At 43.5% G+C, this 115,160-nt stretch overlaps 4 protein-coding genes across 4 annotated transcripts; 2 read left to right on the top strand and 2 right to left on the bottom strand.

Moving 5' to 3' along the window:
• Window positions 1-33: 33 nt before the first annotated feature.
• On the bottom strand, window positions 34-2,046 carry LOC139664481 (BOS complex subunit ncln-like; the record flags this gene model as incomplete). The annotated part of the gene is made up of 3 exons (XM_071543326.1): window positions 1,796-2,046; window positions 867-1,057; window positions 34-178 (listed from the first exon to the last, which is right to left on the bottom strand). Coding segments are annotated over exons 1-3 (511 nt in total), but the record flags the coding sequence as incomplete, so codon positions are not given.
• A 33,196-nt stretch (window positions 2,047-35,242) lies between these two features.
• On the bottom strand, window positions 35,243-37,803 carry LOC139664490 (sphingosine 1-phosphate receptor 4-like). Its single transcript, XM_071543338.1, has 2 exons — window positions 37,771-37,803; window positions 35,243-37,072 (listed from the first exon to the last, which is right to left on the bottom strand). The coding sequence occupies exon 2, from the start codon at window positions 36,875-36,877 to the stop codon at window positions 35,639-35,641; it is 1,239 nt and encodes a 412-aa protein (XP_071399439.1). The 5' UTR covers window positions 36,878-37,072; window positions 37,771-37,803; the 3' UTR covers window positions 35,243-35,638.
• Window positions 37,804-42,626: 4,823 nt separating this feature from the next.
• Window positions 42,627-104,162, top strand: LOC139664469 (unconventional myosin-IXb-like). Its single transcript, XM_071543308.1, is given in 45 exon segments — window positions 42,627-43,064; window positions 63,361-63,575; window positions 63,770-63,989; window positions 64,597-65,106; window positions 77,191-77,285; window positions 80,412-80,474; window positions 82,385-82,484; window positions 83,100-83,200; window positions 83,649-83,778; window positions 83,900-83,989; window positions 84,371-84,487; window positions 84,875-85,009; window positions 85,581-85,702; window positions 86,060-86,201; window positions 86,462-86,657; window positions 87,149-87,224; window positions 87,982-88,074; window positions 89,616-89,729; window positions 90,981-91,020; window positions 91,301-91,423; window positions 91,536-91,616; window positions 91,712-91,822; window positions 91,924-92,046; window positions 92,323-92,472; window positions 92,627-92,787; window positions 93,040-93,696; window positions 93,769-94,341; window positions 94,605-94,680; window positions 94,828-94,946; window positions 95,892-96,023; window positions 97,133-97,295; window positions 97,594-97,701; window positions 97,856-98,026; window positions 98,137-98,178; window positions 98,311-98,422; window positions 98,569-98,642; window positions 98,911-99,103; window positions 99,254-99,382; window positions 99,663-99,768; window positions 100,134-100,265; window positions 100,498-100,621; window positions 100,947-100,997; window positions 101,982-102,097; window positions 102,261-102,400; window positions 102,934-104,162. Coding segments are annotated over 44 exon segments (7,026 nt in total). The 5' UTR covers window positions 42,627-43,064; window positions 63,361-63,423; the 3' UTR covers window positions 103,497-104,162.
• A 3,189-nt stretch (window positions 104,163-107,351) lies between these two features.
• On the top strand, window positions 107,352-114,825 carry use1 (unconventional SNARE in the ER 1 homolog (S. cerevisiae)). The gene is made up of 8 exons (XM_071543333.1): window positions 107,352-107,465; window positions 108,189-108,238; window positions 108,969-109,047; window positions 109,328-109,480; window positions 109,874-109,889; window positions 110,038-110,068; window positions 110,491-110,653; window positions 112,147-114,825. Exons 1-8 carry the CDS (start codon window positions 107,364-107,366, stop codon window positions 112,327-112,329), a joined length of 777 nt encoding a protein of 258 aa, XP_071399434.1. The 5' UTR covers window positions 107,352-107,363; the 3' UTR covers window positions 112,330-114,825.
• The last annotated feature ends 335 nt before the right edge of the window (window positions 114,826-115,160 follow it).

The raw sequence follows: 115,160 nt of genomic DNA, 5'->3' as shown, positions 1-115,160 counted from the left end.
GAAGCAGGTCCAGTCCACAGAGAGACTCACTACCTTCAGCTGCCGAGGAGGACCCCTGGGAGGAGGAGGAGGTCAGGGTTTGGGTGTAGATGGACAGCAGCTCATCGTCCTCCATGGCAAAGTAGACGGGGACGATGGTCTCGGTAGCCAACATCTCCGGCTCCAGCTCCATGAACTGCTACACAGGAACAGCACAAGAGAACGGCATGCTTAGACAACTAAGAGACACAGCTCCGTTTGTGAAGTTGGAGGAGAAAGTCAAATGTAACTGTTGAGAAAATATGCCAAAAACAGCAAATATATTGTACTGAATACTTAGATATGCTGTAATGTTAGTTGAAAATGAAACCAGTAAAATGGCATCTACCAGCAAGGGCAAAGGAATGTAAAAGAAAGGAGACAAAGCACAACATTTTTCACTTTTGCCTTCTTGACTCTTGCAAGTCTGGTTTTGCCCGTTCATGTTTTGAGTGGGATACAACTGATAAGAGAAAGCCACTATGGCAGACCTTGACTATGAACATGAACTATCTTTCAAATGTACAGCAAGAGTTCGAGCCAAGTAGCTTTCATGTCCTCAGGAGACATTGTGCATTATAAATTATTATACCTTATTTGGAATGAATGCCTTGCTTAAACAGCCCATCTCTACAATGAGTCACAAAATGGAAATTTTGTTATGTAACTGAGCAAATGAGTAACTGCTACTGCTTTCCAGATAGATTAATGATCCCTCTCAAAAGTGGGATGGCAAATTAGTCACAACCTGTGTGTGGTAATGATAATACTTTCAATCTATGTAATGGGTTAGGACTACATATTATAAATACAAGACTTTGATTTGTGACTCTAGTGTGTGTGAATACCTGTACTATGTCCTGGGGCATAGCAGACATGTTCTTGGGCAGGATGATAACCACGGCCCCGGCTGACTGGCGCAGGGCTTTCTGGTACTTGTCGTAGGAGAAGTCTGCCAGCCGCATGATAACACAGCGACGACTTAGTACCTCTGCCTCCACAGTACGGGCCTCAGTGTTCAAGATGGCATTCCTGGTACCTGGGGATATAACAGACATATTGATCATCAATCATCAAACCACAAGTGAATTCCTTTATATGAACTTCTGTCATTATGTAAACAGGAGAGCTCCAGATGTACTCGTGCAGCAACAGGATGTCCATTAGGGCTGTTTAATGGATATACATTAAGTTAAGCCTATACAAATCAAATGAATCAAACGTCACCTACACCCTGATGCTGAGACTAAATTAAACTGAATAACATCCAGCCTTTTGAAACAGAACATGACAAGGGTTTGGTTTTGACGATCATGTTATTTAACTGTCAAATCTGACAGATGGGTGTAAATTGCCATTCATTTTCATATAAGTGTAACTGTTAGCCACAGACATAAAGAAATTTCACCATGGTTACCGTGGCTGTCATGCTGCTGCCATCGCTGACCTGAATTACACCTTAAACCATAATAGCTGGGTTGAATACATGAATTGTATTTAAGTAGTGACATTACTGGTTTGGTCCTGGGAGGAAAAGTTAGATGCTGCTGGCTATACAGAAAAGCTTACCGAGCGAGTCAACCAAGCTAGGTTAGCTTAGCTACGTTAGCAGCTAGCGAACGGTAATATGCATGCTGTCATTGACACAGGCAGCTCGAGACGACATCTACTGACATTTGTAGTTAGTGAGCTGGTGGTGAACGATTACTCGCCAGGTTAATGCTATAACACTGGCATTTTTTTCTCGACTGATTAACGATAGGAACACTTGACCTACCGTAGGGCTGTCCCTGCAGGTCATACTGCTGCATGCGGTACACGGTAAATTCATGTGCCGCCTCGGCTGGGAGCGGTGACACCAAAATCAGCACGGCAGGGATGAACACAATGAAAGTCAGGGGAAACGAGGATTTAAACATGTTATCAAACACCTCACTAGCCTCCTCAAACATTTTGGCGATTGTAGTCAGCGCACAACAAAGGACAAATTAATATTTTCAGCTGTCACCACACTCAGGAACTGACAGCTGGGTTTGCTAGCTAGCCAGCATCCAACCAGAGCAACCGATAAATAAATTTTGATCAGGCAAACAACTGGACTACCTCATCTGGAACAAATCACAGTTTATTATAACAGCTGGCTCCTGCCGATTGCGACCTCTTGAAAAACCTTGGAACAGACTACTGTAATACAATGTGCAGCGCAAACTATATGTCTGATTTGAGTCATTTATATGAGAATTAAAAACCAATTTCAAACTGTATTCGATCAGTGGTCCTTCGGGGACCTTCTAGGACAACTATTGTTGCTGATACAATGATCCTATTCAAAGGCAGGTGGCGCTGTAGACCACAGAGTGTAGTGATGGTGTATCTTGGCAGAAGGTAAGACAGCGTGTAAATCAAATTGTTACAGTACATCAATTGGTGGGATTTTAGATTGTAACTGTATAGTATCAAAGATTTTCTGATAGTTTAAACTTGAATGCAACAGAGGTGCACCAATTACAAAAAAACTCAATAATCCATGGTTGTTATTGGATTAATACAACCGTCATAAATAGCCTGAGTAAATGGAAGATATGTTTGCAGGTCCGTAAAAATGAAAATCCTGACTAGCAAGAGAGCTGAAGTCATTCTCTCTCTCTCTCTCTCTCTCTCTCTCTCTCTCTCTCTCTCTCTCTCTCTCCCCTCCCATGGGGCTGCTCTGCTAAGTGGGAGATTAATGCTGATATGATGTCCTGCCATCCCACTTAATGGACCTTGGCGTCATTCCTTCCTGTTGTATGAGTAATCCATGCCCAGGCAGATGAGCGGGCAAGTAGCAAACAAAGCACAAAACCAATTTGGTGTGGCCATACAAACTCATAATAATGATTTCACATTATTGGGCAATTATCAATTGGGGATGTGCTCAGATGGCCTGGTGTCTGGTCGTAGTAGAAGATACTGTTCAACACATTGAGGGCCACAAGAAAAAAAGAACAAAAAAGGAATCCATCCAGTGGAGATGCAGAAAAAATATAAAAATTTTATCATCAGTAGCAACAAAACTTTGCCATTGCTTTTATGATGTCCTAGTTTGGATGATGTTGAGTGACAGTATGTACATGAATCTAATTCCTCAATAATCATAACGCTCTGTTATCACAAGATCATCGGACGCAGTAGCTCAAGAAAAATGGATGTGGTCAAGTTTTCCCTTGACAATAAGGCCTTGTCCAAAAAACACAAACCATTATTTTCTAGATGTGAATGTTCATTTATGCTACAGTAAACACTATGCTATACAGAAACGGTCGCATACATACACACACACACACACACACACACAGACACACACATACACACACACACACAATGTGTGAGCTGTTCAGTGTCCCCGTTTCTTTCCACTGCTCCTGGGAATGTCCTGAATCAGTCCAGCCTTTGCCCCCGACCCCCGGCCACAGAAAAACACTTTCTCTGTGTGACCACACAAAAGATGCAGTCAGTGTGTGTGGGTAAGTACCATGGATTAACGAGAGATTAGCTAGCCAGCAGTAAGTAAGCAATTTTTGTGTAGAATGTCTGTGTACCCCCACCCTCCCCTTCCTGCCCTCTCCCATTCTCAGAGGTTGCTGTCATTTTCTCACCACACTGGCAGGTTGCTCAACCACTGACCACACTAAAATGTTTAAACCACTCAAAGAAATGGTCAGCGTTGTGGAATACCAAAGAGATATTGTAACAGGGAGTTCTTTCCGAACTGTGGATTAGGGCTCGGCCTGGGAGCCGCGCTGAATTCTCCACACAGACACTGCTATCAGCACACAATGGTGGTCTTTCTCACACAGGACCTAGCAGGTCTTCTGAGTAACTCACTCCATAACACACCACCTGAAAGCAGCCCGCTATAATCCCCTTGTTAATGAACAGAAGCTAAGAAAACAACCACAAGGCCCTGTGTGACGGATGGGCCATGAGTGATGCAGTGGTCAGCAGGCCTGCGCCGATATACGATATTATCTCCATAATTATTAAAAAGATGAACACTTTAAAAACAGTACTGCAATATGCTCCAATCATTTAAAAACTAATATCAATCACAGGTCAGTTGACTTTTTTCTTAAATAGCAAAATTATAAAATGCTGGTTTGGTTCGAAATAACAGCATCTAAAATAAAGTGCTACTGGCCTGGATCCAGTTTTACTCGGTCAGCAACATGAGTATAACAATTTATTAGAGGGCTTCCCCTTTTGGGGAAAACATCAATGATGACAGACAAGAGCGGCGGTTATTACGGTGCTCACGGTAATAATACTGTTTTTTACCACAATATATAGTAATACCAGTTATTGTCCCATCCCTAGTGGTCAGAGGTTACAAAGTCAGAAAGGCAGTGGCTGCATCTCAAAACACAAAATGACTATCCTTTCCTTTCTCCTCCTCTTGAATTGCAGTGATTTGTGCCCGCGGGCCAAGTAGGGGCAATATTGCCCTATGTACTCGGCAATTGATTTACCCATCATTTTCATTAAGGCCACTGGAAATAAGACAAAGAGAAGGAGAGAACATAGTGTATGACAGCTGATCTGCAGCCAGCGAGGCCGCAAGCCTATTTGGTTGCGCAGGGCAACAGTCAGATAATGGATGACGAGGCCTCTTGGAGCCAGCCGTTCCATTAGGTTTTGTTAATGCGGTCAGAGGAGGTTGGCGTGGCTCATCCGCCTTCATATCCACTTTCAGAGCCGCTCACTCATATTGGCCAGTGGACTCGGCCTATCTCTCTCTCTCTCCTGATCTCTCCATCTTTCTTGCTCTCTACTGCTTACTCTCTCTCTCTTCCTCTAACCCTCTTTATATCCCTCTGTGCCTATTTCTCTTTCCTTTTCGGATTCAGTCACTGTAACCTTCTCTCTCTCTCTCTGTTGCTCACTCTTGTTTTTCTTCATCACCACTTTTTCCCATAATTCCTGGGAGGGTTCAAGTTGATTCATCTTGTGTTGGTCTGGCTGCTGTTTTCAATTTAGTTGGTGGTTTTGCTGCAGTATCATCACACCGTCATTGCTCATGAGTAAAGGTTCTAGTCGCCTGTGAATAACTACAGCAAGTGTTTGCGGTGGCTTCACGCTTTCACAATACAGAAGCTTACTTCTAAGACACAGTGACTTCTTAAAATACTGCAGTATGTGGCAAAGTGGGAACTATAAGCTTGTGAAAGGTAGAGTTGCATCCGTCCTGACCGGCTGTCAGTACAGTCTGCACTGCACATTGGGTGGGAGGAACACAGAGAACAGAGAAAGTAATGAATGGAGCCATAGAGTTGTAAGGATGCAGGATGTGGTGTGGTAATCACCTACAGCATCATGCTGGGAATGTAAGCGTCATGATGGGAAAGGATGTTGTCTAATGCTTTCCTCACTGGGGGAAACTCTGTTATGAACTCTCAGATCAATCTATCTATCTATCTATCTATCTATCTATCTATCTATCTATCTATCTATCTACCTACCTACCTACCTACATACCTATCTATCTATCTATCTATCTATCTATCTATAGTATTACTGTAACAGACTTACATTACAATAATTACCAGTTATGGTCAATGTCCTCTCCTTAGTGCACAGTCATCATACAGTTTCTCCACAATACTGTTATAATGTATTAGGGACAAGTTTTTTTTATTTTTTTTTATTTTAAGGAGACTGGACAGTATTTTCTTGTGAGTGATATAGCAGGAAGACAGAAAGGGAGCTAGCAGGGGAGCTTGTGGTCAATGTGGGTTAAGGCTTTACACCATTACCACCACACCATCTCAACACTACCACTGTTTAGTCATGACTTATTCACCTGGGCATCCAGGACATTCAGGTCCGTCTCGGTCAGGTATTAAAACAGTCAAAAGCACCAAATAAGGAAATTACTGTATGGTTAATGACATATTAAGGCTGAGTAAGCAGACTGTCTCTGACGAAGGATGAACATCGTACTGAGCAAGCAGTTTTTATGCCCTGTATTTACCTGTGGTGGAGGCAATTTATTCTCAAACTTTCCTCCATCCCTTCAAAAGTAATGTTTACAGTTTGAGTCAACGCCGCCTCTGACCTCCCCCCCCCCTCTTCTCCACCCGCCCCCCATCCCGTCCCTACATCCCCACCAGAGCGACCCTGATTTCTCCCAGACCGAGGAGGCCTTGCATTCCTCGTCTGTGCCTCCCTGTCATGTTTTCATCCGCCTGGCTAGTGGATCACAATGGGCGCCTGTGCCTGAGAGCCCGCTCTGACCTTCTCCCTCACCCAGCCACGCTCGCTCTCTCTCCCCCAGCCGAGCGGGAAGCTGCTTCTCTGACAGCCTAATAAATACAAAAACAAATTGCAGCAGGTTAGAAGTATGCAGCGTGGGCCGGAGCTGTTAATGTAATGAACTTGGCTTCATGGAAATACGAGGCAATTAAACTCCCACGGTGCCTCCCTCTGGCCCAGACAGACAGACGGAGGGGGGGGGGGGGGGGAGCTGGGGACCCTGGAGAAGGAGAGAGAGAGAGAGAGAGAGAAAGAGAGGAGGGGGGGTTGAAAGAGAGAATAGAGCCATTTAGCAGGCCCACAGGAGTAGGAAGTGTGCTGACTGTGATTGAGCTTAAACACCAATTAGTCATGAGGCCGCCTAGTCCTGAGGTCACATCAGCCCTACGGGAGCACTGTCCGACCATCGCTCACCCTCCCGCTGTTTGTTTTGGTTGTTTGCCGGCCTGATTGGGCTGATTGCTGACTGATTGCCAGCCAGGTTTAGGTCATTCAGGTGGTGAGAGAGAAAGAGGTGAGTCAAGGAGTGTGTAGTGTCGTGTTTGTTTACGTATTTGGAGCTCTAAGTCTATACTGTATTGGGTACAGCAGTGCTTCACCATGCATACAGACTGACTGTCCTGGGAACAACCTCCCTCCATCTGTTGGAAGCAAAAATCACTTTAACACCTTGCATTTCTGGGCCCATTTTTTGTTGTTTGGTGGTGTATTTTTTTTTATTCCTGTGGATAACCGGCCAAACACAGATGATGTCACGTCACGCTGAGATATTTCCAGGGCAGCTGCAGTGGAATTTTATAGCAGTTAATTTTTAAGATAGTTAAAACAGCAACGGTAAATGCCAGGTTTTGGTGTCAGTTCCTCATCATCAAAGAGCAAGCTCTTCTTTCTAGACTCTAGTGTCAGGTTTGTAGTTAGGACCCAAAAGCGGAACACACCAGGCAGGGGTAAAAGTTCAAGGGTCTTTACTGAGCCGAACACCAGAGTCCAAGTCCAAGTCAGAACCAGATAATTCAAACAATCCAGGCAACAGTACAAAAACAGTGAGCTGAGACAGAATCCAGTAGGCAGGCAAAAGGTCACAGAGGAGAAACAACACAGAGGAGAAAACACTGGGACGAACTGGCAAAGACTGACTGACAACACAAGGTATATATATATACATCATCTAGCTGACGATAAGTGGAGACAGGTGTGCTTTGATGGGCTGGCGGAAGATTGGCTGGTAGATGACGCAGAGGAGGTGGAGACAAGGTGGAACAGGTAAGAGCAGGAAACAAGTAAACCAATCATTGGAGCTGATGCAGGAGGGGCTGGATGTATGGGAACTGGACACAGACACACAGAGCAGAAAACAAGACAGGCAAAAGGCAAACACAAAATGAACTGCATATGCATAATGAGAAAATCAATGGACCTCGGCTGGATTCCTGACACTCTAGACTCACTATTTTGCACCAACGTTCATCGTTGAACAGGGAGAGATACCAGTTTCTCCACTAACAGTAGCTGCAATAGACCATAAGGCAATACAGCCTCAAGACATTTTGGGTTTTATGTAACTATGGCTATAGCTCTCTCCACCTATATGTAAAATAAAACCAACGGCTGGATGCAACAAGTTCAGACCCGTTCTCTGGGGGTTGTCGAAAGGCATTCTGGGACATGTAGGAAATCACTTACTGAAGCTGGGGCAGGTTAAGGAAAAAGTGGGTACACAAAAAAGTTAATTACAACACAAAGTAACTCATGGAATGCATTGAACATCACAGAATGATTATATTTAACACTATTTTTAATCTAAATGAATTTGTGAAGGAGGTATAAGTTCAAAGAAGGGTTTTTGCAGTGCAGAAGTGTAGTATTTACTTTATACAGTATTTATAACCTAGTGAGAGTGAGACCTAAGCACAGAGTGACACTTGCAGAGTTATCCCACAGAGCCACAGACCTCAGATCCACCCTGCAGCGCTCAAATCAAGAGACCGAATCAAACGTTAGATGCTGATCTGCACCAGCCAGGAAGGCCTGATCCCTGGGCTTTAGCCACATCTGGTTTGTAATTGGTCGGGCTGCTGTAGGGATGAGGCCGAGGGTTGAGGGGACTGTGAGAGGCTTTGGTGCCTTCTATCCAGCCCAACTGTGGAGGTTTACGATGGCAGTCGCTGGTCTGCCAGCAACCCATCACAGCAGTTTCCCTGGGTGTTATGGGGTAGTATCAACGTACTCTGCCTCCTGAGCCGCAGTGCCTGAGTTATTCTATATTATTCTCTCCCCCTGAGTATTTTCCTCATGGATTCATTGTTTGTTATGAATATAAATATTGGCTGGCGTTTGCCAGATGCACGAAAGCGAGGGAGGAAGGAGGAGGGGGGGACATGATTGAAATTCTAGTGAACCTTCAGGAAGTAATCTGGACTGGGGCATGCAGGAGAGAGGGAATGGTTTCCGTCTGCTTCTGTTTGCACTCGCACTGAGATTTGTGTGAAATGAGACTTTCTTTTCACATGGCTCCCCCTATCTCCTCCCTCTCTCGCTCTGCATTTTCTCAGTACTGACCCGCAGCTTATCGATCCAGCTGCTTACACGATATCAGCTCAGGGTGTTAACGTGATCTCTCTGCACAAACACAAAACATCTGCGCTGCTGAGCGCTCTCTGATAAAGCCAAGTGACCACCTCAGTGAGAAACCGCTGCCTCTCTGCATTCAAGATATTGGAGACGCTCTTTGGTTTGAAGAGCTCAAAATCTCCTGGCTTTGAAGCTACCAGGAAGCCCTTCTCTCAGGCCTTAGACCAAACTCAGATCCATCTGCTCACTGTGCAGGAAATGAAGAAATCATGCTGAAATAAGTGAGAAAAGTAAAGAGTGTGAAGTTCAAACAGTATAACCAGCATATATCCAGTGTGTAAATGGAGCTGCTGGCAATGAGGTGCTGCAGTTAATGGCTTATTTCATATATAACACTACATACAACATACAGTATGTAAGTTTACGCAAGTGTTGCCAATTGAAATTTAAAATGATCTGCCTATTTTTTTTCTGATTAATGAATTACTAACTGATGAGTTTTAGTGAAATCTTGAGATGAGTAATAACGTTAATTCAAAAAACAATCTCATATCCACTCTCATGATGTACTTCATTACTATTATACAATATGACATAATAAGAGGTAATATAAAGCAGTGCAATATCATACAAGCTAAACGTCACACATACCCCTGTCTGCCTCGGTGGGTACAGGTCGGATTTTAAAGTACAATGTGGGGAGACAGTGATGCTCTGCTCTCCATATGGCTGAATCCCAGATGAGGTTCTGATGAGGACCTGACAGGAGCCACTTCATCATCCCCCACAGGTCATCCATCACCAGCAGCAGCAGCAGCAGCAGCAGCAGCAGGCAGAGGAGCGGTGCTGGGCCGGGCCGGGCAGGGGTTGCGGTTTGGGGAACACTCCGCTCTGAGCACCCCACAGGAGGCTGACAACACATACTTCAGAGAACTTCCTCTAGTCCGGCACAGTGATGAGTTCAGCCTGTGCAGTCTGCATGTGCTGCAGTGACAGATAGAGGAAGACTGATAGGGAGGGATAATCAAAGTACAAAAAGGATATCTATTAATATGATTATATGATACACAGCAGCTACGCTTTACAGGCCTCAATGAACTTCAACTGGTACAAGATGGGATGGATAGGATTCACATTCAGTCTATATTTTCACAATCTAGCATTAAAATCAGAGCTCCTCCATCATAGTGATCAGTATTAAAGCCTGCAGGTCGGTTTCCAGGAGGTTTTCACCAAGCTCAGACATGACTGGAAGAATGAAAGAAGGGTGAAGCAGCCAAGCTGGCTTCAGGTGGGTTCTCCCTCTGAATGAGCAGATCAGTGCTAGGGGAGCAGCTTGCCTTCAGGCAGAGTGGCTGACAGCAGGGTTAGACTGATATATTGGTTTGCTGGTGTACTGTATATCAGGCCAGTATCATTAAATATTGACCAGTCTTGTGGTCCGCCTCTGATGTCATGGACCACAGCTACAGAAAAGCAATCTACAAAACCTGCAATGACATTTTATTTTCTTTGCAAATAATTCTTTTAAATTAATTTAGTTGTTCAATAATGTTTTTTGTACATTAATTCTTCATTTAAAGTAGTAATCTATCTTAGAGTTTCTCCACCATTGAATAGGTGGGGTGGCTGCTAATCCTATTGCCTACTCTCTATTCTCCATTGAGACTCCTAATTTCAGTCTCAATGGAGAATTTTACTATCACGTGTAATCACATGATCACATGATGGTCAAAACATTTTTACGAAGGCTTTTCCACCCTGTCAAGAATAAGATTCTAGGGGGAAACATTGAATCCTTGTAATTTTATGGATCTTAGAACAAAGAATCCTGCACACTGTTCTTGCAACTTGCAACACCACCAACAGTACTTTTCTGAGGTTTCGGTCTTACTAGACCATCTTCAGTTTTTACTCTGAAGAAAGTCTAGTAAGACCGAAACCTTCAGAAAAGTATTAAATGGTGTTGCAAGTTGCAAGAACAGTGTGCAGGATTCTTTCAACTAAGAACTGTTAACCTTCTGCTGTAAATTTGCGTGCATCTATGTTCCTCTGTACATATGTTCTATATCTTTTTTCTGTATGTATATACTGTATGTGTGTGTGTGTGTGTGTCCCAGTTGTACTGCCCTGCCACCTGCCTGGCTGTCCGCTGTGTCCCATCCTTTGATGGCGAGCGGCGGTGTGGCATCCAGATGTGGCAGCTCCAGCTGTGTCAGAGAGGAGCGGAGAGTTCAGCTCGTCCCTGGGGATTTTCCCCCTGATCCCCTCGCCCAGGCAGGCCCGCTGGGGAAAGCCATACAGCCAGACACGTGTGTGTGTGTGTGTGTGTGTCTCTCTCTCCCTCTCTCTCCCATCCTTGTCCACCTCTCTGTTCCACTCCTTTCCTCCATCTATACCTCCCTCCCTTCATCCATCCGTCCTTCCTCGTTTGGCTTTCTCCTCCACCTCTCCTTCCCATTTACTTTCTCCCTCCCTCCTTCCTCCTCAGCTATCCATCCTTCTTGGACTTTCTTCCTGTCTCCTTCCTCCTTCCAGTCTTTCACCTACTTCTTCTCTCCATCCATCCCTCCTCTTCCTCGGCCTTCTCCACCCTTTGCCCTGCTTTTCCCTCCTCTTGGATCCCAGAGTGCAGCAGATTTTCTTCATCGTCAGTTTGACATGGTTATTATCACATTCAGATCTACTGCATGTGGGAACAAATCTTTGGATGTTTTCTCCTGTGGTTAATTTGCACTTCAATGTTTGCATTGTTTTCCATCTCTCGTCATGGAGTTCCTAATTTGTGGTTAAATGTTCTCTCTATGCTGTTATTGTTTGCGTTTTCAATTGAAATCATTTAAAACTATCTCATAAAAGTATTGTGTTATGATTTTGTTTTTTCGATCAACCCAAAACCACAATTTTAATGTGGATCTTTTATACATATTTCCACATATAACTGGGTACGTAATTCATTGTATTTGATAGAATGGAGATGTAATCGTGTTAAAAATGAACACATATGCTGCTGTATCGTTCCTTGGCAGGGCTAAAGATGACCTTATGCTTGAGAAGTATGAGAAAGAATAGAGTAAGACCTCAAATAAAGAGCTCTCCAGGCAATATACATCACACCATCCCTCTCTTTAACAGCTTACAGCAAAAGTCCCCGAGCTTTAGGAAACATATGTGTCTGTTTACATTGGAAAGAGCATCCAGCAGGCCTCCGTGTGCGTGTGTGTGTGTGTTGGCTTGTATTTGTGTTTCTGTCTCTGACTATTTCTGACTAACACTTCAGGGCAGCTGGGTAGGAAGGGTGTTTCGAACAGTCAGTTATTGAAGCTATACTGTAGTACTAGGAGGTTCAGCACTGCAATAACTGGACCTACAATATGGCTGTACAGCTGGGTGACCTGGTGGTAAGAGAAACCAGCCCAGTCAAGTCAAATTTTATTTATATAGCACATTTCATGCACAAGCAGTTCAATGTGCTTCACAGAAAAGTCAACAATAGTAATAGCAAAATAGCAATAAAAAAGCACACAACACAAGATAAATAAATAAAAAGAATAGCAGAACATTAAAACAATACTGCAGTAAGAGCAATAAAATATGATATAGGTTCAAGTCCCATCCCTGCCCTGCTGAAGTGTCCTTGAGCAACACACTTAATCCCTACCATGCACTCTGACCCGGCCTGGAGAGGGGAAAACAAAAAACTAATTCAATGACACAGTGTACATCCGCACTCATGAACTCACTGACACAAAGCTGTAGAGATCTGTACACAAATCACAATAAAGTAGGTTTAAATTAACTTGTGTATTGCAAAAAAAATGAAATGATAAACAGTAGAAAAACCTCTTTCATCCGTATCATTTTTCATCTGTGGCCATGCTGCTGCCCTGTGTGAAGAGGCGGCTCTGGTTTGGTCTGGAAACAGGATGTGGGCAGGAGAACTGGGCATCTGCCACATGCCATGGAACCTCTGGAGCTCATTTGCATAGGCTCCCTGTGAGTGTGTGTGTGTGTGTGTGTGTGCGGGCACAGGCACAAGTGTTTGGAAGTAAAATGTTTATGTGTGTTTCTCTCTGCAAGTCTGTACTTGTGCGTATATACGTGTGTGCGTGTGTGCGTGTGTGTGTGTGTGTGTGTGTGTGTGTGTGTGTGTGTGTGTGTGTGCACGTAAGTGTTTGGTTTGCGGCTGCGTGTGCAATGCAGTCTTTGTGTGTGTGTGTCTGTGTGTGCCTGGGTGCAAATGTTTGGAGCTCGCAAATGTTTGGATCATGGATCTGCTCAGTGAAATGCTTATGTACGTATGTCTGTGTTTGTGTGTGTTTGTGTGTGTGTGTGTGTGTGTGTGTGTGTGTGTGTGTGTGTGTGTGTGTGTGTGTGTGTGTTCCCTCCCCCAGTTCTTGCGTAGGCTTCCATTCCCGGCACAGCACCATGCATGGCATCCCCGTTGGCAGCGTCTTCAGCCCACCCTGGAAAAGTCAAAGTGAAGCCGGCAGCCAGGCTGTCTGTCTCCCTCCGTCTGTCAGCGGCTCGCGCAGCGGCCTCACCTCTTGATCTTTCCGCTCTGCCAGTGATGTGGTTCAATATTAAAACACAGAGATGGTCAGGACAGGAACAACACGCCGCAAAAATATTTATCTTAACAAGGGATCTTGTTTTGAGTCTTGAAGTCTTACATTTCTTCAAACAAAAACACCAATTAAGTGATAATTGGTAGATCATTTTGTTTGTTTCCGATGCCTTTGTACTTGTTTCAAGAAATGTTCCAAACCAATGACAATATCTTGAAATAGTGCAGATCACTGCTGTAGCATCAAGATTATGTTGCTGATTCAAGGAAACTATTTGCATTGGAAACAAATAAAATAAATGGCTTGTTAAAATTGATATTTCAGTGTAAATAATATATTAGTAGTGCAATAGTGTAATAAGAACACATATTAATATACAAGCATTTCTGTGAGCAAACAAGGCCAGGTCTTAGACATTGTGTGACACTGTGTATACTGTAGCATAGTAATGTATAATAAAATGAAATAACTTGCAGTAGAACATTTCTGCTTGGTCTGGTGAATGTTTGGTTTTTGTCACTGGAGAGCGGTTCGATGCCAGTCGGTCAATCTGCCTCTTTGCTTTAGCCTGGCACAATCCTCTGGAAAGTTCTAATGCTTCGGACTAGCATAAACAAACAAGGGGGAATATGAGAAATATAGGCAAACATCAGCACCTTGGCTTGAGTAATGAGCTACCAGGGCTACCATCATTGCCTTGAAAGATGGCTTGTTTTATGCTGAGAAAGCATCATCTACGTGATCTATGATTAATGTTGTCATGCCTTAATGCAGCTCTGTACGTCCGTTAAGGCTTTTCACATTGTGGAGCTTTTTTCTCATAGCTCAAAATTGTTTTTAGAGTGTGCAGTGATTTCTTTTCACTGTTGGCTTTGTGATTCATTAAATCCTAAGTGTCCTGACTCAGGTCACCCAGGCCTTTTGTTTTCAAGATAAACTCAGCGCATCAGTCCCTTGCTTTGCTAAAGAAATACTTCCATTAGCTCAGAAATACAGGAAACCACACTGAAAAAACAGAAGCACTTAAAAAGACACCGAACTCTAATTTTGTGCAGCGAAATGATGGATTGTACTGATAGAGTAGCTGTGAGTTATGAGAAGGACGGACAACTCCAAGAACATTGCAGGGACTGCAGTTCTCTTCCTCCAAACTGCTTTTGTAAGACATTATCTAACTTCAAAGAGAGAACACAAGGAGTTTAATTAATGAATGCTATGTCTGGATATGTAATACTGTTTGAAATACAATCTAATCTTTACTGTTTCCTTCTAATCATTCTAGATTTACAACAGCGAACAAGCGGAGCCACTGGCAAATCCAACTTCTGCCTTGGAGGCAGAAGGTACTTAATCATTAAGATACCCTTGGTGGGTGTCTTTCTCTTTGTAGCAGTCACTTCTGTTTTTCACATATTCTGCTATACATTACTAGCATTCAATTTTAATTTTACCTTTTAGGGATTGTATCCAGAGCGACTTACTGTACAATGAGCAGGTAAAGGTTCAGTGTCACTCTCAACAATGCTTCAATAGGACACAAAGCTGTTTTGGACACATTGGCTGTCATGGGGATCAAAGCTGTGACCTTCCAGTCATGGGACTCTCTCTCTAACCACTGCTTCACCCTGTCGCTCTCTCATGTCAGACTTAAAGGCCAAGTCCATAACTGCTGTGTGGCGCCCCCTGATGAAACACTGTCACCTACTACCGGCTTTAGAGTGATTTACTGGGTTGAAGATATTGTCTGAGCTTTTGAGGAACTAGTTGATATGGCATTGTAACATCTAAAAATGTGTTTTTACATGTATGTTTAGGCTGAAAAATGATTTAAACACTGGTGTAAAATAGATGGATCTCTATAATGATCAATTGGGTCAATAGACCTGATAAGTTAAGAAAGTTTAATAAGTAATGTTGGTCGAATAGATTCCAGATTGCATTGTTTATATACTCTGAAACTTGTTTGAGATAAATTGTGTTATCATCCAATATCCTCCATTTTGAAAATCGGTAGTGGAGTTTTTGTGCAGGTTTGTGAAGTTACCTATGGTCCAACTTGATATATTGTTATAATATGCTTCTTACCAAGTTATGATGGCCATAACAAACAAAACGGTCACAATATGTTTTCTGGCTATTGTTGTTTCATTGATCCTACATATCTCCTGCAGTGGCACACTAGACCATTAGTTTGGTAATAGCGGGTAAACATCCGAGACAATCACAAGGCATACAGAGAAACACAATCGATGCCTCTCAGCCTCCAGAAATATGATCCTGCACCTGGACTCCTTCAAAGTACCTCAGCACCTCCATGAAAGAGAAAAAGAGAGACAGTGTCCCTTTAAGGGATAACTCACAGAGGAAGAAGAAAAGCTGAAAAGAAGGAGGGAGAGGAGGTGTGTATGTGTACGTGTACATGTCAAACTGATACACACATACACTTGGGAGAGAGCGAGAGAGAGAGAGCGAAAGAGAGAGAGAGAGAGAGATAAGGAGAGAGAGAGAGAGCGAGAGACAAAGACAGAGAGACAGCATTGCATTAGGCACTAAGAGCCATTCCTCTCTCGCTAAAGGCTAATGCAATTGCCACAATAAGAGTGTCTCAACGGAGCCTGGAAAAAAACAAGAGAGGGGGATGAAAGAGGAGAGGCAGGGAGGGAGGGAAGAATGGAGAGAGGGAGGGAGGGAGAGGGAGGGAGGGAAGAAGGAGAACTGGCAGCGCTGCCTCCAGACTCTCATATGGACAGTGTGGATCTCTTGGGACGACCAGTTGAAAGTTCTCTCTCTCTCTCTCTCTCTCTCTCTCTCTCTCTCTCTCTCTCTCTCTCTCTCTCTCTCTCTCTCTCTCCTGTTACTCCTGGCTGTGAGTGGCTGAGTGGGACGGTGCTCTGCTGTGTCTCCAGAGTGATTTATCAGGTTTACAGGGAGGAGAGAGAGAGAGAGAGAGAGAGGGAGAGGGAGAGAGAGAACTCCGGTAGCAGGCAGGCAGCAGTTACCAGCCAGCTGGCTGGGTGTGTTAACTCTACATCTGACCTCTATGGGAACAGAGCAGCCTCCACTCCTCTCCTCCTGGCAGGCTGTGGGAACGAAGGGGGGCAGATCTTCATCCTTCCCTCCTCTCTGCTGTCGAGCGCTGGGAACCAAACCTGGATAGAGCAGGAGGGGACAGGAGAGGAGAGGGCAGGACAGGAGAGGACAGGGCAGGGCAGGGCAGGACAGAGCAGGACAGGACAGCAGGACAGAGCAGAACAGGACAGAGCAGGACAGGACAGCATTGGCAGCAGCACTTCAGAGGGAGAACACGGCATGGAGGATTGCACCGCCGATGGTTCCTGGATCTGAAATGGCACAGTTGGCACAGTCCGCCTGTCAGCTAGTCAGTCAGTCAGTCAGCAGCCAGTCAGTTGGTTAGTTAGTCAGCCAGTCAGTAAGTCGGACAGTTGGGTCCTCCTTGGGTCGGCTGCTCCACTTGTCCATATCCTCATCTGAACTCTGAAGTGACTCAGATCTGCCGAGCAGCAACACAGGACCTGTGGGCATGGTGAGTGGCTAAAACCTCTCTCTGTCTCTCACACATATTTTCTCATTCATTTATTTTCTCTCCCTCTCTGGGTGTAGCTGTCATTTCATCTCCAATTTGTATCCCTCCGTTCTGTTGTCCCCTTTCTCCCCCCTTCTCGTTCTCATATTTTCATGTCCGTCTTTCTCTGGTTTCTTCTCTCGTTGGCAGCTGACTTGTTCCAAAGACCAGACAGGACAGATCTGATCAAAGCATCAGTTTCAGTTTATGGACGCAGTCTAAATGTTCGCAGTCTAGCTTTGATCCTTTGATGATGGCACTTTGAAAGACAATGCATCTGTTTGTATGACAAACAAGTTGTTAGTTTTACAGCCACCGTTGGCTCTTCAAAGATATTTAATATGGGTGGTTTCACCTTGTTGTTTATGAGGGTGGAATTGCAAAAAAAAACTTTTCTCATTCCCTTTGCTTTCTCTTCAAATAATATAGCACGGCAATATAGGAGTATTGTGCAGTGTCAAATAAAAAAAAAACCTTGTGAAAGTTGAATGCAAAGCTGTTTGTGATTTTGATCTGTTACCGTGTGAAAAGGAAAACAGATAGGATTTCACACACACCTGCACTGTTCCCAATCCTTGTGGCTACTGTGCCTTGCCAACGCCTTTTCTCAGCAAACTCATGATTGTGGGGGGTCGTGGAACGCCATAATCTCACCACTGTTTGGAAAAGGAGTTTGATTTGATAAACTAACCCCAAAGTCAAGCGCACAGAACATTTTTAGACAAATAGTTCAAATATTTGAGCATGCTCCAAGGCTTTATCTGGGACTGCTAAATCAGTGGTTCAGAGTTGTTCCCATGGGTAAAAGCAATGTTACACAAGGGCAGGTTAATGCTTTGAAGAGAAGTTTTATATTTCTGGATGTATAGTATTCCTGTCAAATACTGCAGTATAAACTAACAATATAATTTCATACGCAATATTAGGAAGGCTCTGCATGCCTACTTAAGTTAAAACTATACTTCAAAATAGGTCAAATGCTGCATATTCACTATCTGTGGCAGATGTTGACATGGGCGTTGTCGCAGAAACAATGAACAGATGTTTGTTATTTGGGTTCGGCTGCCTGATGTCTTCGTCATCGATAGAGATTACTGTGTGTGTGTGTGTGTGTGTGCGCGTGCGCAGGTCCGTGTGTGAGTTTCCAAGTGATGTGTGGTGTGTTTTCCCACGCACACGTGCATATCTGAGCACCTGTGTGAGTCTGTAGTGTGTTTTCTATGTGTGTGTGTGTCAGTGTCCAGTGTGCACCCACATGGCCGCCTCCTCTCTGGTGTTTTCCTGGTTTCCCTGCACTTTGTGTGTTCCCTGGCTCCCCTCAGATCAACTGTGGAGTGTTTAAGTGTACAGGACAGCATGGTTTGCCTCGGCTCTTTCAGCCCGGCCATGCGACTACCACAGAGAATTGCTGTCTGAGCCGAGGCAATTACAGCACACATCCAAGCCATGAACCAAATGAAGGAGCCTTTGATAGGCCCCGACTGACGCGTATTTACTTTTTACGACCAACCAAGTAGTAAACAGCTTGCCTTGTTGGCGCTGGAGTGAGAGTTTAAATACATGCCTGTTCACACAAACACACATACACATATGCGCACCACACAAACATGCAGGACGCACACATGCACACACACAAATAACTCTTCAAGAAAATATCCACATCAGAAAAAGTACAGCCATGTAAACAAGCTTTCTCTTCTTCTTCCAATTAAACGAAGACCATAGAAATAGCCAAGAGTAGTGACACTGTCAGCTCGATATTTCTGCCAGTCATTGATTTCATAATCAGGTTTGTCAAGCTATGCCTGGCTGTTTTTTTGGAGCTGCAGAAACAGCAGCAGCAGCAGCAGCCTCCAATTGAAGCCATGTGTGGTGGAAAAACAGGCCTCAGTTTGTGGAGAGATTGCATGCTTGGAGTGGGAGGGAGCCTGCCGGTTACAGAGGTCACGATCCGAACACGCCAACTCCTCCTGGCCTTCTCACACGCCATGGTGACGGCTGCATCTCAATAGTCAGTCGTGAATCCCTCCCATCTCCTCATCTCCTTCACTCCTCTCCTTACCTTCATCCGAACGCGTCTGAATTAACTGGGAAGGCCAGATTGCAGCTATCACCTCTACTGCTTTTGCGTAACTTTTGCAAGAATGCAGACCAAGTAAAGCAAACAAGGAAAGGACTAAAATAAATGTTGCATTGCAGCCGGCTTTTGTTCTTATAGGTGGCGTCTCAAACTGCTGGGATGTTGTGTGTAGGGTGTGCCACAAATAAAAAGTGGCTGGTTTGGTTGAGTCTAGTATAGGACTTTATTAGAGTTAGTTCTACCAATAGCGTCACTGATACATCCCACTGTCCTCAGATGAACCCAGCAGTCTTGTGTCTGGGTTTGATTCCACCACCACCACTACTTCACTTGAACACACTCTCACGCATCTCTCACACACACATACTGTACATACCAACTATTTCCCTCTCTTACTCTATTTTTGTCTCTTTTTCTGCTTTGCTTTCTCTCTCCTTTTCCCTCTTTATATCTCTCACTCTTTTCTCAGGCTCTTTCTGAGAGTCTTTCTCTTCCTTTATGTCTCCTCCTCTGGTCTGAATGTTATCAGCGTAGCAGCAGCTATTAGCTAATAGCTGGGATAGCTACCACTATCAGATTCAGAGATAGCCTATTCCAGGCTTTTATGGAGCAGTGCCATTTCCCCTCATGCATTATAATCGATCATGTTCCTGTCAGAGCAGAGGGCCAGATCATTTTTTATTTCTCCATTGTTCCTACAAGAGGTGAGTCAACGCCTCTACACAGGTAACCGAACATTCAAATCATTTAGCATCAAGTACTTTTAATATAAAATTCCCAACTCAACTAAATCTGATTAGACTCAAATGTCTAATCCCGTTTCATTTCTAAAAGGGTTCGTAATGATTGATTTTGCATGAAATTACATCCCGCCAAATTGCATTAACACTACGCAAAGTGGATTACTGTTAATGGGACATGTGAAAAAGCTCCTGCTTGAAGCCCAGTCCCTTCATCAGTCAGATGTGAGGGCTGGTTTATCTAGATTGAGTGATCTAATGGGCTGAATAATGAAGCCCAGATCTAACCAACACTGCTAATGACTTTTTAATGCCCATGGGGCTCTGGGTTACCTGCATGTAGAGAGGTGTGACCTGTCATTTGGGTCTGTGTTATATCTCTCTGATCTCAGCTAGTCTAACCCCGCCTGGGTCCCAGCTGAAGCGGGATATATAGAATCTCTGGGGCGCCCAGAATACAATAACACAACTTGAAGGCGAGTGTTGTCTTGGTCAAAGTGTAACATCACAGGAAGTTGAGATAATATCGGCTGCCTGCAACTGCCTGGGACTCTGCAGCGCAGTTAGAGTCTGTTTCGAGTGGTTCCGCTGACCGAACCCACTCCCTTGCTTCCTGTCTCAGGCAAGAATAAGAATGCTTTACATTTCAGAAGAGCTTTGCACTCTGTGAGACGTTTGCTTTGCACACCAAACAGACTGGAGCAGCAGGATAATATGGCATCCATAAACCAAGGAGGCTTTTATACACAGGGAACTGTAGTCTCCAATTAGATTGGATATTGCTCTCTCTCTCACTCTCTCTCTCACACACACACATCTCTCTACCTCTCTTTTTTCTCTGTCTCTCTCTCTCTCTCTACTACTTTGCCTGTGTTTTGTGGGAGCAGGCCAACAAATCACAGTGGCACTAATGTGTGAGATGCAGAGTGACGTCAGCGCAGCGTGGCTGAGTTCAGATGTGAAACTTACACCTGCAGTCATTACCACCACCACATATATGACAACATCTCTTGGGTAAACAGGATTGTGAGGAGCAGGATCTCATGAGATATTCAGCAAATGGGACGCCGTTATCACCTTTGAAATAAAAAAAAAGGGGGGGAGGAAGAAGAAATCAGTGCAATGAAGAAACTTTATCTGTTTGGGGATTTGTACCCATTTATATTACGCAAATATTCCAATTACATTTATAGCATTGTATTGGTTGCCTCCTTCTCTCCTTTTTTGGATACTGCCTGCCATTGGAGCCCAATGATATTTCCCTCTGACTTTCCTTGTTCTCACCTTCGGCCTTCTGCCCAACAAGCAATTCCTCCAGGCTGTGAATGAGGTCATTTTGCTCGGCGGAGAGTGCAAACCTTGCGCTTTCTAAATGTGGGGACTGGTTCACACCTTCAGCCTCGTGCACAATAATGAGTTCCATCAGGTTGTGAATTATGTTCATTTGGACTCACACAAACTAGAGACCTGACCTTACTGTATGCTTTCACAAACCATAAACAAACAAGACTGAGAGTTGTGTTGTAGTTACTATGGATATATGGAAATCATGTAAAACTGAGCACTTCACTACCACTGTATTTGCACAAAGTATTTGTATAAAGATTGTCACTGATTTATGGTTCGGAGTTGCTCAATAGGTATTACCTGGTGCTTCCTGGTTTAGACTGAGAAGACGGATGCAGTTTTACCTTAAAATCTTGCCTGGTGCAGCTTTAAACATTGTATTTTATCACTGTGATCATGACAGTGAACCATACTAAAAACATATGCACTCTAATCATTTGAGAAAAACATGGTGTATTATTCTTCTTCATTCTACACAATGTATTATTGATGTACTGTACATTTCTGGTAATACCCCAACCTTGTTTTTGTGGATTACCTATTATTGCTGGGATGTGGGTTAATGTTTATTTTTTCCAGACACTGAATTGCTATCACTACCACATCCTAACCTTGTATGCCATCCTCTGTCTTTCAGCCCACATGCCAGGAAAATGTCAAATTATCACCCCATTCAGTTGAACCTGCTGGCATTGATGTGATTCTGTGGAAAATGATATCACAAATGAAACATTTCCTATATCATGCCTACACACCTACCAAACAAACAATGACTCACATGTCAGAGGGCAAGACCACTCCCTTTGATTCAATCTGTCACACACTCTTGTACGTTCTCTCTCTTTCTTTCACACACACAGACTCACACACACCCAAAATGCTCAGACACACAAGCTCATGCATGCAAACGAACAATGAGCGCACACACAGAGAGACACCCACACCCACACACAAACACGCATGCAATCCCTCATTCCACCCCCCCACAACCGGTCAGTGAAGCGCAACTTTAAGTTCCACATCTCAAACCTAGACAAACATATTTATTCATGATTCCTGGGTAGGGAGGGGCCAGCAAAGTGTTAACACTGGCTGACAGGACAGACATATTTCTCTGTCTGGGAAAGACTCTGCACCACATTGTTGGGTTGTACACCATGTGCTGTGGCTCTGCACATAAACACCGCGCAGAGCTAAGGCTAGCTATTATTCAGAGCTGTGGAAGACACCCAGTTCCTGTATAAAAACAATGTATAGGTGCCATCGGGATTCTGTCAGCGGACATTGTAAAGCCTTTATGGACCTGTAAATGTAGGCCTGTGACTTCAAAACATAGTCCTCATGACAATTATGTGTAATTATCACGATGTCGAAATGGAGGATAATGCACCGAATGATAGTCCTTTCCTTTCCTTGGACTGGTTTAACTGCTGCAGCCTTGATTATAAGTGAAACTGTAAAGTCTGTCTGTTACTCTTTGAACACTCACTCCTCATCTTCTTAATTGGAGCATAAGGTCTGATGGAAGGAACTTCAGATGTGGTTCTCTATTGATTTTGATAGATAAAGGGCGAGGAGGCATTGAGAATGTATGCAAAGTGATCAAGGAGAGACTGTTGAGACTCGGCCCTAACCTCCTCCTCACCGCTCAACAATCCTGTCATTATCCCCTTCCCACCAGGGTGGCCCTGGAATTTTCCTTGCAAAACAGCGTAAACAACAACAACAAAAGATAATAATACACAGTGACATTCTAATTTAGTGAGAAGGAAGTTGTAAAAAGAGTTGGAGTTTGTTTTCTTATGTGTCCCCTCGCGGACCCACCCAGCAACTTCAAGGGTTTTGCAGCGATCTACAATGGGAAAGGAAATCAAACAGTCCAGTCTAACTTGTTCTATGCAAGGAAAGCCCTTGTTTAATGGGAGACAGAGACAGAACAGAACCACATTCATTTATCATATTCGGTTCTGATTATTTGCAAAAGATGGAGACAGATATCCTTTATGGGCACGGTGCCTGTTGGGCTTCATGCCTGATATCCAGTTCTCCTAGGCTGGCATTTTGTATTGTGAGTATTGATGTCCAGCAGCGCCAGACAGTTTGCATGGCCCCAGCCATTCCAAACAGAACCAGTGTTTTGTTTTTGTCTCCAAGCCGCTTTAAACAAACAGGGCTGACCAGGTAGCTGGGTCTGCATATTCCAACCAGGCTCCACATCTGCTGCATCTTGCTGGTCCGGGCAACAGACAAGTCTGCATAGTCATTCCTCATGTCCACACAAACTTAATAACTTTTATTAGAGACATCAGTTGTATTGTCTTACATTCCAGGGTTGCATGAGTGGTTTGAAGTGCATCGTAGATGATCAAATCAATTCAAGTCCTGATGTCTTGCTTGAGCATTCAGGACTGCTTGAGACATCAGTGTAAGGGTTTAATTTCCTTAGAGACGTACATCTATCAAATGGCCATATAATATTGTTATAGTGTTACAATCTGTGAGGAGTAATGCACCCCTCTCCCCCACCTCTCTCTTTCTCTCTGTTTCTGTCAGGTCACAGGTGCTCCACAGCTGCGGAGGGAGGCATCTGGATCGCAGGAGGAGGGTGGAGAAGGTGGAGAGGGCAGGGAAGGGCAGAAGAGGGCAGAGTGGATCCAGCTTCCATCCTCGCTGTGGTGGGGAGGGTTCCTGGCACCGTGATTTGATGCACAAAGAGAAACAAAAATCACATTGCCAGGGATTTCCACTCCTTCACAGCTCAGCAGGTGACCCAGCCGCATCGGTATGTTCCCATTGTGGGATGCTTTTGTGCAGTCGTCTTGGCTGTTTTCAATTGATATCAGACACTGTATGTTGCTATGGAGTCAGAGGAATAAATATTGGAGAAATTTGACCAGGGAGACTAAAGTTCAGATGGATGTTGTTTTCAGCTCTCTCGCAAGACTTCAAGAGATTACCTTGTGGAATTAGTTTCTTACAAGAAAAACCGCAAAAAAAACATGTGTCTCCGTTGAGTGTTTTAATCCCTCTAAAACTGCAGTTAAATGTGCAGCTGCTTGAAATTCAAACTGTCCACACTATTCTCCCCTTTCAAATCAGCCAGGAAGTGAATCTAAATGCATTTGATAACCGTCCAATTTTAAATAATGTATCAAATTTTTGGAGACATATCACGTTTCGGTACTTGGAATGTCCAGTGACCTAGGGCTTATAACCAAGGAGACTGTTTTGCTGTTTGAAATGTAGGCAAGGAGGATCCCTCATTGGCAGTACACTCTGAAATACAATATGAAATGAGCCCCATCAAAGGCGATGTGAACTTTGGCATCCCGAGCATTGCAGGTTTCGAAACCACCAACGTTACCAGCGAGTAGTCACGTAAAGGTCTGCGTGAGTCTCTGTTCCCTCCAAAGCCAGCCAGCCACTTGCTAAAGGCACAGAGCTTAGCTAATTGGTGAGCATTGATCCCTGCTATGTGTTGTTCACAGTGGCTAAGTTCAGTGCCTGAGGTGAAATAGTTGATTCGACGGAGGGGATTTGTTCCGGTGAATGGAAAGAACTTGATGATCTTGGATATGAAGAAAGGAGGAGGGAGGAGGGAAGCAGAGGAGTGACGAGAGATTAGGCTGAGGGGGAGGGAAGAGGGGGAGAGGGAGACTGGGAGGTGGGAAGAGAGGAGAGGAAGACTGGAAGAGAATCAGGACAAGCGTGGGAGAGTTAATGACTAAGAATTATGGTCCCATGCAGGAGCTGTGTGGGTTTGGACGTGTTATGGACCAAACTCCGCAGGTTCTGAGCGTGCCGTATGGGTCAGACCTGGGACAAACAGCACCTGAAAACCTTTTGTTTCGATTGTGTTTGCCTGGAGCAACAACTGGGCAGGCTTTTACATTTGAGTTTATGAAATCTTAACCTATGCGGCCTATGCTTGGCAAGAATCATCATGCATACCGAAATATTTGAAAGGATTTCAGATACAATTTGACCCAGGTTTGATGTGGACTCAAATGTGCCAAAGGGCCTATTGGATTTTAGGAATGTGGTACTAAATGTCAGACCCGTCGGGGCATGCCCAGTTCTTGTCCAATTGACTTAGCTCAGCACCTGTGTGCCAGTACTTTGGGGCACCAAACAACAGCCTGGACTTATATGGTGGAAAGGAAACATTGGTATACCCGACTATCACACTCAGAGATTGTTTGCTCATTCTTTTTTCATTGCATTTACACTGTATATGTCGCACTGACACCGTCCTGTTCATGTGTGTAAATGCTCTGTACATAAGGTTTTTAAAAAATACCTACTGTGCACGCAGGCTGCACCCTCCCATGTCACAGGAAGCGATGTTCGGGCTGTGCCCTCCCGTGCCTACTGAACTGGTATCAGTGTTTTACCTGAAAACTGGCTCAGTTCAGCAGGAACAGGAGTGGAGCCCACTAACTAGCCAAATCTGTGTTCCGCGTTACTTCATCAACCTCCAATCAGCGTGCAGCGAGACAGCCCAGCCCAGTTCCAGTGTTTCAAATTGCTGTGCCCTGTTGTGTTAACCACACCCCCAAAGAGTCCCTTGGGGCTTTTGGCTCCAGTCATTGGCCCTGATGAAATGAAACCCGTGCATTCCAACCTGTCAGGCGACTGCGCTGAACCCTGAAGTGTATCCAAGGCAGTGCAGCCGTGTTAGATGACTGTCCCTTTCTTAGCCAAAGTATGAATGTTTCATAAGTAGATTTACCATTTTTGCTTGATAGGTAGGCCCTGGCGTACTGAGCCGTTGTGTGAATATTGTTACATACTGATGCATTCATTCTTGTTGTTGTGCTCAGCCTTCATGTTTATTTCAGCATCGCATTCATCCCTTGACAAGGCTGCAAACACGTCTCTCTCCCTCTGTCTATGTCTCTCTCTGACTCTCTCTCTCTCTCTCTTTTTTCTCTCTCTCTGAGCTGTCAAAGGCCAGACTGAGACTGCAGTTCATTGTGAGGTAATCCCAGTGAAATGCCTGCTATGTCTGTGTAATTGATGTCACCCCAGCAGCCTCCATTATCAGTGATTGGGAATGTGTGCAATGCTGCTTCATCCCCACTCTCTACTTTAGAGATATCTCACGACCACCAAAGGGAAGTGCTTCATCTTGAAGACTTTATACCCATAGGAAAATGGAAGCTCATTAGCGAGCACGATGAATCTGCTCTTATCCAGCAACCCCATTGATTGTGGTTGGCGCCATAAAATTACATTTCTGTTAGAGCTAGAATTTCTGTGGATAGATGTTCCATTCTAACCTTGAAGAGATTACCTAAAGACGGGCTGGAAAGTCGCTATTTCATCGTGTCAGCGGTGGGATCTTGTCTTCAGGGCATTGTTCCAGCCAGGTGGTACCAATGAAAAGTTAGGAGATGATTTGTGTAAGCAGTTAATCTAACTGAATATAGAATACATTGGTGCATGAAGTGCATTATTCAAAATGTCAGTAAGTTTGCTAACTACTTTGAACCATTTGAAGCATGATTTCTTTTGATGTTACAGGTGAAATCAGTGTTTCATGTAATGCATTTACCAACCCGACAGTTGAATAAAGTTGAAATGTGCCTGAGAAAGAATTCTAGTATTGTTTTTTTTATACAATGATAAAAGATAAGATAACATCATTGATCCCCGGGGGGAAATTGGGTCATTGCAGCTGCGAAGAACAGAGGTGGAGAACAAAGAATAAAATAGGTAATTAAAAAGGCTTAGATTAACAAAGGATAGAAACAGAGATAAATTAAAATGAGAGATTGAGCATCTCTGTGATGCTTAGAAAGGATGAAAGGATGAGTTTGGGGGGAGATGATTACCACATTGTCTTGTTAGTGAATCGCCACCTGCTTACCAGCGGGCTGTTAGCGGTTTGCTAACAGGTTATTGTCAGTGCCATAGTGGAGGATTTCCAGCAAACTGCAGAGGGTCACAGGTTCAGCTCTCTTCTAGAGTTACACTTGCTACACCCAGTTGGCTGGGCTGCCTGCCGCATATACTGAAATCATAAACATGACAATACACATTCCCAAATTCAAATTCATCAAAACACACACACACATACACACACACACACACACACAAGCAATTACACAGCCATAAACGGGTTACCCAGACCAAAGCCTCCAGCTTTGACCACGTCTCTCATTTTAGTCTCCATAGCGATGTCAATGTCCCTTTCATCTTCGGGCCTCAAAGGCTGACCAGATTTCATGATGTGGCTGCTTTATTGAGCCTGATCTGCTTTTGTTGCCCCCATTCAATCAGGGTCCGTGTGGTTCTGGCCCATCGCTGTGTGCTGGGCTGGGTAATTTGGTTTAGGGCTGAACGGGAACATCTGTTCTACAAAGCCTCAGTCCCTTCCGTTCTTCCTGCCTCATAGCATGTAAATGGCGAGTTATGTGAAAAACCAAGGCCGGCGTCGGGGCTACTGCTGCCGCTCAGGACCCGAGAACCTCGAGTCATGACCCGAAACCCAAACCCACTCAACAGCAATCTCACAGACGAGGGAGGCAGACAAGGGAGGCAGACGAGTGACAGCACTTTGAAATGCAAAGTTCAGGCCAAACCTTTGTGTGAAGTCATGTAGAAATTATAGTTGGAGTGACTTTGACTAAAGATATGTTTAATTGATTTCATATGTACAGTAGGAGGTTTTAAACGACCCAGTAAATGGTGAGCAGAAAAATATGTGTCAGAAGAAGTGTTTCATTGTGGTATTACACATTTACAGGGATTATTGTTTTGTTATTCTCTATGACTGCATTATGTATATATTTTTAAGAATGATATATCACAAACAAGACATCCACTTTTTACTGTGCTGTCTGGGGCCTCATTCATAAAAGGTATGCACACATTTTGGGCCTCTGACCAATTTTTTTTTAGGGTTTTTATGAAATATTGATCTGGATCTGGATGCCAAACACAGTGGGATTCATGAATTTCTGAGATATATAAACACGGAACAAAAAAATCTATCATCATGCAAGACATTACTGCAGATATAATCTTAAAGACACCATGAAATGGCATCTTTACTTCCTGGATTTGATGCATTTCCTGTTGAAACAGGATGTCAGGGTGGTACATAATGCAGTGAGGGATCAATCAAAAGTCTAAACCAGTGGAATATCAGTCAGGGAGAGAAAGGCAATTTTATTTGATGGGAGGGGTGCAGAGGGGCAGGGTTGTTCAAAAATCTGGTGGTTTTATTGGTTAGAAACTTATTTACACCTAATAGATAGAGCAGCATGAAGTCACCATGAAAGATACTCTGTTTTCCAGGAAGTAAAAGTAATGGGACGTCATGTCATGGGGACTTTAATAATTTGCTTTTATCATATTTATTCAAATGAATTTAAGTTGGAATTAAGCTATAACAGATTGGCGTAGCGATTACTGTCCTTCAGCCGGAAAGACCGAGTTCAAGCCCTGCTGAAGTGTCCTTGAGCCAAACGCTGAATCCAAACCAGTTCCAGTTGTGCTGTTGTGTATCTGACCCTGACCTCTCACCTCTGACCTTCCTGTGGAGGTGGGCAAGCGAAAGACAATTTCCGCTTACGGGGATCCATAAATTATCTCCAACAAAATAATAATAAATAAACAAAGACAAAGCATGTTTTTATAAATGAGGCCCCTGAACTTGAACACAACAGACCTCTCTCAAAGAAAACCTGTGTCCTCCTCACTTTGGAAACTTTTTGGAAACCGAAGCCACATCATCACCCTTGGAACATCTTTCACAACACAATTAGTTAAGTGGTCACGGTGCTCAGCCAAAGCAGAGGAAGAATGAGAGAGGGGATTAAGAAAAGAAGGAAAACATGCCCACATACATTCCCAAGGTTGAGCGCAAAGTCACTGACGATGGCCGAGATCCAAACCTGGGAGAAAACTAGTGTTGTCTTTAGTAATTGTCCTGTGTACCCAAAACGAAAGAAGATTGAAAAAGCGCCTTTGTGTGCTTGTGGCAATTTTTCACCTTGTTGTAACATGTTATTTTCTTTTTTTTTTTATGAAAAGGGAAAGGTTAAAAGCAAAGGGTTTGTGTACACAATGTGTCTGCCTCCACCATTTTATTTCTCATAACCCCTGGCCTGTTCTTCTTTGTATCCGCTGTCCCACTATCTGGAATCTGATAAAGAAAGAGGAAACAGCTGTGCCCAGAGATGGTGTAGCTGTTAAGACCCCCATCTCCCCACATGTACCCAGCGCTGGCCTACGACTAAATCTCTCCAGAACCTTCTCTCTCTCTCTCTCTCTCCTGTGTCCCTCCCAGCTTTCTTTCTGTCAACATACAGAAAAAAATCCCCCCAAAAAAACGACAGTACGAAGGCGAATGAGCTGAGGAAGAAACAGCTGAGGAGAGTTCATCTTTCTCCATTCTGTCATCCTCCCTTTTCCTCTTCAGCTGTTGTCTTCCTACTGTGTGTCGTCAGGTCAGAGTCCCAGTGTGTGTGTGTGTGTGTGTGTGTGTGTGCATGGGAGGTAGGGCGATAATAGACACACTTTGCATGCGTTTATGCATTGCTGGGGAGACCTAACTGTGAACATACATAAATTATAATAAAATCCAATTGCACCGCAGAACAAGAGAACCTGGGTCTCCAAATCCTTCAGGCGAGATTCCACAGCCAGGTGCAGGAGAGAGAAACACAGACACATGGGGAACAAAAATGGTCTTGTATGCAAATGTTTGACTTGTTCGTGTGGACACGCAGCGAGAACGCCCTTCCTCTCCTTTGTTCTCTGTGTTGGCAAGAGCATGATGTCAGCTGCCCAGAGGAAAATGGCGACCGATTTGACTGATTGGGTATAATTGTATCCACAACACAGAGTATTTACACAGCCATTATTGATGTCTGAATGTGGAGTGGGACGCTGTAAGGTAGCCAAACACACAGGCTTTTTTTTCTTAGGGAGGCTTTCTTAGGGAGCGCGTCCGCTGGGTCAAATAAAGAGAGAAGAGAGAGAGAGAATTTCCTGATGCTGCCAGTTTATGAAATCATCCTCTGTGCGGCTGAGAAAGACCAGATAACCGCTGACCTCACAGATACCTGGCTGTCACTCTCTCCATTACCTCAGTGTGGGAACACACACACACACACACACTCACACACACACACACACACACACACTCACACACATGCAAGGACACACGCACACACATGTTAACACGTATCTTGAAACACACACACATTAACACTTGCACACATGCTCACTCACTCACAAAAAGTACTATTGTGTATTCTCCTGCCCTGTAGAAGTAGATAGGTGCTGTATGGCTAATTATGAGAAATTAATGATAATGAAAGACTCTCATATCCAAATCAAAATATATCGTCATTACAGTGAATCTATTGTTGTACAGTAAATCTATAGAACTGTGGCCAATATGTCCAAGAAACAGTTGCGGGAGTCCAGAGGAGTGAAGTGTGTAAGTCATTCTTTCTCAACTACCTGTAGATTCTTCTGTTAAACTGGACTGCCAGGTGTCAGACGGCTAGACCACCTCCACATCGCCTTCCGTCTCCCCACACCACCGTGTTTACATGTTGTCCCTCCTCTTTCCCATGACCTACAGGTACAGGAGAGGGGATTAGGGCATTGTGTAACTCGGGTATGGTTAACAGCAAGCCTGCTGCCACTGGGTTCATGCAATAAGAGGCTGGAGAGGAGGAGACATGGGAAAAGAGAGATAGGGAGTGAGTGAGCGAGTGAGTGAGTGACTGCAGGGGCGGACTGGTCATCAAGAGCAGTGATTCTCAACCTTTTTCATATCAAAGACCCCAAATTTAGTCCACATTAGAGCCACGGACCCCCATTTGATGAGATTTTGTATTGTTAGATACGATTTTTGCCAGAATCCTATGACTATCTGTTTTGTAGATAGAGAGATAACAGTGAAACTATGACCAAAATAATCATTCTTCTACATCCTCTAATTGTGTTAACTTCTTGTAAATGAAATAATGGTGACGTTTAACAATTCATCAGTTTGCTGGGGACCCCCTGGCTCCCCCTCAGGGACCCCTGGTGGTCTTCGGACCCCACGTTCAGAACCATTGATCTGGGCCGGTCAGCCTGTGGGTCAACCTGTGGGCCAGCAGTGAGTGAAGCAACACTGATAGGAAAAGATTTTAAAAAAAATGTCCCATGCTGTTTGGCAGTTCTGCTGTAGACCGGCCGGCTCCATAGAGGTGTGTGTTTGTGAGTGGGGATCTTAAGTCATCACATCTCATGAGTCTCATGACCTTTCATACATTGAGCTGACAACGTCAGACTGATTGTGTTGTGCATAAATTGTGTCTGAGTCGACCTAACAAATGATCATGGAAAAGCAGCAGAACAAAATTGCAAAAGTGGGACTGAAAAACTAAGTGAAAACAGTCCCTCAGGGCAGATGTGACCAAATGCCAGAAATTGATTAAATTATTTTTTCGCACTAGAACTAACAGTGCAACATGTATCAGTTCTTCTTCTAGCATCAAAGTGCAGCAGCATAATTGTAGCTGTTATGCTGCCTTCAGGTGCTGTCGGAATTATCATAATTACTATTAAAGCAGTAAAAAAGTAAAAGGAAAGTTAAAATTCTCTATGATCTCCAAGTTGCTGAGATGTGACAATTATGGGTAGTGAGCATAAATCTTGTCAATAACTAATTGTAAAAGTGATGTTTTGTATTAAATTTTGAAATGAAATGTATCATCCAATATATAAAATGGCAACTTCATTTTAAAGATTCTAAAAAAAATAGGCTATGAATCTAATAATACTTTGACACAATATGTGTCCATAATGTGAGAAGCGGGTCGGCAGTGGAGCGGGTCGGCCGGTCTGGGTCAAATTTCCAGGGCCGTTTTTTTTTTTTTTTATCCCAGTCGACCACTGACTGACTGACTGACTGACTGACTGACTGACTGTTTGACTAGTTGAATGTCTTACTGACTGAATGACTCTTCCGTTTCAGTGTTTACAGTACCAGAGATCAGACTGTGTCATTGCTTCACTCTTTAGCCTCTGTCCCTCGGTTTCGTCAGGTTCCCCCCTTGGCTCCGGCACCTCTCCTGCCCGGCCCGACACCCCGCCTCACCCGTTGCCTTCGCCTCTCCTCAGACAGTACATCATTAGCTGTCTGCTGAACACCTGGAGGCAAAGCCAGCGAGGTAATTATTGAGGGCATGGCCACGTCTGCACGCAACCATCATTAACCCATCGCACCTCATTTGGAGTGGAGAAAAGGCCTTCTTGTTGCAGCGAGAGAGAGAGATACTGAGAGAAGGAAAGATTGGTGATCAGCCCCTGACATGTCAAATATGATACAACAAACGTCTCTGAGCCCGGAGCTAATAAAGCCTGGAATTTTCTGTTGCTTTTTCATCAGGCACCGGACCTGGAGCCGTGCCAGGACCAGAGATGAGGGAGGCTTATCCCCTACTCTTAACCGTAAAGATGCAGGAATTCATGAGTGGGGAAGGGGAAACACACACACACACACACACACACACACACAAACACACACAGACAAACACACAAAACTAGCAATGACTTGTTTGCTTCCATAACCACAAAAAAAAACAGGAAAAGATTCTGAGGAGAGCTGGCCTCAGAACTTCTCACAGGGGCGCGATTACTTAGGAGAAACCTCACAAATGACTGCAGAGACTGGTTTTTAATGTGTAGGTGTGTGCGGTTATGTGCATGTGTGTGTGTATGTGTGTGTGTGCGTTTGTGTGTGTTTTTCTGCATCTTTATATATGTATGTGTATACATTTGCAATTGTGTGTGTATGAGTGTGTGTTGCAAAGTCAAGTTGCTTCATTGTCATACTGTATATAGAAATACTATGAAATGTGTGTGTGTGTGTGTGTGTGTGTGTGTATACCTGTGTGTGTGTGTGTGTGTGTGTGTGCATGTGTGTGTGTGTGTGTGTGTGTGTGTAATTTAGCGGCTGCCTATGGCACAACACAATCATCTCAGCCGCTGCGTGGGCGGCCATTTCAGGTAAAAGGGATAAAAGCGACGTTCTTCTCCTCTCACCTCCACGCCTCATTTCCTCCTTGCAGCCGGCGCTGACGAGCCCGTGCAGCTCACACACGTCACCAACAGGAATGCCTGTCTGATGCCTTGAGCAGCTGCCAGAGCAGGGGTTCATCTCAACAGTCGGTGGTGGCTCCCTCTCCCTGGCTCCTTATCCATAGGAGGGGCATAGGAGGCATAAAACAAACAAGTGAACAAGTCAGAATATGAATCATTTACTCATGAAGCTCAGATTCACTTTGAACACCAGTAACAATAAATGTACTATTGTACTACATATTTTTTTTTATAACTGAACACATTTAATCGTTCAATGCTTGCATACACAAGGTAGACATACAGTATATTGTATATAGGAATGCTTTCATCATTTAAAGCATTTTGAATAATTTATTGCAAATTCTTTCTTAGGAATAGGGATTTTTTCTTTTAATTCACTTCTTCCTTGGGCTAATCTTTTTTATCATTAGTATGGGTTTGTGATCATGACTCACACACACACACACACACACACACACACACACACACACACACACACACACACACACACACACACATACAGAGAGAGAGAGAGAACACACACAGACCTCTATCAGTTAGGTGCCAATCCGTCTCCTGTAATTTGTAATAACCAATCCTCCATCAACCACAGTCTAATATCATGCATCAATCATTTCCATAATTTCCTCTCTCTCATGCTCTTATTTTCATGGCTGTTATGACTGTGTGAGTTTCACATGGAAAAAAAAAACATGTATGATTTAACTCAGCACTGCCTGAGGTAGGAAAAAAGACAATGATGCATGAAAAATGAAAACTCTTAAAGTCTATTGTTCATTTTGAGTATGTAAAAGACCTTGATGCCAGCTGGCAACTGACTGTTCTCTGGATCCTTCATGATACTTTATCTAAATGGTTAATTCCTTTAAGCTTTGATATTGGCTAGATTGCTATTTCTAGAGTTAACCCAGAAAGGAAACAATAACAAAAAAGTGCAAACTATTCCTTCAAATTAGATGTTTATCTCTCTAAAAATAAAATCAATCCAATTTTCAAACTTCTTTTTACAGTGTCTCTATAATGAACTAAAATGTGAAACTGTGCCAGAGAAACCAACTTTGCATACTGTCTGCTTATTGAAAGTTTTAGACATTTGGGTTTCTTCTGTGAAAGTCCCTCCGATATTCTCGAGTCGAGATAAAACAAGTTGTTCCAGGATGCAGACGTTTCAGTACAGTACAGTAGCCTATATGACTTAGGGGTGGAGACTACCTGCTGAACCTTATCTATCTATCCTGCCAGACAGTCATAATGAATTTATCAATAAGCCGTGGCTGTGTATGCCCTTGGGGCTGCAGTCCCAGCCCTCACCCTCTCTGTACTGAACTTCAATCACTCAATCTGTCAGAAAGCAGAGAGGGAGAGCAGCCTGGAAAAGGCCTCTTGAGGAGTCTGTTACGCAACCTGGCGATAGTGTAGGTCTGCCAGAGGAGAAGAGCCTTCAAAAGTAAAGAAAATAAACATTTTCCCTCAGGCACACTTACTCACACAACTGGTTGGCAAATCCTGTACTAAACCGCTGAATGAACAAAAATATTGTTTTAGGCAGAGATTAGAAGATGTCTGTGTGTACTGTGGTGGGATATGGTAAATCTACCTCTGTTCACTGCAGCATCTGTTAAAATTAGAAAGCTATTCATCACACATGCAGAGTTCAGTACAATATCTCCTTTTCAGACTGGGAAAAGACAAAAGCACTTTGAATCAGTTGGTCTTCACACAGAAGCCAGTCCAAGCCTTTTGATAATATGTCTCCCTCCAGAGGAAAGTGGTGGTAGTATAGTTATTACAGTAAATAAAACATTTATTCATTGTTAAAGTAAAATAAACTTTATTTATATTCAGTTCTGTAAAAAACAACAACATTGGGCTTCGAAAAAATTGTTACAACACAATATTGAAACAGACATTTGCATTGTCTGTGACTCCTTTTATACTGTATATATACTGTACATTAACTCCTGTAAATAGCAGTAGTTTCAAAACTTAAAACATAAATTTACAGCATATAACAACAAGTACAGTGTAACTCAGTAAACAGAAATTATACAACAAAATACTGAAATGCATAAAGAGAAAATATGGCTGGTAAGGCTAAAATAATAACACAAATAAGGCATTTCTTCTATCCACAGTATTATTGCAACCTCTAGGAAAAAGTAAATTTTTTTTTCTGTATTTTATGACAGTTCAGTTTTATGACAGTGTAATCAACAGTTGTATGACAAAGCATTATACATTCAAACCAAAACTCAGAGGAAACCAGTAGATGTGTATCGGTGCGCACAGGTCCTGTTTGTTTGGGTGGGGAGCGCTCTGTGGTTTAACCACTTGAAACTGACAGGCAGGTGGTGGTGGAGCTAAGTCTGTATTTTTTTGGGGCGTTGCGACTCTTGCGTGGAGTCGACGGCGGGGAGGCCACGCTTAGACTTCTGACCTTACTGAAACTGTTCCTCAGGCTGTCCCTCCGGCTCTCTGAGGTGCTGCTGGTCTCCTTGGACAGGAAGGTGTCCGGGCTGCAGAGGCCGACCTTCAGGCAGCAGCAGCACAGCAGGCCGGCGATGGCCTTCCTCAGTTCGCTGCTGCCCAGGGCGTAGATGATGGGGTTCAGGCCAGAGTTGAGGACCGCCAGGCAAATGACCATGTCAGCGCTGAACAGAGGGGCACACTGGCGGGAGGTGCAGAAGAAGTCCACCAGTAAGAGCAGGAACAGAGGCCCCCAGCAGATCATGAAGACCCCTACAATGGAGATGACAGTTTTGAGGAGAGCCAGGGCCCGTTTGCGACTGCGCTGGAAGTCCAGCTGTGTTGTATGTACGTGCCTGTAGATGAGACCATAGAGCACTCCGATGGCCAGTAGGATGATGAAGAAGATGGTGAGGGAGAAGAAGATGTAGGTCTTAGAGTAGAGAGGGAGGAGGGTGGAGCAATCCTCCAGGCTGCACATGCAGTTCCACCCGAACAAGGGGAGGAAGCCGATCACCAGCGCCAAAACCCAGCAGAGCACCACCAAGCTGTAGATGCGGCAGTAGGTCCTCCTGGTTGACTTCTGCTGCAGCGGCTTTATCATGGTGGTGTAGCGCTCCACGGCAATCAGCAGAAGACTGAATATGGATGCGGCCAGTGCCACGAAGAGCGTGCCTTCCCTGAAGAGCCAGAGCTCGGGGCTGAGGCGGAACGTCTGGCTGCCAGACATACAGATGTTGACCACGTAGGCAGCGCCGGTGAGGAGGTCACTGAGGGTGATGTTGGCGATGCAGACATACACCCAGCGCCGGCTGTGGCAGATGCGGGAGACAACAGCTATCAGCACCAGGAGGTTCTCCAGGATGATGAAAACACTGAACAACAGGAAGATGCCCATGGTGACAGTGATGTGGTTCTGGTTGCTTGAAATGGTTCTGTTCTGCAGACGGCCGGTGTGGTTGTAATGCTGCAGGATCACATAGTTGATGTTGCTGTTTGCGGTGGTGGCGTTTGAGATGCTGGTGTTGCCGTAGTAACTGGGGGAATGGTACAAGTTGGGGCAGGAGGAGGGCGAGCTGAGCGAGAAGATATTCATAGTAAAGGCTGGGTTGGTGGAGACGGGACGGGCTGTGGGTGGGACAGGAGCGGAGTGGGATGATCTCAAGTTGGTTGGGTCCGGCTAGAAAAAGCTTAGCTGGTATGAGCTGCACTGGAATTAGTGTGGAACTCCTGTTCTCAAACAGGCTATCACACTCTTACCACTGGAGCTCTGCTAGTGGACAACACACACCTGAGAAGTGATAAAAAAAGAGCAACATCAATACAGTATCTATGTACAAATCACATGAATTAAGTTCACAACGATCACACAACATAAAATCCCCTGGTGCTCATTATGACTGTGCTGTGTGCTCCCTCATCAGCGTGCTTCAGTCAATTTAAAAGGCATAATTTAAATCTCTCCCCCCTGCGCCACACACACTCCGCTAAACTGTGGTTAACAGAAGAAGAAGTAAGCAGCTGCAGAGGGCCTTTAAATTGGCACGTGAAGGAAATACACATATGATTTGATAAAAGAATGATGAAAAATGTTATCTTAAAGCTCTCAATCAGCAGAGCCAACTGTATACTATAATAGTAAAAAATTGCCAAATGGCAAAAACATAAAAATAAAAAATAAAAAATCTGCACAGGTTTTTTTTTTTTCTTTTTCCTTTAAAACCATTTTTGGTGAAAATTTGAGCATTTTCATAGTTAATATTGTAAAACCTTTAATGTGAACAGTAGCAGAAAAAATGCATTCATCTTTACTCATGAAGTTCTGCATGTAATGCCACAAAAGTTGAAATTGTGAAATTTGTTTTAACAATTCAACAATATTCTCATGACAAATTGATGAAATCTGTTATACATAATTAGCTGACCTGTACAGTAAAGTGAATTCTTTGACAGCAAAGCTTTGCAGAAGTGACAGGACACAGTACTTACTGTAGAGGTGGTGATGCTGAGTGTGTGAATATCATCAACTCAAACTGAGCACGGATTTTTGCTGCTCTTGTTTGATGGGGAAGTAAGGCTCAGAAGGTGGTCCACACCCAACCATACACACACACACACACACACACACATACACACATGCAACACACACACACACACACACACACACACACACACACACACACACATACACACACACATATGCACACACACGTATGCAACAGAGATTGCTGTCACTTTTGTTCCATCACCTTACAAAGAGACAGTGAAATTGTGAAATTCAGAATTTGACAAAAACTTGGCAAAAGATGTTGTTTGCCAAGTGCTACTGCTTCTACTGCTTCTGTCAGAAAGGTACATTTGACAAAAAATTCACATTTATTAATTTAGTTGCCATCAGTTTTTGTGGTGCATCAAGATCATGTTTTCCCAGGGCATCATGCAACTTTCACTGCTACTGCAATATCCTTTCTTAAGCTGACTTATACGGGAAGGACTGTTTCAACACATGTATGCCACACATAATAGATGTACGATAGTGTATGATGACAAAAGGATGTTTTGGAGGATGTGTGGCAAGATAGCCTACTCACTTTTACGAGCCACTGGCACACAGAGGCATCATTACAAAATCATTAAATTAGAATTTTTTTTTCTCAATATTTCTCAGAAATAACAAGAGAAAAACAGGAACTCCCAATCTGATGATGAGGGGCCCCTCCCTGCACAACAGGGTTTCATACCTCGACACCCAGCTGTGGTAGCGGTATCAGCAGATAAGCCACAGCTGAGGTAGGGACTCTGTCACAGGAATTGGACTAAAGTCAGACTCCAGTCACAATTGCTCGAGACTTGATTTGATGCATGAGGAGAAGACTTGAGACTTGACTTTGGTTCTGGTGACTTGGGACGTGACTTTGACTTGTACTTTGATGACTTGAAAAGGTTTCTAAAGTCTTCACAAAAGATCTTGTGTTTGTGTAAACTTGGATTGAAAGTGATGAGATTTGTTCCACCAGAAAATTTAATTTAAATTCTGTTTTCTGAATTTGAATGGAATGATTGAATTTAATTTAAAGTTAAAACTGATTATAGAAATCAAACTCATGATGCACTTACTAAGTTTTTATACTATTAAAACCATATTGCATTGAAAAGTCCTAGATATTTTGTTTTCTTTAAGATATTAAATTGATACTGGACTCTTGATTTGTCCTGACTTGACTTGGTGTTCTACATTTAGACTTGAGACTTGACTTGAGACTTGTGCCTCAACACATGAGCCTGACTTGAGACTCGAGCGAAGATCACTTGGTCACACCTCTGGGCCACAGTAACACTATTCACTCCCTTCCCACTTAACATGAGTAAACCGCTAACTACGCACCAGTGGAGTCTAACCACAGGCCATGCAGCAGGCAGTAGCCGTGAAGCTCGAACCACTTTCAACTCAACCATGAGCCCATAACATACTAAGCACCAGCACACGAGACCCAAGCATCTCTCACGCACTAGAAAGTGATGCCAGATTTACCACTTACCGAAAAAAAATCATGAAACCACTTCTCAAATATGAGCGAACCCAGAACACAGACTCACTGCTTCTCAAGGGCAGAGTGGAGAGTTTCCAAAAAGCTATGATTATAGATTTCTAACTCTCAGCAAACTAGTTTCTATTTGTATCCCTGCACTATAATTATCATTTATCAAATACTTCAAAAGCATGCTGCTGTGGTCTGAAAAAACATTGAGTGAAACCTTTAAGAAACTCTCAATATAATTATGTCAGTGCCCCAACTATATTTCTCTTAGCAATTTTTGTTTTTCTTTCTCAGATTCTTCAGTAATAAAAAAAAAATGCAGGCTCTGTCATCTTCCATTTAGGTCCATCCCAGCTCTACTTCTGTGTTATGACTCAAGATGAATCATGACAGCTCTTCAGTTAGCATACTATCTCCATTAAAGAGCAAGAAAAGATCTCCTGCAGAGCCTGTGGAAGATTGCAATGCTAATATTGATGCAGCTTTGTATTTAATTGTATTTAATGATAGAAATAATGCAAAGGCAATATAATTGTGATGCAGCTGACCTACATATAGTAATGAAGCATAACAAGGGCGCTCCCCGTGAAACCAAGCCAAGGCTAACTTCTCCTTTTTAGTAAGTCTATTATATAGAGCTATAAAAATGCAAACATGCATCAGTAACTCATATGGTAAAACCTAAGTCAAGTGATGCTGCAGAGGAACTTGAAAATGAAACGGGAGCAAAAAAAACATCCAGCTGCAGCATCCTGAGGTGTCAACAACACCCGTAACTGTTGAAAACGCCCTTACACTGAAAATAAAACTTCAAACATCACTCTACCCACAAAGAGCTTACCACAGCTGTTTATCATTTGTTTCCACTGATGAACAAAAAACTTTTGGCTTTGGGTGGCTGTAAACAACTTTGTGTTTGTGGCTCAAACTCTTTCCATAGCCATCAAATCTCTCCCACCATTAATAATAATAATAATAATAAAACTAATAATAATAGTAATAGTAATTTGTTTTTCATGTTGGAGATTGGACATACACTGAAGGTACAACATATCAGGGAGATCTTCCTGATATTGAGTCGCAGCTTCTTTTGCACAATCCACATCTCCGTTGTCTCAAAGCTTAAAAATGCTTCTGTAACTTGTCTGCTTCTTTTTAAAAAAAAAAAAATGATGTGCTTTATTTTCACTGTAATGATCACTGAAAGACAGACATTTAGAAAGACATGTGGGTCTTCACTGACCGGATAAACTCTGCTAAAATAAAACACACATTTTTTGGGACTCTTGGAAGAAAGAGATGCCTATTAAAAACTCAAACTCAAACTATACTATGAGTCACCTCACTGTATAGTCTGAACTAAGTCCATTGGTGCACAACAGAAATTAAAACATCAACCCCTGACTGTGTAGCAAAATACATCTATCATGAGAAGTGGACATAAAATAAACCACATTTTAAGGCTGAATAATAATAATAATAAAATGAATAGACAGACAAAGACAGACAGACAAAAATGTAAGAGGCCAAGAAAAAACTGTACAAAAAGGAAAAGTTGGCCAATGTGAATGCAGCCGCGTAAGCACTTTGACTGCATGCCGACCTGCTTGGCAGTGAGCAGTCAACACCTGCTGGACAGAAAACAGCACTGAATCCTTCTGGGGAGGCAACATGCAGCATCACTGTCTGACCACTGGAAGCCGCTCTAAACTCACTGAATGCCAAAGAGTGTTTTTCAATCGTCTCAGGATTGTAACTGTGTTTGATACAGGCTAGATGGTAGAATAAACTTGGTTTGGAACTTTGCAATTGAAGAGTTTCAATCCAAGCTGAGATTTTCAACCACTTCACAATCTGCTCTGACAAAATGACAGCTGGTGTTAAAGTTAAGTCTGTTGTGGGCAACTATCAAAGTTAGAAGTTATCTTTAGATCTTTACTTACAAAACATGTTATGTTTTTTGAGGATAGAATCATCTGTGATTTTGAAATATTGACTGATGAAATTTAGGATGCAAAAATTTTCCAAAACTGATGATATAGTGTTTTGCAACGAAACCCTTCAATTCTTTGTGAGACATATTCTGCCGTACAAAACTAAAGAGTGGTAACTCCATAAGAGCAAGTCAGAGAGAAACAGACAGACAGGATCTCTATCTCCATCTCTGTCTTCACGCCATTCATCTTCGTTATCTCTTGTCCTGACAGAAGAATTCTTGGTACAGAACTGGACTAATGTAATAGGTCTAATGTTTGTTAAAATTAAAACTAAACTTCAGAGTCATGATGTTGAATCTTTGAGAAACACAATACATTACTACTGTTCACCTTTGTAGGGCAGTCTAATGAGAATAATAGAGAGTGAATGTACAATGTTTGTGATTTCCATCTCTGTGCATTTTGGGCTCTTGGTTTTGTGTTCGAACCAGTTTGATGTTGTAGGAATCTTTATTTAAAAAATATATATATATATTTGTTTTGCTTTACCAAAATTCTAGTCTGTTGCACGCTGAGAGAGGTCTTAGTGCTGAAACAGTCGTGCTTTGCTTCTTTGGTGTTTTATATTAAGCCTCTTATTATATTAAAATCAACTAAAGTGTTTTATGTTTGGGGTCAAATTGACCCCAGCAATTTCAACCTACACAGCTGTTTCATGTCTCCATCTTCATAGCACTTAAATAAATAACATAAAACGATGAATCCCCCCCCCATCCCCTTACACATCAAGGGTCAGTTTGAGGGTCAGTTTGACCCCAGGTAAACCAATAATTGCTGTGAAAATTGTAAATTGTTGTGAAAATTGTAAAATGTCTCGGATACCAGTAATATCTTTTTTTTTTTTTACTCTATACTCAATAAAAAGTTTAAACAAGGAAAAGTATGGGGGTATTATTGGGGGGAATGAGAAATGGAGAAATGTGGAAATGAGGTAAGCCAGAAAGTGTTGGGGGGAATTTTCAAGCCAATAAGGAAGTGGCGGCATGCAGGCGGCAGTTCCTCTAACGTCCGCTAGGGGCGGAGGCGGAGCTCCAAAATGACTCAAAAAAAAACCGGCCCGACTCCATGCAAGTCAATGGAACCACAACCCAACTTCTCACTCAAAATACAAATGTGGGACTTCCTCTATCAAGTTCAGTCAGATCTGCATTGTACCGCCGCTGTTGTCCAGCAGGGGGCGCTGTGCTTCAACAAACGCCCCGCAGCAACAGGGCGCCTTCATTGTATAGAATCAGGCTTGCGGCTTTTTCCTCAACTTTTTTTTTTCCACCGCTCAGGCTGCTGCTGCTATTATTTAGGCAAAGAGAAAGGAAGTAGCGACAGGCTAGCTGGTTAGCTGGTCTAAAGCCATCCAGTTTGCTTGGAAATGATGCACTTTTGAAGCTCTTTCACCTCGGCGAGTGCTGTTTTTTATTTAGTATACACATAGAGATGACAAGTAGGTAGGTACAGATTTTTTTTAGAGTCGTCTGTGTTTCTTCTTCTTTTTTTTTTTTACAGCCCGGGTTCAGGCTCATTCAGTAACGTTACTGAGCTTTGTCCGAGAGGCTCCGTCGTTGTTAGCCTGTTTGTTACCAAGTGGGATTGCCTGAGTCTTGATTTTTTGTTTTGTTTTAATCAAAGGGCAAAAAACACAAGCAAGACACCGAAAAGCTGCGACTTGATTTTTTTTTGTGTGTCTCAGCTGAATCGCGGGGGAATGCAGTAAAGGATTACACCGAGACAATGAGAAAGACAACCGAGCAAGGTAAAAAAAAAAAATCTTCCTTGTGTGTTTGTTGTCTTTTTGTATGAGAAAGCAGCTTCACTAATTTGTCAAAATATGTTGTTGTCAAAGGAGAATTTCTCTTTGCATTATAATCTTGCTTCCATCTCAATATCAGGCTGAATGGACAGTAACGTTATAGGAAGTTGTAGTGAAGTAGTTGCTGAATATTATCGTACTGCTTTAACCATATTATTTTGATAATAGATATCAAAGCATACGCGGGACTGTGGCTTTCATACGTGCCTTTTCTAATTAAAACAGGATGTCGCCCGTTTGGTTAGTGGTACATACTTGCATCCACTGTGTGAGTTGAGAAATGTAGGCTAACTTGTTGCAGTGCCATGTCCCCCGCCGGGCCTGCTGCACGGTGTGACTGACATACATGTCATGTGTGTGTGTGGCTGTCTGTTGTTTTGCTCGAGTGAACAACACACGGCTGGCTCACCTGGAATTCAGAAAAGCCGCACAATGTTGGGCTCGATGCAGACCATTCAGTCCCTGCCAGGAAAAAGCAGTCAGACGAGTTGGTGTGGAGCCACCACGGGCATCTCACACTCTCAGATGTAGCATACTGTTATTATGTTCACTCCTGTTTGGGTAAAATTGACAGTTGCACACCTAGTATGAGTGTCAATGATAGGTTTAGGTGAAACAAGCAATAGATCTACCTGCTAGGACTTTATTGGGTCAATTTGAGGTGGTTTTGGTTTACACTTGAAATTGGAAACAGCCCTTCTCTCCTATTTTACTCACTCCATTAATTTAAAGAGCATTTGAACGCAACCATACAACAACAACTCCAGTGGTTAGAGTTAGACAGTTGTAGGCTGTGGTGGTATGCAAATAGCCCAAATCTACAGTAGGCCTCCTCCAGCTGCCTCTTCCACACAGCAGCACACCGGCCAAACCTTACCAAAATCTTCCACATACACTAAGAGAGTGGGACTGCCGGGGCATGCTCAAGCTACATGACTAATGTCTGGGTGGTGGAAAAAGCTAATCATATAGTAAAACAGCGAATAGGAACAGTAAAATTAGGCGTATGTGCGTTTCACTTAAAAGTTCCTCTCCCTCTCTGTTTTCCTCTTTCCACTTCTTTGATTTTCTTTGGCCGCAATACTGTTTGTGCTATCCCAGTGGCATCAGAGCGGTGCCTAATGTGGCAAGTCATTTCCTCTTGATGAAATAATGTATTTACACTTCCTTCTGTCACACGGGCCGCTCCATGGGTCTGTCAGCCACATGTTGTTGTGACCCAGGCTTAGCAGAGGAATGGCTTGAATTTCGGTGCCAGACTAATGTGGAAATTGATCACTAGCGCCTGCTTTAGACAAAAGGGTTTATATCACATTTCTCTCATTCTTACTTTTTTGAATATAGGATATCCTAGGCTGTTTCTTTGCAGACAATGCAAAAGTAGCTGACCCTTATAACTACTGTAGTAATTGAAATTGTGAGACAGGAAGCGTATTTAATAAATAGAGACTTTGCTTTGTCTTATTAGCTTACTGTGAGAGACTTGGAATGTTAATTAGAGTTAGAATATGAAAGATGGGGGTTGTGATTGTATTGAATACGCTGCTGCTGCTTCTTGATTCACAGCAGAGCGCAGCCAGACAGCCCTACACTCAGTCAATCCACAGAAAGCCTGTCTGCCATCTTTAAAAGAAAAGGACCATATGGTCTTTGGCTGATGGTTTGTACTCTGCAGCCCCACTGCAGACTGGCAGACAGAGCTGACAGTGGTTGAGGGTAGGGGGGGGAGGATAGGGGAGATTTGGGAGGGGGGTTGCTCCATTTTTAGGAGCTCAGCCTTGAGTTGTAATTGGCCTACACATCCTGGCGGATGCAATTGCGTGAAACTGCGGGTGAAAAGATAATTGCCTCAATCATAGCTGTGCCAGTATTTCTCGGAGAGATCTCAAGGGACGGGAGATTCTAGGTTGGCCTCAGAATACGCTCTCCCGTTCAGCTCAATGCCTTTCACTTCTCAACCAATAGGCTGGCATATTGAGAACCTTACTTGGCAATAGTGTAGTTATTAGAGATTAATTGGCCCACCAATTGCACATTTAGGTCAGTCCTATTAAAACTAGGCTTAATGTGATTTAGAGGTGTAGTTTGTTGGTTAAAGGCAATGTCTAGCTCACTGTAGTATGCAAGTCTATAGCTGTTGTTGGATAATCAACCTAAACCATATTAGAGGAACTGCCTTTGTTCCCTAATATGATGATTATAAAACAAGCTGCTCTCTGCCTTGACACCACAGCCAGAGCCAGCTAGAGAGCTTATCAAAACCTAATTTCAAATGTGTCTTAATGGCAACCGCATGGTTGGCAAAGAATAAGTTAAAGTGATGATCAAATTACATTGTCTTATTTTTACATTCATGTCATGTGTGAAATTTCTTGGTCTTAAGTGTCTTGCGGTTAGCTTAAGCTACATCTGAGCACTGTATTTTTAGATGATGACTGAAGAGGTGTTGAGCTGTTTTTGCTTTGCAGATACCAGCAGAAACTTTGTGGAGGCTGAAGTGTGTCTGTCATCATCTCCGGCCTGCCTGTATCTTATCTTATGTGCTTGCAGGGTCGCATGTGTTGGGAGTTTCTAAAATGTTTCTTTGTCTGTCTGGTTTCTGACAACAACTGTTTGATGATTCACGACTAGTGTGTAAAATTAGGTCAAAGTGGTGGCTACACAGTATAATGAAAGTCAATTTTGACACACTGGATTTTTTTCTGGCTCTGACTACACATTGAAATTGTTTTAGCTTACTGTTTTGAACACAAAAAACTGGGTAAAAAAAATTGAAGTCCTAGTGTTTCTTTTCTGCCTAATATGTCAAGGCCTAGTTCAAAACTTGAACTTGTAGAGGTTGTAGTTGGTGTTGGGTGTGAAGATTGACTTGTAGAGTGCAATGTAACCATGTTTTAACCATGTGTGAACTCCTTATTAGGCTGTTTCTAGGCTTCTGTGTTGGTTTGCTGTATTTTGTTTTAGTATCTGAGTAATTTAGGCTGTTGAGTTTGACAGAACAAGGACAGCTGAGCAGGTTGAGCTATGGTGTATGGTGCATGCAGCACAGTGAGTCCTAATTAGTCCCCTAGCAGCATGCGTCGTATCTATGTGCAGCTGGTGTACTGGGTTTAGGACTATATAGGCTACCTGTGGAATGACGCAGACACCTGCGGTCCCATGGCCCTGGAAAACGCAGCCTCAGCACATAGAGTAGACTAGCTATCTCAACTATCTGGAGGCAAACTGCTGATACACTCATCACTGGACCAATGGCATTATTACAATTGGAGATAACAGAGTTTTTTTGTTCATGGACAAGAAGAGAAATGGGGGGCCACTGCAGTTAGAATGATGACTGAGTGATTAGGTGATTTTGTATTTTTTGACAAGGTACACTGGGTTCAAAACTATACTATACTGTAGCAGTTGAGAAATAAGGAGGAACAAAGAGACGAATGAAGTTTACTACTACATGATGAGGTATGGAGAAGGGCTCCTTGCTGAGGGCTTGGCAAGAAAGTCACAGACATGTAGAGGCCTGTGTTTCTTTCTACCAATCTGCCCATCAGGAGGATGCCTTTACCTCGCTCTTACTGACACTGCTGCTCAGGAACACTGGGATGGGCTGGGTTAGGTGTCATGCTTCCTTTTGTTAACCTCTGGCTTGGTTCAGGCACTGTTATTATCATTTCCGGAGAATAGAATCCAAACTTGCATATTCCCTCAACCGTTGAAAGAGCATCAACTCCTTATCTCCTCATCATTGACCTTGACAGCTGATTTGAATAGCCGAGTTGAGGATGATCCCCATCGGTGTTGCCTGCTGTACACTCAGCAAAGCAAGGTGTGTAGGTGCATGAGCACAGAGGAAGGGATGAATGGAAACAAGGTCAATGAGGAGAAATGGGACACAGTTCCAAGACCACCAAAACGTATGTTTTGTGTGTGTGTGTGTGTGCCCAGGCGTTTGCATGCATGTAGCGTGCCATAATCCAGTGTGTAAGTCCAGTAGTGTGACAGGAATGCTCCGGGGCGTGCCTCTCTGCGGCGAGAGACGGGGAGAAAAATAGCTTTGCATTCTGCAGAGAGCTGCTAACCAAGCTTTACACTGTGGATTTACAATGACGTGCGTTGGGTAGAGATGTACGGACTGAAGATGGCGAGAGCAAGCAAAAGAAAGGGGGTGAGTGAGTGAGTGAGTGAGAGAGAGAGCAAGGGAGTATGTTTGAGTTGTGCAAGTAGACAGAGAGAGGGAAAAAGGGGGAGTTTTAAAATCATCAAGTCCACAAACCCTCTGGCAACTCGGCTCTTTCAATGTGGCAAGCTGAATTTATGGGCTTTATAAATAGGCCCAGCTGTAATGATAGGGTATAAGTGAGGAAAAGGCAGACTGGCTGTTTAGGGATGGCCTACATACAGTGCATTTGTTTGTTGTGCCTTATTCAGCCATCATTCCAGAGTCCAAACATATCAGGTCAGGATGATTGCAATCAAAGCCTGATTGTGGTGATTATGATTACACCAAATCTAGGTGTTTAGATTCTGATTATAGGCTCAGTTATAAGCTAAGCAAAGATTCAACCACAATATACAACTCAAGAATTTTCCACAGTGAAGTGCAAAGTGGCCTGTCAGCGTCATGGAAGACCAATTTAAACCACTTTCAGACGGCTTAAATATTGTGATTTTGAATGGAATTTAGGCTAAAAATCTACAGGTTAGTCATAGTGCTTAATTCTTCACAAATAAGGAACAATGTGTCCCATCTCAATTCCAGTTGTGGTGGGTAAGCTTCAGTTGTGTACAGTAAGAGTGCTTATAGTGCTTTCCCTAACACATACCTCTCATCACATTCAAATGTATGGATTGTAAAGGGAGGGATACTAGCAGTTCCAACAATAACCCAGTTTTACCAGCTGCACCACACTCAGCTGGTTTTCAATAAGCCCCTACTTGTGTCCTTGCTGAGCCCAGTGGCAGGTGACCCAGTGCTGGATTTGAATTTTTAGACTCTTTGGCTGTTCTGTTAAGCTCTAATTATGGCAAGCACAACACATTGTATTGGAGCCTTGCTTTTTTTTCTCTCTCTCACTCCCTCTCTACCCCCCTTGCTACAGCTTGGTGCCTTGAGTGGCCACCATCAGGAAGAGGTCTGTGTGTGTGTGTGTGTGTGTGTGTGGACACAGATTGACTGGTTGATTGCTGTGGTGAGTGCTATAACCTCCCCCTCCATCCTCTCTGCGGTCAGCGATCCTGTCCCTTGGCTCTGGATTATGGGCAGAGAGAGGGCACACCCCGAGGCTCGCTTGGCTTTGTTTGCTATTATTGTGCATCATAGCCTGTCTCTGTGGGCGAAACCTGTCAAGGTCTCCTGCTTAGGCAGCGGTAACAAGGGCCAGACACATATAATGAGGTGATGGTTTATATATTATTTACGCTAATTGTTTGTATCATATTGACATCCCCATCATTTCTTTTCCATGGATATTGGTGACTGTAGAAGTTTGTCATTCAAATGGAAAGAAATTATCCATGGGAGACTCTTTTTTTTTTTTTCTTTAAAGGTTACATTTGGCCTGATTGCCATGTTTTGTAATGTGAAACCCTGTGCTTCACAACAAAGCAGATCTGAAAGCCCTGACTCACCTCACCCCTCCTCCTCCCTGTCTTATCTTTCACTAGCCAAAGCCATGGAGGCACTGAACCGACATGTGTGACTGCGTATTCCTGAATGGCTTTTATGGTTGTTTTAGTGCTGAGGTGTACATAGAGCTGTACAGTAGTTTGTTTTTATGCTGTTATGAAACTTTTTTTTTTATCCTGACCTGAACCCCTGCCTGTGTGACAGAGATGAATATTAGCCTAGATACCGCAGTGTGCTTCTTCTTCCAGCTGGCTGTCCGCAGTATTAAACTTTTTATAGCCTTTATGGACATACATTGGGTTTACAAAATATTAGGAACACCTGTGCTTTCCATGACACGACCAGGTGAATCTAGGTGTAGGCTATCCCTTATTGATTTCACCTATTAGATACTCTACATCTCTCACACATATAGGGGAAGATGCAGGTGCAGGAGAGGAGAGAGATTCAATAATTAATTTTAAGTCCTGAAGAAATTGACCCAGATTCTGCAAGGATTCTGGGGTGCAGGTGTTCCTAATATTTTGCTCACTCAGTATCTATGTCCCTAACTGTTCCAGGCACTTGTGTAGGGGGCTAACTCTAAAAGGATTGGATATATCCATTAGCTCTACCTTCCCTAAGAGGCTTGGTGGGTTTCGCCCAGTCTTCATTGCACCAATCCAATTGTCCAACTTTACAGACATAAGTATATTGGGACAAATGGGATTGGACTTGTTTGTGTCTTGGATGAATGGCTGTGGACAAATCTGAGGAACTAGTGTTCAGCTTCATTCCTCTCTCCCTCCCTGTGTTGCCCAATGGCACTTGGGAGAGATTTGAAAGGAGACGGGGGGCGGGGGAAATGGATAAACTCAGCCAGGCGAGGCAGCAGGGGTGACAAACCGTTCCCGTTGTTCATGCCAGGCTAGAGGCTAGCCACTGTAGTACAGCAGTACAACAGAAACTGGGAGAGACAACACAGTGTTGGAGCAGCGGATACAGGATCCACACAGTATATTTCAACACTATTCCTCGTAAAAAATGAAACTAGCTGGGCTGATATCTTCTGAGAGATGGAGGTAGAAGCCAGGCCCCCCCTTGCATAAACAATCTTATTAAAATAACCTGAAAATTTTAACTGATTTACTGTGGCTTACTCTGAGGCTTTTTACTAGTACCAGTCCCAGTTTTCTATGGCAAAGGAAACACTGAATACTGTATGTGAACTATATTTTTCTGGTATATTGTTATTTTGATGTCTGTCAGCCTTTTACATAGATTTCTCAGCCTGAATGTAGCAGTGAAGGACATGTCACACAGGGACAAACTGCACTGCAGTATGAGTGGACTTTGTGTTCGGTGTTTGGCTTGAACTCTGTTTGTGTCCCAGTCTGCAGACTGCAGCTGAGTCCGACCAAGGGATGCCTGAAGGGCTATGGAGAGTGACGAGAGAGAAAGAGAGGAAGAAAGAAAGAAAAAGCAAGGCAGAATATCTAGACAAGAGAGGCATAGAGGGAAAGATATAAAGGGGGGGACAGATGGAAAGAGAGAGAGGAGCTGAGGGTAGAAGGAGAGAGAGAGGGAGCAGAAACAGTAGACCTTGGCTATGTGCTCTCGATTGGCTGGGCTCGGCTCTGTTCTGTTTGTTTTTGCTCTATTTTTACCCTCTAGTCTGACTCTGGTCACTGCTGAATGACTCCATATGTAAGTTACATTTCATCTGAGGGAAATTATTCAGATGTGTCTGGCCTAGGTGGGAGAGAGCGGTAGTAAGAGACTTTCTGTGATTCATACAGAAGAAAAGAACATTGTAGTGCCTTGTGCCTTTGGAAAGATAGCTTAGTGGTATTGTCTCCATACTGTACTATTTTTTTCATTGTTCATATCTGCTGAAATGATTAGTCGATCAATTGATTGTCGGCCGACATTTTGATAATTGATCAATTGTTTATCAATTAAAAATATTTATCAAGTAAAAATACCAAATAATTTGCATGCTTTTCTCCATTTCATATCATTCTAAAATTAAGTTTTTTTTGGCGGCTGGTCAGACTAAGAAAGCAATTGGTAATTGGGATAGTAATCTACAGATCAATCAATAATGAAAATAATCGTTAATTGCAGCCCTATTCATATGACACGTCACAGCATACTCTGCATCAGTTTTGTTCTTTCAGTTTTATCAAACCCATTTGGATTTTGGTTGGATTTAGAAAAGGCAATTCTAGGCCTAGATATCTGAGGTTGGAACAGCGTTATCCTTTCTAAGATGCTTACCATCCACACCTCAGTGTGTGAATCTGCCGGGCCACCCAAACATCATCAGGACACACTCCAGGGAAGATGTTTTCAGTAGATTACAGTAGATGCAGTAGATATAATATATACTATTTTAGTAGGTCTGAGATTATGCTATTTCCTCCTCATTATTCCAAACAGACAAGCTCCTTATAGCGAGGCCTCCTGCTGCCATTTGTCCCATGTCTGTATGTAGAAAATTTAAGACTAGTAATGTTACTAACATTAGGGATCTGCTGTTGTACCAATGGGTCGAGCATGGCACTGACACTGACCTGGTTATGGGTTTCATTCCTGCTTGAGCTACCCATACTTGTCATCATAGCAGGGAGAGCGGAGGGTTTGGTCTGCATTAGCCAGGTTAAATCTCGGTTAAATTCTTTCCTGCTATATATGTTGTCAAAGGGATCAGTCTGATGTGGTGAGATCAAGAGGTTGGCCTGTCTCAAACTTTGTCTGATACTGTAGCTGTAGGGAACAAAGAAAAGTGTGTGTATATGTGTGTGTGTGTGTGGCATGTGTGAGAGTGTGTGGGGGGGGGGCTTAAGAAATACTAAGTATGAACTTGGTGCAGTGCAGTGCAGTGACTATTCTGGTGCCACAATGGAGTCATGTGTTTGGGGAGTGTTTTTAGAGCAGAGTAGCCCACATGAGTGAGCGTGTACAATATCCCCTCTGTCTGCCTTTTCCCTTCACTTCCTCTTCTCCTCTTCCTGATTCCTGCCTGCAGCTGCCCCACATCTTCAGACGACGTGCGTGTGTTTGTGTGTGTGCATGCGCTCGCCCACGCTCAATAGGAAGGAAGTGTTTCCTTAACTTGAGACCGACCTGCTCAGCCGCTGTCTGCCTTACAACACACGCACCTGATTCAGATAAACAAGCTGTCCAATTATTGGTATTGCTTTGGCCGAAGAGGGGCCTTGATGCTAGGCTGGAGCAAAAGATTTCCTTTGAGCCAATAGCCTTTGTCTGTAATACCAGGGAAAAGCAATAGTGCCTTGCATCCAGTTGCCTAAATGTCCTATATGTAGGACCGGATTTGTCCACCCCTGGTCTAAACAAATCAGGTCTATTAGTCCAACATGATAAGGCCCCCCCCCCCCCCCCATCCACCGAGTGATCCTTGACTGAGATGACGGGTCCGGAAAACTCCGGAATCCCCTGTCACCACCAACCAGCATGGAATCCCAAAATAGCCAATCAGACGAAGCAGAGCCTTCTGGATTCCATTAAGGGAAACATGCTATGGCCTCGCTGGTCTGGTGTATTTCATGTGGACGCCGCTGCTTTGAATCTAGAGTTTCAGCTCATCATACTGATTGAAGACATACATTTCTCTCCACCATCATGGTAACTATGCATCAACTATCCAACATGAATCATGGGAAAAGACAGTCAAGGCCGGGATATTGGGCATGGCTTTGCATGTGGATTTGCATGCTAAGCCTTGCGTTGGTCTGTCGCAGGACTCTGCAACTTCTTTGGAGTGGTTTGATGAAATACAAAGCAGTTGTAAGATTTAGTGGTGCAATCAGAGTTGTTGTCGGCCTGTCGACTCTACTCTCCTCAGTGGGGTTTGCCCTCAAGTCTGATAAAGTCCAACGGTTGACTGGGTGACAGAAAAGTAAAGGAGCACAACATATAAATCAAAGGTACCAGGACGTGGGCTTTTAATGGTAAACAGAGTTCCCTCAAGACTTTTTGCTCTTCTCTTCTACTCTACTCAGTCTAACCTGGCATCTGGACTGAGTTAAAGCAGTAGTGCCAAATGTGAGATGGTGGGGAGCAGAAGGGGGGCGAACAGTGGGGGGTCGAAGGGGGAGGCGCAGTGGAGGAGCAGCATGGCCTTCCAGAGTAGCGGGTGGGGGGGGGGGGGGGGGGACTGTGTGAAAGACAGTGGTATGACAGGAGGAGAAGGGGAGGTGGAGTGGGGGTGTGGGACATGGTGGTAGAAGACAGCGGTATGGCCCAGGGAGAAGGGTGGCGAGACACGGGGGGGTGGTGCAAGGCTGTACCGAGGCCCGCAGGATTACTGACCCGCTGTGAGAAGTACATAAAGAAGGAGTTTATTGAGCTGCGGCTAAAATTGGTGTTGAATTCCCCCCAAGCAACAGCAGAGAGAGCTTACATACGAAGGCCTAGGAGTGTTATAACTGGGCCATGATTTAAACCAGTTGTTTTAAACGAGGCTATACATGCTCTAATGTATTTGCTGCCAGCCCCAACTCTCTCTATACCCCCCCCACCCCCCTCCACGCCTGACCTGAAAAGATCTGTGCATAAACATGAGGTCATACCTACCTCCAAGGGATGTCAAATGAACAGCAGCTGGCCAGCGTCAGTTTGTCAATATGTGACTCAGACGCATGATATTTGGAGTGACAGATCAATGCAGTGTGCTCAGATGACCTTATCGTGATTGATTATCATTATTATGATGGGCTACGCTAATCTGTTGTGACAGACATGCAGGCTGGCTTGATTTAGTTATGGTTGAGACATTTGGGTAAAGCAAGCAGTCCCTGTCTCTGTATGTTAAATGCCATTGTTCCTCACTTGCATAGAGAAGTTTATGGTCTCTAATAATGTCTTATTCTGCTCTTAAAGTTCCTCTTCTATCAGCTTACTTGTGGCAGGGAAGGGGATTTTGACCATGGGCTTGAGCTACATAATGAATGAATAGGGCAATATCAACAAGTCAAATAGTGGATCCCTGTGGCTCCTCTCTCCTTTATCCTCTTCTTTAGACAGAGGCAGCAGATGCTCTTCAGCTCTGGTTTTATTGTTCATGGCTGGCCAGCCTGGGAGCTGACTTAAAGACAGGGGGGAGGAGGCAAGCTTTTAGAGTGGCCTTTTTCTTTTTTTCCCTCCACTTTCTCTCCATGGTCCTGTCTCTATCTCTGGCTTTCTCACTAGCCCAGTTGGTGTCTGCTGGATGAGTTAATTCCCTGATTGAGGTACTGGTCCCTGTTAAACAAAAGGCAGTGTCTCTGTATGGGCCACATGGCTCCAGTGGGAGGGCTCTGATCCATTCACAGCCATTTTGGGTGCATCTGCACTCCTTAAAGAGCCTCACCCCCGAGGCTGATTTACCACCACTCAGCAGCAACAGGGTCTCTCTCTCTTTCACACAAGTGCTATGCACATTTGTGCATCCCAGAGAGCACACATGCACACACAGTGGATCTGTATTTCCCTTCCCTCTGTACCTCATTGTGCCCGGAGGACAATACAGCCTGCCTTGGCAAAAGGCCAGCCCCTCTCATCTCCATTAGGTCAGGCAGGGAGTTGTAGTGGTGATGGATACCTCAGCAGCCCCTAGCTCCACTTCCCCAGAGGAGGGGAGAGGAGCTTGGTCTACAGCAGAGGGCCTTCAGCAGTGGAGGGAGCTTCAGTGGACCATGAGATTTGAATGAGAAATCAGTGCGAAACAAAATTTAACATCATGAAAATCCAACTTGGTGCAGTTTTAATCAGCAATCAGCCATGTCCAGAGACAGTCGAGTGGTTAAATCTGCCGCCTCTGGAGCCACCCACGTGTCCCTGCCGGCACTTTCTCTCCTGTGTCTCCCTCTCTGTCTTCCAGCTGTCTGAAGAAAGAAAAATACTGAAGACAAGGCAAGTTTATTTATATAGCACATTTCAGCAAGGCAATTCAAAGTGCATTACATAAAACATTAAAAGCATCGAGACAAAGTGAAAAAGATAAAATTCATATACTGAAGGTTAATGGACTGCCCACTCTCCTTTTAAAAACAGATCAGCCAACCTTTTCCCTTCAAGTTAATGCATTTTCCTCCGGTCCAGCAGCTCATAGTTTTTCCTGACTGTGTTGTGTGAGTGTGTGGAACTTTACCAAGCAGTCATTCGTCTACTGTGGTGTGGGTTGAAACTGTGATTCCCTGAAGGGTGCCTTGCTACTAGAAAGAGTGAGCATCACTGGTCTGTATGTTAAGATCTAACTTGCTCATCTTCAGTGAGTCAGATGCAGTAACCTCTCTGATCTAATTTTTAACATCAGTCATGATGGGGAGTGGCTTCCATGCACTCAGGGCCAAACCAAGTCAGGACTTATTCCTTGTTCTCCAGAATTAAAACAGATGGGATTCCCCTTGCATGTTTTTGTCAATGAAGATGATTTGTCAGCAGGGTCTCATATTTACAATCAAATTGCTGTCGATGTTGTAATATACATAGCTGTTCTGGGGAATATTTTTCAAATTTTGAATGGTAATGGTATAGGCTATATCACGGTATAGTAATTTTTCTGGTAATTCAATTGAAAAATGTGAAAATGCCTATTTTTGGCTGAAAGTATAAACAGTCCAGTTAATTGAACATGCAAATATAAGACATATAAAAGGTATTCTGTTGCACTTAAAACCTTTTTTTATTTGGAACATTCATGCAAACTTTGTGATAAAATAGAAACAAAAGATAAGAGTATTAAATATATATAAATTGCAAAACAAATAAAATAACTTTTAGCAAGTTCTTCTTCATCTTGATTATATTTGGTTTCCTCCTGTCTGGGGTTTACAGGACTCACGTCACTCTCCTCCTCCGTGTCTCCTCTCGCAGACGTCAACAAATGCGCATGGTGTGGTTCACGTAAAGCGACCTTGCCCCCGTGTTTTCAGAGGTTTTGCAACTACTAACACTGATTGGTGGCATATAGGGGGCGAAGCAGCCCAGTTCCAACTAAAGTGCGGTAGAGACGGTATCGCTAAATCGCTTCCGGTAAACAGATTTCTACTGATATACCGATCTATCAGAAGCCAAGGGAGTGAGTGCTGTTTGGATTATGAAGCTCTTATTCCTTGTGACTGATTTTTTTAAATTTTTAAATTTTTTCAGTATTATGTATTATGCGTTAGACTATGACTAGGTAACCCGTGTCATTTCTTTTACTCATGATGCTGGCATTGTAATGTCAAAGCTATAGCGATGATAGGAGCTGCTTGTAGCCCTGACACGTGGGATCATCAGGCATCCTCTTGTGTCACTGAAGTGGAATGCTGGGAGTCAGACAGTATATCATTGGTCCAGACACGCTGCTGACATCATAACCCGCTTCCTGTGGGTTGACCTCTGTGTGTCTGTGTGTGAGAGAGGGAGGGAGTGAGAAAGAGAGTTAACATTATAGTGAGAAATATATAGATAGAGAGGATTGTAGTTGGAGTTCGTTGGCCTCTGTGTGTCATTGGCCCATTCACTTCCGGCCAGACCAGCTAGTCACCCAGCGGTGTCTCAGCACTGACTGGTCGCTCTGTTTATTTATGTGTGTGTGAGTGTGTGTACATGCCTGTCTTAGGAGGTCCATTAGGATGACAATTAACTGTCCCTAGCACTGACTAAGAGCCTAACACTCAAGGCTTTCACACTGTTATAAGTGAGGCCATAAACAACACACATTTCTTTTTTCTGTCTCAACAGTATGGCACTCCAGACTTGCCATTCCTCGTCCTCCTATTTCTCAGGGTGGAGCTTATTGCTATTTATTTGCAGTGGGTGAGGAGGAGTGAGTAGGAGTTGGGAGGAAGGAGAGAGTGAGTAAGACCCAGTTGGCTTATTTCAACTCTGCCAGTGTGTGTCAAACCAGCCAACTGTTCACATGGCCACACCTCCCTCTCTTCACTGCCAACTTCAGCTTCAGTTATAATGAAGTTACTTCTTGCCACATTTAAAATAGTGCGTCTTTTATGCAACTAATTTTTCCCAGAGTCTCTCTTTCCATCACACAAGTCCAGTTTGGCAATGGGGTATTTAGTCTTACCCATTCTTTCTCTGTGAGTGCGGACATGTGTGGGAGAAGACGCACTTTTGTATGTGCACACCATTGCTCTTGCAATATTGTGCTTTTCAGAATTATGCCATATTAAATGGGCCATAACTTACAGTGTTAACAGCATGGCTCAGTGAAATATTGGCCCACAGCACACTGTCTCTAATAGTTCCCCTGAGGCAGAGGATTGGAAATCAGTGCAGCAGCCCAGACATGGACATGTGTGGTCTCAGAGAGAATTAACTTTAAGAAGAGCTCAATCTGGAGACTTCATGAGAAAAAGACAATGGACTGTATTTCTCATCAGTGTTTTTACTAGGGATGGGACAATATGCTTATCTCACGATACGGTTCGACATGCGATATGTTGTTCACGATTCGATACAACCACAATACGATTTAGCCTAATTAATAAAAGTTCAATGACAACAAAGTATGACTGTGCAGAATTATGTTTATTTCTGAGCCGCAAATCTTTGTAGCAATCAGATTGGCTTGCTAGAATGTAAACAACAATTTAAAAATGTCATTACAAAGTGCAATTAATGTAATTTCGATGGAGAGTTAGTGACATTGTGATGGGCAATCCATCTCATTTGCGATTACTACAGCAGAATAAAATGTAGCTAACCTTGCGATTCATTTTTCTGCCCCACTATACGTATTGTCACATTTTTGTGTTGCGATATATTGAATTTCGATATATCGTCCCATCCCTAGTTTTTACTGGTTGTTATGTAAATTTGGTGTACTGTTAGTGAAATCCTATTGTGTTGATAAATCAGTTGGAATGCATTTCTGGCTATAGGTTGACCTTAAACTATTTCAGTAATGACTGTACAGTGAGATTAACTTGTTACAAGCCTATCCTCCTTTACTAGATAATGAGGGGTTAGGTGGGGTGGGGTTAGGGGGTCCAAGGGGTATGAGTGGTACCTCCTCGAAAAATAACTGGTTTAAGGAGCTTGTTAGTTGTTAATGCCTCCTCCTGCCCACAGTAAGCAGCTAAAGAGCCCCTCTCTGCCCTCAGCTGTAGTCCTGTTCTCTAGTATCTGCCTCAACCCCCAGTAAGCAGCTCAAGTGCCAGGCTAAGCCTTCGCAGAGCAGACGACCCCGGTCTTATCTGTGGAATGCTGGGCATCCTCATGGAGGATCTCCTCTGCAGGGAGGAAGCCGCACTATCTGTTAGGCTTCGTCTCCCTTTGATGGTCTCCTGGGACCCCTCTCTCTCTCCTGTCTCTCTTTCAAATGTTTACTTTTCTCTCTCTCTCTCTCTCTCTGGCTCTGTCTCTCTCTGGCGCTGTCTCTCTCTCTCTCTCTCAATCTCTCTCTCTCTCTCTCTCTCTCTCTCTCTCTCTCTCTCTCTCTCTCTCTCGTCTCACTTTCAAATGTTTACTTTCTCTCTCTGGCTCTGTCTCTCTCTTTCTCTTTGTCCAGTCTTCACTCTGTCATCCCATTCTTCTTTCCTCTTTCTCTCTCTTTCTCACTACACACATGCACAGACACACACTGAGATTCTTTCTCTCTCTCACACACACATACACGCATAACTTTATGTTTGTTCTGTTTAGAGGGCATCAGCGGCTCAGGAGTTAAAGTGACAGATTTAAACCAGACGGAGCTCATGATGGAGGATAATGATGATGGTGTCTTTTGTGGTCTACTGCAGTTTTGCATGCCATGGCATTTTACAGGCTTGCATGTTTTTGGGGCTGTGGTCAGCTAGCCTGGCAAAGGCACAAGCTCATGACTCTTAAGTCGCTCTATTTCCCTTCTTTTATTCTGAAATGTGACCTAAATGATTCCAGAGTTAGCCTAGTTTGGATGGCTTGCCTCTGTTGTTACTTTTTTTGTATTTGCTAGGTTCATGCAGGTTCATAGTATGTGTCCTTTTCCGCTTCCTAAAGAACTGCTTTCCATCAATGCTTTTCATGAATGTGTGCAAACAAAAATTATCACTGGTTGAACAGCTATAAAAAGCTGTTGACGAGGGGAGAAACAAAAACAAAGCTTATGTGAAAGCTGCGTAGAGAATCCAAAAAGATGATATAGATGCACTCAACCCATCCAGGCACTTGCAGGTGCTAGCTAGCTGGCTTGTGCTATTAGCATGCTTACCATGCATCTTTTGCCTACTAGCATGTTAAAGTTATCAGTTGTTCCCACTTTATAATCTGTTGACCATGGACACAGACAAATATGTAAAATTTGACATTGAGAAGATCATGACAAACTAACAAAAATACAAGATGGATGGATGGATTTGGATAACCAGTAATTTAAAAATATGTGGTTTGGATTGGCATCTTTGAGCTGTGGGGAGATGCCTATGCCTTAAGTAGTAAAGCACAGATACAAACTGTAGGATAGGATCATGTGTCTGATTATTCCTTTTGCTGCAAAAGCTCCCATAATAAAAGAGTGGTGGAAGAGACAAAAAATTATCTTTGCCATGGTTGACACAACTAGATATTTTTTCACATAACTGGAACAAAACTAACACAGCACATGAGTGGGTCTAAACAGAGTTGAGAATTATTTATATCAGTCATTGGTGTTGGTGAAAATAAAGCTTATATGTAGGAATGGAGAAGTTGTCTTAATGCATAGAGAAATATAACAATAACCTCTATGAGAGCCAAGCATTTTCCCTTGGCCTGCTTATTTTTGGTATATCTCAAAACTATAACATTTCTTATTTTTCAGGTTGAGAAAATAAACTATCTCCGCTTGAATGACAACCATGATAAACTATAGGCCCCATTGCTTACAGGACTCGACCTCCGGATCAGGTTACTAAAGCAGTGCAGTCTGCCTGCCATACAGTGATTTAGACCAGGTTCCTGTTTCCCCAAGGGGGGCTTACAGTTTACAGAGCATGCATTACTGATGCAAAGTCAAGCTATGTGATCCGTCATAAGCCTGAACTTTACCTTGCTGTGTCTGTGTGGTTCACACTGTACTATAGATCATTGTTCTGCATCAATATTGGTTACAGACGTTACCTGGATCTTATTCCTTTGGCTCTGGTCCATTTGGATGCTACACTGAATCAATCCTGAAATACCTCAGGGCTTTTTCAAAGAGTTGCATTTTTCTGTGGCTCAACAGAGCCAGAAAAGATGGTAATGGCTTCATAATGTCGACCAGGCTCTCTGTCACCTAGTGGTGGTCTAAGCTGCCATCCTGCCAGTCTGGCACAGTGACCACTGCACTGTCTGCCACTGTCAGCTAACTAGTGTATGGGGGGAAACGGAGACTGGGAGAGAGAGGTCTGTTTACATCTGGTGAAATTAACTTGCAGCCAGCAAGCTTAAGTATGAAGACTGAGAGTGGTATAAGACAGGCCTCGAGGCTAAGTACAGTGCAGCATTAAGCCAAATGACTGTCTAATGATGCTAACTGCTGTACAGTACTCTGTGGTTTGTAAAACCGCCACTTTCACATCATGTGATATCTGCCCTGTGGAACTTCCTACACTGTTCTATCAAATAACAAGATGGCTCCAACTGTTCTCTTTCTTCAAGCTGTGTTCAGGTTATAATTTTTCTCATGTCCAAGGGAAGAGTTATAGATCTGTAGACTCAAGTTACTACTGTATTCGTCGTTATTTTAGGTGTATTTCTTTGAGAAAAGAATTTGGGACCCCATAGCATGACTTCAGGAAGTCCCCTTTGCTGTGAAGTGGCGTTGAACTCTTACTGAACTTTTACCACACTGTATTTTGCTGAATAATGGCTGTCAAAAGCTATTCTCTTTTATTAAAACTAGGACATGTGCAATAAAACCTTGGTAATGGTGATACAGTAGCGATTGTCCATGCCTTGAAGCAGGGAGGGGCAGTCATGTGCCATGGAGGGCAGAGAGTATGCAGGTTTTCATTTCAACCAGTGACTACACCAAGTGATTTCACTGATTCACCTTCAACCAGAGAGGAGGAACTATCGGTAAAATCACTGATTGGTTGGAATGAAAACTTACATACTCTCAGTCATCCATGGCATGATTGCCCTTCCCTGCCTTGAAGCAATGTTACTGTCTGGAAAGGGTACTCAAAGAATTAATGATAGTCCTTGTTTACTCCAATGAGGTTTTTATGGTGCAGATGTCAATCATGTGATTCATCACTAGGAGGTTTGTCCTGCTCTCTTGGTTATTTTGTGGTTTGGTTCATAAAAGAGCCTGATACATGTTTGAGGCAGTTAACTTCACCTCGGTCAGGAAATCAGTGATATCCTTAGTGAGGGCTGAACAAGCCTCTCCTTTGTTTTCAGTTAATGGGCTTTTTAGGGCTCTGTGATGTGGGATCTCGGTGTTGGGACCTTGCCAGGGAGAGAATATTGAGTTATCCTTGGATGGAGAGATGAGTGGTGGTGGTGGTGGTGAAGGGTTGGGCTGGTAAACTCTTCATCTTGTTGGGGTTAGTTTAAAGACATACATCACTGTATGTGTCTGTGTCTGAGTGTTCGTGTCTGAGAGTGAGTGTGCATTCATTACACCATTTGCGGTCTTAGTCTAAGTGTTGTCATTGAGCGGAAGGGCTCATAATTGCTCTGCTGCAGCTACAGCTGCAAGTTACAGTGAAGTTTCAGTGGCAAAGCTATTTGCAGATGACATGTGACAACCACGCACTGCAGTGTTATTAAATATGAGTCATCTTTATGACCAACACCAAGGGTGAACGCACATATCATGCATGTCTGACATGCCTAAGATATCTATACCAAGTCTCATGTGCTTTCCAGGGATATGGGAATAGGTCTCTTTAATGTGTTTAAATGCAGGTGCACTGTAATCTAGTTTTACCTACAGCCATGACTTAAGTGTATTTTTAGATGTGAGGAAAACCAGAGAAACTGGTTTCATTCACTTCAATTAGCCCTGGGGTTTCCCTTCAGTCACATATTATGGAATCACCCTACAAAAGCCGTGAAAGGATTTTGCTTTAATATAAATTACTCAGTGTATGAGGTGGACTATTCAGAAATGTGTGATACTGCATGTAACATTGTGTACGCCTACCCTTTTCAATATATTGAATTTGACATTTTGAATTTTAGTCAATTTTCTTCACCAGGTACCTCGTCGCATTGCGAGGAAAAGGCTTCTGTATTGTATTCTGTATAACTGAGAAAACGCTTTTTTAGCATTGTTAGCATAGAAATATCAATTTAGTTCAATCAGGAATGCTAATAATGCTGTTTTAGGGTAGCTGGAGTTTCAAATCTTGAAACTTTTCTCCATGCTGTGACAAGTGGTTTGCGAAGGAAAAATAAACAAACCATTTTAATGTAAAGTTATCCCTGTAGAAATGTTGTGTGTAAGACCGGGCCCAACTGCAGACTGAGGATTTAGGCCCTGTCTCGGATATCTCTTGTCATTATCCTCCTTGTTGTTATGTTGCGGATGGTGCTATGTTGATGTTGTTTCCATGGTGATGTTGTCTGCGTCGGCCTTTCTGTGGATTGGTCACCACAGGGAAGAGCACCTCTTGCATCACAACTATTAAAGTGACCTAGGGCTTACTAATGGTTTGGTAACCTGACGACATCACTGAGTCCCACAGTAATCTCCTCAACTCACATCTTCATGTAGCCTTTGCAGCCATTTGATTGTTGATAAAGAAATTATAGATCACAGATCAACACAGGCTTATTTTGTATAATCAACTGCTCTATTCTGTAATGAAAGTAGGCCTGTGGCCAGACTTCCCTTGATGCATGAAGCTTTCCAGGAAAAGATTGACTGATTGGGATCAACCTGAGTCCCTCTATAGAATCTAATCATGGGCTTTTACAGCTGTTTACTGTTAACAGTCATGTGATTATAATCTAGCATGGTACATTAATCTATTCAGTGTAGTGATTAGCTTTAATGGGCTAGCTGGTATATGACATGAGGTGCTGTTGATATAATTTTGTAGCCTGATATTTCTAGGACATTTCATTGGGGTAAGGAAAGGGTTTCTTTTTTGCTAGTACATTGCTCAATTTAGCTTGTAGATTTAACATATTTTTCTGATAAACCACTGATTACAAACCTGTTGCCTATTTATCCGGCCTGTGTCTTATGAAGCTTGTTACATTTGCTTCCCCGGGCCTCTTTCTAGGCTAATCCAAGACACACCTCTAGCAGATTTCACATGTATTCAGAATGGGAAATTCTTAGGGCCAAATACCAGAGATGAGCTTTCCCTGTGGTTTGTTAGATTTTGTTTGAAAACGAACTATTTTGTTTGCATTTTGAAATGCAGGCTCAGAGCAGGAGTGACGCATTGTTTAAGCTTTTAGAAAGCTGTAGTGCTCTATATTGGAAACATTTCACGATCCAGCGTATCTTACTGTGTTTCTAATTGCATCAAACCAATGCTGAGGATTAGTGAATGTGAGGGTCAGTGTTCTCTCTTTCATGCTGAATGTCTAGACTGTAAACACACTTGTGCCTCCCTTTATCATGATCCAATGTCAATATGCAATCCTATCAATCAGTTATCAATTTATGAACGTGAACATAATTGTCACTTACCAATCAATATATGTCATTTCCAGGTGCTACGTGGTGAGAGTGAGGCGGTGGGTACGGCATGCTGAGGCCACTCCCCCTGGCTCAGAATGAGTGTCAGAGATGGCGCTGCCACCATGGCAACGAATGCAGGTGGAGGAGGAGGGGGAGGAGGTGCAGCTAACCTCCAAGATGGCCGCTCCTACCTGCTCCAGATCTACCCACGGCTGGCTGCCGAAGCTTCAGCCTGCTGCAGCCTCAGGTTGGTGTGCAACATATTCCCTGAATAATGTAAAATGACCATAGACTATTTATGTTTACCTCCTGTTTAGTAAGAGTTCTTCGTTTTGAACCCTCACTATCAGTATGTTTTTCTCTATCATCTAGGAGAGGAGGAACTAGTGTAATGTTGAATTGATTGTATTTAGTATTTAATACGTTTTATTCACCCGTCAGAGTGCAGAAGGATGCAACAGCAGCCTCGGTGATCTCGGACGCAGCCTTGGCTCTGGGGCTGGACCCCGGCCGCCTGTACGTGCTGGCAGAGGTGAAGGAATGTGGCGGGGAGGAGTGGGTCCTGGAGGCCGGGGACCTGCCGGTACAGAGGGTGCTGCTGTGGCCCCGCAAAGCCCAGGAGCAACACCCACAGAGCCTCGGCTTTTACTTCTTACTACAGGTAGAGTTGACTGTTGGCTCCGGTACTGTGACTGTTCACAGTACAGCTTTCCTTGGCATCACTTCAGCTAAATTCGACTTTGTCCATCAGCCCTAAGTCTCTGAAAACATGTGGAACAGACAGGAAAAGCAGCTTTGAAGTTTATTCATCCATACTGCATACATTTGCCATGGTTACAAATTAGAATTTGTGATTTTGAAAATCTACTTCACATGATTCAAAACTGAACCTAAAAACAATTTTGTTCAGTAATGTGAAAAGGTTGTGTAAAGGTTTCCACAGGCCTTGGAAAGGCCTGGAAACTTGAAAGTTTAAGGATTTGAGAAATGTAAAATATGGGATTTGTGTTGATACAGCAGTGGTTTTGAAATGAATTATTTTACCATGATTTGTTGACTTAACAGGCTCATTAGTAAAAAAACACTAGGCCTCTATGATGTCTAATTTTGACCAATGTCATGTCTTACCCCAAAACATGCCAATTTTCAGTTCTTGATTTTCACCAAACAAGGCCTTGAGAGTCATTGAAAAGTCGTTGAATTTGATTTGAAGTGTGGGAACCGGATAAGGATCTTTGAAAAATGTATGCTGCTTTTGCCTGCTCCAGGAGAGGAACCATGATGGCTCCATCCATTACGTTCACCTCCCGGCCCTGTCCAAGGAACAGCAGGCCCAGAGGCTTGCCGCCAGGGGCTTCTTGCCTCCTCCGCAGGACGACTTCGCAGACCTCTGCAACCTCCCCGTCCTCAATGAGGACGGCATCTTAGACAACCTGCGCACACGCTTCTACAAGAAGAAGATCTACACCTATGCAGGCAGCATCCTCATCGCCATCAACCCCTTCAAGTTCCTGCCCATCTACAACCCTAAATACGTAAAGATGTACGAGAACCACCAGCTGGGCAAACTGGAGCCTCATATCTTTGCCATTGCCGATGTGGCTTACTACGCCATGCTCAGGAAGAGGGTCAACCAGTGCATCGTCATCTCTGGGGAGAGCGGCTCAGGGAAGACCCAGAGCACCAACTTCCTGATCCACTGTCTGACCGCGCTCAGCCAGAAGGGCTACGCCAGTGGGGTGGAGAGGACCATACTGGGGGCCGGGCCGGTCCTGGAGGTAAGGATGGGAAATTACCACCAGACAAATGCTGGTCAATTTTACCTGTGATTTCTGTGTCTACTCCACCAGCCACTGTGGCCGGTAGCAAACCGTCATCTGGAGGTTGTATTGTACTCTTAAAATCTAGATCGTTGGTAAAATAGTGAGAGTAATTGTACCGTAGTGAGAGTAATTGGCACCATAGAAGAAAAGCAAGTGCCTGTTTTGTACAAGAAAGAAAGAATGAAAGACAGAGATTGTGTGTGCATGCAGCAGCCAGCAGGTGAAAAGTTTAGGGTCCCATCAACTCTTAGCTGCTTGCCATCCCTGTTTACCTCATCAGTCACATGGGAAACCTCTCATATCACAGATGATCTGTGACATGCCCCACCTAGTTAAGTTTATTATCTCTTCTTCAGTGGCCTTAATGAGGTGTGAAATGCATGACTGTACTGATTAGGCACATCCAATATTGACAGTGATGATGCTTCCGCAGAAGTGACTCATGCACACATAGCCACACACACACACACACACACACACACACACACACACACACACACACACACACACACACACACACATATGCACATACACAGGATGTAAAATACACAGAATTCTCTTTGAGATAAGTTAAAGGAACAATAATCATATCTGGCACAGTGGTTATATGAGTGTAATATCCCACTGAAAGTATCAGATTCCATAGAATATTGACCTAATGTCTTTTCAGTCTGTAACTGCATAGCTCTTTTATTTTATGTGTAGGCGGAGCTGAGGGGACGTACAGTGATCTGTGTGTGCAATGTAAAACACTTTGTTATAAAGACTATGGTCTGCCCAGAAAGAAGAAATGAAAAAGAGGATGGGAAGTTTGAGATTCAGGCCCTTTGTTAACCCTTCGTATGGCTGCTCGCTTGTGAAAATGCTGCTGAAATCCAGTGAGAACAGAGCTGAGATAAGGCTGTTTGTTTGCTATTTAGAACTGCTGAGTAGAAGGGACACAGATGTCTTTCTGCTTGTAAGGAAACTCTGATCTTGCTGATTGTGATAGTAATGCTAATCTTTGTCTATTGTGTAACATCATTTTCTGGGTTTCTATTTGGATCAGAGTTCACAAATGAGTTTCATGTGGAATGGTTGTTGACTAACAGCTGCTGGTGTCAACGTTTCGGTCAGGTGACTTTGTTCCTCTTCCCACTCGCTGCTCTCTGAGAGAAGAGATGCTTCTGCTGACTGGCTATAGGAAGAGAGACAGACGGACTGACCAGATCAAATCTTGGGCCTGACCAATACAGAAGTTTTGTGTCCGTTATCAGTTTCGATAGTTGGTTGCGAAAAAACATGTGCTATATCTGCCAATACAACTTCTTAGAAGTACATAAAAGATAAATGTCTCTTGGTTCTAATTACAGTGACAATAACTAAAGATTGAAGGCTACTGGAATGCAAATATTGTATCATAAAGACCAAGACCCTTAAAAAATTCCAAACTACACTGTTTTGTTTTCACATGCTGAGTGAAAAAGTGTAATTTTAAGTCATTTTTACCAGCATATTATTTTTTATCACTACATCACGATATGACAATATGGATATATCTGTGTAAGGCCAGTTGGTTAATAATATTGCTGCACCATTAGTCAGGTCTGACTCTAGACAGGCAGACAGACTGTCTGCTCAACTTACTGACTGTCATATGGACTCTAAACAGACACAGACAGAGTGTCTCCCTTGGTTAGTCGTCTGATTAACTAGACTGAGCGGCTGTCTTATTGATAAACACGGAGAGGCACTACTAATCAGCAAAAAACACACAACCAGGGTAGACACTCTTCCCCCGCTTGTACATTCCCATTCAAAATACATAATTTTAGTCAGTGAACCAAATCAAAACATCTATTTTGTATTTTCTTTTGCCTGTCATGATGTCAGCAAAGGCGACTTTTACACGTTTGACTGCCTGTCTCTTCTTTCAACTGTAAGAAAAATACGAATCAATAACTTTGGAATAGTAACAGGCACTTAGAGACAGACTGGTGGCCTGAGTGAAGCTCTGCACTGCAGACCATCGGACCGACAAACAACCAACCACAGCTCTCTGTGTTTGGAGTCATGAGAGGCGCATGCACAAACACATGCAAACAAGCAAGCATCTGTTAGCTTTCTCATGGTTTGACAACTTAAGGCTGCATCATGAAAGGCGAGTCATTGTACAGTATTATTTCTGTGCTACGTGGCTAAGAACAGAGTTGACTCTCTTCTGTTTGTTTTTGTTTTTCATCCCTGTAATAAGAAAGGGGCTCTCCTGCACTTTCACATATGGAAGAATTTACCTCTTGGTCAGACCTAAAGCAGGGTTATTATTGTGAAGTCATTTTCAGCGTGCACATCACTCCCACACTCACACTCTCTCATATACAATAGTTCATTGTGAGTGTTGTCATGCACTGGAATGTAGGCCTCTGCTCCTATTACCAGGATTTTTTAACTCCATAGTTGTGATTTCAGTGTTTTCAACACTGTGGACTGTTTGACTGCCCTACAGTTTTGACCCCTGCTGCACTGTCCATAACTGTTTTCAGCTGTGTGTGTGTGTCTGTGTGTGTGTGTGTGTGGTGACTTGGGTGGGATGACAGTGTGTGACCCCCTGGTCATGGGATGTTTGAGAAGTGCTTCCTGTCAAAAGATGTAATCTGGATGTGAGTTAGTGACCTCAGAAATATGGAAGGACTATAGCTGAAGAGATGAGAGGAACTGGTGCCTGCCGCTGTAGACTAGATACTAGCAGACTGGGAAGCACCTATCGCAGTCCTAATCTGGCAATAAATCCCTTCGACATATTTTTCTGTTTTATTCCTCGGTAATGTGACTATAAATAGAGCTTCAGCCAGCAAAGCCTCCATGAGGAATGTGGTTTATTAGAAGTAAAAAATGGTGCTGAAAACTCACTGATCTGTGTTAGTTAGCTCATTGGATCACACATGATTAGAAGAGATGAGAACAGAGAGAACAGAATGTAGAACAGAAACTAGAAGATGGTTTAATGAGAATTGGGAACAAGCTATTGGCTTGAATATTAACTCCACTTCTGCAGAATGGGCAGCTGCAGTGACTTTCGGGCCGGTAGTATCCATCCATCATCTGTCACATGCGTCACGTCTTTAATCATATTGTCCTCCAAACCCACTGACTCGGTGCTAGAGAGCCTCCGCACAGAGAAGAGCTGCTGCTTTGAAAGGCAGCTGGGTGAGTGCAGTGCTGGTCCCTTGATGTGTGTCAGTCTGTCAGAGACTTTGGTTCCGGGGGACTGATGGAGGGAAGGAGGAGGGCGTTGGTTGACGGATAGAGGGATTTTTCCCCTCCATCAGCAGAGTTCTGGTCCCCCTTGGCAGACAGACTGCCACTCCGCCGTTCACTCCCAGAATGCAGCGTGTTGGTTACGCCAGTACAGACCTGTGGTTGCAGGGGCAGACAGGGAGACGGGTTTGGTCTGTGCTGGCCTGGGCTGTGGAGGAAGTGGAGATGGGATTTCAGCTAGGGACCAGTTAGTCAGTCGATCAATCAGTCAATCAGTCAGTCAGTCGATCAGTCAGTCAGTCAATCGGTCAGTCAGTCCATCATCCTGGCTACCAAATGACCACACCAGGCCCCGAGCAGCATTACTGCCCCAAAAAAATGCATTTTACCCACAAACGCTACAGAGTACATGGTGACTATTCCTTTTGTCCTCTTGCATTTGTCCATGCCATTAAATGCTATGAGTAATAGACCATCCTCCTGGTTTGTTTGGATTTAGTGATGTGACAAGGTCCTGTAAAGATCTTTTGAAAACACCAGGCAGCTTTTGCAGCGCACTCACAAGATGGCTGACATGAAACAAAAGTTGTTTTACAGAGGAAGCAATAACTCTCTGAAATGATGTTCCCTGCAGTTTCTCTCTCCACGAATAACCTACCTCCAGTGAATGGATTATAAATGGGGTAAGGAATGCTATTTTTAGATAAGCCTATTGAAATGGAGGGATTTTTACTTTTGACAAGACATAATTTGGTTGTTTTTTATCCTGATCAGATTACAATGGGCAAAATGCAAGGTGTGTGCATATGTGCTTTGTGTGTGTGTGTGTGTGTGTGTGTGTGTGTGTGTGTCCTGAAGCTATAGGAGAGCTCTCCAGGCCCGGATCACATTTTGAGGAGATGAGATCACTGTTTCTGGTGCTTGACTCTGACTGTGGGCTGTGTGCTGAGTTGCTGGCAGATTGAATGGCCCCGCTCTGAAAGCATTTAGGAAAGCTGGTGGCCTACTTTAATGCATCACACCACCTCTGCTCTATTCTATTCTATTCTATTCTACTCTATTCTATTCTATTCTGTATGCTTATAACTTCACAGATAGAATCTTAACTTTTTTCCAAATCACATACCACTGTTCTGAAAATAGAGTAGATCAGATAAGGTAGAGATTGCCCAGTTACCTTACACTCTCCACTGTTTCCCAGCTCCCAACAGATAGAGCGGCTCACCTGCTCTAAATGAGTATTTCACTCCTGAACTGGTCCGACTGGTTGATCCTCTGTTACGAAGCTCTCTTGGTGTCTGTTTTTTCTCTTGCCAGGCTTTCAAGGGCTTTTCTTCTTAATGTCAGCAGAGCCATCCTTCTCTTGCACACAATGGTCTGCAAGCAAGTTAACTGGAGTTATGTGTCATTAGCCAATACAATTGTTTTGATCCATGTGCTTATTGTTTCCATGCGAAATAATTGAAAAAATACTGTTATTGGTAAAAGAAGGCAAGGCCATTTATTGGTATTGGTATTGCTAAAAGAAGGCAGCTCATTTGACATGCAGCGGTCAGGAGGGGGAAAAAAGCTCATTCAGAAGCTGGCTGCCAGCCCCCACCCCTCCCACCCCCCACCAAAACACACACACACACACACACACCACACACCACACCCCCATCCATTGATTAGGCAGCTCAAGTGCCTTTTGCTCTTGTTTTAACAGTGTTAAAGTGTTTTATGGTGGATTTCTTCTTAAAGCTCCTCTGTCCTGTGTGAGATACATAGTTAGTACTGGTTTACCAAAATTAGTTTAGTTTCTCTGTTGTTTGAGCCACCCGACACTGCATAACCCTCAACATTTTATTTATTACATCATTTATTTTTCCATAATTTTATGGATTTTGTGCGTTCTAAACATAGTTTATGATGGAGAGAGACAGGAAAGCTGGGCCTAAAGGGGATAACATGCAACAGCGGTCATGAGTCAGATTCAAACCCACAACGTTGGACCATTGTAGGAAATAATGGACAAAGTGACTGCAACTTCACCCATTGACTTTCTACATGGTACTGTCATGTTGTATCTTTGGAGTCAGAGTTTGTGCATCTTTAATCAAAACATGGCTGCAACCAGCAACCAACATATCCGTAGCTTCCTCCCTCAGACGTGTGAGGTTATCCGGGGTTTATTGCCTCTGATGATGACCCAATTGATACTTTAAATTTCCAAAGAAAAGTTAAATTCAATGTAATGCCACCATCCCTTGATAACCACATTAGGTTTCCTTATCGTAAAAGCTTGACGTTCTCACAGAGATGAGAGGGCTGTGGAGCAATAACATCTATCTCTACATCTCTGCATCTTGCCAGTCATAGTGTGCAGACCTGCTTCCGTTCTCATGGGATGCTAGCATTAAATAAGACTCAGTAGACTCAACCAACCCTACAAAGGAGACTACAGCTTGGGCAACAATCCATTGTTCAATTGCTACACAAGTGCTATAGGATAGGCTACTGCTGCTGTCTACCTGACAAAATGTGGATTGAGCTATGTATCTGTTGGAATAGAAAAGTCATACATTGCATCAACACAGTTTAAAACAAAATCAGGAAACACTCTCAAAAAAAATCACACCATCTCTGTATAGACTTTCCCTAAATTGATTTTGAGGAAGTTTCCCATTTAGGGTCAGCTCATTTGGGTTTGGTTCAGCATTTTAAATGAAAACTTCCTATGTGGTGTTCTTTTTTTTCTTTTTTTTTCACAGAGCAGTTTGTTGTGCCTCTACTGTAGAGAGAGCAGCACTGCATCCTCGGCTCAGCAGCAGCCACACTGCAGACCGACTGTATGACATCATCCTGGATCAAACAGCCCTGCTTGGTTTCTGCACTTAGTCAGCCAGGAAGTTAGCTGAGTTTAACAAAGCTAACCACTATTACTGCTCCTCCACCCTCTGCTCCAGTCTAATGGCTTAGCCCTTGTATGTTTGTGTGTGTGTTTGTAAATTGTTTTATGTGTATCTACGGTGTGGCCTCCAGGGTTTTGCAATGGAAATGGATTGAGACAGTTAGTTGTTTTGTTAATTGTTTTTATGTTATAATCTATTACTCTGATAAATTTGACTTTTTGCTGGCCCCTCTCCACGGGGAGGTCAGAGGTCAGGGCCAGCTGTAGCACAGCGTTCTAAGAGCTGATAGGGATTCAATGTCTTGCTCAAGGACACTTAGGGTTTATGCTTGCCATCATGGGGGATTGATTGATTGATGTGAGTTTAATTAACTGATCAAATGAGGCTCACCTACAGATTTCTAATACTGTGAGCTGTATTCAAGAAAACCATTTTTGCTATGTTTCATGAGGCCCTGAATACATTATACTGCTATTGTTTAGGGCTGCAACTAACGATTATTTTCATTGTCGATTAATCTGTCGATTATTTTCTCGATTAATCGATTAGTTGTTTGGTCTATAAAATGTCAGAAAATGGTGAAAAATGTGGATCAGTGTTTCCCAAAGCCCAAGATGACGTCCTCAAATGTCTTGTTTTGTCCACAACCCAAAGATATTCAGTTTACTGTCATAGAGGAGTAAAGAAACCAGAAAATATTCACATTTAAGAAGCCGGAATCAGAGAATTTTGACTTATTTTTCTTAAAAAATGACTCAAACCGATTAATCGATTATCAAAATAGTTGGCGATTAATTTAATAGTTGACAACTAATCGATTAATCGATTAATCGTTGCAGCTCTACTATTGTTTTATGTGATCACTTGGTGAGATACATATAGACTAAAGCCTATCTTCCTAGTTGTTACACCTTCCTGTATAACCTCTCTGGTAACCAGCCTGCTCCATGCCACTCTCAGTCTCACAGCTTCAGAGACAGGAAGTTCCTATCATCCGGAACTCTCTTTAACAGGAAGCAGAGCGGCTACGACACGGGAAGTAACAGCAGTAGTCCTCCTCTGCCATTGGCCCGGGCCCTCGGGGGCGTGTGGACAGGCCAGGGTATTGTATTGTTGTTCAGGAAGTCTAGAGGAGTAGCCGGCCGTTCTGTCTGTGGATCCATTGTTTATCTCTTAGTTGTGGGTTGCCCCTCTTTATTCTTTGGCTATATTTGGTCAGGCTGGGTGGTATTGTGCATGAGTATGGGAAAAGCTAGCATTGCTGATTTTTAGTCACCGCGACACATGCACACGTGTCATGCATTACACATACTTACAAAGTAGGCCTTACTTACTGTAATCAGTACTATCAGAGTCATATTTTAGAGTCGGACATATTGTTCCTTACAGGAATGTAGCCTACATGTAGCAGCATGCAGCAGGGTACTTTTGGGTCTATTCATGGTACTGTGACCACACCGCAGGCTGGGGTTTGATGTGGTACCCTCCTAGGCGTGGGTGGGGCTGCTTCAAATGGCTCCAATCTGGTAAAACACCACGCCACAAGAGCATTAAGATTGGTGCTTGAAAACTTTCTCTTAGCTCTTCCAACTATTTATTCTACCCCCGGCATGTGTCCAGCTCCTCTGCTTGCTCTGTCTGTCTGGCCCTCCAACACACACAGTAGACATACAGTCAGGCAAAACATTGAACTCAAACTGTGGCAAAGAAAATGGTCAACATTGTTTTCCCAACTCGACAGAAAGCAAATGCACTATGTACTCTAGCAATGAAAATACAGTTGACTGTCTGATCTGGTTTCTGTCCTTCACTAATACGTAGCCATCATCTACTACAATCAGCAGTTGCATACTGAAGCAATTACACTGGATTTTGATCCCAACCCCAACTCCCCCTCCGTTTATTTCCACTACGCTGACATCCAACACAAGTTACTTTATTTTCCACTGTAGTTAAGTGAGTGCTGTTTAACTGTCATATGATAACTGGCCTAATATCTTTTTTCAAACATGCTTTGTTCTGTCAGAATTTATGGCATTGTCATTTTTTTACTGTTTTCTCTTCATGTGTGTATACTCTGCAGGGTAAAATTGTCATCCAGCACATCTGCAGTATTTTAGTGAGCTGCCATTCATTCCCCATTAATGAGTAATGCCATGTCAGTCTGATTTTTCAAGACAAGAAAAAAGATATCACAGATGTAGTTTGTTTCTGACACAGAACGGATAAAATGGCACAGAATAACAGCACTCGTAACATCCACTGTTATTGAACCAAAGCACTAGCCTCTCTGACTGCTATTGATGCTGTTGTTTTACCTCAAAGAATCAATTCTTTGTTAACAATTCAGTTGAGTTAAGCTGGAAGGGTTTAAGTGCAGTTGGTGGTTTATAGTGCTGGCTTGAAGCAAGGCCAAGTATAGAGGAGGAACTGTCTACAGACGCCGTTGTATTCAATCACAGCCGTCATCATGTGAACTCGCCAAAGCACTTTTCACATTCAGGACACCAACAGTGATTACTTTGTCACTAAGTACCATCAGTGTTTTGCCTCAGCATTGCAACTGCCAGTGATTATATGGTTTATTAGCCTGGTGCTTCGTTCTCCAGTTTTACCCTATAATTAAAGGATATGTGAAGTTGTATATAAATTTAAGTTGGGCATAAAGAATATGTTTGTTATTGTTGTGTGTGTGTAAGTGTATGCAGCTGCGTGAGTGAGCTTGTCCACATGAGGGTCTGATGTGTTTTTGCATGAGCGCCAGCCGTTGCCCTCGTTGAATGTGGGAGTTCTCGTTGTGGCGGTTGGACTATTTATTAGAGTCCTTTTGTGAGTGTATCCACACTGTAGCGAGGTGTCAGTGTCAGTGCCTTGGCAGCACTAGTGGAAATGTTTAACTGCAGCTCTATTGAGCAGTTAAACTTTAAAGGATGCAGAGATGCCTCAGTGTCATAGTAATTAGGCCTAGTCCCCAGGTACCAGCTCTAACCTTTTACTGATTGGAAGATAGTTTTGTCTGTCAACAACAATTTCTCTCAATGACAGCTCTTCTTTCAGGTTTGCTATAATTAGGCCTGTAACTACTGTAGGTAAAACTCACTAAAAAACTATAAACCCTTCTCATCATTGAGGGTTAGCGTTAACGTTATGGGAGTTATTCATAGCTTGGGGGAAGTAGGCCAACTCCCAGGACCGAGAAAGTTTTTCCAAAGTCACAACAACTAGTGAAGTCTGTCGTTTCTGTTAACCTCTCATCTCTTTTACGACATCACACAAATTTCAGTTTCATTCAATTTCAATTTTGTTTGTTCATGTTTGCACATGTTTATACTAGGCTTCACGTCAAATGTCTTCTTAAAGTATGTAATTTTCACTTTCTCGTGTCTGTCCTGCCTACTTGTTGAGACAAACAACTCATAAACTTTGCTGTTTTAGAAACACTCCCACAATTTGGTTTGTAAGGAGAAGTGTGTGTGTGTGTGTGTGAGAGAGTGTGAGGGGGCTGAATGGGGATGTGAGACTGCATTCTGGTAAGGTTTAGCACTGTTGGGAGTGGAAATGTACAGGGGAGCAGGCTGCCAGAGAAACCGGCCCACCACAGAAAGGAATCAGTCAAGACAGGCTAGTGCATCATGAAACGCTCTCTGAACATAGGCGTAAGGACGCCACATTCATGCACACCCACACTCGCTCACGTAGATGCAAACTCTGATATATGCACACACTGCGGATCACTGAACGCCACCCACCCCCCACTTTCAGTCTCATGCTCACTCTCTCTCTCTCACTTTCTCTACCTCTCACTCTCCCTCCCTCCCTTCCCTTTCTTCCATAAACACACCGAGAGCAACCCCTATTTCAACAGTATGCAGATTAGACCACGGGTTTCCACAGACGTCACGGTTTGGCAAACCGTCGGTCCACTTCCTCATACCTGGTGAGCTCTCCAGCCAATCAGAGCGTCCGCTGAGGGGCATGTTCGAATGTGAATGATGCTGTGACATGTTTAGCATTCCCTCCATGGCGCAGGGGCCCGGGCTTTGCAGAGATTTCCCAGGGTTTTGTCCTCTTGGCGGCGGGTTAGTGGGGTTGAGGGTGGCCAGGACAATACTGGCCAACACTGAGACACTGTGGAGGGTCAATGCCAAAAAACACTCACCGGCCCTCAAGCCTGGAACGGTGGCAGTGGCATTGGACTGGGTAATCGCAAACAACACCTGAATAAATAAATAAATGTAAGAATTTAAACACATGAATATATGGGCATGCAAAACACATAACACATAAACACACATACCGGTAGGCAGGCACACATAACACACACACAAACAGAGACAAAAAGAAAGAGAGTGTGTAAGCCCAGCAAGTGGGCGGGTAGGAGCCTTGTCTGAGCAAGTCCAGGTTAACGAAGGATGGGTGATGATGGTCACGGATGAGGAACTTCTCAGCCGAACACAGACCATCTCTTTCATCATCCGTCAACAGCTCTTGCCTCATACTCCCCCTCAGGTCTCGGAGCTATTTTAGGATTACATTTTACTTTGTCATTTCGGATAAATTGCTATAAGCGCACTAAACGTCAAAGATACAGTAGCATTGAGATAAAGATGAGATGAAGGTGCAGAATTATGCTGCGCTAACGGCAAAATGGGTAAAAAGAGAAGAAAAGAGCTAATAATAAAGGGGAAGAAAGGAGCTAGCGTAAGGCTGGCAGGTCTATTGGAGAAATGGAAATAGGTCAACGGTTCATTTTAAGGAATCTGAATCAGACTCTGTGTGTGTGTGTGTGTGTGTGTGTGTGTGTGTGTGTGTGTGTGCCCCCTACCTCTAATCTGCCCAAACACCACTGTATCAAATTCACCCTGCAACTGGTTTTGAGGACACAATGTGGCTCCTATTTAACATGCACTGAGTCAACTTCCCCTGTGGTGGCCTTTTGTTATATATGTGTGTGTGTTTGTGTGTGTGTTTCTATCTGTAACCATGTGAGCATGTGCATCACGGAGAAAAAAAAGAGTGCTATTCTGTTACGGCGTCAATGCAATAAACAGGGCCTCTCATTGAGGCCTGGTGGCTCTGTGTGCCCCTGGCTGGGCTTGGCATTAGCCTGAGGCCTGGAGAGAAACCCTGCTCCTCTCAGCTTCTCTTTGGTCTGACACCGCTATACAGATAGGCCCTACCAACCTCATTTATCATCACTGACCCACAGTGTCACACACACACACACACACACACACACACACACACACACACACACACACTGAAAGAGAGAGCGAGGAAAAAAGGAGGGCTTGAAGGAGGAAAGAAAAGTAGGAGGAGATGGATGGAAAGATTGTGAGAGGAGGGCAAGAGGGGACAACGAGTTACAGATGCTCGCCCCCTCCTAAGACCGCCAAACACACACAAACACACAGGCACACACACACACACACACACACACACACACACACACGCACACACACCCAGTCCCGCCCCCTGCTGTGGCCTCAGCTGCTGTTTTCTGACCTCTGGACTGTAGCTTTTCTTTGTTGTCTTGCTGATTTGTTGTTGTTGTTGACTTCAGTAAGAGGGCTGATAAATGTTGTCTTTGAAAGTCAAGCCTGATGTGTTTTCCAACACAACACTCCTGCATAATTTGTTGTCCTTACTCTGATAATAGTAAATAGTCAACTTTCCATACAGCACTTTTTCTCTGATTAATAATTAGAGGGAGGAAAAAAGTCAGTGGTTGTCAGTGGTTTGAGGGGATGGTGTTGGATTTGGCATTGCTGTTGTGCCACAAATGTATCAAGGTTGAATGGATGCATCATTGTAATATGTCATTTTTTGTCTTTATCCCCTTGGTGTGGAATTTATAAAATACTAACCCCTGCATTCTCTGTCCTCTCTCTCTCTCCTCTGTCTCTGCCAGGCTTTTGGAAATGCCAAGACAGCCCACAACAACAACTCCAGCCGCTTTGGCAAATTCATCCAGGTTAACTACCTGGAGAGTGGAGTGGTCAGAGGGTGAGTAATTTAACACTGTGTGTGTGTGTGTGCGTCTATACAAACATTGTAACCACCCACTCAGCAACCTACTATGCACTCTCACACAGACTCTAAATCAAGCCAGACTGTGCTAATCTACAGTACTGCACCATACAGGACCAGTTAGATGGTACTGCTTGTTTTTGTGTTCTGAATCTTCCTCTTCCTGTTGCTTATCATTAGAGCCTTCTACCTCTATAACTGTATATCCTCTTTGCTCTTTTTATGGTCAGTCATGTGTCCCTCCTCTGTGCTGTATGTGTGTATGTGTGTGTAGACTGAAGCTTTCAGCCACTAGCGTGTTCTTCCTTTTTTCTAAGCGGTCAGACACTCTGGTTAGGAGCTGCATCAAAGTCTGGTCAGCTGTGTCACTTCCTCACTTCCTCATCAGCGCAGGAAGAGAGGGGAGCAGCTGCACAACACAGTATCTTAAAAAGGCAAAGGGTGTAGAGATGCAAAGAACACAGAGTACAATATTCAGACTAAATTCTTGCCAGGACAAGTTTTAGTCTTGTTTATTTATATAGCCATTTATCATAGTCAAGTCTCAAAGGGCTTTACATACTGTCATATACCATACTACATCATATATACATACTAAATACAATATATACATCACATACTAGGCCATATACATCTATGTCATATACAAAGTTTTACATTTTCCTGGTTTATATACAAGAGAAAGTATGTCATATTAGTAACAAATTTACAAACCAAGACTTAATAGTTGAAGCATCTTAATGCCTGTGGCCACTGCTGCTCAGCATGAGTTCACAGTATGCAGGCACCCCCAACCTGATTAGGCCTTAATAGCACCAGGTCTCATCTTCCTCTATTGAGTTGCTTATCCTGAGAAGGGTCTCTAATCCAATATGGATAGCTCAATTTACTTGGCTGAGGCTTTTCTGCACTACAAAGCAACCCGCTTTAGGCTAGAACCAGACAAGGCTAAAAGCAGACATCCACAAACACACCTCACATAATTTACCACCGTCCTAAGTGCCAGTATAGCCTTCTCCTCCTCATCTCCTCCTCTTCAGTTGAAGCACTGAACCCAGTGGACAGTCACTGCTCCAGTATCACAGTCCTGCTCTGTAGCCTTAACAAAGGCCGCCTGTCTATCTCTCCATCTCCAGTGGCAGCCATTCAGACAGTCAATAGAGGAGATTAACAAAGGGAAGACTGGGACTAGCTGCTGTTCCGCTCTGCTCTGCTCTCTGAGCGGACCGACGGACTGATAGACAGGATGTTTTCATGCTCCCTCTCACTGTGGCTCTCTGTCCAGCTAATCCTCGCTCACTGGGAACTGAGCGGGCTGGAGTTGAATGATAAAAAGGGGACACACACTTCAGAAGCAGTGTGAAAAGGAGGCGGTGTGTGAGTGAAAGGTGTCTCAGCATGAGCACGTATATTTCTGTGTGTGCATTTGTGTGTGTACTTGTGTTCGGCTGGGTCTCTGATTGAGTTTGGGCATATGTGTGTGTGTGTGTGTGTATAGTGAGACCTCTCTTACCCCCTCTTGTACCTGTTGACAGATATATAGCCAGCCGGCAGTCGGCTCCTCTTGTCTTGGCTGAAATGAGGCTCCTGTCCACATTCCTGCAGATACTGTTTTCTATTAAATCATCTCCGATGAACAGACAGAGACAAAGACCCACTCTTACTCTCACTTTCAGGGCACTATTACATTCACACATTGTTTTCTTTACATCCATTTAGCTGTGGTGGCTCCCCACAGCTGGAAATTGCCCCATAGCTAGAAAAATGTAAATACAATGCAAATTCATCATCCAACCTTATTGCTCAGCCCAGCCTCCAAAAAACAGTTGCAACTGCAACACGGTTGTCCATATATCATGATGTAATTATCTGATAAGAGACATTTTTTAGCTGCAACACCTGCTGGAACTGATCCTGGACTGGGCCCAGGTGCAAACCTGGGTCTCCGAATCAAAAGTACCCCACATCTACAAAAACATCTACAGGAAACACTGCACTCATTCACAAGAAGCTCAGATGCTTAGTTTAGGTTACTTCTGCTGAAGCTTTTTAATGAGAGATAGCATGAAGCAGTAAAAGCTGGCATGGTGGATATGTCTATGGATATGTTGTTATCTATGGTTACTTAGCTAAATGGATGCTTCTGCGGCTTTGACATGTGACACCCCACCCTAACATTTTTTTTTAGCTCATCCACACAAGTCCATTTTTTCCTTTTGCCTTGAAATTGTAGTGCTTTACTAGTCTTTCAAAGAGTACTCAAGGAAGGTGTTCAGGGAAAGATAAAGAGAAAAGAGAACTGCAGGTATCTGATCTATAAATCTATTCTCTTACTCCCAGTCTATCCCCAGCACTAACAGATGGAGACAACTATGTCTCCGACACCACAGCTCTATTCTTAGTGTGCCATGAAGACTGGCGTCAGTGTTGTTTTTCATAAGCCTGGGTCCGCTGGTATAAAATCTGATTTAGACAACTTTATGGCCCTGGCCTTGTGTAGTGGGGAATACCGCTGCTTTTAAAATCCCATATCTCGTGACTGCAGAGGTCTGAAACCATACCTCTGCTTTTATTTGGTGCCCCTACAATAGCTTTCCAATCTCTTCTGTCTCACTCTATCATAAAAAAAATAAAAAATACCAGAGGAAATTCCTGCCCGTTCGTAAGCTAATCAGATTAGCTCCATATTTAGGCTGTTGTCCGTGTCTGTTGTTGTGTGTTGCTATGTGATGTGTGCATTGCTACACCATCCATCTGACCGCATCTGAAGGCTTTGTTCACTCTTTGATTGTTGCAACCATCTGCCCTCGCTTCCCCTCCTGCTCCTCCCCTCATTTCATTACCAGCCCACTTTCACATATGACCCCAATACACACACACACACACACACACACACACACACACACACACACACACACACAGTCACTCACTCACTCAAACAGCTGAGCAATAGGACCAGACGACCTTTATTGTTAAGTGATTCATGTTCATTCTTTCTCCTCTTTCCCTTTCTTCCTCTTTCTTTTCCTCTCTCTCTCTCTCTCTCTCTCTCTCTCTCTCTCTCTCTCTCTCTCTCTCTCTCTCTCCCTCTCTCTCTCTCAGGGCTGTGGTGGAGAAGTATCTCCTGGAGAAGTCTCGCCTGGTCTCCAGAGAGAAGAACGAGAGGTGAGGAGGAGCAGGCGGGATCGTGACCCCTCAACCCCACTGACCCTCATGGGCCCCTCTGAACAAACAGGGGGAGTTTCCCCTGGGAGCCTCTGACAGTTGGATATGAAGTCTAACTGAAGGCTTTAACCTAGCCTAGGATTTTTCATGTCCATTTGCTTAAACACACACATACTCACACACACTCAGGCAGTGTAGGTTGAGTTATAAATTGACTTACTGCTTGTGTACAAACATGTCTTCTTTCTAGTATCAGTACTGCCTGTGTGCATACGCTGAGTTGAGTTGTTTGAAAACCTTGTGTCTCCAATTTCAGTGATTTTCTTGAAGAGATTACATGGTCTTAATTTGTTGAGAAAGTTGGATAAACTCAGAAATGCATAGTGGTCAATCTGAAATCAAGGCCGTTTTTCTTAGTTCCTTAGAAACACAAGGTTTTCACCCGACAACGATGATATGTAGAAAGGACGGACTCCTTTTTTGACACTTTCAGTATTGGTATACTCTGGTGCAGTGCCAGGATTCAGCAGCTATAAACAGACATGCTGTAGTAGCGAGAGATCATAGTCAAACCGGGTGTGAAGTCACGTGCATTCAGTTTGCCCTAATTTGATGTGAACCAAACTCCTGTTTGTGTGGGTTAAGCATTAACTACTTCTGTACAAACGAATGAAAAAAACTAAACAATACTGCCTGTCAGTTCTGAGAGAGTCGGCCTCATTTGCCATGTTGTCGCTCACACCTGCTTCATGTCGTACACTGTGTGTTACTCACAGTGTATAATACTGATATTCACTACAGACTAGACTACTGGTCTGTTGCTACTAGTGTGACTAATAGGCAAACACATATTAGGCATTTGTAAGGGAGGCATATATCAATGAGCAAAACTTCAGGTGTTTATTTTCCACTGTTGATTCATTTACAATCTAACATGTAATACTAATGAATGAGTCATAACAAGAGGCTGTCAGATTTTTCACTCCCTTCATTTTAAGTCAATGAGACCAGTAAGAAAAGGCTGACTTTAACGCACTGTCCCAGTACTTTAGGTACAGCAGACTGTTATGGACTGTTATCTGAGACATGGTTTTAGCTGTTATTTATCCAGCTATTTTTCAGCTCGATGAAGTATTTTTAGCAGTCAGTTTGTTACGTAAAGGGCACCTTGGCGGTAGTTGTCTAGGGAGGGGAGAGAGCGTTACTCATTCACTTTTCCCATCCGGATTTTGTGGGTGGGAAAAGAGCGGATTTTCCCAGCTGGTTTTGGAAATGGAGTTGGTGACCTTCCACTGACAAGCCCGTTTCCCTAACCTCCAGGCTACCGCCAAACCCACACAGCGTACTGTTAGTCACCTAGTCTACAGTTGCTGTTGACAAGTGCGTCTTGCCCGTCTCGTCCGGCAGTGAGTCTACTGTATGATGTCATTGTGTCTCAGTGATAAACGTGGAAACTCATTACTCCTGTGTGCTTTCACAACAAAGCTCTCCCGCCTATCTACCTACCGGCCTCGCTGATAGCAAGAGTGGAAAAACTGATATCAACATCATAGCAGTCCAGGCATTGTCTTCTTCCTATTAGCTTTTTACAAGCAGTGGGCAGCGGTGTTGGGCAGGGTGTTGACTTTTCATCCTTTTTTCATAAGCCACTTATTGGGATGCCCTTATTGGAAATAGTGATCATTAACACGAGGCTCATATCCACTGATAACTGCCTACCAAATAATTAAACAAAAGAATGATAGATGCAAACAAGAATTGACCGACTCCATTAATTAATCCATTTATTTGTTTGCCTAAAGACTGCGCTTAATCAGTGGCAGGAGAACTGTCCTGCGGTAATAATTTAATGTGAGTACAGTATGTGTGAAGGACGCCCTGTGAGAACAGTATGTGTTGTCTATTTCCAGGAACTACCATGTGTTTTACTACCTGTTGTTGGGAGCTTCAGAGGAGGAGCGGAAGGAGTTCAAGTTGCTGCCGCCTGAAGACTACCTCTACCTCAAGCAGGTGCTGCCAAATCCCCCTTCCCCCAACCCCTACACACAGCAGTTTACAGTATATCCATCTCATGTAAATGCTGAAAATGGCTGCTTCACTGCTGCATTTCTCTTCTAGCTTTTGTTCCCATTCTTCACCTCATTTACGCTCATTCTGTTGTATTCACTCAATCCGTGTCCATGAAATACACTTTGCCTTTTAACGGACCTTTTAATTCATTGATTTTCATTTGTACAGTATTCTTGTAAGCGTATATATTGATTCAGCCTGTGCTCTCTGAATCCGTTGTTGTGTATGTGGTGTGACCTTGAAGGTAACATTGTCATTCACAGTGAGTGGAGCTGGTATTCAGGATGATTTTCCATGCTGTTGAATAGGCTGCTGCATATGCTCCCAGCTTCCTGCTTCCTGCCCATATGTGCACTGCATGTTAATGAAGCTTTCTTTGTTCCCCCTCTTTCTCTGCCCCCCCCCCCCCCATCCCATCCCATCTATTTTTTATCCCACCGCTCTCTCTTTCCTCATCCCTCTTCTTTATCCCTCTTGGTTCTTCACCTCTTACTTTTTTTTTTTTCATTTTTCTCTACACCTCTGCTCACTCTCTTTCCTCCACTCTCTTTGCAGCAAAACTTCAAGATAGAAGATGAGGAGGACCTGCGTCACGACTTTGAGAGGCTGCAGCAGGCTATGGAGATGGTCGGCTTCCTCCCTGCCACCAAGAAACAGTGAGTGGATCGGTGTACAGTTTATAATGTAGGAAAGAGCCAAATATTAATCTCCTAAACTGGAAAACCCATCCTGATGCATGTTTCCAATCAGTATTTTACATTTTATATTATTTTGGTGTGGCCAGTTTGTGAGTCTCATGACAAAAAACATTAATTACACACCAAAAAAAACAACACCAATAAAAGGCCACATTTATAACCTTTTATACAATGCTTCTATTCAGTTTACTACTCATTGAGCCTAAGAGCCAAATCAAAACCAGCACAAGCAAAGGCCTCTTTGCTCCTGCTATGGATGATGGGATTATCAAGTTAATGAAGGCATGGAAAACACAAAATAGACCATGAACAGCATGCATAGCAATAATCTCCGCATGCATCATATGACTATGTCACTACTGCTTATTGATTGTTTACGCATTAATCATAAATATCTATGCTGCAGGATCTTCTCTGTGCTGTCGGCCATCTTGTATCTGGGCAACGTGACCTACAGGAAGAAGTCGACGGGCCGAGACGAGGGGCTGGACGTGGGACCCCCGGAGGTCCTGGCTACCCTCTCTGATCTGCTAAAGGTGATGTGTGTGTGTGTGTGTGTGTGTGTCTGTCTGCATACAGGAGCATGCCTGTACCTCTTTGTGTCTGGCTAGATGTGTGTGACCGTCTGCTGTAACGTGTGTGTGTGTTCCCTCCCAGGTTAAAGAGGAGCTGCTGGTTGAGGCGCTGACGAAGAGGAAAACGGTGACAGTCAATGACAAGCTGATCCTCCCTTACAGCCACTCTGAGGTAGGCACCATCCATCTCTGCAACCTGTCATTACTATAACAGTGTTGCATTGCAGACTAATTGGTGGCCGCCTGCCTTTCTAGATAGATGTCTTTTTTTCTGTCAGTATTTAATGTTCATTTAATGTTTGTTTTATCTACCTTCTTTTCTTTCTTTTTATTTTACCCTCCATTCATCTGTGTAACCCTCTATACTCACCTCTCACACTGCGTCTGCACCTGTGTTTTTCTCCATTTCGTTGTAATGGATTTTCATTCAAAAGCCCAGTGTGTAACAGCACCTCTGCCTCTATTCTGTCATGTTGATTGAAGTTTATTGGCACAATGTGCTTCATCCTGTAACACCCCCCCCTCTCTCTCTCTCCCTCTCCTCTTCCATCAGGCTATCACAGCCAGAGACTCCATGGCCAAATCTCTGTACAGCGCCTTGTTTGACTGGATTGTCCTACGCATCAATCATGCACTGCTCAACAAGAAAGACATGGAAGAATCTGTCCCGGTGAGACATGCAGACACACACACACACGCACACACACACACTTGTACACAAACGCAGACACACACACACACACACACACACACACACACACACTTGTACACAAACACATCCAGACAGACGCACGTGCACACACATACACAACTCAAAAAGTTGTGTATGTGTTCTGTGCAGATGACTCTCAGGAGTCTCTTCAAGCCCCAAGGAGTGATGTATGATTACCCCAATTAAGATGCAAATAATGAATTAACTTCACTTTGATGTGATACGACACTGTAGATGGTTAATTGCTATAAATAATCCTTTCTTTGGGGTGATAATTGTTGTGCATTCCTCATGCTGTTACTTATTAATTTTCAGTTAGTGTTAATAGCTCTGTCTGTTTTCCAGTGCTTGTCCATTGGTGTCCTGGATATATTTGGCTTTGAGGACTTTCAGACCAACAGCTTTGAGCAGTTCTGTATCAACTATGCAAATGAGCAGCTGCAGTATTACTTCAACCAGCACATCTTCAAACTGGAGCAGGTGAGCTCTCTTTTTTTTTGCCTGTCGCTCTGTCTGCCCCCCGAAAATCATTAAACATGATGGACTGCTTTTTCCACCTGAAGATCTGACTCCGCCCTCTCTTCTCTTCTCTGTTTATGAAAATAACTAACATGATGATTCATCCAAAATAACCTTTACTGATTTCTAGAGATAGCAACGGTTACTAGACAGTTTGTCTCACTGGGAGCTGTAGTGGTCGACAGTAGAAATACTGAAGTTAAACTACATGCAGCGTTGCTAGAGCAAAGCACTACATTTCCATGATGCAAAAATTGGCAACCTGCTTATTTTGTGTTAAACTTGCTGGAGAAAGCAGATGTCTCCTTCCGTCACCCAGATTGCACAGTGCTACATGTTTTTGGCATGCACAGTAAAAAAACATTAATTACAACTGTTTTTGGCAGTTTTTCTCAGTTCTCAGTTTTTCTCCTGAGACCAGACAGTTGGTTAAATAGCTTCAGATCAGCAGTGAACTTTGTCAGAATTTCCAGCTTGACTGATTTCACTGATGAACTGGTTTACCTAAATGTTCTGTCCTGCTCCCATGCAGGAAGAGTACCAGGCAGAGGGCATCACCTGGCACAACATCGACTACACAGACAACGTGGGCTGTATCCACCTCATCAGCAAGAAACCCACTGGCCTGCTCTACCTGCTGGACGAGGAGAGCAAGTATGAACAGCAACAGCTTTATGATTTACACTCTTTCATTATTTCATGGTCTCTCACTGGTGGCAGCTTACTGATGAAGAGTGACAGCAACTTAGCGAGGGTCTTCTTGCTCTTCTGGCAACAAACTGCTGGAAGAAAATCATGCTTCCAATGGTTGTCATATTTGTTTTGGTTGTTTTTATGTGTTTGTGTCTTTTTTTAATGTATAATTTATGGCTGTGGGGAGGAATGAAGTTTGTTAAATTGAACTGAATTAAATTCAAGAAGCTAACCATTCATCTCTCACTTTCTTCCCTTTTCCTCTTTCTGTCAATCCTCTTCTTCCTCATCTTCCTTCTCTCTGTGCCTCTGCTCCAGCTTTCCCCATGCCACAGATAAAACCTTACTGGCCAAATTCAAGCAGCAGCACCAGGGGAACAAATACTTTGTCCCCACACCAGTCATGGAGCCTGCCTTTGTCATCCAGCACTTTGCTGGGAAGGTCAAGTACCAAATCAAGGTAAGGAGGACAGAAGGCATCGCCTAGTGTATCAAAGAACTTTCCTAAGTCTATGAGCAGAAACCAAGGAAGAGTCAAGCAACATGGTAGTAGCTGATGCTGTCAAATGTAAACAAATTCATAAGACCAGAGAATTGTGAATTGTGGAATATTTGTATGATACTTCCTAAATGGAATTACACTTATATAGAATCTAGCGCCTTTGTTCGTTTGGTTGTGATGCCTTTTTCTAACATATTCGCTATCTTCAAACTCATCAGGATTTCCGTGAGAAGAACACAGACCACATGCGTCCAGACATTGTGGCCTTGTTGCGGAGCAGCGACCGCGCCTATGTGCGGCAGCTCATCGGCATGGACCCAGTGGCCATGTTCCGGTGGGGCATCCTGCGCGCCACTATCAGGGGCATGGCTGCCTTCAACGAGGCTGGCCGCCGCTGGGCTGCCAAGACTGCAGGTACATGATCACTACAACTCCGTCCGTTTGTTGTAAATCCGTTGTAGAAATCTACTGTCCAGTGCTACAGAAAAGTAACCATGTTCGACCATAGCTGCCTAAACCTTCAGTCCACATGTGCAGCGTATACCACAACTCCAGAGTATTACAGTTCTCACGTTTCTCTCCTCTGTAATTAGTCTTTCAGGTCAGGGCACTGAGGAACATGGAGGCCTGAAACGTGAGGCTTTAGGAGATTTTGACATTTTCCTTGCAATTCTCAATCCTTCAGACTATTTTGGTGCTCTCAGAAGTGGCCCGTTGACGTAGGAGGCTATTTTAATGTGGATTAACAAGATTAGATCAAATTAAGACCGAAACCAAAACAAGAAAATTACCGCAGTCATGCGACCCTGGTCAGCCTTTCTTTTTCTGGTTGAAAGCCTACTTATGAGAAGTACATTGTCAATCCTGTTAATCTTCTTTGTGTTGTGTGTTTATGTTTTGTGTAGGTGTTGTTCGCCCGACATCCAGGACTCCATTAGGAGAGCTTCAACGGCCCAATGCCCCAGTAGAAAGAATGTACAAGTAAGAATACACACACACACACACACACACACACACACACACACACACACACACACACACACACACACACGCACCACTCTGGTTAAGGGGGGCTAAGACACTCTGGCTGGGTAACAGAGGGTGAATAAGACTGGTACTATACACATTCACTGTAGGAAGATAATTGAATATGGAACTTGTTTTTCTCTCACTTCATCTTTGTTTTCTTTGGACTGGTCACATAACTGTCAGGTCTCTTTCCCCTGGAGGCAAACTGCAGCAGGTTTCAGTTAGATCGCTATCTGTCTGCCACAGTACCTGTGGAGATGGAGCCAGAGAGCCGGTCCTGTTCTCTCTGTAATAACTCTATTACCTTGCATGAAATGGAGACCAATCATTTTAAATTGGATTAACAAAAAATCAGTCTTCATATGGTTGCAATCTTTCCATCAGTAATACACTATATAGTCACTGTTCAGAGTATTTCCTGATTGATGCTCCATCCTGGAGGAAATGTTTTAAATGGTTGGTGGAGCTCTGCTTTTACCCTGTGGTACTGGATGAGATGAGGAAGGACTGCAATGTCAGACACCTAAAGGCTGCTCAGCAGAGTTACTGTAGCTTGAGTTGAACTAAATCCATAAACGCTAATGAAACACAACCTCCTGACAGATGAATCCTCCTTCACCTCATCTTGGTCACCCATATCCTTTGCCCTTCTCCACCTTTCGGTGACCCCAGTGTGTGCGGTTCTCTCCTCTCCCTCTCCCCTCCACAGACGAGCCTCTATGCTCGATTTCTACTTTGATCACTCAGAGGAGCGCCCTCTAGAGGCCTTTGAAGACATCTTTGCTAGCTATGAGAGTAAGAAGTAAGTGAACTGGATGACAGGAGAAAGGAATGGAAGGATGAGGCCAAGCAGGAAGGGAAATGTGTTTTGTTTTGAGTAACTGACACCGGTTTGTTCCCCATTCTGAGTTTGCTTCCATGTAAAAATTGGTGGATGATTTTTCTGAAGAATTCAATGGAAAAGGAATTGAGAGTTGAAATTTTGGAAGTGGCCAGTCAGTCAAGGGTTTTTCTAAGAGGAAGTTCAATGCACCAATATAAGGCAGTACGACAAAGCAGCCCTTAGACTTGCATTCACTCTTTTTCCTCACTGTAATCCCCGTCTTTTTCTGTAGCTGTGATAATCTCTCTCCTTTCCTCAGGTTTATTATTCTTGCTATAGAACACAGGAAGGTGTTTGTACTGGCCTACTCTGATTAGCCGCCTGGATTACTGACATGAACCACGGAGGGCTGGAAACACACACGAATACATAACACATACAAAGGCCTCTAGTTAAACAGACAAAGAGAATCGTGTGAGCTTTCTCAGAGTGGAATCAAACGGTGAATAATTTTTGAATGTTGGGCCTTCTGAACCATGGCCTCCCATCTCCTGTTTTCAGATCTGAAATTACTGGGTTGGTTTAATTAACGCAGAAAAATGTCTCCTTTAGCAGTTTAAATGAACTCAGTTGAACCTCCCACTCCATTGTTACCTTGATTAAATCATCCAGTGCCTTTCAGGTCTGAAATAACTGAGGTGTTGAGGTCGGTTTTAGTTTGGCTCGTTCATGTATTGCCCGTTCCTTCCCTGCCTGGCCTCCTCTGTGTTCACGGTCAGTCATGGGTAAGTATAGAACAGTACTGCATGGACTAGCTCTGAGACGTGGAAAAGGCTCCGTATTAACCTCACCAGTCCCAGTCTCCAACGTAACACCAGCCCCCCGTCAAAGGATTGCAATTTCCAATAACACCAGCCCCTGTTAAAGGGCCGTAAATCCAGCAGCCTCACCAGTAACAGCCCCAGCATGGAGACAGATGGCCAGCCACACTGAGCTTCAGCTCAGCTCTGCATGCTCACCACATCAGTGGCAGGGATATGGGTGTGAATACAGCACCGCCACGCACCGATCTCTCTGTCTGTGTGTGTCTCCTTTTCTATTCTTAGAGTGGATAAGGCAGCATGGTTGGGTGGTCTAGCGTATCTTGTGGCTTCTATGAATTTAAACATGAATAGTGGGAGAATAAATTATGTGGGTTATTCTTCACGGATGAGCAGAGTTGTGAGTGTGACAGGTGAAGTTCCTCTAGATGTCAGACTCCCAACCATTCTGTAGTGTGTGTGTGTGTGTGTGTGTGTGTGTGTTTGTGTGTGTGTACGTTCCTCTCTCGGGTAACGGTGGTGGTGGGTTTTCTTCCAAAGTCCTAACAGTGGTGTTTTTTTTGCACCCTGCCCTACGTTTTTTTTTTTTCTCCTTCCTTCCTCCTTTTGTCGTTTTTCCAATCCTTCTCCTGTTCTTCCCCTCCCCTCTCCTACTCTCCATACTCCCCCTCTCAACGCTGGGTGTGTGTGTGTGATCAGGGACATGCATGCACAGATCATCACCTCCATTAAGGACTTGCAGCTGGACGGTGAGGACCCTCGCAAGCTACTGCAGTCCTGGGGTCGCCTCCGCTTCCCTCGTCACGTCCTCCAGTGAGTCTGCAGACAGACCTGGCATCACCCGCTCTCCAGATCAGTCCAGTCTAGTCGAGCCTGGCTCAGCCAAAACATGCTCCTATCTACTCCTCCAGACCCGGCCAGATCCTGGAAAAATGTAGACTGTCCTAGACTCATTTTGACCAGCTCAGCTCAATCTAGAAGATGAGAGCAATTTAGCTTACCCAGCTCCGGATAGATATAACTATTACTGTTAGAGAATTACAATTACTGTTACCCAATTTCCCCACTAGGATAATTAAAGTTTCTAATCTAATCTAATACAAAGCTAAAGCACATTACCGCTCTGGCAGCAGACGAATGCAAGACACACATGCTTACTAATGGCCCACTAATGGGATGTGACCACACTTTAACGATACTCGAACGATACATCAGCCGGGCTGATATGTGACATTTTGAGACATTTGTCATCGGCAGACGGTGACACAAACATGGTCGATGTATACATTTTAGTTTTTATTTTAGTTTTTTTTTATAAAATAAAGTAATTCTGTCCATTAGCATCTAATCTGCCCAAAAGTAGTTACAGACCAAGAAGTGCAGCTAAGGCCTAAACCATAGACATTGATTCGGTCCAGTCAGTGGGATCTGAATTATCAGGCGCATTGTTGCTAGTGTTTTTAGTTTTGTTATATCTGGTCTTGAAGGCTGAAGATGTAATGGCTGGAATGCATTTGTTAACTGCTGCATGAGCAAGGCACTACTTAGAGGAATGGCCTGGCATGTAAGGTCTTTCAGACCATCTGTAAAAACGTGGTCCCAGTGGCCACACAGCATGTTACAGTTTACAGCAAGTTCTGCAGTCTGACACTTGGTGACAGTGGGAACATGAACCCAACTTGAATTTAGGGCTCTTTGTCTAGTGGTGAAAGCAAGAGAGCATGGAACAGGAGTTTCTTCTTTCTTCGTGCGGACTCTCTGCTGGTCTGACTGTTTAGATTCTCCATCCCATCTCCTTCACCTCCTCCTCTCCTTCACCGCCTCCTCTCATTGATCCTCCCCCTCCTCCTCATTCAAGCCTTGCCTCTACCCATCATTCATCCCGTCATCCAGGTGCAACCCTCGATCTCCTCACTGACTGACAGCGCATGAAGAAGACTCACCAACCATACTAACCTGGCTCCACGCGCTCCATCCACTCCCCCCTTCCATCCGCCTGCCTCAGATATTCACCTCTCCACTCCTCTAACTCACCCTTCCTCTTCTTTCCTTCCTTCTCCACAGGAAGAACAAGAACACCAGACAGAAGCAGATCATCCCCAAGGTAAACCTGACTAAAGAAACAAGCACTCTGTTCAGAGAGAGATAAAGAATATTCATAGACATTCAGTCACATACCTCCACTACTGCTGCACTAAACCATTTTTTGCAACCTAATACTATGATTAATTATGCAACTGCCACCAATTTTTGAAGGTTTGGTATATTTTGGCATTCCTGTTAAATGTTATATTAATTTCTTTAGTACTTTGATGATTTAGTGCACATTGAGCGCCATGTAAAGTGGTGATAAAAAGCTAATTTACTCTACTGCTACCATGCAGAATTTGCTCGACTCTCGGTCTCTGAAGTTCATTGTGGGCCTGACGCTGCACGATCGCACTACCAAGTCTCTGCTCCACCTGCACAAGAAGAAAAAGCCCCCCAGCATCAGTGCCCAGTTCCAGGTAACATCACAGATGAGACCCAACAGTATGCACAGTATACACTTGACATTTTACACCAAACAAACCCTTCGGCTTCAATCCTAAATTCAAACCTCCTCCTTGTTTTCTTCAGACCTCTCTGACCAAACTCCTGGAGACTCTGGGCAGAGCAGAGCCTTTCTTCATTCGCTGTATTCGCTCCAATGCTGAGAAGGTAAGAGCCTTTCAGTGTGATTAAATAATTAATAGATCTGAATGGTTAGACAGAAAATAACAGAATATGCTTCCTGTGCCGTTGTCCATGAGCAGAAGGAGATGTGTCTGGATGAGGCCTTGGTGCTTCAGCAGCTGCGCTACACAGGAATGCTGGAAACTGTGCGCATCAGGAGGTCGGGCTACGGAGCCAAGTACACTTTCCAGGTACTGCAGACCTACTCCTTATTAATGATCATTAGTCAAATCTATTCTTTACCAATTGTTTCAGTCGTTTTTTAATGGCCTTCCTTGTTTTGTCCCTGCAGGAGTTCATAGAGCAGTTCAGGGTGCTGCTGCCAAAGAACGCCGCAGCCTGTAAGGAGGACATCTCAGTGCTGTTTGAGAAGATGGGCCTGGACCCCACCACCTACCAGATAGGCAAAACTAAGGTCAGCCAATAAGCTCTTGTTATTGATTTAGATTTATAGTTTTAGTACATTAGACGAACCCCATTCTGTTGACAATGTGCTGATAATGAATTCCAAGTGTCTCCAACTGTCTCAATTAGTTTCCATTACCCTTTCTGAAAATGTACCAGAGGTTTGCAGATTATAAGATTTACAAAAGTCCCTGCATGTGAGATATGTGTTCTGTTATAGCATCATTACTGTTTGGCAACTTATAATGTCCTTTCCCGTCAAATGTGCTTTTTACCCTCTACCCAGGTCTACCTGAAGGAGCTGGAGCGGCAGCAGCTGCAGGACACGCTGCACAAGGATGTGATGCAGAAGATCATCTTCCTACAGCGCTGGTTCAGAGCTCGCCTGCAGAGGAAGGAGTTCTTGGACATGAGAAAGGCGGCCAGCTTGATCCAGGTACCCATAGATACAACCAGTGGTTTTTTGATGCACTTACATCAACATATTGATTTTGTATATGTCTCACTCTGGTTTGTTTGTAGTGTTTAGAAGAGAATTAAACTGTATTGTCCTGATAATGTCCTCTCCTCTTCCCTCTTCTCCCTCATAGCGTTCATGGCGCAGGTACTGCAAAGAGGAGCAGAGGCGGCGAGCGGCCACTCTGATCCAGGCTGTGTGGAGGGGGTCCAGTCAGAGAGCCAAGTACCGCCAGCATAAACAGGGCATTACCAAGATACAAGCCCTGGTCAGAGGACACTCTGCACGCAGGAGGTAACACCAAGACACTCATCAGACTGTGTGTGACTCTATTTGTATGTTGGCATAATGTTTAAAGCCCAGTCTGGGACATCGACAACTCAAATGGAGCATTGATGGTCTTGAAATGCTGTGATGACATTTCAAAAGATGTTTATTGTCTGTCATAGATATTTGGGAAATTCAGAGACTTGGAACAGCTTTTTTAGCTTATCATAAAGATTAGGCTATAATCGTATCCTGTCATTACGTTTTGTTTTTTTACAGGTGCCACTCCATACGTGAGGAGAAAAGGAGGAAGGAGGAGGAGGAAGAAGAGGCTCGTAGAAGGGCAGAAATGGAGGAAGCAAAGAGGAGGGCAGAAATGGAGGAAGCAAAGAGGAGGGCAGAAGAGGAAGAGGCAGCCAGGCTGGCGAGGGAAGCTGAGGCCGCCAGACTCGCTAGAGAGGCCGAAGAAGAGGCAGCGAGGAAAAAGAGAGAGGAAGAGGAGGAAAGACTCCGGCAGGAAGAGGAGGAAAGGAAAGCGAGGAAGGAGGAGGAGGTAGCCGGGCTTAAGCAGGCAGACGGCATTGATGCGGAGCCTCAAACGAGGGAGGATCCAGATATAGAGTTGGTCACAGAGGAGACACTAGATGAAAGTCAACAGGACAACATCCCTGTCCAGGAGACGGAGGAGAGAGGAGACAAGGATGGAGAGGCTGCCTCAAGCTTGCAGACTGAAGAGGAACAGGAGAAGGAGGAAGAGCTGGAGGAGGAGGATGAAGGTCTGGGAGCGGAGGAAGAGTGCGGTGAGTCTTCATCTCCCAGGTCTGATTTGGAGACCAACGGTACCCTGGCTGAGACCGGACCCCAGCTGGACGAGGAAGAAGAGGACGAGGATTTGGAGAACCAGACAGTGGGACAGTCGGATTCGAAACCTGCCCAGTCAGAGAAGCCCGGGGATGGGGTGACATCTGAGGCAGCTGCATCCCAGTCTCCAGGTAAGAGTTTGGACAGCCAGGCTCCCAGCACTAGCCCCACTCCATCCCACGCTGAGCAAGAGAGAGTGCGACCTCCCCCTCTTCACAAGGGCCAGGTGTCCAGGAGCCAAGAGAAGAGGAAGCAGAGGAGGCAGAGAGGGCTGGAGCACAACCAGAGAGAGACTGAACGAGCTGCCTCCACCTCCTCCTCCTCCTCAGCCACCGGCAAGGATGAAACCTCCGCGTCAAAGAGCAAAAACCAGGAGGCCGCCAGGCTAAAAGAGCGAGCGGACAGCAAGGAGCTGGATCAGTACACCTTTGTGGCCTGGAAGATGGACAAAGGAGGGAAGAAGGAGGCTAAAACGTCTCCTCCACCTCCTTCTGCCGGTCCCGTTCGTCCATCTACGTTGTCCCTGCAGCGCTCTGACTCCGTGCCGGAGAGGAACGGCCACGGGGAGGGTGTCGGGGCGACAAACCTGCAGCGCCGTCCCGGGGGGATGAAGGAGAAGCCGGAGAAATGGAAGGGGAGGAGGAGTGAAGGAGAGCACTCCGAGAACACCAGCCCCCCTCCGCCTCACAACAGGGAGGACAGGAGGAAAAAACACGCACAGTACGTCTTCTCTTCTTGTCATATTCTCGTTTCTACCCTTTCTACCCTTCTTTAAGCATGTTTTGTTCTCAGTTACATCATTTATATTAATATAAGAGATCTCAAACATTGACAAACATTTTCCAATGTTTGTGTGTATGTAGGAAACTGCTTTATAATGTCATTACCTCTGTGATTTTCAATGCTGACCCCAGTCTTCCTGTATCTTGCTCATAAATTGATTTGTCATCATCATCTCTGTATCTCTGTCCCCGTGTCTGCAGGAGTCGAACAGCCTCCTCTTCAATAGACAGTTTGTCTCCATCCTCTGAGGGAGCCGGTGCTGTTTCAGGCAGAGAGGTATCATAACTATTGATCTGCTTCAATGGACCATTTCATGTTTTATAATGTTTTGTAAGCTCAGATGCATATAAATACACATGCATATAAACTTACTGTACTTGTAGAATAAGTATTCATTCTCTGGTTATGTTTTCTGTTCTGCAGATGCTTTCCCCTGCTGAAAGCCATCCTGATGGCTCAAAGGGAAGCTCCATCAGAAGGAAACACCAAGATGGCTCCAGTCACCAGGACTCAGCCCACACCGTCCCATCCACACCAGAGAGGTACTGCACTGCACAGGACTAGACACACTCGGGCTGGTGATGAGCTGTAGCAACAAAAACAGCAACAAATGGCACACGTCTGTCAATAATATGTCGGCCAATATATTGGTTTAGAAATGTCGTAGCTCTGAGGAGACGAGCTCTACTGAAGTACAGCCTGATTCGTATAGTACTGTGACTATAATTATCAGTGCAGATAGTATAATACTCTGCTGGATTATGAGGAAAAGCCCCTTCACATTAAACCGTTCACAGTTGCATCTTAACCCACTAGGAGGTCTGTCTGAGCCAGATGGCTCATGGGAAAACACTTTGTCTTGTATAATCAAACCGTCCCTGGCTCCCTCATGTGGTGTTACACACACACACACACACACACACACACGGTCTCCCTTAACCATATATAGATACACAGGCAGTTTGTTATGGGAAAAAGACACGATTGCGGAAATTCCTGATAACTGAATTTACTCTGAATGGATTGGCTTGCCTGAGGTTCACTCACTGGGCCAGAGATTTATCAGATGAAGGGATCGAGTGGATTGCTTTGTTTTGAATTTGTATTGTTGCTATGGTGATAGTATTGGAGCAAACCTTGAATATGTGGCACTGTAAAGACAGACTCTCTCTAGATAACACAGTTTTCATGGTATTCTCAGAACTGGACATTTTCTTAGTTATTTAGTTACACTATCTGTTTTGTCTAACTCTTGCCAAGAAGGAATACCAGGTTGTTACATGCAGGGACATGATCAGGAACACGAAAGTGGAAAAAAAAAAACTAAGGAAAATAGTGAGCTGCCATTAGAAACAAATGGAAGTTTAAATAGCTTGAACACAGATCCATGAATATGACAACCCCTTAGTATTGGAGTTGCACTATATTTTAGCTTGACTTGGTGTGTGAATATTCTTAAGAGCTTCTTGTGTTTGTGTGCCCTGTAGGTCAACGGGTTTCCTAAGCAAGATCTTGAAGAAGCGACCACACAAGGAGGCCCAGACTCCAGACGATGGAGATTTGACCCTGGCTCAGGCCCTCAACGAGAAGCCAGCAGGAGGGGAAGGTAATTAACACAAAGAGGAAACTGTTCAGGCCTCCATATAAACTGTCTTGTCAACACTGTAAAGAATCTCCATCTTAACAAGCCATTCAGTCAAATTGAGTCCTAAAATCCAAATTTTCTTAAAATAAGTGGAAAAAATCTGCCACTGCAGTGAGATAATTTCACTTCTGATGCAAATCAACTTGTTTAAAGAATTTTCTAGAATCAAGTGTCGTTTTCTTGGCAGTAGTGCAGTGATCTGCCTTATTCTGACTTGTTTCAAGATATTGACACTCATTTCTAGAAAATTCCTGAAACAAGTGAAACTGCATTGGAAAGAAGTGACATTATCTCAACCCAGTAGCAGATTTTTTCACTTGTTTTAAGAAAATTAGGATTTTTAGGAAGTAGTAAATGTAGTAGTAAAAGTAAATTTGAGATGTCTATACGTAAGAGACAGTGAGGAGACATTGTGTGCCAAAATGCCAGCCAGTGTCATTTGCTTGAGTTATTGCTGTTATAATATGTTGACAGTGTTGTGAGTAATTAGGGAAGGGGAATGACTGGTCCCTTCCATTGAAGTCCATTCCAGATAAGACTTTGTTACTGTGACTCATGCAGTATTTATGCTAGCGAGTAGCGTCCCATCTGCCCTGGAGTCAGAGGAGTGTTATTCATGTTAGCCGGTGTTGAGCCTTCAGCAAACTGCTGCACTACATCTGCAGGGCTGCTGCAGTCCGCGTCCGTCATACTTCCTGGAGTGAGACGTGGAAAGAAAACACAGGTGTATTATTATTATTCCAGAGGCTTAACTAATCATGCTGTTTGCTTTCTGGGTAAACAGTGACCCGTGCGGGATCGTGCTCACTGCGTGCAGGATAGCTTGACTCAGGATTCTGTTTCATCCATGTTGCTGATGCATACTGTACATTCTGGCCTGGTGGTTTGAGCTCGGGGTGAAGCGTAATGAATTAAAACATTGAATTAATCAGGACCACTTAAAATTGCCTTTAGAACTTTGTTTTAAAACAAATCATCCAGCTTTTCCTCCAGCAGTTAATCTTATTTTGCCATAATGTTAATTTATCTCTCTCTCTCTCTCTCCCTTTCAGCCTCAATGCTCGGACACCCATCTCGCTCCCTTTCCCAGCCCCACGGGGATCGCCCTGGTAAAGGCTTGAGCCGCAACCCCACCATAAAGATCAGCCGTGCCACTCGGGTCTCGGAGCAGTGGAACGCCTCGCTGGACCGAGAGATCACCAATGCCAATGAGCTGCGGCACCTGGATGAGTTTCTGGGCAACCAGGTACATTAAAGGGGGAATTGTGTCCGGTTCATACAGACAAAATTACACTTTTGCGGAAAGTACAAAGTGCTGCATTGGCTTCGGACTCCGCAGTCGAATTGCCGTGCTTGTTGGAGGATATCTGCATCTTTATGAATAATCAGTTTCTAAATCCTCATATTCCCTCCCAAAAAATGAATTCCTGAAAAATCACATCTCTTGTTAGTGTGTCTGTCCTGGTAAACTAAACATATCATGTTGCAATGTTTGAGTAAGTGTGTTTCATTAATGAACATCTGCCTTGGCTTTGTCTCTGCAGGTGAATGATTTCCGCTCCAGGGGGAAGCAGCTGTCAGCCACAGAAGCCATCTTCGTAACAGCCACCATGCAGTTCAGAGAGACTATCAAAGCCATGTATTCTCTCCCAGTGAGTCTAACCGCAGGCACACACACACACACACACACACACACACACACACACACACACACACACACACCAATCCAATTTCCACTACCGTTTTTTTTTTTTGCTACCTCCTCCTCTACCTTATTTTCTTTTCCTCTCCCCTAAACTTCACCAGAAACCCACTATTGGCTACAAGGGTCTGATGAAAGGCTATCAGAACAGAGTGATCCACCTGGCGGGGGACAAGCAGAAAGGAGAAGTCCAGCTGGTGGTCAACCTGTTCCAGTCAGTGCTGGACGGCTTCATCAGAGGAGAGATGAAGAAGGAGGAGGCCGAGCCTGCCAAGGTGAAACAACACAGGACCGCTCGCACTGAAATTCATGATCAATCACTGTAGTTAGTCCACATGTGAATAAAATAATGTATTCACACTGGTGCTCTCTATCTGTATTTCAGCCTGCTAAAGCTAGGAAGAAGAGACGGAAAAAAGATAAGAGTGTAAGTATGCAGGGCTGAATTTCATGTTTTCATTCATATATTTGTTTTCTTTCACTAACAGAATGCCTGTAACAAAATGGCAATTTAATATAGATTAGGATTTCCTAATTGAGTGATTGATTGTCTTTCTAGATGGAGAGCCCTCTGGATCATGTGTTCAGCAACTATCAGGTCAACATTATGCAGTCATGTGACCAATGCAGCTCCTACATCTGGGGCATGGAGAAGGCCTACATGTGCAGCTGTGAGTTTACACCCAAACATGCCTCTATTACTTGTTTTGCATTTGTGTCCAAATACTTAAAAATAAACCATGCAGTATACCATAAACCGTGTCAGTTCCTTGTACTAAATCACACATTTTTTAACACATTTGGTCTTGTTTTCTAGATTGCAAAATGGTATGCCACAAGAAGTGCCTCTGCAAAATAGTCACCGACTGCTCCACCTTCTGTGCCAAAAAGGTACGTGTTTATTATCAGAAAGTCTAGGGAAAATGCACACCTGGATTAATGAGGTGTGCTAGCTAATGGCATAGCTTACATAAGATTTGAACGTACAGCCACAGAGCTTTATATATTGTATTACTGTAATGTACTGTAAAGTAGGTGTCAAGTCAGGCTGTAATTCAACTTTATTGCACTTGCAGTATGTGTGAATGCATGGCTCTGATAGATGCTGATGGAACTAATGGATCTCTCATTAACTGCTGCTGTCTGGCTCAATCCCCAGAGCGATGAGGAGTCCGGCGGTCAGCACTTCGGGGTGCGCGTGTGCCACCTGATCAGCGATAAGAACCCAGTTCCCATGGTGATGGAGATGATGCTGGAGCACGTGGAGATGAACGGCCTCTACACCGAGGGCATCTATCGCAAGTCCGGCTCTGCCAACCGCATGAAAGAGCTGCACCAGCGGCTGGAAACTGGTTAGTCCCATCTGCATAACATTGACAGCTAACAGACAGCGTATCCTAGCACTGCCTTGTCTTTGTTTATCAGCCCTCTGTTTCTCATATAAAATTCTGTCAGGGTTCCTTTGTTGATTTTGTGTTGATTTTTCTTCTTGTGTTCTTTAGATCCCCATCTGGTTTGCCTGGAAGACTACCCCATCCACACGGTGACAGGTCTGGTGAAACAGTGGTTGAGGGAGCTGCCAGACCCACTCATGACCTTCATACATTACAATGACTTCCTGCGTGCCGTGGGTAAGGATGCCATTCTCCACTAGGGGGCAGCATTTAACAATAGAAATAATCTCTCTGGGCTTTACTTTTGAAAAGTGGTGTTTCCTGCATCTGCCTCTGGATAGTAGGGTTTTTTTGTTCATGATTGACATGATGACATTGATTTAAAAAAAAAAAAAAAGAATAAATGGCTGGTAAGTATGTGAAGTCTAAATTTGACATGAAGGTTTCTGAATATTTACAACAAAGAATAAAAATGAAAAATTGGGAACATCTTTACACGTTTTTCTCCTCTCTGTAGAGCTGCCAGATAAGCAGGAGCAGCTTCATGCCATCTACAAGGTGCTTGAGGAGCTTCCCACAGCAAACTTCAACACGTTGGAGAGACTCGTCTTCCATCTCGTCAGGTAGGGATTCTCTCATTTTGGTGTAACTAAATATGAGCATGACACAAATACTCAGGGTTAGGGGTTTGATTCCCACCAGGGCCACCTGTCCTGAAAATACATGGTATTGTATAATGTTGAAGATATGTTATGTTATTTTCTTTGAACATGGTCAGTAGTATTAATATGAACTTATCCATCTTACCTCAAGCATTAAGTTATGACAAATGGACCGGAAGCTCACTAATCTGTGTACTCTGAGTATCACAAAAACTATAAAAGGATAACCTCAGAGCAGAGACAACCCTCTTCTGTGATAAGTACAGTAGATTCTAACTCCTGTCTCTATTGCATCTAAATGCTTGTGTCTGATAATTCTCTTGCAGGGTTTCCAAAGAGGAGGCTCACAACCGCATGTCTCCTAACTCCTTGGCAATAGTGTTTGCCCCTTGTATCCTGCGCTGCCCAGACAGCGCCGACCCACTGCTCAGCATGAAGGACGTGGCCAAGACAACCACGTAAGACTGCCATGACTGGCTAGACTGTAGTGCTTACAGGTCTTAACCAGGGATGCAAGAGTAACACAATTAGCTTTTCGTTTTTTTAAAATATTTAGCAGTTTTTTGTTTTTTTTATAGATCATTTCATGTCACATAAACAACATGTGCAGAACCAGTGAACAGCTGAAAATCTGCACACAGTCACACTCCTTGATACTGTGACCTAAGATATTCCTCTTTCCCTATGTAGGTGTATAGAGATGCTGATCAACGAGCAGATCAGACGCTACAATGAGAAGATGGAGGAGATCGAGCAGCTGGAGTACGCTGAGGCTCTGGCTGTCAACCAGCTCAAACTCAAGAGACAAAACACGGTGAGGAAGAGAGCCTTGTCCTGCTCTGGATCGGCCTTGTTCGCTTTAATTTGGTCTGAATATTATGGCAACAATTAACAACCAAAAGTTTTAGATTAGTGCCTAAACTTTACCACGATCAACCTCATGTGAAGATAAAAGGAAAGGCATTTAAACATAATGTCACTTATGCATAAATGGTTTATTATGCCATATGCCAAACTTAACTAAACTAATTAGTAACATGTTCCTTGATCAATTAAATCATATGGCAACCCCAGTATCAGATATTATTGTTCTTCGGGTTACATGGGTAACATGGCCAATGTTCCTTGTCTCTCTTTAGCACTACTGGCATTTACCTCTCAGGTTCTCAGCTCCTTACAAAGGAGTGGTGGTATGTATCATCAAGCCTCAAGTTCTCCTGGTAGATGTAGTAGATGTAGTAGTGTGTGTGCCATGCTGACACGTCTGTGCATGGCATGTTAGACGTGGGTGACCTATGACCCTCTGGCTGTTCTCTCCTCCATCTTTCCTTACTCCCTTTGTTTCTTACTAACTGGTAGAACGTTGCATGATTCTTTTAGTTTGGTTTAGATCCTGCTTGTGATGTGGAGGATTAATCTGTACCCTTTTCTGTTATTCTTGTGCTCTTGTGTGAGGACAAGATGGTTCTGGGTTTGGTCTCCAAGTACTTTTGTAGTTAATCTTGACTTTTTGGAAGGCAGTGCCCCCTGTGAATAGCATGGCTTTCAAAGCGTCAGCTAGAGGGAAATAATGATGAATTTATTCTGTGTGGTATTCTAATGTCTTCATAACTTATTGACATAAAGAGGAAAGTTCTGAAAGTCATGCTATTTGCAGAGGAGTGTCTGCTGTTGAGTGGCAGGGCCTTTTTGGATTGCGGTGATGTGTCTAACATTTGTCTTAGTTCTGAAATGACCTTTTTGTAATGATACAACCCCTCAGTTGGCCTATGTAAACCCTTACACCGATACTTTTTTGAATGGGTGGATGTTAATGACTGTTCATTAGTTTCTTTCATGTCACTGTATCTGTGTCTCTGCCTTTTCTTTTAGTTATTCACAGAAGGGCTGCGAGAATGATGTGCAGTTGCATGACTTGCCACAGGCACCATCCACCCTCGTCTCCCCTCTTTTCCCTCTTGTTCACTAACAAATATGGTATCAGATGTTTCAGATGTGGGTCAAAACCATGCTTGATTTCTGTCGTAATTAAGGGACATTTTCAAACGTACTGTACGAGTTACCAGCCCAGCAAAGTAAAGCAATCACGCCACGTGTCCTAGAAAGAACAGCATTTTGCCCCAACGCTGAGTTGTTCAAGGTACCGGTATGTGACAGTCTGTCTGTCTCTGCAGGTGCATGAGAAAGCCAGTTCTGATCTAAGTGTGGTTCCTGAGAACGAGCCTCTGGACTCAGACACAGAGGCTGAGAAGAACCTGGTGGAACGCATCAAGTCCATCAAACAGGAGAAGTAAGGATGGTTTCTTTATCATCTACTTCCACCATTCCCACCTCAGTCTCCATAGTCTCAATACAATATCTCTCTTTTCTCCATTGTCTAGCTTCCTTAGCCAGTCTCCTTTGCTGTCTCTCCTCTCATTTCTCTGATGTTCTTGTCCTCCGCTCCCCTCCAGAGAGGACCTGGCTTGCCGACTGCCGGAGCTGGAGCAGCCTGGTTCGGACCAGGAGAACTTGGACTCCGAAGCCTCGCTGAGCTCTGAGAGCCTCTTGGACGAGCAACAGCGCTCCTCTGCCCACGGCTCAGAGCCAGAAGGTCAGTATTAAGGTACAGTCTGGCCTTTCCTTCCTTCTACCTGTTTCTCTCACTCACCGGTGGGTTTCTGACCAGTCCATGGGGCCGCTGGGTTGGGCCCTTCCTGTCTTTTGTGGTGCAGGTCTGGACCAGTGATGGTGATGGGGTCGGTGCCGTCTGCTCTGTAGCGAAGCAGGTTGGAGCAACAGCGACTGTGTGTGTGTGTGTGTGTGTTTGTGTTTGTGTTTGTGTGTGTGTGTACATATGCGGACATTTGCACACCTGTGTATGCATGTAAATATGCATGTGTGGCACAGTAGCATGCTGAAACTTCTTCCAAAGAGAATTAACTGAACATTTGGCACACCATAGCAAATGTTTTGCTTCTTTGTGCCTCACTGAATGTGATTTTTGGTAGCTAACATGGTTGCATGATCTTCCATTGATCTTCACCCTCTCAGGATGGCTGTTTTTGACTCTTAGAAGTGTCTGGGAGAGGAATATATTTATCTTTCCCTTCCTCTGACCCTTCCTCTTTTCTGCCTCTCTTCTAGGACGAGGTTGCCCCCAGCTGAGGAGATACAAGCCAGTCTGCCCGCCCAAACCATCAGACCTTGCCCAGCGACCTAAAGCCCCAGGTGGACGTTACTTTCTGCCAAACCTCAGCTCTACTAGCTCCTCCTCTTCTGTGTCCAGCTGCACTTCTTCCTCCTCTGTATCCTCCAGTGCCTCCTCCAGGCATCAGCTGCAACGCCGCACCCCCGTCATCCCAGGCACGGTTAAACTCCCCCCGGGCGTCCACTCCCATTCTCCAGCCTCGGGCCCAGCGCACGCCCTCACCCCTCCTGCTAGTCGAGCATTTAAATACCTGATCAGGAGAAGAGAGCAGCCCGGCCGCCGTAAAGACAGTACCCAGTCCCTGTACATTGACGGCCCAGACTGCGACCTGCTGTTGCCTTTTGCATCCTGCCCCCCCTCCGCTTCCTCCTCCTCCTCCTCCATCTCCATGGTTGCATCTTCTCCTCAGCACCAGCAACCCCAGACGCAAACCTCGCCTACAAATGGCCAGAGACGTTTTTCTGACCCAGACATACCTTATATGGACGATGAGGTCTGATCAGAGCAGAAAAGAGAAGAAATGAAATGGATGATGGGCAACAATCTCCCAGTAGAGAGGGAACCACAATATAGATGGCATACGTAGCTGTCATAGATGACAAGAGAAGTAGATGGCTTGTAGTCAGCCAGGAGAGTATGGGAATTAAGAACCACAGTAGAGGAACATAACCTGTAGAAGTGAATGGACATGAGAGAACATTGATGAAATGCGCAGTAACCATGGTGGGCCAACAAAGCACAACGGGAGAGAGACAAAACGGAGGCTGTTACAGTTGCTGTTGTCATGGGAACTAATCAAGAAGCTGCAAATTTGTCTCAACTCTTGTCGTCCTATGTGACAGCGAACACAACTGGACACAATGTCGCCAAGCACTTTTTCTATCATTATTAATATATTGTGGTTACTGTTGATGAAATCAAATTGGACGTGGGGTGTGTTTTCAGTGGCCTCATGATGGACCTTTCCTCTGTTTATTTTTAAACACATTTGTGCTAATTCAAGGAAATATTGCAGGCTCCATTTGCACCTTTCCATTCCTTAGTTCTGCTAATGAGCAAGTCAAACCAGCATGCTCATGGAAATGTTAACTAGTGCCTTGATTTTGTACTGTAAATTGACAGTGTACAAACTCATTGGTTCGTTTTACCTGTAATCCTTATGGAATTGGGGTTGGGGTGGGGGGTTGGGGTGGGGGGCGGGGGGGATTTTTGGGGCGTTGGGGGTACTTTTGTATGATACTTGTGTGTTTATTGTACTGAACCGACTCAAGACATGTTTGAAACAACAAGGAAATAACACACACACACACACATTGTGAATGTTGTTCTGGTGCCTTATCACAACAGCTGCAATGGACAACAGTCTCACTCCTTCACCTTTGACCTGCAGCACAACACAGTATAGGAAGGAACTAAACCTGAACCGCTTTCACAATAGCAAAGGGAAATGGGAGCAGCACACGCCACTTTTTCCTTTGGAACGAAGAAACACCAACCCAGCCATGATAACAAGGGCTGTGACACGATGTCTTTAAAGCTCAACAGACCTTGAATTCGCTTTCTCTCTCTAATATGGACATGGCTTCACTCAGCTGTACTGTACCTGCCATTCCAAGTGGACAATTCCCTAATTTGCAGGCTCTGTTGAAGCATGGCTTTGGCCCACTGTGTATGATATGTAATACTAATGTTCCTCTCTCTGACTGCTGTTGAATGCTGTTTGTCTGTCTGTCTTGATTATGAGGAAGATGTGTAGGTGTGTATTGTTTAACAGGGAGTGCATGGTTGGGACTGAATGATGTGAGCTGTAATGGTTATTACTATTAACAGGACAATACAGTATGATGCTTGTAACCTCTGCTGCTGTGTGTTTTGTTTGGGCACCATGTGTGATACTGCTGTTATGGTAAAATTATAGTCACTAAATTCAGTAATTGTCACAGTTTAGATCTTAAATCTGGGCTACATTAACATCGGCATCTACAGTAGCACATATCCAGAAGGCAAACTCCCAAGTTTACAGAAAAATATGCACAATATCAGCCTGTTTTTGATGGCGTTCATTTACTTTTTTAATGTAAATCATCATCTTCAAAATCATCCCATTCTAAGAAGGGAAATGGAAGCACTTCACCTCGACTATCCCACCAATATTACGACTACAATGTAAAGTTAGCTAGTAATACACAAACAAGCATGCAAATGAATTCAAAATTACCATGTGTTGAAATGTTCAAATTTAGACAAAAAAGGAAATAACTGGAAGTCAGTGATCCTGACCACACAAACAGCAAATGCCAATGATGAAAGATTTGTTTTATTCATTAGAACAACCCGTTCTCTGTCTCATATGTGGAAAATGAGATGACAGAAAATCCCTTGTACCCTTGTGGTAATGGACACAAATGGTGTGATAGTGTAGACGAGGACCAGTTCAAACAAGGACATTTAATAATGCTGCCTTCAGAGCTAGTCGTAGGCCAGTCTCATTTGCTGTCTCTCCTCTCATTTCTCAGTTCATCCACTCAGGTTGACATTCAGTCTGTCATCAAGGTTTACAGCTTTTATTGTTTCAGTCCTTTTGCATCCCATGTAAAAGTTTGTAACAATTGACGTTACAATATTGGCTTTAAATCTAGAGATATTATTTTAATGCTGACCTAAACTTCAATTTGTCTGTCTGTATTTTACTTTATAATTTGGCCCATTTCCAGCAAGGCAACAACTGTTATTTGTACAAATGATAGTCAATCAAAGAGAAGGTCTTCACAAAGGTAAGTACAGGGTGGTGTTATAACAGGCCAGTGAAATCCTGAATGGTGTCTGTTCAAGACAAAATCAAGTCTTAGGTATGTGGCATCTTAGAATATACATGGAATAACAAACATTAAGCATGCCTGTTGTACTGGGTGGCACTCAACTGTTGACTGAATAAGAGCCACTATTGTCCAAAAACACATTGCACCACACTAAACTCCTGCTGTAGAGGTTATAGCTGAACAACACAATGCACAACACTCTTGAGTTGTGTACAATTCATAATTAACATGAATTAAGTTCCATAAAATATCTCAGATTTTCCCTGTACCTGACAGAATAGTTGTTTTCTGCTCTCCAGTTACTACTAACCAATCTCTTGAGTGAATAATATGACGGCTCTTGCAGGTAAGAAGTAGTGTGTGCCATAGCTGAGGTATTAGATATTAAAAAAATACACGTGTTTGATTACACTGTTGTGCAATTACTGTTAAAAGTATTCTTTTGTTTAGCCTGACCTGCTGACCACTTTCTACTTCCTTTAGACCTCCTTACTGTCGTCTGCATGGCCTGGGATGGTTTTCGCATATTCTCTTTAGCAAGGCACTTTCAACTCTCATTCAAGTTCCCTTCACACTTTCCCAACAATTGGGTCCACATACGCTATTCATTCTCTCTCTCTCTCTCTCTCTCTCTCTCTCTCTCTCTCTCTCTCTCTCTCTCTCTCTCTCTCTCTCTCTCTCTCTCTCTCTCTCTCTCTCTCTCTCTCTCGTTGTACTCACTGTCAGTGTAGCAGACACAGATTTGTCATTTCATGACATAAGTGATGTTGTGGAAGATAAGTGTTAAACAATGACCTCTAGTCAGTGATTATAATAATGCATCACAATCACCGAACAATCAACAAAAATATTTTTTGTTTTCGGTAAAGGTTTATGTTTCCCCGCTTAATGAATCTTAAATTCATATAGGGCTATCATACATCAGTTTGATACTACTTGCTATGCATTTATCGCCCTAAACAGGTCAGTGAACGGTTGTTTTGCAAATACATGGGTGGTTAAAAAAAAGCTTTGTAAGACGTAGAAATGGTTACAAGTTTAGACTACATTCTCTGAAATCGTAGTAATATATGAATTCTGTTAAAATTTTAATTTATGGATTTATGCTGAGAATTAGTGGTGGTGTAAGGCAGTGGTTCGCAACCTTTTTCATATCAAGGACCCCTAATTCAGTCCACATTACAGCCGCGGACCCCCATTTGATGAGATTTTGTCTCTCGGACCCAAATCTGAGAATATTTTTATTTTCAGATATGATTTTGTCCAGAATTCCATGACTATATGTATTGTAGGTAGAGATAACAGTGAAACTATGATCACAATAGTCATTCTAAAATGACAAAATAATTAAGTTTAACAATTCATCAATTTGCTGGGGACCCCCTGGAATGCCCTCAAGGACCCCTGGTGGTCCCCGGACGCCACGTTGAGAACCACTGGTGTAAGGCACTAATTTGATGGAAATACTGTTGTTGCTGGCCCGCTTCTTCCGCCAGTACTACTGTTTGACTACGTCACATTCCTGCGACGGTCTGTCAGTTTCAAACATGGCTTCGTCTAGGTTAGAGATAAATTTTGTGAGATTACTGTCTCGCTGCGAATCCATAGCTTCGGAGAAGAGAGGGGAAGCGGAATGGAGGTTAGACAAGGTAAACAACACGGAGTGAATGTCATTATCCAATACAGGTTTCCTTTCACCTTTCTTAAGCTGTCTTAGCATGACTGTCAGAAAAGCGTAACGGTCGCTAGTTGTTGTCACCGCTGCAACAGCAGGACAGCCAGTCTGTTAGCCACGTCGTCACTGACAGCAGTGATTGCAAATTATGTTATCTAGTAACGCCAACTTGAATTGCCTTTTTACGACAGGTTTTGCAATAAACAACACTTTCCAAAAACACATTTGAATCCTTCGGTGTACTAGATAATGTTTGCTAACTTTGCTAGCTTGTTAACCTTATGTCTTAAAGCGAGAGATAGTCACAGGATGAGAGTGGACATCATCACCCAGTCTGTCTTGTTCATATTAGTGTCCTGTCGATTAGCTTGTTTACTAACATGCCACAGTGCTATTCAATATTCAACAACTAGCTGAATTTCGATTTGACACATTGTTGAATTGTTAGCGTCGTTTCCATTTGCTATCAACGAAGACTAAGATTCCAATGGGTTGTTTACGAGAAAAATGTGTATTGGTTTTCTAAGCTGCTTTGTCTTGGCTATATTTAGAAGCTTGTGTCAGACTGAGCTCCTGTACACATGGGCACAACTTGAACTTGGCATGGGTTATGTTCTGTCTAACTGAAACTATATTAAGCTACCAAATAAACATCAGCCAAAGCATACAGGGAGTGTTTTTGTTTCCTCTCTTGCAGTATGTTGGTGCCCTAGAGGAGATGTTGGTGGCTTTGAGGAAGAGCGCAAGGTAAAACATGTTATGAATAGCTACTTATCCAATGCCACTCTTACCGTTTAGTATATCTTAACATAGGGCTGGGCGATAATTCAATATTATCGTTTATCGCCTTTCAGTGGAATCATATCGTGATGATATGAAGATATTTTAATATCGTGACACATTTCTGCTGTCTAAATTGATGATGACAAGCAAATTTTACTTAAAAACTCTCATAAAATGAGGTATGGTAGGAATATTATTTGAATATTTCTGTTTTGTTTGACATCACACCTAACATTACCATTCGGTTCAATGAGATGAACATTAATTTGATTATTTAACGTGATTTTGCACTCATGAACCATATCATGATATATATTGATATCGAGAAAAATCCTTATGATTATCGTGATATTGATTTCAACCATATCGCCCAGCCCTATCTTAACATCTTTTATTATTGTTAATTTGCAAGAAATGTTGCAGTAGTTACATGTTGTTTATCATGACTGTAGGTCTCCTATGCAAAGGCGACTAAAGACTTTGAACTTGAGAAATCACACTAAGCTTGTGATGCAAGCAAATCTCACTGACATCCTATTTCATGAGTGTATTTTCTAACAAAGGGTAGCTCTTAATGGTACTTGAAAGAGGTCACACCATGCATGAGGCAACATGTTCTTGGCCACGTAACTGATTTATCAAGGGATTTAATAGTACTGTTATTCAATGATGATTTGGTTGTTTATTTTCTCAGCAAACCCACACCAGAAGTTCTGACAGAATACACAAGGAAAGTAGATTTCCTGAAGGGACTTCTAGAGGCAGAGAAACTGGTCAGTGGAAATATTTTACACAATTTAATCACTTTCAATAATTTCACCATTTTCCACATCATATTTACTGTTATTCCAATATTTAAAACTGTCTTATAAACAGTAGAGCTGACTCCATTCTTTTATTTCTTATTCATTCTCCAAACTGTCCATCCTGTATTCCCAAAAAAGGTGGAACAATTAGTTCACAATCAGGACTTGTTTTTGTTTGCTTTTTCATTTGATTTTGCTTCAGTCAGGACAGATTAACGATCTCATGGCTCTCCTGTGTTGTTAACAGTCTTCCCCAACAGAGAAAGCATTAGCCAATCAGTTCCTTGCTCCTGGACGAACGCCCACAATAGCCAATGAGAGAATGCCGGCCACTAAAACTGTACACATGCAGACCAAGGCCCGGTGTACAGGAGAGATGAGGGATGAGCTGCTCGGCACGGTAGGACGGCCTGTTCCCCCGGCCCTCACTGTGAGGCTAAAATAGAGACTAGCCAAGATGCAAGGTAGGCGGGTAACTCATATTTCCACCTCTCGCTGTGGAAATTAGCACTTCCACTGTGACTCAGATCATATAGCCAATGTACACAGAGCTTAAAGTTTAAAAGCTGGAGATTTTTGCACATACCTTGCACCTTGGCTATTTAAAAATGGAGCTGTCTATCAATGCCATCACTTTGGTGATTTATTAATATTTTCTTAACTGCAAAAACCTATGTAGGGGTTCCTGATTTAAAAATACATATAAAAACCAGGGGTTGGTAGAGAATTTGAAGATTTAAAATGCAATCTTCTGCCCACATTATAAATTTTCTTTTTCTCTGTCTCATTACAGGGTTTGATGGGCAAAGGTAAGAATTATTTTGAAATTCAAAGGCATCCAGAATTCAATATTTCATATTGAAAAAATACAGTTTGAAATAATATCCCAGTAGAAAACTAGTATTTTTATGGAGAATCAACATTTACAAAGATGATTTTTTCCTTTCCTCTCCACAGGCACCTCAGAAACAGACTTGCGAAACAGAAGGTAAAGCTTTATGCATTATTTCTTGTGAATAAGAACTAAATTTGGATACATCCCTATTCATTTGTGCGTAGATATCGAACTATAACATCCATTGATTGGTAGGTGAGGTGAGGTTGACTATACAGATGCTTCAGAAAATTTATGATGTGTGCCTCACTCAATCAGTGAGTTCATCTCAGTTCATCAGTCTCTGTGCTTTACTCCATCCATCATGATCATTCTTGGGATGCAGGAATAATGTTTCCATTGTCACAGTTCTGTGGCTCTGACCCTCGCTCTTCTCACTACTGGATGCTTGTAATGTCGGTGACCTAAGAATTTAAGATTATTTTATTGCTGGACTCGGTGTAGTCACTCTGGATACGAGTCTCCGCTAAATGCCTGAAATAAAACTGTAAATGGTCTCCCCCCACCTTCTACAGAGGCGTGCCACTGGATGAGCGTCAGTCTGCTGCAGAGCTGGATGCCGTCCTGCAGCACCACCACAACCTGCAGGAGAAGCTGGCTGAGGACATGCTCCACCTGGCTAGGAATCTGAAGAACAACACTCTGGCAGCCCAGAACATCATCAAACAGGACAACCAGGTAAAAATGAACAAAAGAAGAAAAGGAGCGCTGCTTGGGTGTCTCTGATACCTTCAACTGGTGCTCTTTGGTGACAGGGATCAGAGTCTTCAATGGAAAAAAGGAGGTCCAAGTTGATAGTGCCTTGGACCACTTTTTTCTTCCTTTGAGGACATAATTGGATAGCCACTTGTGTGTGTAACAAAAAAGTATTGTAGCTCATTTTCTCCCATTGCAGTCCGAAATTAACTTTTTGGCTCTCAACTGCCAAGGCTAGTAAACTTAAAAAAATATATACCTGCCAAAAATCATTTTCACCAGCCAAAATAATTCACATGCATTTTTCATAGTAACAGGGTTCCCACGGACCTCGGACGTTTTTTTTTGCAAGTTTGTGGATTTTAATAAAATTTGTTTTTGAAAGTGAATGGATGGCCATGAAAGTAGTTTTTTAATTAAAATATAGCACCATAATTTATCAGTGTGCCTCAGCTCTCCGGACCGCTCTCTGTCCTAGAATCAACACGGTTTCATTTTACTTGGATGTCTTGACTTGACAAGATCATGAGTAATAAATGAGGCCTCTGTGATGTGTAATTTTGACCAATGTAATGTCTTACCCCAAAACATGATTTTGAGACCTTGAATTTCACCAAACAAGACCTTGAAAGTAATTGAAAAGTCCTTGAATTTGATGTCCAAGTGAGTGTGGCCACCCTACCCATTTTCAATACTGTTTCATGTATAGAATCATAAAGCATAAAGACAACAGCAGATATAGAGTTTTAAATTCAAGATTGCTCATTTACTTATGCAATGGATTAAATTAGTCATGAATTGACTTGCCGCATGGGAATAACGTTCAGTTTCAACTGATGGTTGGATGCTAATCAACCATCCAGGCAGCAGAGAAATACAAGTTTAGATGCTACTGCATTGTGTGGAGCCAGTGTATCAGGCAGCCAATCAGGAGCCGGTTTGATAGAAGGCCATTGCTTTGCTTTGCTTTGATTGGTTCACGGTCAGAGAGAGTGTACGGTGGCCAGCAGGGAGATAGTATGGGAAAGACGAGAGACTGTAATAACCAAGACATTCAAACGTTATCGTCTCGAAAAGTTACTGGCTGGTGTGACAGGTGACCTTTATTCATTTATCTGCCGATTTTACCAGCATTTTGTCTGCCATTGAGAGACCAGGTTTTTACCACTATGGTCCTGTATATTCCAACATTTCAGATGTTTTCATTTTTCTCAGGGATTTGGCTTGGGACAGGGAGATGTATATATTTTTGCAGGGTTATTTTGTGTCCCAAAGCATTTTCCCTTTGTCTGGTGAGGTAAAGTGTGTCAGCTGCTTCTGTCCACAAGTGGGCAGTGTGAGACCACCCACTACCAGCTTATGAATCTAAGACCAGGAACATATTATATCAGCAATCTGACGTGTGCATCAATGCTTGTGTTGACAGTTGTCTTGTATGTTGTTAAGTCACCTCTTCCTCCCTCTCCCTCTCCCAGACCCTGAGCCAATCTATGCGTCAGGCTGACATGAACTTTGAGAAGCTGAAGACGGAGTCGGAGCGACTAGAGCAGCACACCAAAAAGTCCGTCAACTGGCTCTTGTGGCTGATGCTCATCCTGGTCTCCTTCACCTTCATCAGCATGATCCTCTTCATCAGAATCTTCCCCAGGCTCAGATGATGATTGTGTACAGTCTCAAATTCTCAGTTCTACATCCTTCTCCGTTTACAGAACAATAATAACAACATAGGCCTAAGCAAATCTATACAGTATGTCTGTATGTGTTGTACAGCTTGGTAGGAGTCGGCACCAAATCAATTCAGTTTGATGAATTGAAAAGTTTGGACTTTAGAAATTGAAATTCTTCCTCTAAATGTGCTATTGTAAAATCGTTCACAATGCAGAGAGTTGTTTCAAGCAGCAGTATCCCTTTTGGAAATGGAACAGAGCATAGAACTACCACATATAGATATTTAGATACATAGACAGAGGGAGGGCCTTAGAGAGCTGCAGCATAGTCTTAATATCCCATGGAATGGACTGTCTGAGCCTTAATCAGTTTAATCCCTGTTCAGGTAGACTACTCGACATACAATACAGGTATGCACTGTCTCTCTGTCTACCCATGGGATTAAAGTCAAATTTTACTTTTGTACAACATTTCATTTTTTAGCATGCGTGCCTCTGTAGGAGTTCATGAACCGTCCACCATCAGTATTGGCAGTCCTAGGAATCCAGTGTCAACACTGGCTTGAATTAATTGAAAGCCTGGTTAAAAAAAGCAGACTTATGAACAGTGCTAAAACTTGAAATGTTCCACTGAAGTGAAATATTATTTTTGGGCCAATAGATTGGCTTGCAAACATCAGTCAGTTTCATTTTTCATAGTTTGTTAAGGTCTGGAGACTTTCATTGTCAAGAGGTTTAGAACTACATGCTGTTGTTTTGTTCCCTGTTGGTCGAATGGATAGTATTTAATCCAGTTCACCTCCCAATGCCTAAGTTTTTTTGGTGAGTGTGTGTATCAGCTGGTTATTCCAAAAATGTACTGTCAGGTAATGATAGTGGGATTTGCCATTTGTTTTGTTGTCAGGTGTGTTGACAGTTGTATTGGTGATGATGATGATGGTGACGTTGGTGGTGTTGAAGCATGATGTTGTATACATTAAATGACTGTGAGTGATGACCCCCTTTCCACCCTCATATCAAGGTTCGATTAACACTAGTGGCGGAAGTTGTGTGTGCAGCATCCCAACAGCCTAGATTCGTAAAAAAAAAAAATGGAAACACTAAATTGCTAAGTTCAACCCCAGACAAGAGCGCGACTTTTCTAAACCTTGCTGTAGAGGTTGGCCCCTTGTCCATTTGATCATTTTGATGTATATTGTGTGTACTTTATGTGTTGTGGAAGCTGTGAGTGATTGGTAAATGATTGGTGAAATCCTATATAGCGCCCTCTGTTGTTGAAGAAATGACTGATGCAGTGACTCTATGTGGCCAGTATGTGTCAGGCACGGCCTTACAATAGCACCAGATAATAACCTCCATGACCCCAATAGCCTGAACAAGCCATGAATCCCAAATTAACCCCACTACCCATTTAGAACTGATCTGAGGATTGAAGTACGGCTAAATAAAGGCAGTTGGCCACAGAATTGAGTACAGCACAACCATATGGGACCCTGGGTAATCTTTTACATTTGGCATCCTCTCTAGTTCCCGTCCGTCGGGCCATGAGTGCTCCCACCTCTGAAACAGTGTTTTACATGGAGACGAGCATAATAGTAAAGACACTTCGAGAGAAACTGCTTACAATGTAGAACCAGGTTAATGTTCCTGCTGTGTTGTCGGTGTGAACGCAGACTGCAGTCTATTCTGAGGTCTGTGTAGCTGGTTGGCTTGCCCAGGCTTGCCGCTCTGCCCCTGGCCCTTCCTCTTTCCTCTCTCTCTCTCTCTCTCTCTCTCTCTCTCTTTCTCTCTTTCTCTCTTTCTCTCTCCCTCTCTCCCCTCTCCCTGGCTGCTGCCCCACCTCACGGCTGGCTGGGCTGCCGCTGAGGCCTGGCTGGCTCGCCTGCCGTGTATTTTGGGATCCCTGGGGGGTATTTCTGCCTGTCGGAAGCTGAGGCATGCGGGCCACCAGGAGACCAAATGAGGTTGTGTCAGAGCGGAGGAGTCATCATCCCCCTCGGTTTCATCACAGCTGTTTGCGCCTCCATTCTCGGGCTCATCGCTAATGCTCTCGCCGTGTGATCGGGCTCTCTGAGGCTCGGGTTTGGAGAAATTGCCCTTTGAACTTTAGCTGCATTACTGTATCGTTGGTGTGATTTATCATGTTCGTTATGGTTGCATCATCCTGTTCGCTGAAAGAGACTGTTAGCCATTTACGTTTCACAAAAATGACCAGTGCTTCCTGTGTTGTGTCCACTTTACTTCATAGACTTCAAAGCATGGGGTGTCTTAAGTGTGTGTTCTTGTATTCACCCCATTGCTTTGAGATCAGTGAGGCACAATGGACACACTTTAGAGAAGAGGCTCGTTAACGGCAATACTGGGTTTAACCTCTGACCCAGCCAACCTGGATGAGTTCCTTCCTGTGCTCCTTTCCCATGGGCACGTCCTCAAAATAGCGGTGGACCCTCTGTGTTCACACAAGACATGTTCAATAATAATGTCTTACTGTAATAAATAAGAAATCTATTTTGCTTTGTTGTTGTTTTTTCTGTTCTGATGCACCTAACTCTCTGTCTTTGTCAGGTATCTGCAGATGTTTGAGGTGGAGTGTGTGTGTGTGTGTGTGTGTGTGTGTGTGTGTGTGTGTGTCATAGTATGCTTTTAATTGGTTTGATCCCTCTAAACAGCAGAGAGCAGAAGAACAAATTGTTAAGCATGAGAGAACTTCCATTCCTCCTCAGCACAGCACTGCGGCTTTTAAACACCCCAACACTCCAGTCTTTTTAATTTAGTTTTTGGCTGCAGCTACAGTGAGGATTTGGGTTGCCTACAGAGATGAA

The sequence above is a fragment of the Centroberyx affinis genome, unplaced genomic scaffold (genome assembly GCF_046629955.1).
Source record: "Centroberyx affinis isolate AG114_WGS23_722 - 3 ecotype Tasmania unplaced genomic scaffold, CSIRO-AGI_Caff_v1 ptg004288l_1, whole genome shotgun sequence".
Classification (NCBI taxonomy): Eukaryota; Metazoa; Chordata; class Actinopteri; order Beryciformes; family Berycidae; genus Centroberyx; species Centroberyx affinis.
This window is presented reverse-complemented; position numbering and strand designations above follow the sequence as displayed.

Bases quoted from the DNA above. Each gene is read 5' to 3' on its own strand.
- LOC139664490 (XM_071543338.1), bottom strand. From the start codon at position 36,877: ATGAATATCTTCTCGCTCAGCTCGCCCTCCTCCTGCCCCAACTTGTAC.
- use1 (XM_071543333.1), top strand. From the start codon at position 107,364: ATGGCTTCGTCTAGGTTAGAGATAAATTTTGTGAGATTACTGTCTCGC. The intron at 107,466-108,188 runs GTAAACAACACG...CCTCTCTTGCAG, and splicing joins CGGAATGGAGGTTAGACAAG to TATGTTGGTGCCCTAGAGGA. The intron at 110,654-112,146 runs GTAAAAATGAAC...TCCCTCTCCCAG, and splicing joins TCATCAAACAGGACAACCAG to ACCCTGAGCCAATCTATGCG.